We start from the raw sequence: 144179 nt of genomic DNA on the forward strand, positions 1-144179 counted from the left end.
ACACACAATCCAAGGCCTCCCACCAAGACAAAAAGACAGACTGACCTGACCAGAGGATGATTTCTCTTCTTCATAACAATGACAGCAACACAGCCGAAAAGTGGTTGCCCTTCGTTAGTTTTCTTTGAAACTGTTTAGGTTCAACTTCTCTACTATGCATCTCCAGAGAAAATATAAACAACTTAAATATGGGTTAGCTTTCAAAACCAGCCAACAAAGGATGCTGAAATATAGTGTCAAACTGTACTACAAGTCCTCACTCTTCACTGTGGTAACCAGGAGGAACACAGCGTTTCTTCTACTGGGAGGTCTAACCACATTTAGCGGTGCAATTCAGAGCAACATAGTACCTCTGCAAGAGTTAACACTGGTGGCACGGATAACCTGCTCCAGTTCCAGTCCTGTTCCCATCATCCAGAGAGTCTTTCTTCCTCCTCTAGTACTTTCCAGCAGTCCCTTCACATAAGCCAAGGGAAATTCGGATTCCCCCACTCCTACTCCTGAAACAAGCACACCCCTGAGCGGGTGTGTGCACTGACCTGACTCTCCTGATTTGGCTCAATCCAAGGAAGTTCCTCCTGGCCCACCAATCTCTGCATGGAAACCGCACCCTTACAGGCCAATGGGGAAAACAGGGAAGGCTTATTAGGGTTCACTCCTGTTCCTCAGCAACCTAGGGTCAGTTCCTAAACAGAAGGGGTTATAATCAAGTAATTTTTGGGAATAACTTGTGGTGAGAGGCAAGACAAACAGGAACAACTCTGAAGGTATGTTCAACCAAGACATTACACAATTAAACACAAGAGGTAACCAAGTTCAATCTGTTCATCTACATGTTGTAATAAGTTGAAGTGACAAATCTGGTAAGGCATCAACATTTTTGGGTGCTTTAATCAACCAAGAAGAATGCTTCATTTTCTCTTCTACTGATAAACCTCAGGTTTTTACATTGTATTCAACTTTACATTTACAAGACTAATGATGTTTTCCTACATATTACTAATAACTAGACTGTAAGAGGCTAATATTATAGGAGTAAAAACTCATGTGCATGAATTGGTTAATATCCAAAACCTCTGGAAAACAAGAAAACACAGTATAGTCCATGAAAAGAATCAAGACATGGCCACATGCTCAGGAAAACATCACTTGGAAACACATTAGTTTGTGGTTTATCTGTTTTCCAGCTATAATTATATTTGAGTGTATTTTAATAATGGTAAAAAGTTAAACACCACGTTCTTTACATTTAGTTTTGAAACTCCTAATGTGTATGAGGGCTTCCTGAAGCTGTTCCTTTTAGGTGACTCCCTAGATCACATCCAAGGTAAAGATAATTCTGGAAAGATGCTGGTCTTTGAAATGCTGACAACACTGAGGAACTGGTGAGCTTTGGAATCATCATCGCTGTGTTAAACACGCGTCACCACCAGAGTGCAGCTGAGGCTGTCCCTTAAGGGAGGTATTTAATAACTGACATAAAACCCCACTGAGATTAAACTGGGCAGGACAACAAGCCCTTGGTAAATTACAGAGTTTGCAGGAGGCGAAGGGAAAGGGAAGGGAAAGAACAGCAGGAAGAAAGAAAACAACCATTTCAGTATGAACTTCAGCACACAAAAAAGGAATTACATGAAGACATCATTTTCAGTGCACAGGAGAGATGACATTTTAAAATAACTTTATTTTTGATCCTCTTTCAAAATCATGATTTAACATCATCAGAAACGAAATAAGAAACTTAACCAGCATATTTAGTTTTAAAAGCATTTAATGACATCGCATATATTTAACAGATAGGGTAAAAGTCTAGAGGTACAGTTCGATACAACTGAAAGCCAGTTCCAGTACTACTCTCGACTACAGGCCCAGTCATTGAAAGTTCATTCCTATTAAATGTAATTTCTGACTGTGCAGTAAGATGAAAATCTTTTCATTACAATAGTTACAGTGACAGAGAAATGCACACTATGTATCAAATAGCAAGTAATGTAGCAAAATTATAACACACAGTGCTGCAGCTGACAAGCAAGTAACCATTTGAGTAACATTACTTTTCCAGTAAATGCTTCAGTTTCACTTTTACACTTATCAATGATTTTTAAGGGTTTATTATACATCTAGTCTTATTATACTTTGTACTAGAATTATCTGAAACATACAATATAATGTATTTCAGCAAAAAAAAAAAAAGAATTGGAAATTACAGATTATTTAAAACGGTATCAGCCTGCTCATGTGTCTTGTACACCAACATTCTCATCTGTCGTACTCGATGCAGAAAAGCTTCAGGTTGTGTTAATAACCAACGCCAGGGTAGAAATGGTTTGTCTGTAAGTTAATGCAAACCCGCACTCTGTTACGGCAAAGGTAATACACTATCATTTTAATAAAGGCTAGAGTTGGAATGGGAGGCTCCACTAGTCAAGACTCAGCATAACAACCTTAGATGGGAGTGAACGCGTTTGAGAGTTTGTACATTGGGCTTTGATGTGCACAGTAGATTCGAAAGCACCGCTGCCTTGCATACCAATAGCACTAGGAGTGGGTTATTTTCCAAGACAGCCTCACAAAATTGAGGAACAGTTTAAATATTAAGATCTAATCTACATTAACTTCATTTAAAAAAAAACAAAAACAAAACAAAAACACCCCCCCCCCCCAAAACAAACCCCCAAAACCTGGTCCTCGCTCTCCTGCAGAAGCTGCCCAATGCACCTCAGACGTTTGGAACTTTAGATTCTGGGTTTTTTTTTTTTTTGTTGGCTTTTTATTTTAAAACGCTCTATAAATAAAAAAATGTCAATCACATTGAGGAACATGAGGCACAGAGAGTAACGTATTGGTTCTGAGCTCGCATGCTGGAATTCCACTGGAACGGTCAGAGAAGTGCAGTGTGTGGAGATGGAGTTCACTTCTTTTTACCAAAAAGGCTGAATCTTTTCTCCTTGTCTTTCTCCTTGTCTTTCTCCCGCTTGCCCGGACTGGACTCGCTGGTTATCGTGACGCTGGCAGGCAAGGTCTGGGCACGGCTGGAGGCTGGAGTGCTCTGGGTAGTCGGGGACACTTCGATTTTGTCAGAAGAGATAGCGGATGTGATGGCCTGAATCCACGTGTTCATCTCCTCCTTCAAGAAGCCCCAAAGGCAGAAAGCTGTTACAATCACGCACCCTCTCTAGTTCACTCAGTATTGTGAAAGGGAATAGAGAGAAGTGGGAAATGAAAGGAAACGCAGTCCCTAACCCATCACCTGGCACTTACTCCTCTGGTTACACACCTGCAGAAGACATCTAGACATTTATATTTAGATAAAAATCCCTGCTGCCCTGGTGGTGCCAGTGGGAGCTTCTGACTCTACACGTTACACACACATACACGCAAGACTGAAGACCAAGAAATTAAAGCGTGTCCCTGAGCTCCCAGCAGCTGTTTTTTTTCCTGTTGCACAACAGTACAGATATCACATCAGTAAGAAACCATAAGGAAAACAAACTTACATCGTCTTTGGCTTGGAAGAGGTATTCATTGCCATCGGTCAATCTGCAAAGAAAACAACCACCGCAAATTTAGCTTGGTAGTAGTCACATCGCTTCAACTCCTGCTTGTTTAGCTACTGTACACAATGAGACTGAGACACATGGGCCTGCAGGGGACAGTCCTAACACCTCCATGCACACAAATACACCCCAGCTACTCCTGGTCTGGTATCTTGCGCTGTGACACAGAGGCAGCCACACACACTGTGTGTGTTATGGATGTGCTCCACTATGTCAAGAGGCATGGCAGGGTTGTGACCTTCTGCAGCTGATGACTGCCGTTTCGGGCAGATCTCTTTTGCCAAAACCAGTGTAAAAGTTCACTCAATACTTTCATAGGACAGAAGTCACAGACAACACCCAGAGCTTTTGTGGCTTTTTGTAGGAACCTAGAAAATTCTGCAGTTGCTCTGCTGTTGTAGCTACTTGTGATGACTCAAGATACTATAGTGTGCATTATTTATGAGTAGCTGCCTCTTCTCCTACTGAAGGCTGGAGTCTCCCTTCTGTGCTGATTTTACTCAGATGGTTTAACTGGGAGACATTTAACAGTGTATATGAAGATACATATTAATTAAAAACCAGACTGAATAACACCAGATCAGGTGAACAAGGAGGAGGCCGGGTGAGTGGGAGCTGAGTTTCAGGCTTCCGAATCTTTCCCCCTAAAACCAAAGCATTTAAAATTCTCTTTGTAAATTAAATTAAGTATTAAACTGTAAAGTAAGAGTGCAGACAGACAGACAGACAATAGGAAGAATATCCTTATGCCTTGCTTCTTTAAAAAACGAAGAGCAGTATTTATATCATGCCCTCTAGAGATCCAACTGGACCTTCCTGTGAGAGGTCTGCCTGCACATGAGGTCTGTAAAGACCACAGCCTTTGTAGAAGAGAGCCCCTTGCATGTTCACAACATCCCCCTCTCAGCATGGAGAGGCAGATTTGCCATGACCATTTGCTGGTGAACTCTCTGGGGACTCTCCTAATGAGAATGAGCAAAGGAAATACGCTACGTGCCATTACTTGAGAGGCCTGATGCGGGTGGCAGGGTACAGGGAAGAGAAGGGCAATTGATTTTTCTGCCTAACTTTGTTTGTGGAAGAGCAAATCCTCACACTATCAATTCAGAGATGCTTAAAATAGTCTACAGGATGAATCACACAGCTGCAGGCCTGTCTTCAAGACAGCTACATTTCCCTAAATATTCCCTATATATTTGCCATAAAGCAAACTTCTCCAGATATGGAGTCTACCCTCTTTAGAGGATTCCAGAAGGAAAAGCCTTATTTTTTTCTTAACCTTTGAACAACAAGTTCTTCACGTACTTCTAATTGTAACTACATATTGTAGACTGAAAACGTGATAGATGTCTTCAGTAGCATCCTAAGTTCACACTGAAAAGTTAAGAGGCTTGATTCTGAGAAGAGCAGAACCAAGAACATTAAGCTCTTTTCAATGAACTCCAAAGGGAGCAGCTGAAAAGCTGCATTGTAAATGCAGGCTCCTGACTTCAGGCATACACATCTGGTCTTGTCCCAGCCACAACTAAAGCACAGGGGCTGTTTTGATACTGCATTGTGCTGGATAAATACACCATGTTTTACCACGGTGGAGAGCTTGTTAACAAAAGCAGATACTGCCGTTAATATTCATGTTGGGTTCTTTGGCTGCATCCTCCCATGAACCTGCAAAGTGATTACACCCACCACAACTTCTACTAACAGCAGGATGCTCCAGGGGGTTTACCTTAGCTTGAACACATGCTTTTTCTTCTTATAATCGACCGCTATTTCACAGACCGCTTCCTTCAAGCTGACAGGAATCTCATTGTGGTAGGGGATACCAGAAGCAGCAGCTTTTGAATCCTTGTAGAAGCCCATCTCTTGGTTGTTTATGACACAGTACACATTATGCCATGATCTTCAAGACACAGAAAACAACAGAAGTGTTTATAAATCTAATGCCCTTACTTGCAGAAGTGGAGAAACCAAATACAATTACTTCTGTAAGATAATTGGGACGGGTTCAGTGTGAGGATGTGAATACAGCCTGCACTGTCCTGTCAACTGCAGACAGCAAATTCTCTCACAAAAGCACAGCTTCAGGACAAAAACACTGACTTTGAGCCAGACGGAATAGAGATTTCCAGAGCTCCCTGCGACAGTACATCAGCATAGCCCAACAGTGGGAGGCCTGTTAGGCAGACTGGGCAGTTTCCATAGTTGGGAGAGACACTGATTGACCTTTCAATGACTCTGCTTTATTGTAGGAATTCTCTTTGTGCTGCAAACTAACAAATGGATTGCATGCGAGTGAAATCCTGGCTTGGTACAAATACTCTTGGTGGCAGCATCTGCCTCATTCTCTAATACAGCTTGAAGAATCAATGATTACTAGAAACAAGAGTCCCTGCGTGTTAGTATTGGTGGCTGACAGTGCCTCAGAGTAGTTCTCTGGTGTGAACGGCTAAAGCTGAACAAAAATCAGGTAGCACAGGTGGTCTGCACACTACTTCACCTCCTATCAAATCCCTCAGATACTGGTATGGTTCACCACTTGCTAGTCAACACTTTCCTTGTCAGCCAAGCCATTAAATCTGGTTTCAAGAGCTCTCTCAGGTCAGAAATGACCCTGGTCTGCTTTTCCAGTGCAGACAGAAACCTCAGCAATTTTGCATCTTTCAGAATGGCAGGATTGGGCCCTTAGGAATGGAATCAACTAAGGCACACAAATCATCTTCACCCGCTTTTCTCTTCTGCACAGCTTACAGAGTAGGTGGAAAGTGCTAACATGCAAACAGAAAATGTCAGAAGAATATGGACATTTCTAGTCTCACACCTACGTGTTTTTCTTTTCTTGAGAGCTCTGGATTCAAATCCCACTACTGCCACAAATTCACCGTGCGAAGTGGGAAAATCATGGTATCTTTATGCCTCAGTTTTCCACCTTCCAAATATGGCTAACACTGCTTTCTCCACCATGTATCTTTAGACTTCCATCAAATACACCATTTAACCACAAATGCAGTTCCTACAACAACAGGAGCAGAAGCTTGAGAGGTCTTTAGGAGCTGTGAGAGAACAACAGCAGCAGGGACCACATTTACTGTTTTACATCTTGGTGAGTTCACATGAGGCAGCAAGGACTTTACCTGCTTGAGGCTTTCTTGCTGTGTGTCTCCCATTCATGTTTGCGATGTAAGAAGCCCTCCATCTGAGCTGAAGGCATCTCCTGTGTTTTGGCTGGTAGGGTAGCAGCAGTCTGGGCCTGAATGGCAGCCTTGGCTTTGCGGTCTGCCGTTGGAGATGGAACAGGACTAGACTCTTTCGAACTTGTCCTTTGCTCTGCAGCTCCATTGACCATTTCGTTTGTATCTGCAGTTTCTGCCACCTAAGGAACAGTGAAGAAAATGTTCAGCTCAAAGCCTCACAGCACTGGGGTATCTTGCAGTTAATCTGTTTCCCTGCACAACGTGGCTGTGTATAAACTTTGCCTGGAGAATGACACAGGCCAATAAGTTCTTTCTCACACTCCATGGAGACACAGAAGGCCAAGGAAATTAGAAGGTAGGAACGGATTAGTACCCATTTTATAGGTGGAGAGATGGGAAAATAAGAGCAGCTAAACATCAGTGTGAATTTTACTGTGCTTTGCTCTGCTGGTCAATTTGCATTCTTTTGTATATTGTTACTCCTAAAATGAGAGCATTCAATTCTGTTGCTAAGTACTCCAATGTTTGGGACAGTAACAATCACACTTTCTGCAAACCTAGAGGAACAGTAGAAGTTATACACATCAGCCACCTTAAGTACATTTATGGCATTACTGGGGTATTAAAAGTCCATAAAAGGTATTAAACTAGGAGCCAGCAGAAAAATCTGTCAAAGTTACCCAGGAGCATTTACAAAAACGCATGCAATTCATTTGTTTCTGTAAAAGCTCCTTTCCCCATTCCCCTCGGGACACAACAAAATCAAAACATGCAGGAATTAGAGAGATTACACCATGCATTTCATCTCCACCATCCCAGTTAGGATATTGGATCTTATAGAGACAAAGGAAATGAGGTCACGTGTCAATTTATCAAGGTCTGTTTCAGACTTGCGTTATTAGGTGGATTTGGATTGTTGTTAAAGGAACTGAAAACCACCACAGTCACACAACATCACACAGCTATTTACCCCCAAACAAAGACAGAACCAAGGCCTTGCCCATCACTTGCTTTGTTGATCGCGTTGCCTGTCGCACTGTGATCGAGATAGCCTAGAGAGCAGCCATGATTCCAGCAGCTCTGACTGGTCAAGCTGTCGACGTCTTCAGGAGCCATTCATCCCAAAATCATTTAAATTGGAATCCTAATGGCTATAAACTTTTGAAATGCAGCTTGGTCCCAGTTTTTTTGGTTTTTCTTGTACCATTACTTTGACATGTAGAGCCATAGGTAGCAGCTCAGGAGTTACACAACCAGTGTGTATTATCATTATTATTATTATTAGCAAGTTACTAAAGCTTAGTGCTGCTAATGCTCTAGTAGATTACAAACATTCTGGACTGGTTTTATGCAGACAAGCAGGTATTTGTGAATGGCACAATAATTAGACATTCCCACTTCTGCACATGGCCTGGACAATTCAAAAGCAGCCGAATTATTATGCAACAAACCAAATTTTGCCACTCTTCGCTAGAACTTCTCATACCTGCCAAGTAAATGTCATTGTACCTCCCACCTTTGTACCTCATGTATTGACCTAGGAAGAGCTAAGTGCCAACTTGCTACGAATATGGGAAGGGTTGGTTAACTGCCTTTAAGCAATCTAAATCTCCAGAGTACAGACACTACACCACTGAAACAGGGAAAGAATCACAGCTCACATTCCACTTCAGTCATAGCTATTTTGCTCTGTCCCTAAAGACATGTAGCCTAGGTTTGTAAGAGGGAACCTGTGCCCTGCACTGTTATTCAGTGGAAGCAAAAATGATTGACACTGCTTCTTCACAATTAGGATGAATCTAAGCCATCAAACCTCACTATTTGTATCCAAATCTCAAAATGTAACAAAAATGCTGCATTGATGGGGAGAAAGGGTAAATAGATGAGCTGAAGACCATCCAAACACTGCCAGCACAGCTACTATAACATAAGGAGTGTAACAACCAACCAGTGATTCACCAAAAAAGCTCAACTGATCCCTCAGCAGCAGCGCTGGTCACTGGTGGCCAACAGGTCACAAGGACAGCCCTTTCCAAAGCTTCCTGATCAGTGACAGCTCCTGAGCTTCAAACTCTGTTTTTCAACTGGCTGGACCCCCTCTGACATACACGAACCCTTTGTTCCCAGCAATAAGGAATTACATAGATCACAGTAACTCATCTCAACAACTTGCATCAACTACCCACAAGTAGCTGTTACCTAAAATGATGCTGAAAGTAGCATGTTTTCTGTAGTGATACCAGCAAGATGTGAAAATACTACTGATTTGGGGGGCCTGTAACCACTAATCTTCAGTAAACCAAACCAGTTTCTAACAGCAGGCACTGCACAGCTACTGAACGTGATTGAATGGGAAATAACATGTAATTCAGCACTGCAATCTGCAACCCTGTGCTTTTAGAAGATAACTGGCAGCTTTAATCACATCATCACACCTGTAACTTCTACTTAAAATGCTACTGATTGTAAAAGGGCTATGAAAAGCTTTTCTGAGGCTCTTTCGGGTTTTATTTCCTTTTCATGTGTTATCTACAATTAACAGAAAACAAGCAAAATGAATCTGGATCATAAACAGCTCTGCAAGAATGTGTCATGAAAAATGGAGAAAAAAACAGGAGCTGAACAAACTTTAATGGAAACGTGCATCGAGCATGCAGAGACAACGCAACGGAGGACAAACATCAATAGCAAACTGTACTGTTACAACAAAACAGTTACCACAAACATGGACACAGTTTTCTTAATCGTGACTGAGAGGTTAGTTGCAAGTGCTTTAGTGGCTAGACACTACTTTTGAGATACTTAAATGGGGACTACAACATGCAACAAGACAGCTGGTGACAATGACTGGAGATATCCCCTCGGTGCCACATTATATTCAGCTCATCAAGTTAAGTCTCTGCACCACAGCTTAAATAATAGAGATGTTATCTGCCTTTTTCAGATGCAGACAAATGATAGCTTTCTATTGCTCTGGCCATTTAAAAAAGTGCCATTTTAATGTTTTGAGCCGGTACTACAGCCTATAATAAAGAGATGAAATCTTAACTCTTCTAGTGCCTACAGTGATGACCTGAATCAATGACTTAATAAGGTTTTCTTCGTCATAAAGTATAATTTTCATATATAAGTGTACTAACACAAGGAAAAAAGTTTATCTATAGAAATTACTTTTACAGACTACTTTATAGCCAGAATACATCTGAAGGCTTCCCAGATGGTGGAGTCTCAAGCTACAGCTATACTGCTCTGAGAACTGTCACACTCTTACAGGCACAGAGAGCCAGCACTGGTGTGGGTAGTCACCAGATCATCTGCATAAATCTACATGGAGTTTTAAAAAGCATTAAGAAGCTCTATGTTGTTATCCTGACGAAAGAAAAAAACACATGCATCATGAAGTGGAAAGACAAGTTACAGCAAAAGTACAATCACCGAAGCACACCCTTTCAATCACCTTCCTCGCTTTGCAAGCTCAGCCAATACAGAGCAATTCAGCTGCACTGCTCAGCTAGTTGGCAGAAGTTGAAATTCTGATCGAGAGCAGCATTATCTTGTGCCTCAAATCAGAGATAATACATAATAAATATACGGCTGTGTACACCTGATGTGTTGCAACACTTGGTTCTGTGAACTGAGCTAAAGAGCTCTTATGGAAGCCTGAAGTGCAGATGGCGAAGATGAACATGAAAATGTGTTGTGTATCATGTCATAAAATAAAAACTAACATAAGAAAGAAGCAAATAGGGGATGTGTAAGGCTGTGGTAACCAAGATGATGATGATGATCTGCAGGCCACCTCATGTTCCTTGCTACAACTCTATATAATGTCATAAACATTAGAAGGTTCCAGAGAGAGCTCACTTCAAAATGTAATAGTAAAGATGAACCAAAAGGCTTTATTTAAAGAAAGAGAAAGGTAGGACTGCTTAGTGTCCTAGAGCACTGACAGAGCCTGTGCGCAGACCCAAAGTAACTGGGCTGGGCCACCTGAAAGATAAACTTACACTGAAAGGCATTTCCTCCCGGAGCCCTACACTGGGACCCACGTTTCCTTTGCGGTACTGGCAAGAGCTCTAAACCCCACTGATCTGAGCCTGCCAGGCACCTTTCCTGCACTTAACACCCCTCAGAGACAGCCCCAGAAGCAGAAGGAAAAGAAGTGTCGTTTTTCTCACCACTCCAGGCATGAACTGAAACAAGGAGGCTTTGCAGAAAGGCAACAGAGAGGTAGGCGCTCGGCTACTGTGTAGTGTTAACTATATATACATAGGTACTGGTATTTGTATGGCTGCACATGAAGATTATTGGCATGTATCCTGACTCCCCTATCAAGAAGGAATGAGTAAGGCATGGACCATTTAGCCTACACCTATAGAAAATCGAGAGCTGGGATCTTAGACCAATGTGTTTTATTTGGTTTTTAAAGGAAAGCATCACAACCTTTCCATAGGGGTCTGCACCCTGCTCTCATTTATACCTCTGCCTCCCTAGTGTCAGGAAATTGAATTGCTGTAAATCGAACAGGACCAAGGCAAAATGGGGCCCCAAAATAGCTATTCAGCAAGATCACAACTCTTCAGGAGGACTAAATACCAAGATAAATCTAATTTTTCACGTTTTTATTTCACGTTTATTTTTCTCTGCAGTCAATGAGTCCAATTCTGCATGGAATGTTATACAACTAACCTTAAGGCTTTTATTTGTCAATAGTTACAGCTCTCCCATCCCCCCCCGGCCTCTGCTGCTGAGCTCACTTGCAGGGGTAATCTTTGGCCTTGTAAAGAACTCGCTTGCTAATGCAGCTGATTTAATAATGTTGCCGTGCTGAAACCTGTTAGTATAACTCGATGCGTCATACCTGTCAGGTTCTAGTTCTCTTCTTCATTATGATGTAATCTCATTAAATCTCAATTACTCATATAAAGGACGCTTTCGCTGGAAAATCTTAATACTATTAGCGACATGAAAAACTCAACAGTAAATAACATGAAATAAATGTGTCACCTTAAAGCAACTGAGTGTCAGTGGGGAGATTCAAATAAACATGGAGGAAAGTGAAGCAAATATATCTCCAAGGGGCTGCTAATTCAATAGAAGTCAACTGATGGGAAGGAAGAGAAAAGCAGCAGGGAAATCTGAAGCCAAAAGATGAAACCAGTACCAGTAAACCATACTGACAAAAAGGTGTCTTTTGCTGCAAAGGGTTCTGTACGTCACAGTCCAGACCACGAGCGGTCATTGGCTGTCCGTCTGCTAATAAAGTTTTTGTAGTTTTGGTAGGTTTGGGAGCGGTAACTAACCCGTGGAGATTCCTGGTCTGACGGCAAACCATTTTGGGAAACCTGTTCTCCTTTTGTGCCATCCCTGGTGGGAGAGAGAAGAAAGGAAAGACATTGTATTGTGTTCTCGAAAGCCACCCGTCTCTTTCACCAAAATGACATTTCCCCCCGCCTATGGCACTCCTTGGAAATTCCAGCCAGCTCTGAAAGTCCTCAGGCCCAACTGGATAAATCCAGTGTTAAGGGAGGTCAAAATGGACTTTTCTGACAGTTACCTTACAAATAAGCCTACTCCTATCCCGTGAGTAATGCTATAAATGTTAATGTTCCATGGACGTGGCTTGAGATCTATTTGTGACTGATGCTCACCCAAGAAGAAAGCCAAGATGGTCCATAAACTTTAATCCATAACACAGAAGCTGTAAAAACAGCTTTCTTACTCTAGGGCCTGGTACACTTCAGCAGCTGTAACACTGCATCACGATGAAAACACGGATGATTCCATTTAGGAGTGAATTCAGGTGCCTGAGAAAAGCCTTGTCCCCATAAACCACCACATCTTCTAATGGGGGTCACATTCTAAAACCATACAACCCCAGGCTCTCCTTTTGCAACACATCCTCAGCCTGAGAAGTCTGTCTGAGAACACAGTTCAGCTTCCCACATCCCAGCTTACCATTGCTGCTGGGAGTCTGCATCCTCGGCAACCTTTGGGCTGGGCTCTGGAGTGGGAGGCTGTCTCTTCCTCTCCTCTTCCTCCTGTTGTCGACGTACTTCCAGCAGTTCCAACTGAGAAATGAAATGTTTTGGTGCATTTAAAAGCTCTGCTCATTTTTCAGGGGCATTTCTAGGAACTAAAAATAACTGCAACTTTTTCTGAAACATGAATGAAATTCAAGTTACATGGAATCAAATTTGAAGGCATCAGTCTTGCACAGTATTAATTATGTGAAGTTTGTTGCACTGAATTTGTCAGTAAAGGCCCACAGTATCAGAGCCTTTAACGTCAAGTGGAGTGCCTGGGCAGCAGCTCACCACTGTCTGTGTGTGGTTCCTTTCTCATTCATTTTATCAGAACCCAGACAAACAAGAAAGCAGCCCAAGCTATCAAAACACTGAGAAGTGACATGCTCTTGTGTGCCTCCCATGCACACAAACAATCCAAATCTCAGAAATCAACCACCTAAATAAAACCAGCCTGGTTCTGAAGACGCTGAGCAACTCCAGCCCATTCTGTCTGCAGCTGTGATGCTCAGTGTGTGTGAGAAATCAAATCACTTCAATTCTGGTGTCTAAAGTAGAATTCTTCTCCAGAGATGGCAACATGCTCTCCAGGCATTAATCACTGACACTGCAGCTGTGCTCTGGGTGCTTGGGGCTTTTTCACTTCTTATGTCTTCCCAGGGGACAATGCAGCCTTGTACTGGGGCAGTCAAAACACAACAAGCATTGCTGTCAACCCCCATCCCCATCACTGTCTCCTCACACTGTCAACCTTAACCAAAAGTCATGCTGAGTGTTTGTATCTGAGTCTTCTTCACACAGAATCCCCCTTCCTTTTTATACCAGCACAACCTGCATGGCAGGAGGCTGGAGCAAAATGCTTCTGGTTCAGCACTCCTGGGTTCAAGAGAGCTTTTACTGACTACTGAGGTCATTTATCATTAAGCTTTTCCCTTTCAGGTTGCTGAGTTTAAATTAACCAGAGAGGGTTTTAGTATTGTGGGGAACATGAACCTTAGCCTGAGGTTGATCAATGAACTGAGATTAGGCTGGTGATGCCAGGAGTTATTCCAACCAACCAGCTGGCACCAAACCAAAGGGGAATGGCCACGGCAGTTCCTCTGCCCCTCACGCACCGTGGTCAGCCGCTCCAGTGCTGCAAACCTCTCATCCCAGGTAGCTGCGGACTTCTCGAAGGCTTCGTGCCGCTTGATCAGTTTTTCCACCTCATCAACACTCTGGCCTATCTCACGACTAGAGAGGTAGGGCTCCTGCCCCAGCAGCCAGGCCTCAGCCACGCTCGCGTCTCTGGAGAACTGGTGTACCTCCAAAACTGAGCAAAGAGAGACGGGAATCAGCGCCATTCATGCCACAAACTGCACGGAAAGTCATGAGGCATCTTCTGCATGTGCTTAAACACAGCTCAGGGGAAAAGCCAATGTACTTGGACAAGTATTGTCCTTAACCAAGCTCTCACTTTAAAGGCAGAAATTTAGGCTGTTGGCTTTGCTTTGAGGAAAACTAATAGTGAAGTCCCACCTTCCCTTCTTCTACAGACTATATTGCAGGGGGGTTGGACCAGAGGACCTTTGAAGGCCCCTTCCAACCCAAACTATTCTATGATGCTATGACTTTGCAAGCTTAGTGTTTCCTTTTTGTTCTAATCTGCTGTAGTCTACTAACTTCAGAGTACAAAATCTGTTCTCTGCTGATTCTCTTCCCCACTGCCCTGTCTACAGAAGAGCTGCAGCAGACTACAGCTGACTGCAGGCTGTAGTTCCCTTTAGCAAGTGGTATTTCTGGACTTGATGCTTGACTACAGCGTTACAGTTCCAGGTTTCCTTCCTTTTCTGTCTTCACACCTGAAAAATACACTTCCACTGCTTTTGTGAACAGGATGAAGCACCTTTGATGAAGAATATGGTAAGACCACCCAACCTGAGGGACAGCTGCCCATGTTACTGCATTTCCTAAAGCCTCCTGAGGCTCCGAAGCAGCCCAGAACCCCACAAAATGACTACACGCCACTGTATGTTTTGAGATACTGTACAACTGCCTTCTGCAAAGGCTCCGGTCTGTACATCGGATGGCGATCATCTTGTTAAGAGCATCAGAACTGGGCTGTTGCTGGTGTGAAGCCTGCAAAACCCTGCAGTGTTTCAAAGCACACCTTCCGTCAGTGAAGTGCTCACCAACATTCTAAGCTCTTGGATAACGCAGGTAACATGTTATATGCATAAGGCAGCAGGGCTTTACTTCTCCCTGTTTTTCAGTAGTGCCTCCTTTGCAGAAACCCAGTCGGAATGTGACACCTGCAAAATACAGCGGATCTATTTCACCTCGCTCCAAATTTGATCATACAGAGCAAGACCTGTGCTGCAGGTTTCTCGGTTTCAAATTCTCCTCTATTTTACAATCCCTGGGTGTGAATCTTGCTGTCACCACAGTGCAAACACACCTTCCAGCACTGTTATTAGAAAAACAAGGACCTGCAGGTGTTTTCCACACTCAAGAAGACATAAGGAAGTGAGAGTAAGACATGGCCCTGCCCAAAAGAAGCCCAAGCACATCCTTACTCAGTCTCAGCCACTCCCATCTGTCTTCCCATTTGTCGATCATTTCTTTTCTCTTCTCTGTCAGCTGCAGCAGCTTTTCCTTGATCTGGATGGAGAGGAGAGAGCAGGACCATTACCCAAGCACAGGCTCACCCACCACACTGTGAAAGCCCTTACCACCGGCACAAGGCAAAACACATTGTGCTGGATTGTCAGGAAGTGACTTAACCATGCAGACAACAGCTGCTTTTCTCCTCTAAGTATAAATAAATATGGCATTTGCATTGAAATACCACATTTGCATAAGCATCCGGTGTCTGTTCAAGCCCACAGCGCTAGGAGTAGTTGATAAAAGAAAGCGTAACAGGCAAACAAATCTAAATGGTGCAATTACGTCTTGTATCTCCTGCTCATGTTCTAGCAGGTAGTGCAAGATGTGCTTGCTCAGGGATGCTACAGGAAGCCTGCAGGTACTGGTGCTAACAGCACACTGACACGCAGCAAATACCCCTGGTTGTTCTCAGGGTGAATACTGGCTCCCAAAGCCTCCCAGTGCCTGTGCAATTGCTTCCCCAAGGATACTCCACAGGATCCTCTGTGTGTGATGCAGACACAGACAGAACCACCTCCCAGAGTGGGCAGTATCTAACAACATTTAACTTCCTCCCTCCATCAAAGGGAGGCAGGAAGAGACACAAGTCAAGCCCCTATCCTCTGGCCTAGACAAATCAGAACACAAATCAAGGCCTTTGACTCTTAATATTTCCTGGATTTACCCCCTGTGATAAGCTCTCTCCTGCTCCTTCCCCTAGGAGGCCTCTTCCAGTTCCCCTGTACAAGAAGAAGGCCTCTCCTCTTGCTCAGGGAAGTCATCTTTCCCAACACAGACATCCCAGAGCTTCCTTTATGCACAACTGAATGCAACAGCTTCCTTGCACTTCCTGGACTGAAAATGATACTTCAAATTTAGGTGCCATCCCTGCTACCCAACATGAACTCACAGAGTTAAATTACACACGAATTTCACAATAGCAAATAAGTGCAACAGTCCCTGGAGTGAATTACAAACAGCTTATTCATCTGTAGGTTACACAACACCAGTTTCTCCAGCTGAACCCAGGCAGCTCACTGCAATGGTTGGGTGTTCAGCAAGCACGGTACCTCCTCTGATGCATAGTGCTTCCTTGCCAGAAGAGATTTGCCGAGCTCGATGCAGGTAGTAAAGCTGTCATTCCGGGCATCGATTTCTGCTTTGATTCCCTGGTGATTGTTCATGAGGAGTTCAACAGATGAAACGTCCCTGAAATGATCAAGATGCTCAGAACCGTGCAATGCAGATTGAACAGTTGTTACACTTACAAACAACTAGCACACAACTGTTCAACAAGGATATCAATTCCGAGACTGGGTCTGCAGCTCAGGAAGCAGGACTGCTGCATGAAGACAGGCTGAGAAAGCTGGGGCTGCTCAGCCTGGAGAAGAGAAGATGCATGGAGACCTCATAGCAGCTTCCTGTGTCTGAAGGGGGTACAAGGATGCTGGAGAGGGACTCTTCGTCAGGGACTGTAGTGACAGGACATGGGGTTATGGGTTAAACCTTAAACAGGGGAAATTTGGGTTCGATATAAGGAAGAAATTCTTTACTGTGGTGAGGCCTTGGCACAGGCTACACAAGGAAGTGCCCCGGCAGGGTTCAAGGCCAGGCTGGGGCTTGGAGCATCCTGTCCTAGTGGAAGGTGTCCCTGCCCCTGGCAGGGGTTGGAACTGGATGAGCTTTAAGGTCCCTTCCAACCCAAACCAGTCTGGGATTCTATGAAATATCCCTCAACTGACCTGCAGCCTTATCTTCTAATGGAGGAGAGATCCTTCACATACCTTGGCTTTTCCTGGGCTTCTATCTGCCGGATAACATCTTCCATCCAAAGCATGAGATCACGAACCATGCTGAAGAAGCGGAATTTGTCTCCTGTATCCACCAGCCTCACCCTGCGGCCCTCACAGGCATCCAGCAGTGCTTTCCATGCTTCCAAGACCTCATTTTCCCTCTTCTGGATGTCATCAGCTTTGTCTCCAGCATAGGCAGCCTGAAGGCGTGCAGCATCCTCCTGCAGCTGTCTCACCTGGGGTTTTATAGGGGAGAAATGCATCAAGCCTTTGAACACCTCTATGGGGACATGTGAGCTGCTACTTCACCTTCCTGAAGTCACTGCAGATATATATAAGCCTGGAAAGGTTTGTTCTATTATAAAGTCAGTGCATCCCCAGGAGAATATTTCTTAGAGGAGACTGTGGGGTCAAGGGGCCCCAAAATAGCAAAGATTTGTCACTGCCCAAACGGGTGCAAATAGAGGTCGACTGTTAAATGTCAGGGCACAGGGGACCATTGTCATCATCAGTTTTCCTTCCTCTCACACAAGTGACGATGCCACCACTCTGGAACCCCTGTATCAAACCCACTGCTCTACCTGCAGAGATGACTTGTCAAAAACGGAGATAATGCCTTCAAATACAAGAAAATTGGGAAATCCAAAGATCTGCCTACTGTTAGAAATCTCTTTTCCTTTCAAATGCTGTCTTGGGACACCAAATGCTATTTCTTGACTGTTTCACATACTTTTCAAGACAAGAAACATTTGATTAGCTCTTATCTAATAATGTTATCTTTTCCTTTTGAACATATTAAAGACCTTTTAGCTACAGTCACAGAGATCAGGCCATTATCGTAATGATCCATCTTGGTGCTCATGCTGTTTCACCCAAACCCGATCCTAAGTGCTTCCACCACAGCTTTGTGCTATGATTACATATTCCTCCATTTAGGTCTTGATTGTAATTACCTTTTGGAGAGGCTGGGATTGGTGTTTTGTGAATGTCTCCCATTTTATGTATAAAATCTACAGCTGCTGAAAGCAAACCACTTGGAAAATCAAATGCTGGCTATATCCCCTTTATTCTAGTGTAAACAGCTATTTAATTGCAACATAATCAGGCAGCTGGCCATAAAAGCCATCTTTTCCTACTGGGATAAATGTAGCCGGTCGTAATTCCTCCATTCCTTAAGCAACTTGTTCCCTTCCAAAATCTCATTCTGGCATCTTGAACATGGGGTTTTGGTTTAGAAATCCCCTGTGTCTGTATGAGCTGCTCCCACCTTCTATTTAACACAGTTTGGTTTCAAAAGATGCAGAATTAGATCAAGTGTGGCTGCTTTTAAGTATCTTAGCCTGGACTATGTACCTGAAATCCTTTCAGACTGCTGTTGGGAGCACCATGAAAAGCAATAGTTAAGTCAGAATGCTCAGGTTCATGAGAGTCAGAAGGTCTCTCTGGAGGTCTCGGACTCCCTTTGCCTCTCCGAAAGGACAGAAAAGGCTTTGGCTGGGGCTTACTTGAAACAAAACAAAACCAAACCAAAGAACCACATAAACCAAACCCCAAAACCAACCAACAAACAAATCAAAACCCCAGCCAGGCTTACACATCCCTTCTTATTTGTCTCTGCCCTCCAAGTATCCTTTGGAATAACAACTCTTCCATGGGGCAGGATAGTTGTGTCTTGCTTTCACCAAGGTGAACATGAGGTGAGGAGCAGGCACATCTGAGGTGGCTTTCAGCATAGTTAATGTAACACGCAGGAAGAATGTTAAGGACAGAAGAATGTGAAACCTGTATTTCATATTACCTCTGGTATATCAAGAATTCTTTACAGATTTAGGATGTGTTCAATGTCTTCACTAAAGAGACAGTGTGTTGAGTCAAATGAATCCTTTTTCCTTCAAATAGAAGCTATTTCCCAGTCATATCAGCCATGCAGTGTTCTGGTGGTTGGCAATCCAAAAAAGGCCCTCTGAGGCTACCCTCACGCCTCTCCATCTCCTCCCTCCTAAGCACGCAGCAAGCTCAGACTGCCCGGAGCCGCTTTGCTTTTAAATCAATACAGAAGGTCTCTGCCTTTATGGTTTCCTCTTCAACCAAGGGCAGGAAATGGAATAATGTTCAACAATTACTTACAGGCTCAGACATCTGTGTGCTTATAGATTCCTATTTGGGATAAACTAATTAACCTAATGCAATGACAGCGAAGCAGGAAGACAGACAAGGAAATGATGCAGGTGAGGTTGTTCCCCCAGAAATACACTTGGAGGAGCCATGGAGGAGCTATGAGCAAGGGCAGAACTCTGCAGCTCAGGTTCCTGTACCCGCCACCAGCACCACTGCCTGGCTACACACCTGGGTGCCGAGTGCCTGGATGTCATGCTCAAACGTTGTGTGCATTCTCTGCAGCGTTTCCACTGTGTTTTGGTCTCTACCAAGCTCTTCGGGCAGTTTCTTATGTTTGTCTTGAATACGTCCCAAGATCTCCTTGGCATCGTGGTAAAATTTGTGCAGTTCATAAGAGGCTGCTAGGATTTGTGTTCTCGTGTCAATGAGCTCCAGCAGATCTGCCCAGGCCTCATTGAGTCCGTCCTTCCACTCCGCAATGGTGGCAGCATCCGAGTGTCCGGAGTTGATGAGTTCATCTGCCATGTGGTTGACGGTGTCAACGCGCTCCTGGCCGATGTTCCCTGTGTCCCGGGCGAATTCACGGAACCGCTCCTGGAGCATCTGAAACCCAAAGGAACAGGCTCATGCGGTGCTGTGGCTACTCCCTGACCTGAGCAAGCCAGCCAGCCACCATTTGTGTTAACTGGCTACTGTGTGCTGCACCCAGAAATGGAAGGTCAGCCTGCAGCCACGTCCAAAGAACTATGAGGTCCACGTGAACTACTGTGCGAACTACTCTCCTATGAGGAAAGGCTGAGAGGTGGGTCTGTTCAGCCTGGAGAAGAGAAGGCTCCAAGGAGACCTTATTGTGGACTGTCAGAGCTAAAAGGGGTCTGTAAGAAAGATGGGAAGAGGCTATTTAGGAGGATGAAGGGTGATGGTTGTAAACTAAAAGAGGGCATTTCAGGCTGGATGCAATCTTTACAATGAGGGTGGTGAAACACTGGCACAGGCTGCCCAGAGAGGCGGTGTGTGCCCCATCCCTGGAGACATTCCAGGCCAGGCTGGATGTGGCTCTGGGCAAACTGGTCTAGTTGAAGATGTCCCTGCTCATTGCAGGGGGTTGGACTGGGTGAGCTTTGAGGGTCCCTCCCAACCCAAACCATTCTCTGGTTCTAACTTACCGTTACGTGTTCGTAATCCTGTCCCAGCTCGTGGGATCCTGCCACCACCTCCCTTTCAGCAATCCACTGTTCCAGGTCGTCCACCTCGCGGTTCAGCTGGAACAGCCTGTGCCTCTCATCCAGCTTGCCCCGTCTCTCTTCGGCCAGATCCTTCAGGCCTGCGTACAGCTTGTCCACTTTGGACTGGCGCATGCTGATTCGTTCACTACAAGAAACCAAAGAGCATTGAGTCCTCATCATCTTTGTAAATAAAATAAAAGGAAAAACCTACATGGAATAAAAATCACTTGGGGTATTTACCCACAGAGCACTGCTGCATGCACGGGTTTGACTCAGACACACTGGATCAATCCTCTGCTGGCACAGCTGACTGGAAAACATCTCTGCCCTGCACCTATAACCAGCTTGGCTTTACAGAGTGAAGCTGGAACCGAGTTCTCCTTTTATTTGGCCACAGATCACATCTGAATCTTGTCTCAAGATCCCAGGCAGGATCTGGGCTGCTGAGCCGAGCAGCATTTCACTGTCATCTCAGGTCTGCTTCAGAGCTCAAAAGCACTCATGGGCTCCTTACTCCCTAAAGCTCAGCATTCCCATTAATCACAAGTGATTTCTAGTTCTACTGGCCACATCTTTTGCCTATAGTTTATCTGAGCCATAAAGCCCAAACTGCCTTCCCTCGGCCTTGTAAAGCTGATTGTGTCAGTCCAGTACTCAGTCAGCTCAGCCAGGAAACCCGCTCCCATCAGATGTTATCATGACCACAAGAGAGTGCTTTTGAGTTAAATAACCGTCTTCCACCAGAGGCAGAATTGTCTTTCCCAAGATAGTCCTCTCCTATCTTCCTGTCTGTGAAGGCAGCCTCATAGTGAAACCAGCCTTGCAGTCAGAGCCAATAGAGAATTCTGTTCACTCAGCTGCAGCTCTTAGAGCAGAACAGTTCTTCAGCTTCCTGAATTCTCCCACAGGGAAAGGCCATTTAGGAAAGTTGAGATAAATTTACCACAACCAAGATGTTAATGTGCCCACACGTGAGATCCCAGTCTCTGATGCTACTGGAATCTCAAAGACAGGAGGCAGAGCTTGGGGAGCGCTGTGCTAACACAGAAGGACAAACATCTGTGACCCTTGGGCTGGACATAGAAGTTGGTTGAAAGAGTGAATATGGACCCTTGTCTCTCAGGATTGCTGCAGCTCCGTTAGGCTCAGCAGTGCTGGGCCAGGCTGTGCAAAGGGTGCAATAGATGTTTACTGAAGGTGTCTGCTACCTTCCATCAGCACCTGCACACACTGACCCTGTTCAGGACCCTGACTCTGGCCAAATCAGGGTGGCCCAGTGTACATCTTGAACTGAGCAAGGCTGAACTCCTCCTCCTCCGTACACCCTTCTGAGCAACTTACTCTTTGCTGTAGTCTTTGTGTGTCAGAACAACCCAATGAAGGGACTGAACTCGTGAAAGGGGTCATGATCCAATTTAAAATGGCCGGTGATACCTTTCTGGGTGGTTATCTGCCACCAAAGTTCTGCTGGTCTTTGAAAGCTGGTGCACGGTTTCTGCATAGTCTTCTACAGCTTGTTCCAAAATCTGGTGCTTCTTCAGCATGGACACGGCACTCTGCTCATCCTGGAATGGTGACAACAAGGACAGCTGAGCCCCACAGCCCAAAGACACCACAGAGCCAGGTCAGCTTGGTGTGACAGCACAAAGTGGTAGCCAGAACCAGTTACAAAGAACCGCTCCCAAGTACAGCTTGAAGACAAGCTGTTCTGACAATGGTATATTAATAGCTGAGTTCACAGCAAATGGTACCCACAGAAAGCCAAATAACAAGTGAAAGAGTGAACGCACCAACCCCTCTGGGATGCAGGGCAGAATTACATCAGCTGTGCACTGAGCATGCTGCATTTCCCCTTCTGTGAGGCTCTTTGTGTGTTTACACAACACTGGTGATTGTGCAGGGCTCGGAAAAATGGAGCAGTTTTAGGCACGTCACTTGTCAGGCTTTGCAGGGACAGCCTGGGGCCGGGAGAAGAAATCCTATGGAGCCTTTGCCAAAGGATTCTCCAGCAAAGAGCCTGGAGAAATTCCCATCAGAACTTTCTATGCGTTGTTATGATTAAGGACCACAACCCCCAGCTCTCACTGCTAACTGGTATTGTCACTAAGCCCTTTCAGTAACGTATTTTGTGCAATGAACTATTTGCATGAATGTCCTTTTTATCTTCATCATTTAGGTATAAAAGCCAAACTCCTTTTTAACTGCAGACTGAACACCAACAGGACGTGTTATACTGACACAAAGCTGGGGTTTATTTTATCAAGGCCATGAACACAGTGCATTTACCTAAATAACAAATAAGACACCACATTCTAACGCCTCTTTGAAAAGCAGGAGTTTGTGTACTCTTTGCTATGGTCTGATGCTGTCCTGATTTCAAGTCACTGGGTGTAAAGGCTGGTGGCATCAGCTGACTGACCATCAGGCCCTGTTTCACAGACTGGTGACTGCTGTTCCCAGTGATTCAAAACTAACACATAACTTGCTCTAACTAACTGGGCTGTACTGGGAATTCTGATCTCACAGCACAGGAAGGCATGTGGTTGCCATAGAATCACAGAATGGTGTGGGTTGGAAAGGACCTTAAGTTCATCCAGTTCCAACCCCCTGCCATGCACAGGGACAGCACATACCTCCATGGTCTCAGTGTGAGGATGCTTCCCTGACTCAGCACAGCAAGGCCTATCCTCCTCACTACCAGAGACGTCATAACAGATACAAGAGATGACCAGTTGAGCTTTCAGAAGGGAATTAAATCTGTTAATGTTCCATCACATTAGTGACGGATTCAATTATGTCACCTCCACCCCTCTAGCTAAGCATTTAAACCCAAACTAGTGTTGCTGGGGAGCTGCTCACCTTGGCTTTCTCTTCTGACATCATGTAGAGCTCCTGCTCACTCATCCAGGCCTCAGCCTCGGCAGCATCGAAGTAATACTGCTGTGCTCTGTGAGACTCCTCCAGGCGCTTGTGGCGCTTCTCTGTCTCCTCGATGAGGAGGTTCCAGAGCTGCTTCAGGTCTGCAAGTCTCTGCTGGATCACCTCAGCATTAGGGCTGCTCTCTGTGATGATGTTTTGACTCCTCTCAAAGATGTCGTCAATGCGAGGCTGATGTCCCTGGATTTCTTTCTGAAGGGTCTATAAGGGGAGGAAAGCAGATGGATGAGACACTGCACCAAGCTAAAAGGAAGCAACAGTCAGGGGTCTTAACTCCAGAGGGGCAGCAAAACATGTACCATCAGCTCATGGGGAGAAACTGGGGTCCCCCCTGAACACAGAATCACAGAACAGTTTGGGTTGGAAAGGATCAACCAGTTGCAACCCCCTGCCATGGGCACGGACACCTTCCACTAGAGCAGGTTGCTCCAAGCCCTGTCCAACCTGGCCTTGAACACTGCCAGGGATGGGGCACTTACAGCTTTCTTGATCAGCCTAGTCATTCCAGTGTCTCACCACCCTCATAGTGAAGAGTTTCTTCCTTATATCTAACCTAAAAACAAGCCACCACCCGCTCATCACCCCACAGCCCACCACTGCTGAAGCACCCACTATTTACCCCAAGCCTTTCCTTCCTGAGCTAGTCAGCTCTAAGGAGAAGTAAGAGGTACGGAGCTCTAACAGCACCTACTTACCTGATTTTTCTTTATGAGTAGCTGCACGGTCTGGAGGTTGTGTCCATGATCTGTTGACGTAGCTATGGGCATCCTCTCTCCAACCCACAACTGAAAGGAAGAGAAGAAGAACACATGTTGTTGCAAGTGACCCCAGATACAACCAGGGCAGCAGAGAGAGGCTGGTGCAAAAAGCAGCTTTACTCAAACACACCACGAAACGCAGGATCAAAAGGTTTCTCCTGTGAGAGCTCTGAGCAGGCTCTGACATTTTCCTGTTGTTTGGGGAACTGGATCTCTTTCATACTCACAATTTCATCTTCCACATCCCGGTTGAACTGGTGGATCTCTTTGGAGGCCAGCAGGTTTGCCTTCCTTTCATTCAGAGGCTCCAGCAACTCCAAAAACTTCTTCTCTACAGTAAGGCGCTTGCCATCCACTTCATCTGTGCTCTTCCCTTCTTGACTCAATGCCCTTGCCTGGCTTTGCAGCTCCTCAATCTCCTTCTTACGAACATCCATTTGATTTTCTAGCATCTAAACAGAAACACAGCATAAAGGTCCTGAAAACTGGGGTAAAAGCAGTTGATACGACAAGGATATGTCAATAGCTCCATAAGGAGGAACAGAAGCTTCTTAGTAAGGGTTTACCACATTAATCAATACTGCAGCGTTCCTCCAGCAAGGAACATGGACTAAACATGGATTCACAACTGTGGGCAGCTGCTGACAGCCCTCAGTTATCCCTGCTTGTGCAAATGGTGGATTTGGCCAACGATGGAGCTGAATCTCTTCTGTTGGTCCTTCACAGGTCACCCTCAACAACTCTGGAGCACAGCTGATTGCACCCAACAGCTTCATAGCTCCCTGCTGTCCTCACTACTCCCTGCTGCCTTCACATGAGGGAACAGGGATTGAGAGCTTTGGCCAAGTTTGAATCACAGAGAGGGAATGACCTCTAGAGGACTACAGCAGGAGACAGAACAGAGATATTAATGCGGGTAAAGGGCAGTATAAGGTAGAGATTGTACCAAGAAATATATGCCTCATTTGCTTCTGGTTCTTCTTAAAGACACATGAAACAACAGGGAGAAAGAAAAGCAAATAAATTCTTTTATGAATGGAAAGGATCCCAGATCTGCTCCTTTGAGCACAGGTATCTGCTGCTGCCCACTCTGCAACCTGCGCTCCATTTACCTGCTGCTTCTTCAACAGGATGTTGACGCTGGTGAGATCCTTTCCGTAGTCATCCGACTGAATCTGGCTCTCTAAACCATTCAGCCACTTGTCCAGATCAGCACAGCTCTGGGTGAAAAGCTCTGCCTTGTTCGCATCGAAGAGACGCTGCGCCTTGGTCTGGGTAGTGGATTCGAGCTCTTCCCACATCTGATGGAGACCTGTGAGCTTTTCTTTCACCACGGCTTCAGTCTCTGGTTTCTCTGCAATGAGCTGCATTCCCTCCTGCAGAACAAAGAGCAACAAAATGGAACCTCCTCTGGAGCACTCACAGACCGTTAGCTGAATTACTCTGATTAGAAAGCACTCAGGAGCCCTCATCTGCTGGCAGCATCAACGGCTCCTTTTCTATCTTCAATTACCCAGTGACTCCTTCCAGAACGTCAGCTCCCAGGCCTGGCTGTTGCCAGGAAGAGGTCAAGCTCCTGGGGACACTGCTCAGAAGGCAGTGGGATGCCCCATGTGCGTGTGTGACAGCACAGGGGGGACCTGCAGCTTGAACAACTGCTGTGGGGCATCTCACCAGGAGGGTGACAAAGACCCAGTGTAACACTGGGAGAGGGAGCTTATGGTACCCAAATGGAGCAGTGAGACTGAGGAGGGTTATGTCAATGAGTTACAGCAATCACCATGGGTCTAAACTACTATCAGAGAGGAACTATCTTCCTTGGAAGGAAGGAGGGACCCTGTCCCTAGCTCCAGCAGAGTGCTTGGACTTAAGACGTCTTTTTGCCTTTACAAAGATTATATTCATTTGGGGAATATTCTCTTTAACTGTACTTCTACCTCTGCTCCTGGGTGATGCTGACAAGGGACAAACCTTGTCAGATATGAACCCTAACACAGCCCTACCACATTTAATAGCTGTGACCGCTGGTAACATTAATAAAGTGATTGTCAGCTGTGGCTCCATCCACAGCTTTGGTACTTTGCTGCAATCTGATTTTTCAGCAGCAAAGGGTGAGGATGTATTAGCATCACTAAAAAAGTACTTCCAGAGCAGCCTTTTAATTACACCATTAAAGGGTATTGCTATTTGCAGATCACAGAAAAGCCTCTAATGGGATACAGAGTGCCAAAGTGGGAGAGGAAATGAGCAATTAAGCTAACTTACACTGAACAGAAACCCACTGTCAGAGCTAAAGACGAGACCTCCTCAGTGCTCCAGAGCTGCACATGAGAAATGGGGGGGGGGAAGTACAGCTCATCACAGCACATTAAAGCCTTCAAAGTAACATGATACAGAGCTGTGAATGTTAATTAATCACAAAGCTGGCTGTACTTTACTTCATGCACTAATTCTGCATGGGGAAGGCAGCCTGATTGTAGTCCTGACTGAATGAGAACCAGCGCGGCAGCATGGGAGCCTGAATTCACTTATTCACCCCCATCCAGTTCTTTCCCAGGAAGTACTTCTACTTCATCAGCTCAAATCACAACATTTGTCCCTCTTCTGCTCTTTGGGTATGAAAACTAGGTCATGCCATCCTCCGAAGAGACAAGAAGGACTAGACAACATGAAACTGGCAGCTTAGCCAATGGTTATTATATGAGAATGCCTTGGATAAAAGCCATTTAACATCAGTGAGGAATGAAATGGGGTAGATGGAGACACAAGGTGATAGGTGTTTATCCTACAGTAATGAAATCTCCTTTGGCCTTAGCTGGAGAGAGGATTCAAGGACCAATCCTGCAGAGGAACAGGTCCCGTCTCTGTACCCAACCATCTTTGACAAAGACGAGGGCACTTTATGGATGTTCTTTAGTTACCTTTTCAATCTTATCCAGCCACTCTTTGTTGGATGCAAGCTCTGCCATAAATGCCTGATGCTTCAGCCACTTGCTGTGCAGGTTCCTCGCCTCATCATAGGACATGTCCTGGGCTGTGAGCATCTTCTCATTGATCCAGAGTGAGAGCTGGAAAGGAAAACACACGGCTACTTGTGAAAACAATTGGGTGAAATAGTGCAAAGCATCAAAGTGCCTCCAGACCAAGGAGGAAGAGATGCCTCTCTGCAGGGGAGCTGCACGAGATCCAGAGACAGCTTTTACTCAGGGTTCAGCCAGGGATCCACCACTTCCACAGCTAAATTTAAACATCCATCTCCAACATATAAATAACCCATGACTCATGCAGAAAGGCCTCAACTCCGAGCTCACAGGTCTCACCCAGTTCAGCTGCAAGAGCAACAGGGATGTGTGTTCTACTTACTGGTCACGGTGTACCTCTGCACCACTTTCCCCTTGCAACATTACTCAATGTGCTACCCAATGTCATCACTACACCCCTGAGGAGCCCTGCTGACTTCCTGAGGGCACTCAGAGGTACACACTAATGGAGTGGTGCGAAAAGGCTTCTCCAGATTAAACAGAGCCCCAAGGTACATTTTTCAGGGAAGCACTAAGAAATTATGTATTTCTACTCCTACCAAAAAACCCAGACAGGTTTGTACCATTAACTCACACACTCAGTACCTATTCCCCTAAGTCTTCTCTCTATATGGGTTTACATCACTAAATCCGATATTTGTCCAATCTCTGGTAGGGTTTTGGTACTCGAGACTTTCCTTTAGCCATTAGATAAAATCCAAGACTCATTTCATCCTGATTTTCTGCAAATCCAGAGGCACTGAGAACAATTTCCAGACCAAGGCTACAGAAAATCAATCCTATAGAAGACAGATCATTTGCCATGGGCAAATAGAATGTGAAAATGATCGCAGCAGGCAGCATCCAATTTCCTCCTGGGGTGGTTCCAACTGCTTTATCTACCCCTTAGGTGTGGATAAAACACACATTCAGAGGCATGTTTATAGGGTTTGAAAAGGATTCATTGCTGCAGATTTAGAGTCACTTCCCAAGTGGAAAATGTCAAAACAAACCTAAACTTTGTTTCCAGGATGCTGTCTCGGTCTCCAATTCCCCACTACACACTAAGGGTACAGGGCAGCAAACACATTCAGCACTCACAAACCTGTCTAAATCATCCCTTAAAGGCACTGTTAAGCTCCACAAAGAGGGAAAACTTAGGAGAGCAATCAGAGAAACTCCTCATCTGCTCTCGCCATCAAGAAAACATGATGTTCTGGATAGAAATGCTCATGTTAATGAGCCTGCAGTTACAACAGGCTGATGAGCTACTGCACACCCAAAGGATGACTCGGTAACCCCGGACGAGTGGTTTTACTCCTGCCTTTTGGGCAGCAGACAGCTGCTACACTGTGCAAACTGCACTCCTGTCTTCCACTGTTTGCTTTGCCTGGCCATAGCATTAGATGTACTAAGGATTTCAGAGGGCTTCCAAGAAAAGGTGATACAGCTCCTGTTAACAGGTGGGGTGAAGCGAGACACAGATGATACATGGGACACAGGCAGGGTCAGCATAAACCCCTTGCTTCTGACTCACACTGTTGTTATGTTCCTTCTGATAACATTAATGCAAATAAAGGATTTAAGGGGTGACATTAAAATACGGGGTTTGCAACCACTACAGACACTGAAAGTCAGTGGGAGGTGTCCCTGCCTATGGCAAGGGGTCGGAACTGGATGAGCTCTAAGGCCCCTGCCAACCCAAACCATGCTCTGACTCTACGGAAGCCATAAGCTGGTTGTTAATGCCAGCAGAGCCAGCTTTTAGGCTTCCTCCCCTCCTTTGCACCAATACCACACCACCACGGTGCTGCTCTCGGCTCCCAGAAGCCTCTAACAGTGCAATGAGCTGAGAGAAGCGCCAAGACAAACCCCTTGTAGAGCTGGCAGAGCAACAAGGGAAGGTGAAAGAGCACCAGGTGCTGCTGCACTACCAGGCCCTGCAAACACCCGTGCTGGCACAGCCTGCCTTGTGCAAGGTTCTCACTTTGAGCTGCATGACAAAGGTGCCAGGCTGCACTGAACAGGCAGCATCTCCTGGCGCGCGGAGCCTCGCCAGATGCTGTCGCTCCAGAAGCATGGAGAAATCAGCGCAGGCCGTGCAGGGACGCAGAGCACTTGGAGGAAGATCAGCTTTAACCTCTTTGAAGGTGAGCTCTGGATGCGCAGGAAGACGAAGAAAACTAAATGGCAAAATGTGTCACATCTCTTCTCGGGGGTTTCTGCTGTCTCTGTGTCATTCGCTCAGCAAACTTACTCCACACGTTCATGGTTATGAATGTGAGAAACAGGCAAGAGAAAGCAACAGCCCAGGATTAACCTGTGACATAGAACCCCAGCCTGGTTTGGGTTGAAGGGACCTTAAAGCTCCTCCAGCTCCAAGCCCTGCCACGGGCAGGGACCCCTTCCACCAGAGCAGCTTGCTCCAAGCCCCTGTGTCCAACCTGCCCTTGAACACTGCCAGGGATGGGGCAGCCACAGCTTCTCTGGGCACCCTGTGCCAGCGCCTCAGCACCCTCACAGGGAAGAGCTTCTGCCTAAGAGCTCAGCTCAGTCTCCCCTCTGGCAGGTTCCAGCCATTCCCCTTGGCCTGTCCCTACAGGCCCTTGTCCAAAGCCCCTCTCCAGGTTTCCTGTTGGCCCCTTTAGGTACTGGAAGAATCTGTATCTGATGAGGAGCCACAAACAATACTCAGCAGCAGTCAACAGTCAGTACTATCTGACTACTATCAACAAGAAAATCTGCTGTTTCCCCTCATCTGTGACCCAGAGGAAAGGTCTGTCACTGCTGAGCTGTTGTTCTGAGCCTTATCCTGCCACCTCCTCCAGCCCCACTGACCCTGCTCAGCGCCTGCCCCGAGCCAGAGGCAGGAAGGAGCGAGGGGAAGAGGCCACGTTACAACAACACTTAGCACTGAGCCACAGGAGGAAAGTGGCTGCCCTGGGGCAGGAGCACGCTGCAGAGAACACTTCCTGTCCTCAGGTTCCAGAGGGTGGGAAACCACCCCTATGGCAGCAGGCAGGAAGGGCAAAGGATCATTGCTGGGTGAAACAGGGACTGCTGCGAATCTGTGCTCTACAATTCTTGGTCAAAGCCAAGAGGGAGGCATTGCCTTGGCTCCCTCCCACCCTGCAGGACAGCAGTGCTCCATCCATCACACAACCCCTCCAGCCCAAGGGAGCCAGCAGCAGAGAGGCCACAGTCACGCTAATGCAAATGCTAAGTCTCATTGTAGAAAGGTTTGGGTTGGAAAGGACCTAAGGATGATCTAGTTCCAACCCCCCTGCCATGGGCTGTCTCCTCACAAAACACCCATTCAGTTATCACCAAGAAAGGACTGGGGAAATTTGCAACATTTGGGTAGTGTAAGTTCTGCCGTTGTGCAGACATCCATGCTTTAGTAGCTGGAGAGATCCAACCACGAGGAAAGGCACTGAGGCAGGCAGACACTGGAGCTTTTATGTCTGCCTCTTCATCCTGTGCTATAGGCAAAACCCAGACCCTGGGGAACAACACAACCACGATGACACAGGGGCTAGAGGAGCTCCAAGAGCCAGGGAGTGAGTTTTGTACCAGAAGGAAGAAGCTGCTGCTAATAACAGCATCATTTTTGCTACTCTGTCATGTTTTTACTACCAAGGAAGGAGCAATTTCAGCCAAGAGCATGGTTAGCTTATGCAATGCAGGAAACCAGACCACATCTAGGCAACCAAGAAGCAAACATCATCTGCCTGGCTTATGATCATCATTTTGTTTGCTTCTTGTATGAAATCTCAGCTCCATTCAGACACAGTGCAGATTCCACGCTCCTGGAGCTGGTAAGATGTGCAGCCAGTGCAGTAAGTCTTGGATTTAAACACACAGCTCTGCCACCGTCAGCTCTCTTTGCAGCCTTCAGCAAAGGGAAGTTTTCAATGCAGGCCACAGGCAAAGCTCTTCAATATCTGTCAGTGCTGCACGAAATAACCTGAAAATCACTTAATTCCTCCTGCTAGGAGCAAGATTACTCCTAACTTTAAAACGTTGCCTTCAGTGTAAACAGTCCATGTAAGCCATTAAATGTCTGGAAAGGGTTCCTTGTTTTAAATGTTACAGGATTTAACAATTATAAACACATGCAAACTACCAGATAAATAACACATTAAAAATGACCCAGTTTAATCCTGCTCCCCTCTTCCTCCCATTACTCCTGTTCTTCTGACTAAGGTTTCATAGAAATCCCTTGCAATCGCCTGCACCAGGACACATACATCCAGCTGCAGACGAAAACCTTGATGAATTCAGTGCTAATCCCACCACGCTCCACAGGATTTATTTATACCGCAGCAGAAAACCTTCACTGCTTTTGGCACTTTTCCCTGTCTTTAGCTTAGATGACAAAGGGAAACTCAGTTCATGGGGAAAAACCAACCAAAACAGATTCATTTCTGCAGGGGTTTGGGCAGGGCTGGGGTTTTCTGCTGAGCGTTCCAGCCCTGATGAAATACAGGGCAAGGATGCCCCTCAGCAGGAGGCAGCTTTAGCAATAGAAGTGAAAGGATGTGATTTACCTCTTGACAATCCTGGAGGAACTTCTGGAGATCCCTGTTATCCTTCAGCCTCATCAGAAGCTCACTGGCTGCTTCACGGTTCTTCCTATGCCTAGTCAAAAAAAGCAGAGAAAACCACTTTGAAACAGGCATTGCATGCACAACTGGTACTGGTTGGTTGCTGTAGCCCCTTTGGGATACATGGAATGGTTTGGGTTGGAAGGGACCTTAAAGCTCCTCCAGCTCCAACCCCTGCCACAGGCAGGGACCCCTTCCACTAGAGCAGCTTGCTCCAAGCCCCTGTGTCCAACCTGCCCTTGAACACTGCCAGGGATGGGGCAGCCACAGCTTCTCTGGGCACCCTGTGCCAGCGCCTCAGCACCCTCACAGGGAAGAGCTTCTGCCTAAGAGCTCATCTCAATCTCCCCTCCAAAGCCCTTCTCCAAGATACTGAACACGTATTGTGTGTGTCTTCTGCTGCCTTTCAAATGAAGGATAGTTTGGAAGCTCAGCTGTACATGTGCTATTTAATGGGCTTACTTCAGTTCAGCATCTACTTGCTTTTGTGACCAGTTAAACACACAGAAAACACAGAAGTCTGCAGGGTTCCACAGGGCTATGGTCAGAATCTGCCTCACCGGTGTCAAGACACAGCAGAGTTCAGACCCTTTGCCAAAACCCATACGATAAACGACCTGAAGATTGCAGCAATAAGCTCACACATTACGTGGCTCCTGCACAGTGGGTGCTTGCTGCAATACTCTTTGTAATAGAGCTCTGCCATAGCTCGCAACTTGCTCTCCCGAACAAAGCAGGAGTGGTTCAGCCAGCCTTCCAAATGCTCTGTTTAACAAACAGGGCCTGGGTGTTGCTGCAAACAGAAGCTTTACGCACACTGGAACCTATTTTTCCGTGTTTAAGAGCAGACAGAAGGAAAGAACAGGCCAGCCCAGACACCCTGCTTTTAATTCCTTTTACCCCTGAAGGATGAGTTGTGCTGCCCATTCCCAAAGGTCCTGGTGGGATCTTCAAAGGGAACAGTGCTTGAAGAGCTCATTCCCAAGGTACCTCTGAACATGGTTTTAATTCGTGCTTAGTTTGGAGCAGTTATCCCCTTCCTTCAGTACTTGCATTATTTATGAGGCGACTGAGATGGAGGAGGCGGAATAAAGGAGGAGATGGGTGTTATTTACTGCTCATTGTGTAAATCTGTTCATATTTCACTGGGCAGGGTCTTACAGTGAAATACTGCTGCTCTTTGCAATGGCCTAAGACAAACAGGGACAGAGAGTTGGAAATTGTTTTAAAGGGTGGCAATTTATAAGATGATCTCAGCACAAGCTGGCGAGAGCTCAATAAATCCATGGGAGTGAAACCTCTGGGGACCCAGGGTAGTCTCAATGACTATAAATTACATGTTGATGACAAGGACCGGATTAAGAGACCACTCTTGCTGATCTACGCTAAGTTACCAAAGCAAGCTCCCTGGCATGGATTTAGTGACTTCAGAAACATAAGGAAGGCTTAGGGATATGTTTTACACAGAAGCCAAAGGACTGTAGGCAGAGGAATAGGAGAAAACCCTTTAGAGGATACAAATTGCTTCTCTTTTGTCTCAACAGCTTCCTCTGAATAAGTAGAGGCAAACAGCATCTATACAGCTGTAGGTCAAGAAGATGAATTTACAGATCAGATGGCAAGGAAGACACAGGTACCCATCAAAGGAAGAGGCTGCAGTCCAAGGCCAGGTAATCTGAAGTTTAATCAGGTGTTATCTGAGAGAGCACAAAGAAAAGGACACACAGATTGTGCCTTAGGAAAAAGCCCTCTAACACAGCTAACGCCACTGGGTTTGATGCCTCTATTCTTGGCTGGTTTTTATATGCCTGGGCAAATCCAGGGCATTACTCAGGTTGCTAAAATGAAGGAAGGAATTGCTTGGGTGATTTTATCATGATGAGTTCATAGATTGAAGGCCAGATTACGTTATAGACTCATGTAGTCCAGAGGGAACATGAGCTATGCAGTTCAAAGGAGAATTTTCCTGACTCTTGTTTGAATAGAGCTCAAAGTAGAGAAGTTCTTCTGCTGGGAAAGTAACAAAATTAGCTCCCAGAGAGTGCTGGAAATACTAAATCCAAGAAGTTTGAAGGGAAATCAAGCAGGGCATCAAAGAGAGGATGACACTGCTTTTCTTTCAGTCCTCGGCATAACAAATGCAATCTTTGCTCTTAGAGCTGTTTAACTGTAAAAGGTCGGTTGGTTGTCCAAGGCAACCTGGAGTGAGACTGGCAGATGAGGAAGAACAGGGCTGAACTGTAACAAGGTTTAAAGTGGATGCTTGAAGATGTGGTTGCAGTGTTTTGAGGATGGACGCTGCTGGAACAGGCAGGAATCCCTGTATTTCATCACAGAATTGATGGGAATAAAGGGCCTCAAGAAGTCACTTGGTCTGTTCTCCTGCCCCAGACTGGCTGTAACCAAACATGACTAATTCCTCGTTCATGTTTCCCTAAATCCTTTAAAAGCTCCAAGGCCAGGTTGGACACAGGGGCTTGGAGCACCCTGCTCTAGTGGAAGGTGTCCCTGCCCGTGGCAGGGATTGGAGCAGGATGAGCTTTAAGGTCCCTTCAGCACAAACCAACCTGGGATTCTATGACAGGGATTTTACTGTGCATAACTCCCCCTACCACCAGAAAGCTTTCCCTACCCTTTACTACCAGCAGTGTGTCAGAAGGGCTTTAGGTAGAATAAGGTTTGCCCAATGTTCCCATGCTGTCCCCTGGAGGCCCCCGGGTGCTAACCAGGCTGGAAGCTGACAGCATCACTTGCGGTTTAACTGTAAACCTGTGGGTTTCCAGGCTGGTGCAGGGGTAATGAATCTTACACATAGTGTGACTGTAACTGCCTGCTGAGAACACTGAGATACAGGCAAGGCAGCTTTACCTTCTTTAGCTGCTCCAGCAAACCAGAGGCACACTCTGCTCTCTGAATGGGCAAGAACAAAACTGACCTCTGTCCTCTGCTGAGCAGGAAGCTGCACAGATGCAGTTGGTGAAGGCCCAGGTCACAATGTGAGTCACATCTACCACTGCCTTTAAACCAAATCTCAACTGCAGAATCAGAGAAGCCCTATGTAGGCCCGCAGCCCCCTTACACTGCTCCAAGAGAAAATGGAGGAGGAAAAGCTTCCCTTCTGGCTGGTAGAAACCACAGCAGAAGTCAGCAAAGCAGGGACAGCAGCATCAGGCAGACCAGCTCCTTTCCTAGCTGGAAAAGCTAGTAGTGATAGCTTTATTCAACCCCATCCTCTCCCTTCCTCCCCTTCTCCATGTCCTTATTCCCATTCATTCTTCCCTGTGAACGGCACTAAAAGATTGTGTTCCTACTCCACTCTGCTTCTGCACTCTCTGTCCTCAGCCTGATGCGCTCTCGCAGCAAAGAGCTTCTGCATAGGGTCTAACCTAAGTCTCCTCTGTTTCAGTTTGAACCCATCACCCCTTGTCCTGTCACTACAGTCCCTGATGAAGAGTCCCTCTCCAGTATCCTTGTAGACCCCTTCAGACACTGGTAGCTGCTCTGAGGTCTCCACGCAGCTTCTCTTCTCCAGGCTGAACAGCCCAAATCTTCTCAGCCTGTCTCCCTACAGGATATGTACGTGTGTGTGTGTATATATATATATATGTATATATGGTTTGCTCCGGAGTAATAACTTGACAAGTTCAGGGCAGTACTTGGGTATTTGTCCATTGACAAGTAACCAGTTTTGCAGAGATAGGCAATTCCCAGATGGAGAAATTCTGTGGGTGAGATTCAGTGAAAGAAGGTTTTGAGATGTCTCTGATGTTGGCTTTACAAGAGACTTTCAGCTCATGTTTCTGTCTCTGATATGGTTTAAAGAACCCCAACTTTCAACAGTTTCTCTCCTAACATTTTCCTTCTCTTTCATGTTGCCTGAACTACAGGATCAGCTCAAGCCTGTCCTACCTTGGCTTTCTGCAGCTTCGTTACTTAGGTGTAAGAGTTAATGGTTGGACTTGATGATCTTAAAGGTCTTTTCCAACCTAGTTGATTCTATGATTCTTAATCTGTTTAGATGGTGACCATTTCAGGGCAGGGTCTCCCTGCTCTACCAATGGACAGTGGGGTCTGCTCTGGAATAGCTTGAAAGCATCTGAAAACCAGGATTAACAATGCTCAGCACTACAAAGAACCCCGTATGGGAAGCATGGAGCCGCTGCACATACTTGTGCTTGTTTGTTTTGCTCCTTTGTTAAGCATCCAGGTGGAGCTTGGTTGGGAGAGCAGTTTTGTGTAAACCCAAAGAGGCTTCCTCTGCTACCACTCCCATTGCACCCAGCCCTAAGGCTTTGTTCTGGAGGCTTATCAGCCCCACAGACTGGGAGAGCCATCACAGGGATTTCCTGAAGAGCAGCACACCGGATGGCTCCTGCAGAGCTCCGCATAAATAGCTTTGGAATTGAGGAAATACACTGGAAATAGCAGTAGGCTTTAATAAACTCCAGCCTCTAGGACTTGCCTCCATTCAGAGGAGGAACCTCCAGCACGTGGCCCACAGGCAGCACAGCCCAGGTGGCCAGCTGGGATGCATGGGACAATGGGGACATTGAGGAGTAGCTGCACTAGGGGAAACAGTCACTAGAGCATCACAGCCCTGCAGCAGGGTGGAGGCTGAAGCTGCCCCCAGGAAGGGCTGCAAGAAGCAGCTGATCATTTGCTACTGCATCCTTGGATGCTGTCTTCTAATATTCCGGAAGTTGCAGAAAGAAGACACATGCTCAGAAGGCCAGGATCAAGTCCTCCTGCTTTCCTAAGCGGATGGGAAAACTTACAGCAGAGGACATTGAAAGTCAGGGGGTAGATAAGGAAAATTGATTTCCCAGCTTTCCCCTTGACTGTTCTCACATAACCTCTTCCTGGCCTGTGCAGATTGTCTTTGGGATCTAAAAAGAGTCAAGCTGGTTAAAGAGAGAATGAAAACCTAGGGTATAGAATCATAGAATAGTTAGGATTGGAAAGGACCCTAAGATCATCAAGTTCCAACCCCCCTGCCATGGGCAGGGACACCTCACACTATCACACTCACACCTCACACTATCCTTTGGGTCAGGTTGTCAGGGGGCTCAAAGGCCCTCAGCAAGCTCTGTGAATGGGAACATCCACCTCTCCTGAAGCCATGAGGCACAGCTGAGGTGGGTGCATAGACAGAGAGACACCAAAACAGGAAAGGCACATCATCTTCTGACCTGCTCCAGTTCACCTTCTCCTTGGAGATAAAGGCATCTGGATAACCCTGAGCCTAGCAGCTGTGGGAGGATGCACGCCTGAGAGAAGGGTGCTCAGTAACATCTGACATGAAAGTTTGTATGAGCTTACTGCTGTGTTCTGATACTCGTGGTTGAAAAGCACACTGAAAGACTCCACTGTTATTCAAACCCAAAGCCGAAAGAGCCATGAATCAGAGCCATCCAACCCGAACATTTGGTTTTCAAAGAAAAAGGAACACTTAATGCTCTATTACATCCATGCCACAGCTACAGAGACAAAGCAAAAGACTTGTTCTGGGATGAAAGACACATTTGTACCAGGGCTTCCTAATCTGATCTCAGAAGGGCCAGACAAGCTGGAAGGATCAAAGCCAGGCGGGTGGGGTGGATCCAATGCCAATTCCACTCTTGAAGAGCCACATTCCTTCCTCAGAGGACAGGCAGGAATACAGCGTTCTAATGAAATCAGCCAGGAGGTAGCAGAGGAAAACTAAGACTTGTGGAACCAGACAGAGCAAACTGCTGCAGCTCCCACCGTAACATAACGTCTGTGAATACTCCAAGAGCAATGCTCCTATAGCCAAATTCGGGGTAGTGAGCTCATTACCATGGAAGTCTCTGGAAAATGGGAGAGGTAAAAGTTCACTGAGATTAGCCTGGCACATTTTTGAACCATTACAATTCCTATTTTTCCACAGGACAAAGAAAACAGCCTGCAACAGGCATTTTCCAACACGTTGCTTTGCCTTTGGAGTCTGGTAAAAGGTCAGCTCTCAGGGAACAGCATTAAAGCCTGAGCAGACACATCTTACCAGCATTCCCACCTTACCTGTCATCAATAGAGTCCACTTTCTCCTGGATTTTATCCGAGTTGATGTTCCCATCACTAACCAGCCTCCTGCCAGTCTCTACAACTGCATTGATCTTTTCTTCATTGGCATCCATCGTGGTCATGAAATCCTCCTGCTTCTTGATAGCAGCTTCTGCTCCTTCCAAGGTAGTGGGCATTTCTGTGTGGGCCAAAACGTACTCCTGTGGTTAAAGCATAAAGCAGAGAGAGAACAGGATTACACTCGGGATGGGTTTTCTGCTCCAACAACAGATTCACCACACGTGAAAAGAAACATCTCCTAAGAGGTAAAAAAGCAAAGTCTAGCTTAAAAAGGGCAATTTATCTGTTTGCAGCTTTCCTGCCAAGCGAACTTGTTTGGTTTTTACTTGCAGTATATGGTGCTAACGTGGCAAATGTAATAGGTGTATCTGGACCACTTGCCTGGTTGTTAAGAAATGCTTCTGCTTGCTTGGTGTCTCTGAGAAACAGCTGGTAGGCATGAGACTGGGACAGGAGATTCTGCCTGTTCTCCCACATCTTGTGGAGCTCATTCCAGCCAGTGTCCAAAGCCTGCAGGCGCTGGCGCAAGAACATGTACTGAGCATCAGTCTGCCCCTGGGTCACCATCTCCCCCATGTCCCTCATTTTCTGATAATCCTCCTCGTAATTGTTGATTTCATTCTTAATATTCTCATGCTGAGTGAGCAGCTTCTCCGCCTCCGTCAGTGTGTTCGGCATGTCTTCGGATGCGATCGCGGTCTGGGTTCTGGACAGCCAGGACTGGAAGTCATCCAGATCCCTCAGGAACTGCTGCAGTTTGCTTGCTTCTCCGAGGGACTCTTCCCGGTTCTTAAGGGTGGTCTTCATTTCTTCCCATACATCGTTGATCTCTGCAAGCCGTGAGAGAATGGCCTGGGCCTGGTCGGGGTGCTCTGATTCCAGCTTTTCCGCCTCTTTCTGCAGGTCACTGAGCTTGGCTTCGATGGCCACCAGGTCACGTTCCATGCCCGTCAGCTTCCTCTGCAGGGCCATCACCCCAGCTAGATCGTTACCCAGATCCTGTGTGGATTCGATCACTTTGGTCTTTTCCCTGATCCAGGATTTGGTTTCATTACATTCGAGGTGGTAGTTCTGGATACTCAGAGCAGAGAGCAGAGCATCCTTCTTCCTGTCTACCAGTTCTCTGAACTGGCTCCATCTGCAATTGTGAGGAGAGAAAAGCAGAGGCATTGAGGTTTGTGTATAATAAACACATTGATGTTGCTGAGCAGGCAGTTGCTCACATTAGCCATGAAATAACCTTATTCATAGCTTTTCAGTCCCTCCCATATCATCAACAGAAAACAACCATTAACCGAACCATGGTGTATATTAGAATACAACAAGCACCAGCAACACTGAGTCCTTAAAAAGTATAATTCTTCCTCAAGTGAAAAGTTGCTCATTTTCACCCTAAATGGTGCATCTCATTTTCACCCTAAGTGTGCTCTCCTGGTTTATTTTGAAGCCAAGAAAATGAGTTTACATGAAATTACACTGGTTTCTTATAATAGCCATCAGAGTGAATTCCCAGCTCTCAAACCACTCAGGACCTGATTGAAGTCAAGAGCAAAACTCCACCTATTAATCGGATATTCGAAAGACACAGCTCTCTCTCCTTCTGAAGCTTTGAACACTTACCTTGAATATACTTCAGGTAACAGTATCAGAGTGTCTTTGAAAACACATCTAAGAAGCAGAAATGACCCCACTGTCCTTGTTTCAGCCGGTGTCCTGCTCATGAGCACGAGGCCTTAACTCACCTCGTGTTGAGCTTGTCTTGCTGTGCTTTGATCTCCTTCTCGCTCGGGTGGCCGCTGTGCATTAGCTGTCTAGCAATCTGGTTCACCACTGCCACACGGGATGCCTGGTTGTTCATCTCTGGTTCTAAGCTTTCAAATCTGAGAGGGGAGGGAAAAAAACCAAACAATGAATGATCACACAGAGAACCTGAGCCACGGGCAGCTGGTGTAAAGAGCTTCCACTCAGTATTCCCCAAGCTTCCTGCTGAAGACATTCTCACCTGTGCTGGATCACTTCCAGGTCCTCCAGCTTCTCTGGAATCTGCATGTTATTCAGCCACTTCTCCTTTTCGTCAATCCAGAGCTCACAAGCATCTGCCTCGCTGAACATCTTATACAGAGCCAGGGTATCCTGCAGGGCCTGTTTCCGCAGCCGAGTCAGCTCAGCAACTTCCTTGTACCTTTCCTCTATTCCAGACAATCTGCCTTGGACATCTGGAGAGTCGGCGTGTTCCTGTGGCAGAGCCTTCGCCTGCTCATGAAGAGAGTCAATGGTTGGCCGGTAGCTTGCAATCTCTTCAGCCACATCTTTGTGTTTCTTGACCAAGGACTGGGTGGAATATTCATCGTGGCCAACATCATTGCTGGAGACAATCTTGAGGATGTCCAACATCCATGCATCAATATCATCAGCGTCAGCCTGGAACTGGTGAAGGAGAGAGGCTTCCTCCAGACGCTTCTTCCTAATGGCAGATAACTGTTCCAAGTTAGCCCACTGCTCCCGGATATCCTTAATTCTTTCTCTGATCTTCTCAGACCCAAAATGCTCCTCCGCGATCATGTCTTCACCTTCTTTGATCGCCTGCTGGAAGTGGCCACTACGGCCACTCATTTCGTCTTCAAACGCCTTATGCTTACTCAAGAGACGGACAACACTGGTGAGGTCCTTCCCATAGTCATCAGATGAGAGGATCTGCTCCTTCTCCCTGATCCAACCTTCTTCTTCAGCCATTTCCCAGAAGAACTTCCAGAGGCGCCGGGACTCCTCCAAGCGTGCCCTGCGCTCGGCCGCGAGCTGGCACAGCTCTTGGTAACAGAACTCCATGTGAGCCACACGGTCCCGGATCACCTGTGGGTCACACGGCTTGTAACCTGGTCGGATGGGGAACGTACGTTACAACTTGGACTATTCAAGCTCCACCATACAAAAACACACATCAGAAAATACCGTGCAATACTGCTTGTTGCATGAAGACAATAAGAAACCCCAAAGGAAAGACATTCAGGACTGTTTGCAGTGAAACAAAATTCACTGCTCCAGGTTTACACACACCTGCACAAAATGACCATTTATCCTAGCTAATGGCCCTGGTTTACTGGAATTTCTTATGTTTAGCATAAACTGGGACAATCCCAGATTAGGTCGAATAACCCGTATGGTTTATATTAGAAACACAGAATGGAGAATTAATGGTGACTACTACAAAGTTACACCAGCTGCTGGTTCGGAGCGTGACATCCCAGGCACCACACAATGCAACAATAAATTCTTGAGCAGGTACAGGGCAAATTAATCATTGACACAATAAAGAAGGCACAAAGGAAGCTGGAATGTCCTCTGGTGCTGATTGAACCTAACGTGCCTTGCAGAACTAATGAGGCTTAGAGATAAGCTCCTACGTAATTAAGACAAAGGAGGATGCGTTGGCTGCTGGTTACCTTCTCCATCAGTGGCAAACTTCTGAGCAGATGCATTGACCCCTCTCACTCTCTCAGCCTGGATTGCAATGTCAGCTTCCACCAGAGCATGCTTCTGTAGCAGGTCTTCAACTCCTAACAAGTGTTTGCCATAGTCTTGAGACAGCAGAAGCACCTGATGGAAACAGAAGAGACAAGTAAAATGGGCTGAAGGCCAGAAGCTGCTTCTTAATGACTCCACGCACTACCCTGTTCTCTGCTGTGACAGTAAATGCAGAGAAACACCAGGCCCATAAAGAGAACTATTGCAGATGTGCAGAGACATGGCTGATTGACAGGAATTTGAGCCAATGTTTTTAAGATCATTGGCACCCATGAAGAACTTGACTGCTCTTCAATGCAGTTTTCAGTCTAGGATGACATGGAGCTAAGTTAGCTCAGCAGGACCATCGAAAAGCACTCAGGCCAGGTGCTGTGAGCTGCCACTGAGCTGCACACATCTTTCTTTCCTCCAACAGCTTCCAAGTTCTGCTGGCCGATGGACAGGAACAAAGTCATGGTCCTTTCCCTTCCCAGCTCCCAGGAGAACAGACAGGAAGAAATGCATGCTTTTTAAAGCACAGAGGTGAGGAGGTGACTTGTTCCCCATGTAAATTGTGATGGAGAGAGATGATTTCGTTCCCTTTCAACCAAAATTGTCCTCCTTACCCAAGCGCTGTGACCGAAGCCTCTGACCCTTATGGGACAGGCTTGAGGCTAAAAAGTAGCTCTTTATAGGAGTGAACTTGCTCTTTTTCCTTACTTGTTTTTAATCTCTACTTTAGAAAATCCTCAGAAGGTATAAGGAATTTGTTCTCTGCTCCTGACTGTGGATCTTCTGCACTTGTCTATTAAATCAGAGGGGTAAAATGAACCTTAACTGATTTACCATCTACACCTTTCCAGAGCATTTGATCCACGTTTTGACACCCACCTTCATCTCATCCATCCAGTCCATAATGTACAGCATTTCCTGGAATATCTTTTGCAGACCAAGGTTCATCTCCAGGCGCTGTCTCCGTGCCCGGAGCAGCTCCAGGAGATACTCCCAGAGGCGGATAACGTTGTCCTTCCTCGCAGTAATGCGTTTAATATCATGGTAGTTTTCAGTCTCAAGCTCCTTTGCAACTGCAACCACGGCCTGGACTCGTTCTTCATATGCTGCAATATCAGTTTCAATGGCCTCGTGCTTCTTTGTTGCAGCTTCTACTGCTGGGAGGTCGAAGCCAAAATTATCCTGTAAAGACAGAGACACTTCTTCAGTGATGGCTGCTGAGGAGATAACCCCTACTGGCAAACTCCAACTTGATTCCTGGTGGGGCAGAATACACTCATCAGCAAATCTGGGACCTCAAAATGCTCCGAAAAGCCTTCTTTAATAAAATACAAGAGATCTCCGATAACCAGAGAACCACTGACACAATCAGGGATATCACTTACTGCCTCTGAGGGAAGACTCATGGTGGCCATCAGGATTAGGATGGGCCTTTGGGGGTTTTTTGAAGTAATCTCTAATATTGAAAGATAAAATTGAATCCTGGGCTAATTCCACTGAATTGGCCACAATATTCAGATAAAGAAAATCTTGACTGTGGGTAGGTATTTCCACATCAGTATCCCTTGAGTACAGCCTGACAGATTCAAGGAACGTACATCCAAACGCATTAAAGATAGGATACAAGGTATGTGCACTAAATACACATCTGCACACGCGTACATATACACAGATTGAGTAAAACAGGAGGTATAGGGGAGGACATGGCCTCTTGGCGAGCTCTGGATCCTATAATTACTGCTGGGAACCATGTGAGTCACGCAGTGAACGCAGCACCTGAGAGACGAGCCGCTGGTTCTCGCTCAGCCACGTCTCCCTCATAGCTGCCTTGCGATCAAATCTGCGCGCGAGCTGTTCCAGTTTCTCCTGTCGGATGAGCTCGTTCCGCAGTGCCAGTTCTCTTTCATGTTCAGCTTTTTCCAGTCTCTCCCAGGCCTGAAGACATGAAGGGGAAAACACGCACCTTCTGAACACACGTTCTGATCGGAATATGATAAATCCCAGCCGCTTTGCATGGAATCGGGACTGAAGCCGCTCCAGCCAAGCTTCACTACACTGCTTATTTAGGTATATGCCAACCAACCTGGTTTGCTCTGGCTGGGGTTTGCTAATGTAAGAGTATGACTTGAGATCAGCTCTCCATTCATTGCTTTTCTGAGCAAGGGATAGAGGACTTGTTTATCTCATACGTTTTCTTGAGTTCACCTGGGTTTTGCCTCCAACAAAGCCTGAGCAAGCCCAGCTTAAATGTGTGAGCGAGTATTTATTAAAGGAACAAAATCTCCTGAGTGCTGCTCCTAAATAAGCAGATTCTGCCCCCCACCCTTTAGGAAATGGGAGTTACAGCTTGGTGTCCTCTCACCTCTAAAATCAACACACAATTGTTGTTCCTTACTACATCCACTAGGGAAAAAGCCCCACAACTGCAGAATTTGGTTACTTTTGGTGCATACAAGCCCTTTTCCACCCAAAGCCCCAAGCTATTCACATGTGTGACATGAGTATTATAGAAGTCTTAGAAGCCTGTTGAAAGCCAGCTAGTGACCTTTCAGATCATCTTACAAGCAACAAATATGCCCATAATTAAACACAAACTACCCCAGATTCCCCTAATTCCTAACAGATGTGGAACTGCCTAAACCCAAGTATTCCTAATAGCCAGGAGCATGGAGGAGCAAGGCAGGACCATGAGATCTTGGCTAGAGTGACTGAGCATCTTTCCAGCACAGAAGATCTGAGGATACCCACGTTTAGATTAGGGAGTCCAAGCTATAGGAAAAGGTCAACAGCCCCTTATGTCCCCATATTGAGACTGGAGACAGCGAATGTGTTTCTTCCCAGTATGCTGAGAGAGAGACTGAAAGGAAGCAAATCCTGAGTTGCACAGGAGGAGCTGGCTCCATTTACCTTGTTGATGTCAGAGATGAGCTTGCCCTCCCTTGGCATGTACACTTTCTGGTTGTTGGCTCTCATTTTGCTCTGGATGGTAAACAGCAGCACTTCCAGGTTCCCTTTTTCTGTAAATCTAAACAGAATTTGGCAGGAGAATCGAGTTACAATAAAGCTTTTCACTGCTCCTCAGGTTTAGCAAAGCACTTCTTTCAATGACTGGTGTTATGAATGGAGCACTCAGATAAATACCTTCCTCTTGTGTGAAAGCAACTGAAAAAGCCCCCACATCCCCTGGCACCAGCTGGGTCACAGCAACAGAAAGTTCACAGAAGCCACTTGTCTGTGTTTAGATTTAAAGCCCCTTGGGGGACAGAAGACTGCGTTTTATTTCTCTTCTATTACATGTGCTGTCCCAGCTGACTCTATCAACACATGGAATGGAAGTTTTATTTAAAGCCCACTGCAGTCAGTAAACTCTTCCCACTGTTTTCCCTTGGTTTTATGCCTGGGAAATAAACAAAGCCCATAGGCACTAGGGAATAGCCTGCAGTTTTAGATGTCTGGGTACTCCGTAATGCTTTGGGTTGTGATTATTATCCATTAGAACTCCTATTAGACAAAAACAACAAACAGATCTGATGTCAGAACGCTAAAAAGAGGCTTTCCAGAAACCAGTTGCCCAGCTTTGGCTGTATCAGTTTTAGTAAGCGTAGGGATGTTTTACAAAGCAGACACACTTCCTCTTGATGTTGGATAAGCAGTAAGCTCTTTTAATAGCAGTGCATTGGAATTATACACTGCTAGCAAGCACGACTGGTGATGCTGCTACACTAACATGCTACTACCACTCACACTGTAAGGCAGGCTTAGTCGTGCGAGCTCCCAGGACCCTGAGATCCTGCAGGCTGCGGTTATCTGCCCACTGAACAGCACAAAGCAAAGAGGCCCCAAGCAGCAACGCTTGAGTGCCAATAAGAAACGCGATAGCTGGGTTTCTTCGCACAAATAAACCCTTAAGCCGAGATTAAAGTTACTTGGATGTGTTGGTGCTTTGCAACATCAGCGGCTGACTGAACAAAACCAGGCCACTGGTGCTGTAAGCCAAGACTGAGAATTACTTGGGTGGTTTCTCCACGGTGCGGTAGGTGTTGAACGCCTGGAGCTGCTGCTGCACCCCAACCAGGGAGTTGGCAAACTTGCGATTGTTGAGGATGATGATGGTTTGCTCAATCCACTCAAGGAGGTCCGAAGCCAAAGATTCGTATTTCTCAATCATCTTCTCTGTCTCGATGGCGTTGTCAAGCACCTGCCAGGAGCAGCACAATGTGAGTAACAAGGGCAGCGCTCCTCTGTCATTTCAAGCCAAGCTACAGAAAAGGTTCTGTTGGGAGACTTGATTTATGAATCAGACCGCCCGCTCCTGAGCGCCACAGGGGCTGGGATCCCTGAGGAATGAGGGGTTTGTGTGTTCCAGCCCTGAATTCCCATGAACCCCAGCAACAGAGGCTTACAAAAGGATTCATGTTCAGTCTGCTGGCTGCAAAGACGAGAGCAGCCTCGCCAAAGGGCAGAGAATGAATGCACAGTTTGTAAATGAGGGACTTCTCTGGGCTCCAGAAGAGCCAAGAGGACCCAGAGGGTGAGGAGCAGTTAACGAGAAAGGAAAAGCAGCAATGATGCAAAATGAACAAGCAAAAAGAAAACTCCAGCCAAATGGTTTCTAATACGAGGCAGCTGCAAATTAACTGCTAGCAGTCACATGGGGATGCTTAACATTCAAAACACACTCAAACCCAAAGCCAAAACCTACCATAGAGGGGACTTTAAAAAGCCTAACACCCAAAAGAGGGGAAAATACATAAAATCAGTACTATTTCAACTGTTTCCTCATAATTTTCTATTGGAACTTGCAAACCTTTCCGATACGTTTTCCTTCGACAGCTAAAGCCTTCATCTTGGAGAAGTAGTGGTAATATGTCACCACGTAGGTGATGATTGACTTTTCATCAGGATGGTCAACACTGATATCTGCAACGCAAACAGGAGTCCTCTTAGCAGCTGAGGGTGCAGGGGTTAAAACAACACAGCAAATCGTGCAGCAAGGGCGAGCCACGAGAGGTGGGGTCAGGGGCAGTTCAGCTCCCAGGAGTTCTGTCCTGATCAGAAATAAGCTGGGCAGCTTTGGGCTGGGTCTGGATCACTTGGTGGTGCACAGCACTGTACTCTGCCGTTAGGAAGTGATGCTTTATCCCTCTTAGTGTGGTTACGGCGCATGGCTGTGGGCTGTGGGCCTTTGAGTCAGGCTCCAGGCTTTGCCACAGCTTGTGCATGGCCAAAAACCTCCCTAGTGTCAGCGTGCATTGACAGAACAGAGTTAACTGAGGACTTCGGTGCTGTGTCAGCATTCAGAGAGAGGAATTCAAACCAAAGGGTTTGTCTGTCCGGGCAAATCTGGGAGAAACAGGTGGAAAACAAATTCCTTTCCTGCAGCAATTCAGAGGCACTGGGAAATAAGCAAGAAGCAACTTGCCCAAACACACAGCCCTGGGATGAGAAAGTTTCCTGTCCTAGCACTGGAGCAGCCTTCGATGCACACAGGCTGGAACTCACTGTCAGGCTGTGATAACTCACTGTCAGGAGGTGATAACTGTGTGCTGAATTGACATCATTCACCTCCCAGCTCACAGAAGGTGTTTCTCAGGGTGGATCAGAAGGATGCCTCTAACTGGGATGATTTTGTGTATACACAGCCAGACCAGTGATCTTGCCAGATAGGGCAAAACAAACACAGGATTAAAGGCTCTCCTGCTGCCAGTGCTCAGTCTTCTGCAGGAGACGTCTTCCATTCTCTCCTTCCCTCCCTGGCTGCACAGGTCAGGCAGCGGCATCCTGCTGCTCTTGAACCTAAAAAGCTATCACAAAGCTGTGCCCTGCAACAAGGAGGGGTGGAGAAAAGAGCCCACAAAGAGCTGAAACTGCAGGAATTCTTACCCTCGGGGTCCAGGAGCTTGGTAAGACCAAGGTGTTGCTCGGCGAGGTTAAAAGCATTCTGCAGATTGTAGTGTGCATTTGATTTCTTCAGCTTGTCAAAATCAATCAGATCAGGCCTAGACAGGAGGGAAAATTCTTCAGATTTCCCAAAGCACAACAGATACATGAACCAAGCTCTCCAAACCTCAGAAACGCCCTTGTGCTTGCCCAGTAGCCCCGTGTATTTCAACAGCAGTATTAAAGGGATAAGTAACACCTAGCACATGCCACGGCACAGCCTAACCCATGGAGAGAAACAGGACAGCTTAACAGTGAAGGTGACCCTGGAGAAGAAAGGAACAGAGTTGTGATCACCCAGTCTCTCCTTATGCCCATGTAAGTGTGCAAGCTACCCCAACAACCTCACTGAGCTCGCCAAGGAGCAGCATCCCAGCCACATCAGTCTAGCACCACATGGTTCTATGATTTCTTTCCCCTCCAGGCTGCTGTTGTGTGTGGTTCCCTCCCAACCCTGAACTCTGGCAACCAGACCCATCACTGGTTACCCAACAGGTACAAGAACTTCTCTTCCAGCCTGGTCAGTCACAGACCAAAACAATGATGGGTGTAATTGTCTTGGAACCAAACACAACCGGTTTTGACACGGGATGCTGTTGCCCACACGAGCTCACAGTGACCACAAGAGCTGTAAAAGCCCTAAAGCAAGGCAAGTTGCTGTAAAACTCCCATTAATTCTTCAACTTCCTCCTCTCCATGGACTTCCAAACCAAGCTGCAAAGTAACTGCAAACCCCCATGCACACGGCAGCAGTCCAGGCTTTCAAACCCCAGAAAGACATTTACCCACACGTACCTGTGCTTGTGTATTAGTGCGTTGAAAGCCATCCCATCCCTCCAGCTCGTTGTGAAGTTGTGAATGTTGACGTTGGGGTAACTGATGGGACAAAAAGCAAGGAGAGCACTATTAGTACAGCATCCTCTGTCATTAAAAGCTGATTTCTTACATACAATAAGGAATGGCACCTTTATTGTAAACCCAAGGGTGGGATATCAGCATCTCATGATGGACGATCTATCATCATGACTGTCCTCTCATCAGAGGCTGACTAGAGGCAAGTGTACCTCATCTGCTCTTGTAACCCCCCCAGAGCTGCAATGCATTCCAGACAAAAGCTCTGCATGTCCTTCCAAGCGATCACTTGAAGCTATTACTTTATAACTTGCTGCCCCAGCTGTGAGGTTTCAAATCCCTGCAAGTCTAGAATAATGCTGAAGTGCCCCAAGTCATTACAGGGACATTAAGTTTCCTGGGGAAACATACTGAATGTCTACAAATGGAGATTTAATAATGCAAGAAAGTTGCTGTCAGAGAAAGACACTTTGGAAATATTTCCATAGACATGGAAGGAGGGAAAAGTTGGTGGCAAACATCTGAAGCATCATTATTTCTTCAGAATAGGGTGAAAAAGAGTCAGCATGTTACTATATCTTCATGGATTATGCTTTAGTGGAAGGTGTCCCTGCCCGTGGAAGGGGGTTGGAACTGGACGAGCTTTAAGATCCCTTCCAATCCACACCAGGCTGGGGTTCTATGATTCTATGGCTATCAGCCTGATACGCTCATCCCACAGCATTAATACAATAACTTCAGAGTTTTCTGACTTGTAAGCCTCAATTCGCTTCTCTTGGATGGCTCCACTTCATCACAGATACATGAAATGATTTCAGTGAACTCTCAGAGCGCTCTAAGAGCTTCAGAGAGAATCCCTGAATCCCCACTCACCCGGCTGTCTTCATCTGGCACCACAAAAGCAGAGCATCTTTAGCAGACTTCTTCTCCTTGTTGTCCTCAGTCTCAACACTGATATCTTGGATCTGAAATGAACACAGAGGTTTTATGTATTTCTCTGTGAAAACACAGCTGGCCTGTTTTGAAAAGGTGAAAGGAATTATAGCAGAATACAAGCACCAAAGGAAAGCTATGACGACAGGCAGGGGGAAGAAGGTGAATGCTCTTCCTCATTTAAGAGCATTCAGATCAAAAAGCTTCTGCTGCCCTTATTTTACTGGGGATTACTCTTTGTTTAGGTTATTCCACTGACAGACCAGTTTAACCTTCATGAAGCAAAGTGATTTCCAGCTGTCAAGGCAAACCCTGCCCTGTCCAGCACTATGGGTTCACCCTGCGAGGTGTTTCCTGTGGGAGAGGGGAGTATAACAGCTACCAGTGTCAGCAGCATCACAATTTGCTAGTCCACATTGTAGGCTGTCCTCCAGCTTTTAAAGAGAGGAAAAGGGTTAAAAATAGAGGGAGGAAAAGGAAACCACTTTTTACTTCATGTGGACCAATAGATCTTATTTTATGGATACAGTTCACTGCTTTGTAAAAAGAACACTGTAGCTTCAGTGAAGTGCCACAGGAAGATAGGCAGACACTTTCACGTTAGGAAGACATTGAGCCACACCAACTTTAACAGACTGTTACAGTTATTAGGTATTTATTGCTATGATATTTACTGCCTCCGAGGTCCACAAGAGTGTAGAGGTCTATGAGAGGTTCCTATTGATGAGTAATTTCAAAGTAAACTTATATGACTCCACACAGGAAGCTCCCATTGGATGCTACAGCAGACTGGCAGCATCATGAAGACTAACTTAATCCTAAGGATTAGATTTAGGTGATAGCTGTGAAGGGCCTGGGAGCACTCTGCTCTTCAAAAGCCCAACAAAACACATTACAACCAACCATGGAAAGCCCAAATGTGTGTCCATCTGTGTATGCATACATACACTTCACCCCTGGCAGTGTTCAAGGCCAGGTTGGATGGGGCTTGGAACAACCTGGCCTGGTGGAAGGTGTCCCTGCCCATGGCAGGGGGTAGGAACTGGATGATCTTGAGGTTCTTTCCAACCCAAACCATCCTATGACTCTATGGCATTTACCTGGAATCTCAGGATAATAGTCCAAATAAGGCCAAGCGTCAGCCTGTGATTCCCATCCACAATATCATGGGATCCCATGTTTTCTAAGTGCACTCTTTGCTCTTTCAGGAACTGGAGGGCTTTATCAACATTCTCCAGGCAATGGATGCGCATCCTTCCTTTAGTTGGTTTAGGCTAGAAGGTAAAAGGAAGAAGAAAAGTATGCATTAATGTAGGTGGAAGGGAAAACCCAAAAGTGCTTGATAACGCTTGAGTGCAGGCAGGTGGGTCACCATTATCACCTATCCTCTCCCAGCCAGCAATGCCACGTGCATCCGTTCTTCAAATTCAATGGACAAAACCACTCCTTGCATCTTATGATGCACTCACACAAGGATAACGGCAGCACATGTCAAACCCATGGGGGAAATGCCAGTATCCCAGACCTGAGCCACACACACCAGGAGCCCATTCCATTTGCCTTTCAAAGGGCTTTCCCTGCTTGCTTCCTCCAGTTTTCCTCTCTAGTGCATTCATTCCCTAGCAGGACAGGAAGAGAAATGATTTTGTAAGGCTCATGATGCCACACCTGCTATAGTTTCCCAAGATGCTTTTTTGCCTCCGGTACAAGTTCTCCCACACTTGAAGAGATTCTGCAAGATAGAGATATGAAACAAACTGATAACTGGTGGAGGCAGGCAGCAAAGGGAATTGGTAATGAATGCTCCAGAGTATCTGCAAATGCAGACATGCACTTGTCAAAAAGGCAGCTCAGATCTGGGCTGTAAAAAACTCCTCACCAAACAAATGGCACCGGGTTTTTGTCAGCTGAAGTGGGATAAATCGTGTGAAAATAGCAGAGATTTATTCCAAGGCATTTTAACTTCCTATTTCCTTCTTCATAGGAAAAGAAAGTAAAACCCATAATAATAAATCAGCCACAGCAACAGAGCACAGCTTTATGAAGGTCCAGTGTAAAAAGCCATGAATATATGTTCATATACATTATATAGAGAATATATATATATATTACAGAGTCTGCTGTAAACCCACACGAAGTTGAAGGCACTTTGCTCTGCAGACAAGGATTGCAGCTGAACAGCCTGTTCAGTGCTCAGACCTCCCCAGAGGTACGCAGCCACCTGACCTAACTTCCTTGCTTCCTGCAGTGAATGCAATCAACTGCCCATGGAAATCCTGACTGGGTCCAAGGGGAAGGGTTCAGCCAGAGCCGTGTCATGGTCCCTGCAAACAGCAGCCTGTGGAAGGGTGCTGTGATAGGACAAGGGGTAACGGGTTCAAACTTAAACAGGGCCAGGTTGGACAGAGCCTTGGGTGAGCTGGTTTAGTGTGAGGTGTCCCCGCCCATGGCAGGGGGGTTGGAACTGGATGATCTTAAGGTCCTTTCCAGCCTAACTGTTCTATGATTCTATGAGACGCTTGCCAGAAGGATGCCCTCAGGACACAAACCCCAGAGGTCATCGGTTTCACTTCAGCGTTCGGGTAGCTCAGTTCTCCTCCCACGGCTGGGTCATGATGCAGACAAAGTCAACCTGCAACTCCCAGCAAGGGCAAGAGTTCCCAGGAGCCTGCCACTGCTTTGGGGTCTAAAAGTCCCTCTGGAGAGGCACAGATTCCATGTCCCCATCATGCAGGGTGAGGAGCCATGGTGTGAGCGGGAGCAAGAGTGAGGTTATGTGTTTGGCCAAAACCAACTGGAGATCCATCACTATGGGCAGGGACCCATCCCTGGCAGTGTTCAAGGCCAGGTTGGACACAGGGGCTTGGAGCAAGCTGCTCTAGTGGAAGGTGTCCCTGCCCGTGGCAGGGGCTGGAGCTGGAAGAGCTTTAAGATCCCTTCCAACCCAAACCAGGCTGGGATTCTATGACCTGGCCAAAACAATGTGAGGGACCCCAAGAAGACCAAAGGTTCCATTTCTGTGTCGTGTCCCCCCGCCCAGTTTAACCCACTGCCTTGCAGCAAAATGAGGAAGGAGCACCCGCAGCACGCAAGGTGTGGCTGTGCCTGCCACGCTGTCCTGCACAGCCTCACAATGAGTAAACCCTCACATTTACTGGGCTAACACAGATCCCGGCATCAACCAGAGGAAAAATTGTCTTACATCAAAAATCTTCCCTTTTCCAACAGAAAACTCACTGCAGAGAATGGGCTCGGACCGTTCGACCTTGGAGCACCCAGGAATTGTTAGGAATTCACTAATCCTTTATTTAGCTATGGAAGAAACTGAGCTAAAGGCTTATTAATCTGCTGGAAACAGTTCTGAGCTGTCTGGGACAAGCTGGGTAACAACTTGTGCAAACAAAATCACGACTGACTTTGCATCCTGGCTGGATCCTTTCCCACTTTGCTCAGAGAGACCTCCCCATGCTATCCGTTTCCTTGCAAACACTCTGCTGTGCAGGGAACTCTGTGTAGCAAGGTCTGGCCAAAAGGCTTGGATCGGGACTCAAGCTGAGCAAAGACAGGGAGATGCAGATGTTGCCCCTGCTGGGTGCTCTCCTTCTGGGTTTCTCCAGCAGGTTTTCAAAGGTTCTGGGTTTTCATCCCCAAAAACCACACCAGCCTTTGAGAAGCGCAGGGCTTGTGCAAATGAGGCCGGAGGTCTTGCAAAGGGCAAAGAGCAGCCCTGCTGCCTGGTTCCTAGCCCAGATCCCAGACTCTGCTCCACAGGAATATGGCTCCAGCTTCACTCTGATTCCCAGTTTCAAAAGAGAGAAAACAATTCCTGTTTGTTCTGCTGCAGCAGTGAGCACACCATATTAAAACAGTTATCCAGGCTGCTTCCTGCGTTTGTTTGTTGCTTGCTAACCATTTGATGTTCCGTGTCTTGATTCTGTACAAGAGCCTGCCTTTCGAGCTCTGCTTGGGTGAAGGAGATGTCAGAGCCTCACCAGTACCAGCTAAACTAAATTCCAAAGGGCTGGAGAACACCAGCAAGTGGATGCTACGTGCCAGTCCTCCTGGAATAGTTCTGCTGTGTGTAATAGTCTGCAGGTTTAGTGCGTTGCGTTATCTGCGGTGTGTTTGCAGAGGAAGGTGTGGTGGAATGCACTGTTCAAACAGAGACTGCTGTCCTCCATCCTCAGATAAGGAAGCTACAGGAGGAATTTGTGGCGGCGCAGGCAGCTGCCAGCCCCATACCCAAACCATGATGCAAGACCCAGCATTCTCCCCACCCCAAGGGCTGCGTAAGCCCTGTTTGCATGTTCAGATCCTGGGGAGAAAGATGTCACTGAAACACAGAGAGTCATGGGACTGCCGGGCTGACACTGAAAGCCCAGCCTTGGCGGGCAGATGGGGGGATTCAAACAGAGGTTGAGGATTCAGACAGCAAACATGCCACTAATGGGGCACGTTGGTCTTGCTTATTCATAGAATCCCAGCCTGGTTTGGGTTGGAAGGGACCTGAAAGCTCCTCCAGCTCCAAGCCCTGCCACGGGCAGGGACCCCTTCCACTAGAGCAGCTTGCTCCAAGCCCCTGTGTCCAACCTGGCCTTGAGCACTGCCAGGGATGGGGCAGCCACAGCTTCCCTGGGCACCCTGTGCCAGCGCCTCAGCACCCTCACAGGGAAGAGCTTCTGCCTTATGCCCAACCTAAATGTCCCCTGTTTAAGACTGAACCCATTACCTGTCACTGTGTGAATATATGTAATATACCTGTATGAATAACACCAGCCACCTGCAGCGAACAGCTCAAACCTGACACCTCACTGAAACAAAGGATTTGGCAGAGAAACAGGTTTCGAGCAAACTGGAGCTGGCAAACACTGTGGTTAGACACCTCCATCCACAGATGCCTTCAGGAACACAGGGGACTTCTTTCTACACACGTCAGAGCTTCCTTACCTTCCCAGATGCATTCAGAAAGCTTCCTCTCTTGCCTCACTGTATACACACATGCTGTGGCCCATATGTTCAATTCATTAACCAGAGTCTTAAGCCATGGAGCTCCCATTAATAGGAAGGCTTGATGACAAGCGATTACACTGTCGCATCCTCATGTAGCCTTGGGTCTTAGCTAAAGACCCGTCTGTCTTTGAAAAGATTGCTGTAAATTAGGCAGCTAAGAGCAGAGCCATCATTTAAGGAACTGCAGGAACAGCTGGTACCTGTTCCCTGATACTCAGTTTTTCTCTTGACACCCAGGTTTCCTGTCATGCATCAGCATCTTTCACTACAGGCATTTTCTTACTCATCACCCCCTTGTGCAGGTATCGGGGCTCTCTCAGCATACCCAAAGATAGCATCTGAACCATTTAAATTCAGTTCAGACAGTCCCCTAACCAAGCCTTACCTATCCTAGCAAAATGAGTAACCCAGGAGCACTGCTGGGCAGTCAGGTGCAACACCACAAGGAGAACTCCTCCAAAGGTTCCTTTCTTCCCTGGCAGTGCTCAAGGCAGTGCTCAAGCTGCTCTAGTGGAAGGTGTTCCTGCCCGTGGCAGGGCTTGGAGCTGGAGGAGCTTTCAGGTCCCTTCAACCCAAACCACTCTGTGAGTCTACGATTCCTTTGATTCCCACTGAAACCAATAGGGTGATGCTTTAATGGTGTCTGGATCCAATGGACTTCTTTTGAACCCTCAATACTCAGTTTTGCTGCGGTTCAGTTGAGCCAAGGCTTCACCAAAAACCCACCCAAAACCAGAGCAAAACCCCACAGCGAACATGAGTGAACACTTACAAGTCTCTCCCCCGAGAGCACTTCCAGCAGCTTGATGAGCATCCTTCCATCCCGAAGGTCGGTGTACAGATCCGTAATCCTGCATGACACACGGGCCAGGTGGGAGTTAACCCACTTCGTGAAAGTCTTCTTCTGAACTGCCTCCCGTTCATCTGGTGGGAAAACAATACAGAGTCACTCAAAACGAAGCACACTTCAGGTACCTAGGTGAAAACGTGATGCTCAGACATGGCTTATATGAAAGCTATGGCTTGTCCGAGCACAAACATTGAAGTAATTGGAACTTCTCACTGAAATTCCACCTTCCTTCCCATTTCATGACATTTTCTAGTGTCAGTGGGAGTTCTGTGGAACGCATCTCAAGGGCAGCTTGCAGACTGACTTGCTGCTCGGGTAAGCAGCTTTCTCTACGTGTAAGGAGGTCTGTCGTAGAGCTACACTGTAAAAGCCTGTTAAGACCAAGCAAACTGTCCAGGAATTCATCAGGTGTTGTCTTCCACCGCTGGAAGCACAGCCCGACTTCTGCTCTTGGGTACACACACAAACCCACAGCAGGTCCCCTGAAGTCACCAGAAGTCATCTCGGATTAAGACAGACCCAAAAGAGAGCAGAGAGCAAAGCTTCCCATCTACTTTTCCCCCTTACTCCAATACTTCTGTGCAGGTTCAGCATTGGTAACTGTATTTACGCTATGTCAACATGAACTTCTCCATAACTGCATGTTTCGAGTAGAGCTGCATTATTTAAAGCCATAGACAAATGGGTTCTTTCCACCTTCCCAGTCTTTCACACCTGTTTATACATGAAAACGCTGGCTACAAGAGCTCTACCAATGCACAGCCCCACTAAGGTCCACATCAGTTCAGAACCCTCTATGCAGTGATCTGCCAAGCCATGATCTCTCGGGCAGAAAGTATACATCTGTGTGGTTAAATTCTTCAGCCAAGGGCTTGCGACGGGGCCTTGCTGTGTTAGCAAAAGTCATTTCACTGAGCTGGGAACTGCTGCAGACCAAAGGCGTTAATACCAGGTGCTCACACTTGGACTGACTCAAACGCGGGCTAGGAACGGAAAAGAAGCTGAGGCTGGAGAGGACAGAAGGTTGAGAAACAAGCAAAGGAGACAGTAAGAAATCAGGCAGTAGGAGGGGGGTGAGGAGGAGGAAGAGCACGCCAGCAGTCAGTGGCAGTTTGCCCAATTGCACAAACCCCACCCTACGATTTCAGTTCCTCCCATGCACTTCTGAACACACTCTTGCTACCCATGTGCTAAGACGCAACCAAACCCAAAGCGCTGAAGCTGCCCCGTTTGTAACAGCTTTTACGGACCGACAAGGTGTGAAACGCATGAGTGAGGCTTGGAAAGAGATAAAAGGGAGGGTTGGTGATAAAAGAGATGTGCTTCCACGAGCTGGCAGTTTGCGGTACTCCTGCTGGCCCTCCCTCTGAAGCAGGGGATCGCTGTGACATAGGAAGCGAGCAGGAAGTCAGCAATAACCACAAGGGAATAATAGAAGAATGACAGTCATAAAGAACAGGCAGCACTGTGTGAGCAGAGCACGCAGCTGGTCGCAAAGCCCAAAGCTTGTTGCACCACGGCAACACCAGAACCACAAGCATTATCTCTGCACTCGAGAGCTGCAGCATCTCAGACCCATGCTGCAATTCATACCAGTGGTGCAACAACACAGCTTGTTCTATCTTAGGTCCAAGAAGAGAAAACCCAACGCATCTGACTCGTAGTAATAGTTGTCCATCCAAGGAATGATTTAAATATAGCCTACTAACCTTAAATATGTATCTTCTGCACTATTTATAGCAAGTTCCTGGGAATGCAGCCTCTGCCTGTCTAGTAATCCATGCTTTTTAGTTAAAATATTGCCTTGAAATGAGTCGCAGAAGGAAAACTTTGCAACAGTTGGTGCTTTTCAAAGAGAATTCCAACAGCAACTACCACATCTCCCTTCAGCAGCTTGAACTAGACCCAAAACAGCTCAGCAAGTTTGCTTGTTTAATCGCTGTGGTCTCTATACAGAGGCACAACATTCAGGGATCCCTGTGGTTACCCTCATTCCAAAGAGAAATGTGGATGTACGGGATCCCAAAAATAGAGTTGGAAATAGAGAATGTTTTGTTAAACAGAAAAGCTACCAAATACCATCCCGAAGCCACCCATTAAACAGCCTTTGGTCAGAAGTTGGGGTTATCAACAGCCCTCCCAGCCTGGGCTCACAATGAGAGCAATGGGTGGGGAAAGCACATCCACGTGGTTTTAGTGAACGAAGATGAAGGGTTAGGGCCTAATTCTGAACAGACTGAAGAGGCGATGGGGGAAGCACAGCGAGGTGCCAAGCCAGGGTGCGAAAACTTTGGTGCCGTTGTGGTAACCAGCACCAGCGCAGGATCAAGCTGGTCAAAGGATGTCAACAGGGATCACCCCAGGCAGCCCTTTCAGGAGGGGGGAAATGGGTCCTTCTGACAGCCCAGGGGCACCTACCCAAAAAGGCTGCCCTAGAGAGGCCCTAAAAGAACATGTAAAAGTGTGTTCTTAAAGCAGTGGGATCCAGGGAATGAACCCTGACAGAGTCCCAGTGACTCCTCCTCTTCTGGGCTGCCTCAGCATCCTTACGCACCCTGAATTACCAGGGACCATCTCCCATCCGGCTGGAGGCTCTCAGTGCTCCGGTGCCTGATGCTAGGTGCTGTCACACGTGTTTTCTTCAGCCTGATTCAAGAGCAGGTGCTGCCTCTCCCCTCCTGCCTCCCCTTTCCTCCCCTCTCGCTCTCTGTGGCCCTTGATTTCCTGTTTACAGCAGAGGTTGAAGGGCTCGGGGTGGTTTTTCTGCCTCCGCTCTCGTCTTTGCTCCTCTCACCTGATCCCCACCCATCCTCTGCAGCACCCGCCTCACCCTGCTCACACACCACGGAAACACAGCAGGAGAATCTCAGAGCACAGCTGCCGTGGTTTCACTCACCCAGGAAGGGCCCTGGATCATGCACTTGATGGGGCAAAAGCAGCTCTGATCCCCCACTGACACTACTGGGGACAGGCACAACAGAAGGGAGAACCCCAACGTGGTTTGGGTTGAAGGGACCTTAAAGCTCCTCCGGCTCCAAGCCCTGCCACGGGCAGGGACCCCTTCCACTAGAGCAGCTTGCTCCAAGCCCCTGTGTCCAACCTGCCCTTGAGCACTGCCAGGGATGGGGCAGCCACAGCTTCTCTGGGCACCCTGTGCCAGCGCCTCAGCACCCTCACAGGGAAGAGCTTCTGCCTAAGAGCTCAGCTCAGTCTCCCCTCAGGCAGGTTCAAGCCATTCCCCTTGGCCTGTCCCTCCATCCCTTGTCCCAAGCCCCTCTCCAGCTTTCCTGCAGCCCCTTCAGGCACTGGAGCTGCTCTCAGGTCTCCCCTTCAGGAGCCTTCTCTTCTCCAGGCTGCCCCAGCCCAGCTCTCTCAGCCTGGCTCCAGAGCAGAGCTGCTCCAGCCCTCGCAGCAGCTCCATGGCCTCCCCTGGCCTCGCTCCATCAGCTCCATGACCCAGAGCTGGATGCAGTGCTCCAGGGGGTCTCGCGTAAGGCACAGCCTTTCCTATCCCCACCTCGCTTCACTCCTGTGTTGCTCCCACAGCGTGGGAACACAAACCAAGCCCACTTGGAAAGCGGTGTGACGGGAACTGCGCATGTTAAAACCTCCCCTGAGCATTTCTACACGGTGTTTCACAACAACTGCAGGTTTTTGCAACGCTTTTATCAGCCCTTTCAAACTGATAAACTCTATTTTTCAAGCTCTGGGGTTTCAGGTTAAAACAAGCACAGAATTAAAACCAATGAACTTTTGCTCTCTTGATACCTCACCTGGAGCATTGTGTGCAGTTCTGGTGTCCTCAACATAAAAAGGACATGGAACTGTTGGAACAAGTCCAGAGGAGGCCACGAGGATGCTCAGGGGCTGGAGCACCTCCTGTATGGAGACAGGCTGAGAAAGTTGGGGCTGTTCAGCCTGGAGAAGAGAAGCTGCGTGGAGACCTCAGAGCAGCTTCCAGTATCTGAAGGGGACCTATAGGGATGGTGGGGAGGGACTCTTCATTAGGGACTGTAGTGATAGGACAAGGGGTAACGGGTTCAAACTGAACAAAACTTAAACAGGGGAAGTTTAGATTGGATCTAAGGAGGAAATTCTTTACTGTGAGGGTGGTGAGGCACTGGAATGGGTTGCCCAGGGAGGTTGTGAATGCTCCATCCCTGGCAGTGTTCAAGGCCAGGCTGGTCAGAGCCTTGGGTGCCATGGTTTAGTGGGAGGTGTTCTTGCCCATGGCAGGAGGGTTGGAACTGGATGATCTTTAGGTCCTTTCCAACTCTATTCTATGATTCTATGTTTCAGAAGACACATTTGGCTGGGCACAGAACACAACCGTGACTCTTTCACATGCAGCGCTGTGTAAAAACCCACAGTCTGAGGGCCAGGTGCCTCCATGAGCGATGACACCAGGGATTTAACATCAGCGACAGGCCCCAGAGCGCTATTTCTGGATCTCATGCGATCGTTCTGACAAACGTCCTTCCTCCTCTCAAAAGCCCAGGTTTAGATGGTGAAGATTAACTGAAACCAGAGGGTAAGGGCGGAGCTCGGCGCGTCCTGCAGCTTGTGAAAACATCAGCTTCCCAAGGGTAAAGAGAAATGCGCCCCATGCAAAACATGCCCAGCAGGGAAACGGAAGCTGCGCTGCCGGCGGGATCGATAATGGAGAATCCAACTTATCTTGAGGCAACACTGGGAAGGAAATTTCCTTTCTGCGGAAACCCCCCCCGCCAGTAGCCCCGGCACGGGGAGCCTTGGAAACTGCAGCGCTGTGATTGCGGGACATCACGGAGCCTTTGTTTAGCAGTGCGGTAAATAAACGGGAGCTTGTGCTCTGAATGAGCACAAAGCAGGGGTGGATGGGGGCACCGGCAGGCATCGAGCCCCTCGTCTGCCTGGGGAGAGGCGCTTCTTCCTCCGGGGTGATGAGAAAATAACCTGGCCTAAGTGTAGGTGACTTCCTGAGAGACAGGAGGGTCAGTGGCTGCGTCCCCAGTGTGGGGCAGAAGGAAGGGGTGACACACACCATCCTCCTTGTCCCATCTCAGCTATACCGGTTGGGACAGTGTAACAGTGGATTGGCCCTGGGAATGCACGCTGCAGGAGCTGGGTAAGAGACACATGGGTCCCCTTGACTCCTTTGCTATCCCATGTAGAATCATAGAAAAGTTAGGGTTGGAAAGGACCTTCAGATCATCCAGTCCCAAACCCCCCACCATGGGCAGGGACACCTCACACTAAACCATGGCACCCAAGGCTCTGTCCAACCTGGCCTTGAACACCACCAGGGATGGAGCATTCACAACCTCCCTGGGCAACCCATTCCAGTGCCTCACCACCCTCACAGGAAAGAATTTCCTCCTTAGATCCAATCTAAACTTCCCCTGTTTAAGTTTGAACCCGTTACCCCTTGTCCTGTCACTACAGTCCCTAATGAAGAGTCCCTCCCCAGCATCCCTATAGCCCCCTTCAGACACTGGAAGCTGCTCTGAGGTCTCCACGCAGCTTCTCTTCTCCAGGCTGAACAGCCCCAACTTTCTCAGCCTATCTTCACACAGGAGCTGCTCCCAGCTTGGTTGGAAGGGACCTTAAAGCTCATCCAGTTCCCCCCCACACCCCGTGCCACGGGCAGGGACACCTTCCGCTAGAGCAGGAAAGTCTCCTTGTAACCGCAGCACTAACGGCTGCTGTGACAAAGGTTACCTGGGCAGCTGCCTGCTTTCTAAACAGAGCCTGGAGCCAGCCTGCTCCCTTCATACCGGTCAAACCGCATTCGCAACAAGTGACCTTGACTCCCTCTCAAACGGGACGGCAATGGAAGGTTTGGCGCAGGTAAAACGACTTCCAGCGTGCAGCAGCTCCTGCCTCTGCGCCCGTCGGATCAGCAGCAAAGGGGCTGCTCCCAAAGGAGCTGGGAGGCTGCTGGGGAAGTGGAGGGATCAGAGCACTGAGCGGCTGAGATTGGTGCTGGGTGCGTGCACAGCATGTGGGGCAGCCCGGCATCAGAGCACGGAAATCCTCCCTACCCAGCCTGGCTGTGAGCAGCTCACTGGGTGCATCAGCAGTGTTTGTGGATCACAGAATCAACCAGGCTGGAAAAGCCCTTCAAGCTCATCTAATCCAACCCCTGCCCAGCACTGCCAAGGCCACCACTAACCCATGGCACTGAGGCCTCGTCTCCACGGGCTGTGAACCCTTGCAGGGACGATGACTGCAGCCCTGCCCTGGGCAGCCTGTTCCAATGCCTGAGCACCCTCTGGGGCAGGAATTGTTCCTCAGCTCCATCTAAACGTGCCCTGGTGCAGCTTGAGGCCGTTTCCTCTTGTCCCATCCCTTGTTCCTTGGGAGCAGAGCCCAGCCCCTCCTGGCTCCATCCTCCTGTCAGGCACTTGTAGGGAGCCATCAGGTCCCCCCTGAGCCTTCTCTTCTCCACACTGAACCCCCCAGGTCCCTCAGCCCTTCCCCATCACCCCTGTGCTCCAGGCCTTGTTTCTGCTCCTCTGTCCTTCTCTGTCCCCACTCCAGCCCCTCAATGTCTCTCTTGTAGTGAGGGTTCCAGAACTGCACAGGATTCGAGGTGCAGCCTCACCAGTGCCCAGCACAGGGGCACAATCCCTGCCCTGGCCCTGCTGCCGCACTGGTGCTGATCCAGGCCAGGATGCTGGGGGCTTCCTGGCTGCCTGAGCGCAAGCTGCTCATGTTCAGCTCCATCACTCAGCACCCCCAGGTCCTGTTCATAAGCAGCTTCCAGCCTGGAGCATTGCAGGGGGTTGTTGTGGCCCAAGTGCAGGACCCAGCACTCAGCCTGATTGAACCCCATGCAATTTGCCACAGCCCCATGGATCCAGCCTGTCCAGTTCCCTCTGCAGAGCTTCCTGCCTCCAGCAGATCAACGCTCCCACCCAGAATCCTGCATTACCTCAAGACAAATTAAGGCTGAGGTTTAATCCCTAACTCCAAATGCTGGCTCCTGCAGGTTCACATCTTAGTTTGATTTCCATGCTGGAAGTCATTTTTCCAGCTCAGAATGATTGTTTTTTCACTATAGCAACAGACTCCAGCACCTTACCCAAGGCATTGCTAAACACCCTGACTCAGATCCTTGTGCATTGCTCCCGGCGCACCGCTGCTGCTGACACCCAACATCCACAGCTCCCCACATCATACCCTAGGATAACCGTGCAGGAAAAACAGAGCTTCCTTTTGTAGGACAGCGTTCCCATTACCACAGGTCTTCATGGTGCAGGATGTTATAGAATCAACCAGGTTGGAAAAGAGCTTTAAGATCAAGTCCAACCCTTTCCCAGCACTGCCAAGGCCACCACTGAATACCAGTCCCCACGTTCTCTCGCAGATGCAAGGATAAGGAGTTAAACAGCCAGTAATATCCACAGTTTCACTAAGTCCAGCTGTGCTTGGAAGTTTTTCAACTCTGAAAGATGCCCGAGAGGATGGCAGCTCAGCTACTGGGACCACAGTGCGGTGACCAAACAAGATTTTATCTGGAAACCACATGAACACGTGTGACAATCTTCACTCTTTGTTATAGGAACAGAAGACTGTCTGTAGAGAAGAGGAAGTAAAAGTAATTCCTTTTAACCTTCAGGTGCCCTATGACTACCTCCCCTTTAGCAGCAAGGCAGTAAAACTGAACAGGGGGTGCTGCTTTTGTCCAGCTACAGGATTGAGAACAGGGGTTGATGAAACTGGAAAACAAGGACCTTAATGTAGAAGACACAGGTCCCTAACATGCAGGGGCAAGCAACAGCCTAGAATGCAACCTGCGGGAAGTCAAACTTACACACACCTCATTCCCAGAGCCCATGCTTAGGAGCAACAGGTGAGCTTTGAAACCACCTCCTTCGTTTTCAGTTCCACCCTGCAGCCAGTGTAACGCAGAGGGACGGCTGCAGCCGATGGGTTCGCTTGCTGGATGTGTTTGGTGTGGTTATTTCACGGCACAACGCGGAGTGACTCCATCCAAAGGGGTGAGACTGCGCCAAAGTTCTTACAGGCTCCGACACGACTGAGGCAAGAACCTGACTGTGCAAGATGACAAACAACGAGGGGATTCCGCTCCTGCTGTGTTCAGCTGCTGCTCTTCATCAGGAGCAGGACCCTTGCTGCTTTCCCCACTCTGCTCCACAGAGCCTATTGTCCACACAGCAGGGCTGTGGGCACCAGCCCATTCGCTTTCATAGGAAGCACCACCCGGCTTCAAAATCCTATTAAATATCTCCCCTTCTCCATTGAACAGTACAGCATGTGATGACTTTCACTGCTGAAAACACTGGGAACGGGGAAGGCTTCACAAAGCAGCACGTGGACAAAGCAATTCGGCTGCTTTCTGTCTTTGGTGTCCCTACACCTCCCTCACACAATGAAATGATGCACCGGACAATGCCCGGTAGCATTGCAGGGTGTGGGAGGGCAGGTCCTGTCATTGTCCTTGGTTTTACACACAGATGATGGCATTTTGGTGTCAGCAATACAAAAATAGACCTACTTCGGGTTCAGGTAGAAGAATGAGTGCCTTTATCTGCAGAAAGTTGGATACTCACCTGGAGCATTGTGTGCAGTTCTGGTGTCCTCAACATAAAAAGGACATGGAACTGTTGGAACAAGCCCAGAGGAGGCCACGAGGATGATCAGGGGCTGGAGCACCTCCTGTATGGAGACAGGCTGAGGAAGTTGGGGCTGTTCAGCCTGGAGAAGAGAAGCTGTGTGGAGACCTCAGAGCAGCTTCCAGTGTCTGAAGGGGGCTGTAGGGATGCTGGGGAGGGACTCTTCATTAGGGACTGTAGTGACAGGACAAGGGGTAACGGGTTCAAACTTAAACAGGGGAAGTTTAGATTGGATCTAAGGAAGAAGTTCTTAATTGTGAGGGTGGTGAGGCACTGGAATGCGTTGCCCAGGGAGGTTGTGAATGCTCCACCCGTGGCAGTGTTCAAAGCCAGGTTGGACAGAGCCTTGGGTGATATGGTTTAGTGTGAGGTGTCCTTCCCATGGCAGGGGGGTTGGGACTGGATGATCTTAAGGTCCTTTCCAACCCGAACTGTTCTATGATTCTATAAAGTTGCTGTAAAGTCTTCTACAGAGAACAAATGAAACAGAAAAGTCATCTGGGTTGAACAGATTAGACTGTGGGAGGGCTCAGCCTACTTCGTTATCTAATTCAGAAGATGAAGCTGACATATTTAAGCAGATTTAGGGAATACGTGCTCAGCTCTCCCTTGGGGCAACTATATGAACTCTGGTTTAACACCAGGAAAATGCCCACACCCAGAGCAGCCCTCTGCTATGGCAAACACCCTTCACACAGCTCACTCCATACACATTAGCTATGGAGCTTTGTCTCTGGTACTCACTCCGGGATACCACCTGACTTCTTGCTCTGCTGTGTGCAATGCAAACCAGCTACAGAAATGAGACCTTTCCAGTGCATGACTAAAATGGTTCAACACTTGTGGGTGCTGCTGTTGAAAACACTCACACCCAGCTCCAGCTCCAAACACCATCCTCTGCCCTGCTGTAATGGAATGCTCACGTTATTGAAGTTCATTATGAGAAAAAGGAAGACCAAGGCCTGACCCCCAGGATGCTACAAAGCCATTTTTACAGCATAATAGCAGTGGTTACAGTTGAAGAAAGGAATTAAGTTAAAACTTGAACAGGGGAAGTTTAGATTGGATCTAAGGATTAGATTCTTTCCTGTGAGGTTGGTGAGGCACTGGAATTGGTTGGCCAGGGAGGCTGTGAATGCTCCATCCCTGGTGGTGTTCAAGGCCAGGTTGGATGAGGCCTTGGGTGCCATGGTTTAGTGTGAGGTGTTCTTGCCCATGGCAGGGGGGTTGGAACTGGATGATCTGAAGCTCCTTTCCAATCCGAACTGTTCTATGGTTCTATGGTAACTTCAGGGCCTAATGAGCCTGCAGTAGAGTTCCAAAGGATCCCCCTTGAAATACAGCATGAGAAGTACCTCAGTGCTATCAGCCTTTAGCCCAGAAGGGCACCAGTGGCTGATCTGGTGTCAGTGGTTTACACTTGATGCCATTTTTCCCCTCGGAGGAAGAGACAAAACAAACCCCTTCGTGCAAAGGAGCACGGGAAAAGCATCGGCCTGTCCCAGGACACTGACCGTGGAACTCCCACCAAAGGACAAGGACGTCCTGAGCTCGCTGCGCTATTCCAAGCGCCCACAACCTTGTGGGGTCTTTGCAGCTTCCTCTAAAGGACACTTTGAGCATAATGCAGGGAAGTGCCAGGGATTGGGGGGGGAAAATCAGTGCTGTTATTTTCCATACTTGCCCAAACCAGTGCTAGCCAGGGGGACAGCAAGGCTTGGCACATGCAGAGGACACACCAGGTACTTCACTACGTAAGGTCCAGCTTATTTCTTTCCCTGTTCAGCAAACCCAGGAGAATGAAAGAGGCTTTACAGTGGATTTCCACTTGTCAATAGGAGGAAAAAATGAGCAGAGGAAGGAGGAGGGTTCTGTTGTTTTAATGGTTTCTGTTGTTCTCTTGTCCTTTCAGCACTCCTCCCTCTTCTCCCTTGAGATAAGACAACAGTTCCCACACAAGACTAACAGCACTCTGCTCTTTCTACGGTGCAACTATGTGAGCAGACTGGGATCCTCCTTATCTAGGTATTTGGGAATATGAAATTGTAACTGTTAGCAGAGATGACTCAGGAAGGGATGGGCACCAGACTCAGCATTCACCTTGAAGACAGCACTGCACCACCCTAGGAAGGAGACCTGCTGGTGGTGCAAGGCTGGGTGTAGCCAAGCGAGGGAAATTATGATGGTTATCAAGAAGAAAGGTGTTACCATGAGGGTGCTCAGACACGAGATCACGCAAAGGCCGTGGGATCCCCATCCTTAGGGGTACTAAGCTGTGGCTGCCCCATCCCTGGCAGTGTTCAAGGCCAGGTTGGACACAGGGGCTTGGAGCAAGCTGCTCTAGTGGAAGGGGTCCCTGCCCGTGGGTTGGAACTGGATGGGCTTTAAGGTCCCTTCCAACCCAAACCAGGCTGGGGTTCTGGGGTTCTGGGATTCTATAATTCTAAATTATTCAGTGATTCCATGAATTTTAGCAAGCTTAAACAAGAACAGGCCAGAAGAGCAAACTGCCACTATTCCTATGGAATCCCACTGAGGGATTTCAGGGAGCTGCGGGACCACCTCTTTCATCTGAGGCACACGTTGAGACATTACATGAAGAGAGAAGTCCAAGCTGTGATGTGTTTTGACCAAGCTTCTTTAAAACCTCACTGCAATCAGAAAGAGGACTGGATGAAAGGAATGCCAAACCTTGGCTGGGTTCATGTTCAAATCTAATTTCACTCTAATGACAGAAAAGCATTAATGGAAAAATAAATAAATCTACGATGAATGCATTTAATCCTTTCAATTATTAAATCTCTGCGCTAAACGATGTTATCCTTGCCATTAACTGCTGTTAAATCATAATTTTCATTATCACAGCAATATTCTCAATGGAAGAACATGTATTTAAACAGCCACTGCATTGATCAGGGATTAATAATAGCTGATTTCCCAGCCTTGCTGAACAAGGCGTTTAGTTCACCCAGTTTCCATGGTCACACCAGAATTTACCACTGTTAACTGCACGCTATGTTGTGGAGCCAGATGCACTACACTCTATTGACAGGTTGCCAAATAAAAGTAGTTACACCAGAGGTAAGCCAAGCCTTGGCTCTGCAGGCCTGAGACTAAGCTAAATCCCAAAGGTGAAACCTGAATCAGTAACAGCAATAGGAATACCGTAGGTTACTATAAAACCTACTTGTGTAACTGAAGGGTCGATGGCGTTTGTAACATGCAGTTATTTCTAAGAAGGGAGTTTTTCAAATGCATCGATTTTAATGGGCTTTGAAACAAACTGCTAATAAGAAGCATTAGAGGGAAAAAATCCCTAATCCTCTCTGGCTCTAATCTGCAAACCCATCACAGAGAGCTCCAGCTGAACTCCAGGAGTCTTCATCTTTGGAGAGCGGTTCAACTGACGCTTCACTCATCAACTTGCCTAAGCAAAGCTCCAGAAATGGGACCCCGGTGTAAACTTCAGCACACACCTTCAATCAGTCACTTCTATGAAAGTTCTTATTTAAGAACTAATGAATAATAAATTAATAATAAAATAATAATTAAAAACAATAACACTCCTACGTCGCCCTTGCCATGCCAGACCTGCTTCCTGGGGACCGGTGAGGTATGGACAAGCTGCCCATCCATTCCAGTTCCTCACCTCAGACCTTCCCTGCTGGGCTGGTTGATTTCATTCCAAAGGTCATTCACTGATCTGCTTTTGTGGGACGATGGGATATGTTCAAGCAAAATCATTTCAGCCTTTGGAGTTATGCAAGAGCAGGGAAAAGAGACACCTTCCCAATGCAGTATTTCTTGCCCCTGTAATAACTTTCAAAGTAGTAGGAGGAAAAAACCCAAAACCTTTGTTGAAACTCCCAAAGATCTCTCTGAGATTTAAAAGGTGATGCAAATTTGAAGGAATTTCCTGGGTAAAATTATACTTTGAACCCCTTAGAGGTGCATCTTCACCCAGAAACGCCAGTTGTTCCTCCAGTCTTCGAATGTGGACTTGTGAGTTGTACTGACTACAGTGTGTTGATTATACAAATGGTAAAGCCCTACCTGGGTATAAAGATACAGCCTCTGTTGAAGTTATCCGGGATGGCTCCCATCCCCATGTTTCATGCCAAACATCATCAGCTCAGCACAATCCATACAAGAAGCACCCAAACACTGCTGATCAAAGTCATTTCACAGATGCCTCCTTCATTGCATTGCTCGTGGGCTCTGCGTTCTGGGCTTTCCCCTCTCTCAAACTGTTCTACAGCATCCTTGGGACCTTCAGAGCACAACCAGAACCACAGCCTATGAAACAGGGCAATTAATAAAGGAAACACAGAGCCCAGGAACTTCTGAGGTGCCTGATTAATGCTCCCAATTGGCTGTTAATGGAACAGCAACGTCGTTAAAAGATAATTCAGGTGTTGGTTACGCACAGAACTATCGCACATTTGCCTTACATACGTAATCAGGCTCTCTGAACTGAGGCTGTTGGGGTGCTTATCCCCATCTCACACCCCTTCACAGCCAAACCACATGCATACACGTGCACATGGGTATGAAAACGCGTTTACGGCATCTTAGATTGCGTGCGCCTTATTTGTGCTTTCCTTAAGCCTGAGGGATCTCGACTCACTGATTTTCAGGTCTCCAAACTTATCTAAGCTCAACTCAAACACACAAGACAGCTGTGAATGACAAAAAGCTCCACACACACACTTGTGAATACAAAGCTCACAGTGATCAATAGCTGGTGCCAAGGAAATGGCTTCAGACTTGGCAACGGGAGGTGCACCAGAAGAGAGAGCTGACTTACGGAGCACAGAAAACAAAAGGTGTTCTGGCATGGGGCAGTTTGCAAACATGCACCTGGAAACTGCTCTCATCCCAGCCCTGCCACTCCCAGTGTAGGGAGCAGCTCTCCTGCATCCAGCACAGAACCGTGCTCCATCCCTATGGAGGATGTCACTGCCAGGACATACTGCATAGTAAAGATTGTGTATGTCAGGTTTGCTTAAGTGTTGTCTGTTCTCCAGGACAGCTTGTGACTGCCTTTATTTAGAAAGGAAAGGATCTGTAGTGAGGAAACGGCTGGAACATGATGGGCCCCAGGCGCAGAGGATACATCAGCATCCTTCAAGTGGCACAGAGCATCGTTAGCATTGATGTGCTGGCAAATATCAGTGCAACTCGCCTGTTAGGAGCAAATGTTCCAGTAAATAAGGATTTATATCATGGGGATTTTATAATATACCCTTATCAGGCATCATTAGTAACACAGTTATCTGGGGAGAGAGACGGAGAAAAGCATTCAATGTGAGCAGCAGTGGATTGATGGAAAAACGCCATAAATTCCATGTCTCACTCAGTGAACTCCCTCTATAAGGACTTAGGGAACAGCTATGAACAATCATACCCAGATGCAACCAGTGCCTAATCTGCTATCAGTGGCTGATGGATTACCATCATCTATGTATCATCATTATACATCTACCTGTAAAAGTGACAGTGGCCAGGATGTCACCTCAGGAGCAGGCAGGAAACAGCCTACGGGCACTGCCAGCTTTCTAAAGGGACAACATTTAGACTGAGCTGAGCTCTTAGGCAGAAGCTCTTCCCTGTGAGGGTGCTGAGGTGCTGGCACAGGGTGCCCAGAGAAGCTGTGGCTGCCCCATCCCTGGCAGTGCTCAAGGGCAGGTTGGACACAGGGTCTTGGAGCAAGCTGCTCTAGTGGAAGGTGTCCCTGCCCGTGGCAGGGGTTGGAGCTGGAGGAGCTTTAAGGTCCCTTCCAACCCAAACCACTGTGTGATGCTATGAGAACTTACACAGCATGAGACACTGGGCACGTAAAGGTAGGGTGAACCCAAATTACTGAGCTCCCCATGCATGAGAACCACAGAAAAGTCAGAAGTTCAGAACACAACCGACACCTGATGTTCCTCCCCAGCTCCTCAGGGCCTCACTTAACCGCCGCTGCGCAATGGCCATTACTCATGCTCATGGCCATTACTCATGCTCGGTGGCCCTCAGAGCACAGTCACACCCGCACTCTCAGAGCAGCCCCGCTGTACTGCCAGGCAACCTGGAAAAGCTGGGAGGAGGAACACACCTTGGAAACAAGCGGCAGCCCAGTTCCCCTGGGAATAACTGGGGAAAGCCACTGGACACAGAAGCCATTATTACCCAGAGCAAACCGCAGTTAGCCGCCTGCAGAGGCGACTGCCATGTTTTCACTTGCCTTTTTTCCTGGAACCAAACCATAATCTGACCAGACTTTCAGGAACTGGAATCATTGCCTGGACCAAACAAGCGCTAAGAACTGGATTTTGGGGGCTGTTTCGGGAGGGGAAGGCTGAACCCAGCGCACGGTATCAGCGCAGAGAAGCTGGAACCAAAGAAGAGAAGTCATTTGGGAAGAATGATGGAGCTGGCTGGACTGGAGACACAATCCCACCACTGAGCTGAGTCCCTCAGCACTGTGCTGCTGTGCATTGCATTGCTGTTAATGGGGCTGCCTCGGTTTAGGGGTTTCTTTCCAAGATAAATCTCGGCAGCCAGCGTTTACTTTGCTCAGATAAACCCTCAAATCTCTTTGTAACCACACGTTGTTTTGCTGGCATCAGGCCACCCCTTGCTTGTGATTGGAGTGCTGTGGTAATAGGCATCCTTTCTGTACCTTGCCGCCATACTTCCCTCAGTGCCCCTTTGGTGTGTAATTCTCTGGCTGTTCTGCCTGAAAACTCCATTCTGATGGAACGAAGACAAGAAAACATCAAGAAGCCAACCCCTGGAGCAAAACAACCCTGAGAAACACACGCCTGGCCATTCTGACACCATCCATGATTCCCATGCAAAGCCATTTGGGATGACACTTTCCCTGAAGTCTGCAAAGCCCGCAAATATGAAATCATATTTATGACCCCCTACCACCCCACACCCCCACAACAACCTTAATCATAGAATCATGGAATGGTTTGGGTTGGAAAGGACCTTAAGATCATCCAGTTCCAACCCCGCTGCCATGGGCAGGGGCACCGCACACTAAACCAGGTCACCCAAGGCTTCGTCCAACCTTGAGTTGTACTTGAGTACAGCTCAACTCAACCCACAGCAGGCCTGTGTGTTCTACCCATTACCTGTAGGCAGAAAACAGACCCTGCCCGGTGTTGTACCTGTAACCAGGACTGTGGTTTTAGACTTCCAGCTCGTATCTTTATGAACCCAACCACAGAATCATCAGCATTCCCAGCTCCCTCAGGAAGAGGCCACTTGCTCGTGCCAGACCTTTCACAAGACCTTTGAGCATCCACGGCCACGGCCCCGCACGATGCCGCGGCGATGGGCTGCACGCTGCTGATGCTGCTGCCCTCAAAAGCCTGCTCTGTCGGAGCGGAACAGTGGGGCATTGAGCTGCCCGAGCGCTCCTCCAACAAAGGAGGCTCTCAGCCGGGTACCTCCTTCCAGCAGCAAGTGTACGAGGCCTTTGTGTGAGCGCCGGGGCTCTCCCGGCCGTCGCGGCCTTGGGCCCCACATCAGAAGTCACAAGCAGGAGCGCTCACCAGCCCTCTTCGTTCCTCCTCGGCAGGACACAAGAGCACCGGGTTCAGCTACATGTGGTTTGGGAGCAGTGAGCAATGTCAGGCTCAGCAAGTAATTTTAGGCTCACATGCTGATTATCCAGTATGAGAACATCCAGTATGCAAATAGCCAGTACCTGAAGGGGGTCTACAAGGATGCTGGAGAGAGACTCTTGATCAGGGACTGCAGTGACAGGACAAGGGGTGATGGGTTCAAACTGAAACAGGGGAAGTTCAGGTTGGAGATAAGGCAGAAGCTCTTCCCTGTGAGGGTGCTGAGGCGCTGGCACAGGGTGCCCAGAGAAGCTGTGGCTGCCCCATCCCTGGCAGTGTTCAAGGCCAGGTTGGACACAGGGGCTTGGAGCAAGCTGCTCTAGTGGAAGGGGTCCTGCCCGTGGCAGGGGTTGGGGCTGGAGGAGCTTTAAGGTCCCTTCCAACCCAAACCAGGCTGGGGCTCTATGCCCTCCTTAATTCCATGCAGGCTAGCATGGAGGACACTTGGGCCAGAATTACTTTGGGTGCTGACTACGTTCAGTGCGTGAATCAAAATAGGTGCTCAACGCTGAGTGAGGAGTAAGGCCCCAGGCCCCAAACTCGTCTTTGGAATCATTCTGTCACTTCACTTGGACAGTGGCACCAGGAAGAGGACCATTACCTGCCAGCCTCAGATAGGAATGTCCAAATGGAATTCCAGATTCCATTTCTTGTGGGAAAAGCAAAGCAGAGTCTAAAGCACCTTATTTACTTTATCCTATCTCCTTCACCACAGCTTTCAAACTTAACAGAGACTAGCTCCTGATCTAGTTGAAGATGTCCCTGCTCATTGCAGGGAGGTTTGCACTAGATGAGTTGACGGTCCCTTCCAGTCCAAACTATTCTATGATTCCCAATATTTGGCTTAACAGATTTCCCAAACCTGCCTATTAAACAAAGAAACATCATTTTCACATGGGGAAAAATGTCACTGTTACTTAATAGCTGATATTTAATACCTCTCAATTCAACTTAAACAGGGACAAAAAGACCTTTAGAGCTGTTAGTAACCAAATACTCTTTCAATGCATCCTTACAGGAAATCCAGGCTGTGAGCAGGAGGGGTACACCTACCAAAGCCACGGGTATCACACAACAGTAGTTTAGTCCAGGGAATAGGAAATGGGGATTTTATGGGCCATGTCACAACCTGGTGCTTGATTTTCTTCACCATTTCTACTTAGCTTAGGTAGCACTCCATCCTCTTTAACAGCCGAAGCACGCACCCAACAGAAAACAGGAAGGCGAGAGAAATGGAGAAGAAAAAGGAGGAAGTCGCAAAACAGGTTTGAGAAAGAACCCGGGAATGAAATCCCACCATTGTCCTGGCTTTTCAGCACCACTTTCATCTCTGCCCGGAGCCTTGTTTTATTGCCCCACTTTCCACTGAAGTTAATGGCAAACCCCACGATCGATTTGCACAGGGCGCTCGGATAAGGAAAACGCTCGGGGTAGGAGCCCGTACTCCTGCGTGGTTACAACACGCCTCCGGAGTGACCATGGATGGTCGGTGACATTTAATGTGCTTATTTGAGCCATCCCGTGCAAAGGGGCCTGTTCCCGTGCCAGCACAAACGGGGGTTTACAGCAGACCATCCCACAAGTCATTTCACTGCGCTAACTCTGGCAACAGATCACTGCCAGGCTATTCAGAACACCCTACTGTCCCATGCACAAGTACCTGCTGACCAGCTCTGGTTTGCCTCCCAAACGAGGAGCCACTAAAAGTGCACCAGAACCGCCCTGTTTGCCATGAAATTATGCCCCAGAACCTAGGGATTTTCGTTTCAAAATTACCTTTCTTATTCACGCAGTTGGAAAACCAATATTCCAAACCTAATATAAACAGCACAGGCTACCAAACACCGGAGTTGTCGATTCTCCCAGTTATTCTAGCGAGGAGCCAAATCCAGTTTCAACATTTACTTTTCCACCTGTATCAACACGGACCACATTAACAGAAATGCCTTCCCCTGGGCTCTTTTACCTCGCCTTCTGGATCCTCACAACTGCCAAAGCCCGTAGCCAGAAAAGGAAAAACAAAAGCATATTTTGAAGATATAAAAGAAATTTTGGAGGTTTTGGAATTTGGGACGTGGGATGATCAAAATATGGATTATTTCTCTAACAACAAGGAATCTCTTAGTCCTCGTTTAATCTTGAGCCATGGTAGCAGTTAATGTAGCAGTAAAGATGGAGTTGCCATACTGCACTGAATAGCCCTTTAAAACAGGGACTTAGTCTCTCAGTGTTCATCATGAAGAAGTCTTTCACAAGACCTTGAAGTCTTCCTCCAAATCTCACGCTTAGTTTTGTGGGTTTTGTTTTAACATCAGGACTGGGAAAGAATAGGAGAAAAAGGCTTGCATTTTTTAAGTTCCTGGCTCTTTTTGAAGTTTATCCTTCATCGACAAAACTATTCCAGAACCTTCTCCAAAACCTTCTTCCGTAGGTTCGCTACACATCATCTAGGCAGACACATAGATAGTTCATGAGTAATACAGCTAACAGACAACCTGTGGTCACTAAAACGTGGTTTTCACTTCTGACTCCTCACTTCATCAGCCCCTCTCCAAAGGAAGGGTGTGCAGCACAGATTTCCCCAGGACTAGGGAATAAATAATGGTGTCTGCGTGTCATTCCACAGTTCCTACACTGTAACTGTAGGCTTTTCCTGCAGGAAAAGGCTGAAATAAGGTGGCTCCGAGCAGCTCTGTCTCACTGTGATTCTCTGCATCACATCAGTGCTACAAAGTGATGTGCAAAGAGCTGAAATTCAACCAGCAGGGAGTAGACAAATACAAGTCTGAGCAAGGGTTTTGCCACAAATGTCCATCTTATGGAGAACCCGAACATGCTCGTTACAACACCTACCCAGTCATTCCCTCTGAGCTAAATCCCCAAATTATACACTCAATTAGCTGGCAAGCTTGCTTTTATAGCTGCACATTCGAAGTATTGCTAGACAGAGGAGACTTTCAGCAATATTCAGCTATAACCTTTGTTCAGCTGGTTAAAACACCCTAAACCTGAGGCTAGGCTTCAGATTTGTAAGCAGGAACCCGTACATTGGAAAGAACAAGGGTCCAGTTATCACACACAGAAATGCATCACTCAAAACACTGTGTCTGAGATCACTTAGAAACTCTTTGCAAAGCTGATGGGGCTTGTGCTCAAGTGTCACAGAGCCAGGAGACTGAAGGGTGTCTGCAGACAGCAGAAAATCGAGCAAATTTGCCATGGGAACATGAGAATATTTGCAACTTTGGTGGATATGAGAGAGTGGAAAAAATCCGTGTGGAGCAGACGCATTCCACCTGGAATGGAATTCAGGCTTCCCACCTTTCACCTCCAACAGGAATTCCCATGACAAGAAATGCCAGTGACCAATTTGGTAGACAAAGTAGGGCGTCCTTCGGCTCAGTAAGCACTGCCTCTGGCTATGCAGGTCACTGCTCGCAGCAGACGAGTCCTTTAAAAGGTGAATCGTGCAGTCACTATTGAAAGTGTCTTTTCAAAGGGTACCCACGTATCTTGAGAGGATGCTGGGGGCAGCAAGGAGACCCCACTGCCCCAGCACAGGACAGCATGAGCCCTGCAAACCCATCGGTTCCCAGCAGGATCTCCCTGTTTACCCATAGGCAGGGATCTGGGACAAGACTCTTGCAGGAAGAGCGGTGGGGGAAGCTCTGCTTCAGAACAGACAAAGCAAAGCAAGCAGGGAGGTTTTCCTGCTCTTGTGCAGCCTGGCTGGGAACCAACCCGAGCACACAGACCCCTGGGTTGGTGACGCTGATTATCATTGAGCACTTATAAATAGAAACCGCGTGTCTCTCTGGGGCCGAGCGGAACCCAGACCAGTGCAGATCAAAGGCTTACCCAGCCAAGGAGCTCCCCTGCTGAAGGGCACCGCCAGCAGCGCAAGGGGGTGCCCCAGGCACCCCAAACACTCATACAACTGCGGTTTGTTTCCTGGTGCTGGGAGGGCTGTGCAGCCACAGCCTGTCAACCCCACAGAACAGAGTGTGGCTAAAGGCAGTTTAACCACCTCCGATGGGAAAGCAGCTCTCCTTTCCTGCAGGCTTATTTCAGTGGTCACTGCGTTAGGGGCCAGGTTTTCCACACCATTTCTAACACGGCTCCAAAGCAGCCATGGAAGAAAGACCCTTGCACCCATGCTGCTGATCACCAAAGACACCAGGCTCCCACTGCGAATCAGAACACTTAGGGTTGGAAAGGACATTAAGATCATCAAGTTCCAACCCCCTGAACAGTTTCCAAGCTGAAATTCAATGTTAAAAACAAGTAACACCAAAATGAACCACCCAAAGGTACATCCAAAAGCTCCTAGAGAAGCTGCATCCTCCGGGCATTTATCAGGAGCACAGATCTGGCTCCCCATCACCGCTCAGGATCCTACATTTGTGATCACCGCGGGAAACATCACACCTCAGGCCAGCCCTAGAGCCCAGACCCAGCTTCCCAACTCCCCTGCGGGTGCTGGTAAAGCCACCAGCTACTGAATGCCAGAGATGCAACTGAATGAATGAATGCCAGGCTGTCCCATTCCGCAGGTGGGAGGGAGGAGGGATGATGTGATAGCTGGTGATGGCTTCCCTGTGGCACTGACCCTCGCTGCCGGAGATGTGGAAGGTGATACAGCTGCAGGGATCTCCTTCCAAATTCCTGACTCGCATTAACCTCTTCCTGCCAACCCCTGTAACCTTGCCAAGCCCATCCACAGGATCCTGGTGTTAGTGCGGCACAAGAGACAGACTTGGTTTACAACTATAACTTACATGGTGCGCTTTTCATTTATAAAGTGCCCAGCTTTTCCTGACAGGCTGAGAGCTGGGCTGGGCCAGCCTGGAGAAGAGAAGGCTCCTGAAGGGGAGACCTGAGAGCAGCTCCAGTGCCTGAAGGGGCTGCAGGAAAGCTGGAGAGGGGCTTGGGACAAGGGATGGAGGGACAGGCCAAGGGGAATGGCTTTAACCTGCCAGAACAGGGGAGATTGAGCTGAGCTCTTAGGCAAAAGCTCTTCCCTGGGAGGGTGCTGAGGCGCTGGCACAGGGTGCCCAGAGAAGCTGTGGCTGCCCCATCCCTGGCAGTGCTCAAGGCCAGGTTGGACACAGGGGCTTGGAGCAAGCTGCTCTAGTGGAAGGTGCCCCTGCCTGTGGCAGGGCTTGGAGCTGGATGGGCTTTAAGGTCCCTTCCAACCCAAACCAGGCTGGGATTCTATGATTAACTCCTCATCTGAGCAGGACACGTTGTCTCCTCTGACATACACAGTGTGAGCTACACGGCAACACGTTTCCCCAGACAAGTTTTGGGGTTCTGTCTTTACTTGCAGAGCTACCCCAGCCCTGCAACACCCTCTCTTTCTACCGAACAAGTGGCCCTGAGAACCAAAACTCCACACCTAGGTTGAGGCTGATTGATAGCAACCGCTGATGCTATCTCTCAGTTATCATTCCAGGACGGGGCAAACAAACCATAATAAGAACTGACTGGAACTTAATAAAGGAAACAGAACTTGCTAAAGCATTTCCCCCACCACATCTGCACTGACATTGTCACGAGCACAAGGGCTGAGTGTGCTAAACCTCTGCATAGGACGTCAGGGTTTAGTTGATGCAAGGGCAGCCTTGGTTCACTCCTAGCAGTGTCTGCTGCACCGCTCTGGACCATCAAGGCAAAGCTGGGATCTCCTGTAAGGTGACCCTTCCTGCCTGGTGCAGAAGGAGCTGGTTTGGAACCTTCAGTGTAGTCCCACCAGGGCTGGAAAATCCACTTTTACACGCCCCACTATCACCATCCAGTCTGACAATAGAGTCTCCTTACAATTACCACTTCAAGGCATTTAAAAGGGGTGGAATGTGGGAGGGACAACTGCCCACCTCCAGTAGGTCTGAGCAGTACCTTGCTGTAACCCAGTGCAAAGCTGTGTAACCATATGAAACCTCTAGAAAGCGTGAAAAATGAGGCACAAGCTCAGTGTGGGGAGAACATGAATAGAGGCTACAACAGCCCTGTATGTACCAGCACTGGTGCTGCCCTAGAGTCATCCTAACCAAGGCAAGAGGGTGAAAACACAGGCGTTGAGGAGGAAAACACAAGATTCAAAGGCAGGTAAGCTTCAGAAGGTGCTTTAACCATTGACTGAGCAATGCCCAATGCCACACAACACCCACCAGAGCCTAGTAGCTAGAGGGCAAGAATCCCCTCGAAGGTTTCCAACTACACGAGTGGCTTTTTAGATACTCTTCAAACAAAGAGCCATTAACCCAAGGAAAGGCAGCACCTGTGTCAGCAGAGCTAATCCTCTCCCTTTACAGCACACAGTGTTTTGGAGGCTTACTTAGCATTCCAGGGAGCTTCTAGTGTGTAATTTAACACATTTCCTGTACCTGCACTCTGAACGCCATCAGTCGCAGCCCTGTTTTTTAAGCCTACCTCCTCTGCAATGTGAGTACAGAGCTCCGGGATGGTTCCTGCAAAGTTCCTCCTTACAACTGCAGGAGAACTCGGTGCATTTTAGCTCTTTTGTTGGAGGGAATTGCAGCACATTGAGGGAGAGCATTGCAATTGATGGTATTTTCCTTTCAAGTGAAGGCAGTGCATTCCACTGCAGGGAAAGCTCACTTTCTGTGCCCTCAACAGGCTCTGCTTTCCTCTTTCAGTGGGATGTAAACAGGCAGATAATGGATTCCTGAGCCAGTGACCCAGAAGATGATAAAATCTGCCTCCTTCACCCTGCTAACTTAACCCCAAAGGCAGAGGCAGGGCCAGGATTTTAGTTCCTGTGCCATAAAGCCAGCACCGCAGCCCACGATCTGCCTGGTGCCCAAGAGAAAGCCTCTATATTCCCTCGTGGGCAAGTTCAGAGCCTGGGTTTTCCATGCCTGGCCTGAGGAACGCCTGCGTTGCCAGTGTTTAGGATGCTGTCATTCTATCTCATTACATCCAGTGTGCAGCCACTACTACGAGCCAGTTTACAAGCCACACAAAGTACTATGAATGAAAGACGCTGGGTTCTCTCCTCCCTCCCTAAGCCAACAAATAGGAACGTTCTTTGCACTACCCAGGCTCTTCCTCCCTCTCCAACAGGAACCACAGGACCATGCTTGTGGCTCAGACCAGAGTAAAATAAGAAACAGGCAGAGAAGGGCTGAACTTCACTGTGCTCTGGGGTTATTTATGGAGTTACACGGATGGAGAGGAGGAGGTTTGGGTTTGGTTAAAGATTCCTTCTTATTTGGAAACTGCAGTGCTCGAGTTCATTCATCCCCGGGACATGCCTTGCACTGAGCAACAGCAGAGCCTGGTTTATGCTGTCTGAGGCAGAGAGATGCTGGGCACAGTGAAAAACTGGGGCTCCTGCACAGGTCAGAGGCCTCACCTTTAGGGAACACACCACCATTCCCCAAAGAAACACCTGGTTTTCCACACAGATAGAGGATTTCATAGGAAGACACTAAAGGACATTCCTCTGTCTAAAAACAGTTAAAACATGAAGAAAGTTGGGAATGTTGAAGCACCTAAATGCTTTCTCATAGGTCTACAACATGAGCAAACAAATCTGTTTGGCAATTATGCAACCCCTCTCCATTTGGAGAAGTTAAGCATTTACAGGGGGTGCACAGCGAGTCAGCGAGGGCTCTCACACTGCAAACTGCACCCAAACAAAGCCGGAGCTTGTGATTCATTCCCGAAGTTCCAACTGTATTTTATGGCAGGATAAAATCAACAGCAAGACCGCTTCCTCACTCTCCCCCTTATTGTTCTAAACCACCTGGTCTGCGTTAGCCCTCCTCTGCAGTGCTCAGTGGGACATACACCTTTACGCTGTGTAACTGAGGACACCTTCAGAGAGATAAAAGCCACACACTATCTCTTCAAAGAACACAAAGCTTTCTCTACAGCACCACTTCAACACCTTGATGCAACGAGAACAAGCCCAGACGAAGGTGTTTACAGGGATCATCTCATAGCAACACCTACAACCCCCCCCCCCCCCCCCCAGCCCAGGCTTACCTTGCAACTGCTTGAATCTTCCTTCTAACTGGTTATAGTTATAGGGCACCTGAGCTGCGTACCCCGGGGACAACGGCCCGGGCATGCTGCTCGACTTCTGTAATTCCATCTACAGGTAACCCAGGGGGAGCAGGAGCTGCAGCATAAAGGAACCACGAGTTTCTCTACCATACATCCAAGTAAATCCCAGCTTCCTCGGCTCCAGTCCCTAGGGAAAACGAGCCTTCAAGCAGATAAAAGCTCCGGTTCAAACTCCAGCAGCGTGTGTTGGCCACAACGGAGGCCAGCTCAAAGCACCATGAGGGGGTTACGGCGGGCTTCTGGCTCACCCCGGCTCCGCTGCAGGCAGCTCTGAAGCGCTGGAACGCGGTCCCGGTGGAAGGGGATGCGGTGCAAGCCAGCCCGAAGCGGCGTGGAGGCTCCCGGAGCCGCAGCGCGCACCTCAGCCCTTCCTGACCCGCTGTAATATAACCGGCAGCGCCGGGGCGCGGGCTGATGTCACCGATTAGCATAGAGCGCGCCGGAGGAAGCGAAGGCTGTACCAAGGGCGAAGGGGCGGCGGAGCGGGGCAGGAGATGGCTCATAGGGGCTGCAGTGAGCCCGTCCTCACTGAGCCCCTGCGCTGCGAGCAGCCGGAGCCTGGGGGTAAGGCGGCCGCGGGGTCCCCAGCCCCGCTCGCCCTGTGCGGCCGCAGCAGCCGGTGGTACCGTCCCCAGCAGAGCTGGTGGAATTACAAGCTTTTGTTGGGAGCCTCATGTAACGGAAAGGGCTCAGATTACTATCGCAGAAAAGGAGGGCGCTTCGCTTTATTTGCCCCGAGGAGCGTCCGCTTGACAGAGCAGCACCCGCACGCAGGAACAGGCGAGGAGGGGATGCAGCAAGATGCACGCCGGGAACAAGAGAAGGCTCTGGGGAAAGGGCCTTTAAGCAGCCAAGTGCTGTCACTGCGGGTTATGTCACCGGTGCATCCCGACATCTCCTGTGGACGGGGCTCCTTGCCCGTGTACCAGCACGCTGGGTACGGCTGCCAGACGAACGCTGTCTGGGCTGTGCGCTGTAACGGGAAGCAGGGTGCCCTGCCTCTGACTGGGGGATAATGTGTGCAGCAGCAGCAGCAGGGCTGGGTACCAGCAGTCACATCCTGGCATTAGGCAGAGGATGGCAGTTTTCCCTTGGGCTGTGAGCTCCAGCCTTCACTTACACATAAGGGAAGGAAAAGGTCAGCTCCACATTCATATTCCCAGTATGCAGCATTTGCATGTTCCTGTTAAAACTGCTGATAGCGTTCGCACAGAAGTTTTCTCTTTGTGTTTTTCCTTGCGTTTCCAAATTCCTTTCCAATGGAATCCATGTCCTCCTCCCACTCCATCCCCTCATTAAACATCTCAAAATGTGCCTTTGTTTTGATATTGTTGGTTCACAAGTTTTTAGTCTTATACTAATGCCTATGAGGACAGCTGCAGTGGGAGCAGCTCAGTCCACTCCCACCAACTCACTGCAGCCCCAGTTCCTGTGGGGCACAAGGTGGACATTCCAACTAGCCCTTCCCAACATGCTGGGGAGCAAATGTGCCAGTCCAACACTGCTGATTTAGGGAGAAGTGATGGGAGTCAATGCCTCTCAGCTGAAGCTGGGGTTTCTAAAAGCACGTGAACTGCTAAAAACGTCTGGCACGTTCCTCCAATGGCCATAAATACACTTAAAATATTTATGGCTTTTACCTATGCTATTTTACTTGAAACAACACCACAGCTTGAGCCCAGAGGGGATTATCCCTATGAACTGCGCTCTGGGGAGACCCCCCCTGCAACCCTGATCCAGTTCTGGGGCAACAGCACAAGAGGGACGTGGAGCTGTTGAAGCAAGGCCAGAGGAGGCCACGGAGATGCTGCGAGGGCTGGAGCAGCTCTGCTCTGGAGCCAGGCTGAGAGAGCTGGGCTGGGGCAGCCTGGAGAAGAGAAGGCTCCTGAAGGGGAGACCTGAGAGCAGCTCCAGTGCCTCAAGGGGCTGCAGGAAAGCTGGAGAGGGGCTTGGGACAAGGGATGTAGGGACAGGCCAAGGGGAATGGCTTGAACCTGCCCGAGGGGAGACTGAGATGAGCTCTTAGGCAGAAGCTCTTCCCTGTGAGGGTGCTGAGGCGCTGGCACAGGGTGCCCAGAGAAGCTGTGGCTGCCCCATCCCTGGCAGTGCTCAAGGGCAGGTTGGACACAGGGGCTTGGAGCAAGCTGCTCTAGTGGAAGGGGTCCCTGCCCGTGGCAGGGGTTGGAGCTGGAGGAGCTTTAAGGTCCCTTCCAACCCAAACCGTTCTATGATTCCATAATTCTACGAGTGATTTCCTGCAGACCCAAACCACCGCAGTGTTGGGATCAAGGTGCTGCAGCCTGTGCCCCAAAAGCCTGTTTCCAGGTGGAAAGGGGGTTGGAGGAAGCACCTGCCCTTGTCCCAGCCGCAGGCAGGATGTGAGCTCCCCTGAGCTCCGCACACATCACAGCCCGATTTCCTTCACGGATTTGCTTTCCAGCAGCTTTTCCTGGTGAAGCCTGTGCTGTGTTTTACCTCCAGGAACCCTTCCCCTGGCCAGCAGGGAGGAGGCCAGGCCCTACCTGCAGCGGTATCGGCTCGCTGCCGTTCCACCCTGAGCAAACAGGGCTCGCTACGCCAGCTAAAGTCCAAGTGACTGACACAGGAACTGGAGCGCTTCCAGCACCATGGAGGCCCTCGACCAGGAGCTTCTCCCCAGCTGACAGCTTTCCCAGCACCGCTGGCAGGCGACACAGGACCGCACGCGGCCGTTAGTAATAATGTAAATTATTAAAGGGGGAAATGTTACAAAAGCAAAACATGAAAACACTACAAATATTCATTTGGCTTCGACCCATAGAAAACACAGGACTGTCTTTCCCCGCCCTGCCGTAAAACTCATTGAATCAGAATCATAGAACAGTTCGGGTTGGAAAGGACCTTAAGATCATCCAGTTCCAACCTCCCTGCCATGGGCAGGGACACCTCACACTAAACCATCTCACCCAAGGCTCTGTCCAACCTCTCCTTGAACACCGCCAGGGATGGAGCATTCACAACCTCCCTGGGCAACCCATTCCAGTGCCTCAGCACCCTCACAGGAAAGAATTTCCTCCTTAGATCCAATCTAAACTTCCCCTGTTTAAGTTTGAACCCGTTACCCCTTGTCCTATCACTACAGTCCCTAATGAAGAGTCCCTCCACAGCATCCCTATAGCCCCCTTCAGATACTGGAAGCTGCTCTGAGGTCTCCACGCAGCTTCTCTTCTCCAGGCTGAACAGCCCCAACTTTCTCAGCCTATCTTCATACAGGAGGTGCTCCAGTCCTGATCATCCTCATGGCCTCCTCTGGCCCTCAACACCATATAATATGAATTTACACTTCAGATTAAGATTCCAAAGAGATACCAAACAGAAGTTGAGGGTTGAGGTTTTTTGTCCATGTCCTCCCTTTATCCCCCCAATAGCACTAAATACTACCTTAAAAAGAGAAGGAATTGCAGCAAGTATGGAGCCGAAGGCTACACAGTGAATAGGGGGAAAGCTTCAAGAGTCTGGGTTTGGACCGAGCTTATTTTAGTGCAAGATTTGAAGAACAGAGACCCTAACAAACACATGGTAGGGAACTCAGCAGCACTCCCTGAGCCATCCTGACCTCATTTTCACTGCTGTCCAGGCTGGCACTGGGGCTGAACAAGAGGTCTCCAGTAGCAGATGTGACAGACGTGGCTGAGCTGCTGTCTGCTTGGTGTGATGGGTGGTCCTGCTGGCTCACCTCCCGCAGCATCACTGCTGCTCTGTGGGGCCTCGGGCATGTGCACTGATGGTTCCACTGCATGGGGAGCTGGTAATTCAGGAGAAAGAGCACAGCAGAGTGGGGATCTGTCTTTGTGAATGGCTACACCTTAGGGAGTGAGGATTCCTAAGACCAGGAGCCTGCCAGCAGCCACAGCAATCGCAATACCTTTGTTTGCTGTTGCCTTTAAATTAGCAAACCCAAGACCTGTTTATTGCCACCATGCATCAAAGCTCTGGGTTCACCATAAGGCTCTTGCAGGCACAAAGCCCTTTTCTATACCTGGTTTCTACTCATTTTCCTCTGGTTCTCTTTAATTGACTAAGTCCTTGACAATATTAATTAGTATGTTATGGAGAGGAACTAATGCTTTAAAGCCAGAGATAAATCACAGCATCCCAGCCTGGTTTGGGTGTGAAGGGACCTTAAAGCTCCTCCAGCTCCAGCCCCTGCCACAGGCAGGGACCCCTTCCACTAGAGCAGCTTGCTCCAAGCTCCTGTGTCCAACCTGGCCTTGAACACTGCCAGGGATGGGGCAGCCACAGTTTCTCTGGGCACCCTGTGCCAGCGCCTCAGCACCCTCACAATGAGATAACTTTTAAGCTCTGGTCCAAGTGTAATTTCTCAAATCAACCCAGCTTGAAACTGTCCATGATGTAATTCATCACTGATCTCAGCACTGGAGGAAAGTAAGGGCTTGCAGGGACGGTGCCTGCAGCCCTGCCCTGGGCAGCCTGTTCCAATGCCTGAGCACCCTCTGGGGAAGGAATTGTTCCTCAGCTCCATCTAAACCTGCCCTGGTGCAGCTTGAGGCCGTTTCCTCTTGTCCTAAAACAGTCTCCCATGGCTTGAGTGGTGCTGATGGCATTATTTGTGTACTTGATAAGAGTAAATAAACCCACAAATGATTATCCACTTATCCATAATGCAATGTGTGACTTGGTTGATGCGATCAGAGCTCTGCAAAGCCTCAAGGAGAACAAGAGGTTGACTCCGGTAATGTTATGCATGTACAAGCAGCATCTGGAGGCAGGTGCTCAGTCCAGAGTGGAAAGGGATCTTGGCTGGGATCTGTCTTTCTGTGGCTGCTGAAGTGAATGGGTTCCTACCACAAAGGAAAAAAATGGTGTTTCTAAGGAAGAAACTAGCACCATTCCCATCCAAATTCCTGATTATCGGTTTCTAAGGTGGAACTAAGCTATCGCTTTCCTCATCCAAAAGATCTCACTTAAGAAAATCTCCAGCACAACCTTCGAAGGAGTATGAACAAAAAATCCCTCTAAGAAACTCCTGACCAAGGATCCAGTTCAAAGCTCTTCTGCAGAAAGTAGCTGGTCAGTGAGCAGTGCTAATGCCCTTGCTCCTATATTATCCTTCACCACTGAAGTCAACCAATATTGGCTTTATTGAGTCAACAATGAAGATAGTTCATCCTGGGGGACCCAATGTCCAACACAGGCCCACCCACCCCACATTCAACTTCATGCACACGTGAAAAGCCAAGAGAACAACACAGAGGATGCTCCCTGGGTCCCATGAAACGAATGCACTGTGGTGCTGTGAAGGAGAGATGCAATTTTACAGCTCCACAACAGACGATTATCTTCCTAATGGGAAGCAGAATGCACGCCAGAGCTTACAAGAATTACCAATCTGGTTAATGATCAGCCTTGTCTTTCCTCTTTACTCTTCCTCGCTCTTGTAAATTCTCCACTTGGTGACTAAGTAGGAAAACATTACAAGCTAAAGAGGACGATTTATTAATCTAAACCGGCACAGAAATCACAGAACAGTTGCTTTTCTCCTCCAAGAGAGGGAAGTTCTTACACACGCCCTCAGAGCCACAGCAAAGAGCTGGAACTCATCCCTGCATTTGCCTTTTGTGGCTTTGCTGACACCCCTGTGCACACAGTAAGCCCAAATCTCCCCCATAGAGTAAGGAAAGAGGGGTTTTGCCATGGATCGTTCTAGAATGCAGTGGGAAATAGCTATTTTTATCATCTGTGACAATTTGCATAACATTAATCCTGACGAGTAAGCTGTTTTTCCCCCAGTTGCTATCTAAGATGCTGGAAGGCAGAGAGGAGCAGCCCACACACGGAGCAGGAATTAACATGCCAACTTGATTACCTCTGCTGCAGGTATTTGTGGGAACAGAACCATTCATCTTGTAAGCCACCATTTCCTGCAACGCTTTGCAATGGAAGGTGAACTAAATACAAGCAGAAAACCAGAGCTTCTCCTAAGGAACATTTCCCTTTCTCAAAGTATTTCTACTTCTCTGTTACAAGGGGATTTTTGGTCTGTGGGATGTATGAAGACATCTGGTCTGCCAAGCCCCTTCCAGATGTATTCTCTGTGACTGATACAGGCTTGGGAGAGCCAATGCAATCCAATGGCAAGGGAAAGGGTCACATTAAAAAGCAAGAGACAAGGATATCTGTAACAGAAGGGTCTGTTCACACGTCCAGTAGCTCCACAGCGAGTCCCAGGCTCAAACCAGCTTTGAGCTCCCTATAAACCTATAAACTGCCATGAGTGAGCCCAAAGCAGCACAAAACCTCTGGGAATCTCATCCCACATCAGGCCAGTATATCCATTTATTACTGAAACTGGGTCAGTTCCACCCAGTTTCGGGTTTCAGTTTACCCAAGTCCCACATTAACAGGAAAGTTGACCTGCCTTTTGGAACAGCACGCCCTCGATACCTGCAACCGTGACCGTGGGCCAGGAGAGCCACACCAGCACTGGTGTTTGGAGGAAAACATGGTGTGTGTTGGTTTGCATTCCAGCCCAAATGGGTTCTTCTGACCCGCACCACTTCCCATCCTCCCTAAACTCACCAAAACTGCAACAACCGCATTCATTCCATTGGTTTGTGGTCTCCAAATACACCTGCTTTGCTGCCTGGCTTGGATGAGCAGCCTTTAAAAGTCTGTTAAAGTCAAGCGTGGCGCACAGGTACATCCTTAACATACTTGTTTGCTGTGGAGTTCTGGCACAAAACCACTTCTTGATTTTAATCCAGAAAATTGCTCTTTTTAATGGGTTTTAATGTGCGTTTTTAGGAGCGGGAATTGTTTTCATTGCCTCTCCCTCCTCTCCTCCTCTATCTGAGCTGCATCTATGTTTATATGTAGGAAAGAAAGAGATTCCCACCCTCCTTTTGCTTTTCTTCCTCTTGCAGTGTCTCCTTTTCCCCCTGGTCTGACCGTGCACACAGAGGATGCACCATTGCTACACCATGATCCCTTGGGCATGAAAAGTCAGCCTCCTGCTGCTGCTGGAAACCCTGGGCACAAACAACAAGCAGAACACACTGATCTTAGGCCAGAGGATTCATTTCTACTCTTTCCTTTGCTTAAAGCACATAAAATACACTAATGTTCACAGATACATCCCAACTGTGACCAGCCACATTCACATGGGGTCAGCGTAGGGGAGAGGAATAAAGAAGTAACCCCTCTAGATTGCCAGTTCCATAACTGGAGGAGCTTGAGCTCCTAAAGTAGAACCCTCTGGAGCTAAGTGGGCTCCCTGCAGCATTTTAGATCCTCTTAGAGTCATAGAATCAACTAGGTTGGAAAAGACCTTTAAGATCATCAAGTCCAACCATTAACTCTTACACCTAAGTAACAAAGCTGCAGAAAGCCAAGGTAGGACAGGCTTGAGCTGATCCTGTAGTTCAGGCAACATGAAAGAGAAGGAAAATGTTAGGAGAGAAACTGTGGAAGTTGGGGTTCTTTAAACCATATCAGAGACAGAAACATGAGCTGAAAGTCTCTTGTAAAGCCAACATCAGAGACATCTCAAAACCTTCTTTCACTGAATCTCACCCACAGAATTTCTCCATCTGGGAATTGCCTATCTCTGCAAAACTGGTTACTTGTCAATGGACAAATACCCAAGTACTGCCCTGAACTTGTCAAGTTATTACTCCAGAGCAAACCATATATACATATATATACATATACACACACGCACGTACATATCCTGTAGGGAGACAGGCTGAGAACATTGGGGCTGTTTAGCCTGGAGAAGAGAAGCTGCGTGGAGACCTCAGGGCAACTTCCAGTATCTGAAGGGGGCTACATGGATGCTGGAGAGGGACTCTTCATCAGGGACTGTAGCAACAGGACAAGGGGTGATGGGTTCAGACTGAAAGAGGGGCAGTTCAGGTTGGAGATAAGGCAGAAGCTCTTGCCTGTGAGGGTGCTGAGGCGCTGGCACAGGGTGCCCAGAGAAGCTGTGGCTGCCCCATCCCTGGCAGTGTTCAAGGGCAGGTTGGACACAGGGGCTTGGAGCAAGCTGCTGTAGTGGAAGAGGTCCCTGCCCGTGGGAGGGGTTGGAACTGGATGGACTTTAAGGTCCCTTCAACCCAAACCAGGCTGGGTTCTGTGATTCTATATGTATAGAACAAATATATAGTGTATAGAATAAATACTGTATTGTGCTCTTACCTGTACAAACACTGTCCCCGTTTGACACCCATCCGCATTAGAGGCTTCATAACATTTAAAGGAAGCAACAGTTCCAAAAAACCACCATACAACAAATAAAGCGGTTGGCAAAAAGCCCATGGTGTTTGCACTGCTCACGAGAAGAGTTAAAAGCTGCGAGGAAGAACGCTAGAAACCATGAGAATGGAACTTGGAAATGGATTTTCCTCATCTTCTCCACTTGCCCGGCCCTCATCCCTGCTCCTCTTGCCTCCTCCCCATCAAAGCAATTTGTCTCAAGGCAACGTGGGTTTGTATCTCTCCAGGATATTACCTCGAGATAAGGATCAGGACTCTGATGGGAGAGGATGATTTCATCACTAATCTTGCCCCATTAGAAGAGCTCCAAGGTTAAACAGAAATGAGCAAACAGGTTTTAATGGTGGATTGAATTTCGCTGCGCAGTATGCTCTGCTAGACATTATTTATACTTCAGGAGTGCTTTCATGCAGTATCCAAGCAACAAATAGGAGGAAAAATGCAAGGCACACTGCAGATTTGGCTGAATAAATAGCATAAATACAGGAACATGGCTGGTGAGATGCTGAAGAGAGGAGACGAGAACATTCTCTTCCGCACACGCAGTTCTTGGGGAAGGATTGCTTTCAAATGGCAGGCTCATGATCCAGTTTTGAATGGATCCACAGCCAAGCTCATCCCTGATAAAAGCCATAATTAAACCAACATAAAAATGCCATTATTGGCATGAAGTGTCCATAAACAAGAAATCCTTTGCATTAAGATGACTCAGCAAAGTATCTAAAACCCTAATCGCACCATTGCAATGAAGGGTTCCATGGTTCCTCTGTGTTAAAGATCCCCAAAACACTGATTTAAAGAACATTCCAGCCTTTTCTGTCTCCAGGTTCCCCATAATGGGTGAGATTCCCAGCTCGTGTAAGTCATCACAGCCTCAGAGCAGCCAAAGGAGGATGACAGCTTACACCACTGACAGCCTGGCTGGTGGGTCTTCTAAATCACAGAACCCCAGCCTGGTTTGGGTTGAAGGGACCTTAAAGCTCCTCCAGCTCCAACCCCTGCCACAGGCAGGGACCCCTTCCACTAGAGCAGCTTGCTCCAAGCCCCTGTGTCCAACCTGGCCTTGAACACTGCCAGGGATGGGGCAGCCACAGCTTCTCTGGGCACCCTGTGCCAGCGCCTCAGCACCCTCACAGGGAAGAGCTTCTGCCTAAGAGCTCAGCTCAGTCTCCCCTCTGCCAGGTTCAAGCCATTCCCCTTGGCCTGTCCCTACAGGCCCTTTTCCAAAGCCCCTCTCCAGGTTTCCTGCAGCCCCTTTAGGCCCTGGAGCTGCTCTCAGGTCTCCCTGAAGCCTTCTCTGCCTGATAAAGCAGATTTACCTGCTTCCAGGAGCATCCTCATCCATATTTCAGTGGCAACGTCCTAAAAGCAGACACATATGCACACACGCAGTCAGCACACAGACATTAGTTTCCTTTTTCTCCCTCAAGGTACAGATGGCTTTTAGATTTCATCACTTCTTAACCCCAGGACTCAATTCTCTTGCACTTTGCTCAATCCCTGTATTGCTGCCCCAGCACAGAGCCAGCCCTTAGTGCATAAGCACTGGTCTATGTCTGGCAGAAACCATGAGAAGCAGGCACCACTCCTGTGTCCCAGTCCAGGAGCTTAGTGCACAGGAGTCCTAGATGTAGAGGTCTATCAATGCAGGCTCCTCTGCTGGGCTCTCCTGTGTTCATGTCCAGAGAGATACTGCTTGGCCTTGAAAGATTTAACCGGAGACATAAGGTGACTGCAGCTATCAGATGTCCCAGAACGGGGCTGCCAGCAACTGCTCCAGTCCTGCTCCCTCCCAAAGAACCAAAATGCCCATTTTCCAGCTCCTCTTGTCCTGCCAGATCACAGTTATTGACCAGGACGCAATCACTTCCATGCATCACTTCCTAAGTGACCATAAATACTACTCATGAAGCAGACAAGCATGGTGTGATTCCACAAAACTCCCGACTTTTCAGCAGTACTTTCATTCAGAAGCCTGGCTCTGTACTGGGAAAGCTCCTCTGGATCATGGATCTGGTGTCTAATCCAACTACAGTGACTCTCACCTACACCTCCACGTGGTTTGCACATTACTTGTTTGATTCTAAAGAGAGAGCAAACCCCCACAGCTACGGATAACTGATACCAAAGATGATGTTACTATAGCAAGGAGACACAAAGGACCTCTGTAGCAGACTACGTTTCTGATGGGACATCACTGAAAACATGTTGTTCACGTTTATTTGAGAGCCATTTTATGTTCTGTAGACACACAGAGACAGTTTTTGGGGGCTCCATCTATCGATCATCTTTAAAAATGAAAATACAAAGAACAGGATACTATTTATTGCCTGGATTTTGCTGTTTGCTATAGGGATAGTTCTCTATCAGCAGCTTTAAAAGCTAAAACACATCAGCAGTGACAGGCGGGATAAGGTTTTCCTTGTTTTCTGGTATAAGCACAGTGTTCATCAGTGGTCCCAGCCAGCACTGCAGGTACCGTGTGAATACAGAGCCATGATCCCTCCCTCATTGCCTGCCTGACACAAAACACACACAGCCATGAGGCTGGTTGTGACACCAGCCTCCTATAGATCCTGGTAAGGTACCGCTGAGAAGCTGTTGCAGAAGTTAAGATCCATAAGGAAACACTGGGTGAGTTCGACACTTGGAAAAGCTGCTGTTGAAATGATTCCATCAGTTTTTACCTGAGCAAAGGAAGGCTGTCCAAAAACCAAGCCCTTTCACACCACCTGAGGAAGTCTGAATCAGGCCTCTGCCTGCTGGACAAACCCAGGGGCCATAATGCACACGGCCACACTGGAGCTGGGATGAGGCATCTGCAGTTTCACTGCTGTAAGGCTTTCATTTCTGTGTACTGTCAGGTGAATCCTTCACATGGCCTTCAGCCCGGATTTACCAGCACCAAATTGCTGCTGAGCAACCCTTCCTTAACCACTCACTGCCACTCAAACCAGAGCACTGCTTGGCAAGTCCCAGATGGCTCAGGTACCCAACAGTTGGGAGATGCACTGCAAGAGATTATCCTCAGTGTGCTCCTCCAGAGCCAAAGGTTTACCCTCTTACCCTCTACCCCAGAGTGGTTTGGGTTGGAAGGGACCTTAGAGCTCATCCAGTTCCAACCCCTGCCACGGGCAGGGACACCTTCCACTAGAGCAGCTTGCTCCAAGCTCCATCCAAAGTGGCCTTCAGGCACTGGAGCTGCTCTCAGGTCTCCCCTTCAGGAGCCTTCTCTTCTCCAGGCTGCCCCAGCCCAGCTCTCTCAGCCTGGCTCCAGAGCAGAGCTGCTCCAGCCCTCGCAGCAGCTCCATGGCCTCCTCTGGACTCACTCCAACAGCTCCACGTCCTTGTTTTGTCCTTTTTTACTGGATTTGACACCTGAAACTTCATTCTGACCCTGCAGATTTTTTTCTATCTTTAGCATATACTCAGAGTGAAGCAGTAAAACTTTGTTATGAGAAATACCTTGCAGCAGGGACAGGCAGGTGAATGATACCTGAAGAGTAAGTACTATAAGCAGGATCTTTGTTTTTGCCTTTTTAGAGGGGTTGTTTTGCTGCCTCCTTTCCTGTATCCCCTGCAAGGTTCATCAGCACTGTGACGTGCCCCAGTAGTGAGTGTCCTGACCTCTGCACAGTCACTTAGGTGGAGCTGGAAAAGGAATGCACAGCTTCATCTGCCCTGAGCAGATAAGCCTCTGCTATTTCAGAAACCTTGAAACTATCTTTAATTCATAGGCCAGAGAGTTGAGGCACCTTCTGGTCACTGGGGGGAGCCCAGGGGGCAAAAGGGCAAAACACAACTGAGCAGAAAGAGGAGTAACTTTAGCTGGGCATTCTTAATAGTGAATTAGCCAAGGGTAGCAATGGAAAGTTTTGGAGGTGACAGATCTCCTGCTACCTGAAAACAGCACCCCAGTGTCACAGCACCCCAGTGTCACAGCACGTCAGTGGCACAGCATCCCAGTGCCACAGCATCCCAGTGTCACAGCATGTCAGTGGCACAGCACCCCAGTGCCACAGCATCCCAGTGCCACAGCACCCCAGCGTCACAGCATCCCAGTGCCACAGCACCCCAGTGTCACAGCATCCCAGTGCCACAGCACCCCAGTGTTAGAACACCCCTGTGCCACAGCATCCCAGTGTCACAGCATCTCAGCACCACAGCATCCCAGCACCACAGCATCCTAGCACCACAGCATCCCAGCACCACAGCATCCCAGTGCCACAGCACCCCAGTGCCAGAACACCCCCGTGCCACAGCATCCCAGGGCCACAGTGTCAGAACACCCCTGTGCCACAGCACCCCAGTGCCACAGCACCCCAGTGTCACAGCACCCCAGTGCCACAGCCCCGGACCGCATGTGAAACTCAACTGTTTCTTAAGGCTCTGGTAGGAGCTCAATGCACCAAGGCGCTGCCCACAGATCTTGTTAGCTAATGGACCTTGGGAGATGAAATCCAACACTTGAGGATTTGTGAATGAAGGATTTTGCACAAACATGAGATCGTTTTGGCTTCCACAGCACAGGTAGAATTACCTGGTCTTCCAGCAAGACCTTCCAAAGAACCACAGAGAGCAAGGACGGGTGAAAGATGATTTCCTACAGTGGGATAGCTTACTTCACCAAGCAGGGATCAGTTACCTTCTTCTCATATCAGTTGCAGAGCGAGTTCAACATGAATGGTATCCAATCTGGTTGCATATCCCTTCAAATCTGGATTCTGATTGAAATCCCAGATGATTTATTTGGTTTAAACTGGAACAAGCCTTCACACTCTAGTTTTCATGGTGCACGGAGCACTTCAATAAGACCAGTTATCAGCTGCAGTGTTGACAGTGGTTTTCTGCTATTAAATCATGCCTGCTCTAACTGAGCTTTCCTCCAATTCACTGTCCTGATCACAGGGTATTCTGACCACCACCTCCTGCTTTGCTGTTTAAATATTTCACCATCCTGATGGAACACGGAGCCATCATGACTCTTTCTGGAACAGAGCATCAGTCTTACTTCTCACTCACCCTCCACCTTTAAGGAGGTAAGCTTCATTTAAATTAAGCAAACTAGAAGATGGAAGCTTCACAGAAGAGGCACTTCACACCTGGTTGAAGAATGTGGACAGAAGATGCCTGCATCAGCAGGAAGATTCAGAGTGAGTACACAGCCATCAGTCTGTATTGATGTTCTGCCTGTGGCTGTTCTACTTTTGAACCCATCAGTCTGCACCTTACAGATGGGGGATAAAAAGCCAGCGCCTACTCTGTTCATTTTGAAACCTTTCACACTAGGAGGAGATAATAATGTATATGCATCTAAAATGATCCACGATGATGGCCACAAGGATGCTCAGGCACTGGAGCACCTCCCGTATGAAGACAGGCTGAGGAAGTTGGGGCTGTTCAGCCTGGAGAAGAGAAGCTGCATGGAGACCTCAGAGCAGCTTCCAGTGTCTGAAGGGGGCTATAGGGATGGTGGGGAGGGACTCTTCATTAGGGACTGCAGTGACAGGACAAGGGGTAACGGGTTCAAACTTAAACAGGGGAAGTTTAGATTGGATCTAAGGAGGAAATTCTTTCCTGTGAGGGTGGTGAGGCACTGGAATGGGTTGCCCAGGGAGGTTGTGAATGCTCCATCCCTGGCAGTGTTCAAGGAGAGGTTGGACAGAGCCTTGGGTGTCATGGTTTAGTGTGAGGTGTCCCTGGCCATGGCAGGGGGGTTGGAACTGGGTGATCTTAAGGTCCTTTCCAACCCTAACTATTCTATGATTCTAAGATGCTGATAGTCTTTCAATTTATTTTGTAGCATCAATGAAAGGCAGACGTACTGAGAGAGCTGGACATCCACAGGCAGTCTTTAGAGGCATCTACTCTAGGACCTCTGGAAAGAAAACTGATGTCATCAGAGAACAGCTACACTTGGAGATGGGGGAAGATGCTCAGGCCTCTTAGATGGGCACATCTGGAGGTGTCAGACTGGAGTCTGACTCAGATGTTACTCACTAACCCTGGGCCCTGCAGGCAGTGCACAACTGTTTCTGCTTCAGAGCACAGTGATATTCACCCAGAAAGAGTGATGGTGCAAGAGACAGTCAAATTCACAGGGGTTAGAGCCCAGAAGAGCCTCCTGGTATCAGCCAGCGTGGCTTTGTGTGCACCACCAGCCGCAGGCTTTCACACAGGGATTACTGTGTCTGATCCTGTGACAAGCAGCTGAATTAGAGGGCACCTTTCCAGAAAGAGCCTGCCTGGATGTGCAGAGTCCAATGACAGAGATCACGGCTACCCCAGCTCCAGGCTGCAGCTGCAGAAAGCCTGCAAGTGCCTTTCTGGGGAGATGCAAGAGAAGATTACCCATCAGCCAGCAAACCTTTAACCATTGATTTGCAACCCAAACCTCTCATCATTCCTCTTTCCTGCATCACTATTAGGCTCTCAAGCAGTGCTAAGCTGAGCTTTGGCAGCATTCGCAGCACTCACAGCAGAGAATTACAGGCATGAAATGCATCAAATTAAAATAACTACAAGTAATGCTTGTTAAGAAGAAAAATAAATACAGCAGACTCTGGGAAAACGTTTGAATTGAATCTTCAGCAAAATTATTTGCTTTGACATTGCTGTTTGGTTTAGGCTAGCTAAATAATTCAAGTACTTTCCTTACATTACTTCTCCTTGAAGTAAGAGTTTCATGTTTATTATTCATTACTCAGGTGGGGAGCTCCACTCACCATAAAAGTAAGTGGAAAAACCAACAGCATTGAAGGCTCTGGGTCTGGCACCCAAATGTGGTTAATGAGCTTTGTATAAAAGCACCTCCCACCCAAGGAACAGACTATAACCTGCACTCTCTAACGTGGCAGGAGTCAAATACAGCTCCTTCCTCAAACAAATCAAACTATAAAGAACCCCAAGCCAAGGTTCTTCCCATGTACCACCCATCTACCAGCACAGGTATCACTCAGGCTGCTGCCAACCCCACTGAGCACAGCCCCGTGCCAGCACTGTGGCTTTTAATGCACCCTGTGGTGAGAACTGCTGCAATGAGGTCTTTAACTGAACACACATCCCTCCTGTGAGTGGTTCCATGAAGTCGATACCGGCCTCAGCAGCAGTTACATGATCTGCTGTGTGCCCACCTGCGTGAACTACTTTATTTCCCTGGTGCTCAGCTCCAAACCTGATCCTGCCCTGAGCCCGACGGGTAAAGGTGCTCTGCATCTGATGCACTCCCACGTCCAGCATCCCGAGGGGAAAGGGCACGAGGTGCTGCGGGGCCGGTCTCATTGAATCACAAATGAAACAGATGATACCTTTGCATTTGCCTCCGCACGATCAATAAACCTGCTTCAACACCTTGCAAAGGGTTGGGTTTAAAACCTCCCCTGCAACTCGGATTGCACCAGCAGAAATGGGTCATATTTTGCCCTGTTTTTCCAGGCGGCTGAGGTATTTTGGTCAGAGGTCAGGAATGTGGGCATGCTACCGCAGGAGCCAGGAAATCATTGACAGGACGCATAGAAACTGCTTTGCAGGGCAATGCCTGCGAGCTGAGAGGCCACAACATAATCTCTGTGCTGCATAAACACATTTGGTTAATGTACAGCCTTTAATACACAATAATCAAATGGCTTAAACAGAAAAGGACCCAATCAAATTCTATTTCTCTGCTGATGAGTGTAATTCAGCAGAGAGCAAGTACTTCAGAAGCTCTGCTTCAGAAATACTTGTGGTTTCAGCACTAGGTGACAGCTATCCCCACCTACCACATTCCTCCATTCCAGGACAAGGGAGATGTTTTGAACACCTCCAAACGAAGGTATTTGGAAGCAGAGTTTTGTTGTTTCAATCGAAACAATCTGAGTACGCAGCCAACATGGTTAATAACTGGTGAGAGTGATGGGGGGAGAAAGAGTCAGTGCAACCTTCCAAGTAAAAAGACAGGATGTGGATGAAATCTCTGCTCTCCTGTGCTTACAGCAAAGTTTCATAGCGAATCTGAGCACCTGTGGGTTTGTAAAACATCAGATCCGAGCACGTCCTGCAAAGCAACACGAGACCATCAGGACCCGCTGATGTCAGGAAAACGTCAACCCAACAAGGTGCAGACGGAGAGCATCCCACCCTGTCACACCCACAGCATCAGAACCTCGTGTGAGCAGTGCCTACCAGCTAGGGCCTTGATGCGGGACCGTTCAAACAGCCGAGCTGAACTGTTCTCGTTGTCCCAGTCGTCCACGTCCCAGCGGTTGTTGACATCGCTGTACTGCTGTTGGATTTCAATGTTGTCGTAATCTGTCGCTACTGTTGTCGTCATCTTGAGTCTCCTTAACCTGTTCTCACCATCAGAGTCTTCTTAAACACCTCTGCAAAGCAAAACCACAGACGAATAACTTAGACACTGTTCGTCATGAAACATAGAATCCTGGAATGGTTTGGGTTGAAGGGACCTTAAAGCTCCTCCAGCTCCAACCCCAACACCTCCCACTAGAGCAGCTTGCTCCAAGCCCCTGTGTCCAACCTGGCCTTGAGCACTGCCAGGGATGGGGCAGCCACAGCTTCTCTGGGCACCCTGTGCCAGGCTCCTCAGCACCCTCACAGGGAAGAGCTTCTGCCTAAGAGCTCAGCTCAGTCTCCTGTGTTTCAGTTTGAACCCACCACCCCTTGTCCTATTGCTACAGCCCCTGATGAAGAGTCCCTCCCCAGCATCCTTGTAGCCCCTTCAGGATGAAAAGATGCACCAAGACACCTTCAGAACTGTTATCTCCAAAAGCAGCCTGTTGTCTTTATAGAGCTGAGAATGTTGGGTAAAGCACATGGAGCCGTGCATACCTCGGCTAAGAAAAACCTGGAGTGCAAAACCAACCTCAACACCTTCACAAAGTGGTGCCAGTTCTGATGAGAACCATGCAAAGGCTTAGGAGGCCACATAAGCATTGACAAGCTTAAGTCTCTTAATGGAGATCTGAAGACACATCTTCCTTCACATGAAGATGCTAACTGTGACCCGTCTGGGGCATTTATATATGAACCAATCCAGCTAAAAACAACCCATTGATGCCTTGCTTTGAACTCTCCCTAGCAACAAAGTGGTAGCCCACCAACGCAACCCTACCCGAGGTTCTCCTCTTACAGCACTCGGATGCTGTTCGCATATTCATCCCGGTTTCCAATCGGAATTTGCATGTACTTATCAGGACTAAATATAAAAGAGCCCAACACCTCCTCTAAGGGGAGAGGAGGGAGGTTGTAAACGGCTGCTTAAGGACAGGAGGGAACAGCTTTGGTTCGGGAGCAGGGATCTGAAGTTCCCCCATTACTCCTTGACCCAACAAAGTCAGAGCTGGAGAGACCCAAGGGCTGACCCAGAAGAGCAAACTGACAGTTCTCCTTCATAGAAATAGAGTATTATAAGGAAATGCAGTGAATATTTGGGAAAGGGAGCTAGGTTTTAGTGGATTCAGTCGTGTTACAGGGAGACTTAGGAACGCATCTGAGAAAAATCCCTATTTTTATGAATCCATCTGTTTCCTTCCTTCTGCTCTCACTGCTGGGCGCTCTCAGCCTATGGAACGGTGGTGGAGTAGATTCCCTGCATGCCAGCCCTCCTGGAACCAGCAACTGCTTCACCCTAAAGCAGCTTCCTCCATGCAACAGCTCCTGGTCAGCCCCAGATTTCTCCAATGCCCACACCTGGGTTCAAGCTGCAAAGCCAGGTCCCGGTTTTCCCGGTCCCCCGATGCCCCGGGGCCCCAGCGCAGACCCCACAAGGGGTTAACAGCAGATGAAGAGGCTGCTCCCTCCTCCTCCGGCGGTACCTGCCAGGCACCTGCGAGGGGCCAAGCCCGGCCATCGGGTGCCACCTGCTGACGGCAGGGAGCAGGACGCGGGGCTGCATCTCGCGGCATCCTCCCTGCCCCAGCGCAGACATCCCTGCGAAGGGAAGGATGGGTTTAACAGGTCCTGTCAGCCCCGTCCCGAAATGCGGATTTCCTGAGGCTGAAAAGTGCAGCTCCCAGGGGGGAAACAACGGATTTCTTGTGGAGCTGTTGGAGTGAGGCCAGAGGAGGCCACGGAGATGCTGCGAGGGCTGGAGCAGCTCTGCTCTGGAGCCAGGCTGAGAGAGCTGGGCTGGGGCAGCCTGGAGAAGAGAAGGCTCCTGAAGGGGAGACCTGAGAGCAGCTCCAGTGCCTGAAGGGGCTGCAGGAAACCTGGAGAGGGGCTTGGGACAAGGGATGTAGGGACAGGCCAAGGGGAATGGCTTGAACCTGCCCAAGGGGAGACTGAGCTGAGCTCTTAGGCAGAAGCTCTTCCCTGTGAGGGTGCTGAGGCGCTGGCACAGGGTGCCCAGAGAAGCTGTGGCTGCCCCATCCCTGGCAGTGTTCAAGGGCAGGTTGGACACAGGGGCTTGGAGCAAGCTGCTCTAGTGGAAGGGGTCCCTGCCCGTGGCAGGGATTGGAACTGGGTGAGCTTTAAGGTCCCTTCAACCCAACCCAGGCTGGGTTCTGTGAATGTGTTTCCCTGTTCACATTAATTTTCCAGACATTCCAAGGATAAAATGACCAGGATAAATTTTTCCTGTTCCCCATCACAGATGAGGAGGTTTCTCATCTATTCCTTGCAAACAAATCCCTTCCTTTCACAGAGACATGCAGGGAAACGAGCCGCATTGGAGGCTCTTACATAAGGAGCTGTTAGCAAAGCCTGCCTGCGAGTGATCCAGCCTTCTCCAAAGGTGGGAAGGAACTGCTCTGGTTATGGTGATCTGCCAATAGGCTGAAAGAACACGGGGAGCACTTGCTCTTTAGGATGATGCTCCTGCACTGCACAAGCCCAGGCTGACGCTCCCCAGCAGGGAGGTCTGCAGATGGACGCGTGGATTCTGTTGCTATCAACAAACAAAAGGATGGAGCAAGGATGGCAGAAAGGATTAAATCCCACTCGAGCCATTTCTGCACAGCATTCACCAGCTGATCCTCATCTAGCATCAAGCCTAAACAAAAACCTCCCACTGATTCCTCTACGCAGGCAGAAATCAGGGTTAATTCCAGTTAAATCCACAGAATCAGACTGTTCTACAGCATCAGCTTCAACCTTTTCAGCTCTCAGTAGTGCCCAGGGAAGAGAAAACATGCCACTGGAAAAACAGCAGCTCAAACTGCAAACACAGTGACACTAAAACCTGGATGCAACGATGTGCTCATTAGTATAGGTGCTATAAGCCATCAGATTCATTTCTGTGTCACCTGTGGTTAGATGTACATGTAACCACATCCAGAATAAATCCAGCTTCAGCTTGTGCTTTAGCACTTCTCTTCCTGAACATCCCACAAGCAAAATCTATCCCAGATAAAGCTAAATTGAGCATGAAATGGGGCTGTTGCCCCCCACCTGCCTGGCTGGAAGCCTTGCCTCCTTGTTCTGGTTCTGCAGAGATGCTCAAAATAAAAGCGGAGCCTCCTCCTCCTCCACTGGCATGGAGCTCCCTGTGCTGCGGCTCAGAGGCACAGGGACAGCAGACACGCGCTGCAGGGATAAAAATAAGTCCCCTGCAGCACAGCACTAAGTGGTGAGGTGAGGATAACACCATCGAACCCCAATGGGATGTGCTGCCTTCTTCCAAAGGAAGACACAGCTACGTAATGGGCAAGCATCGCCTGAAGCCCAGGTCCTGCTACAGCCCCTGGTGCCTCTGAGAACAGGGAGGGAAGATGGAACCCCAGACTGGTTTGGGTTGGAAGGGACCTGAAAGCTCCTCCAGCTCCAACCCCTGCCACGGGCAGGGACACCTTCCACTAGAGCAGCTTGCTCCAAGCCCCTGTGTCCAACCTGCCCTTGAGCACTGCCAGGGATGGGGCAGCCACAGCTTCTCTGGGCACCCTGTGCCAGCGCCTCAGCACCCTCACAGGGAAGAGCTTCTGCCTAAGAGCTCAGCTCAGTCTCCCCTTGGGCAGGTTCAAGCCATTCCCCTTGGCCTGTCCCTACAGGCCCTTGTCCCAAGCCCCTCTCCAGCTTTCCTGCAGCCCCTTTAGGCCCTGGAGCTGCTCTAAGCTCTCCCCTTCAGGAGCACTCCCTGCTGCTCAATAGCACGGTTTCACAGGGTCAGATCCACTGCTGGATGAGTTCAACCAGCACTGGGTGAGGACAGCTCTGTCTGTCTGTGCAGTCAGCACATAGTAGGAGGCAGTTGTACCATGCACCATTCCCTTACTGCAGCAATCCCCACTCCTACCCATCACCCACTGACTTCCCTCGCAGGGAAGCACTATAGGACATGTGGCACAAGCAAAAAGAGACCGACGCAAGCCTGTGTGTGAGCAGGAACAACCTCTGTCATTCAAACACCCTGGCTTTAAGCTGAAATACCAATCTAATAAAGGGACAATGTTTTCTGTGGAGAGCCTGTTTGGCTCTCCACACGAAGCTCAGGTACCAGCATCCTGAGCTGTGCCAACACCGGGCACCCCAAGCAGACCCAGTCTCAAACCCAAGCACATGGACACAAGACATCTTTTAAATGGCAGGCCCCAACTTCATTACCATCCACAACTCAGACACAGACTAAGTGGTCTTAAAACCAGAGACAAGAGGCACTGGCATTTCTCTGCTAGTCCACATCCTCCAGCAGCATCCTCCATCGCACCAGCACTGTGTGTAGCTGGGCTTTGGGGATATTAGCAGGGAATTACATTCAGGAACTAATAATTATTAACTAGTATTTAAAAACTATTATTAAACCCTCCAGTTTTTAACTAGTTAAAAGCTCCAATCCCAAAATAGCACAAACCCCACCACACCGGGCAAAGAAAGGACCTGGGACCTTGAAAACCCATCTTCATTGATAAACTAGAACCCTCTGCTACTGCCTTCCGCATCCCATCAAAGTCCTCGTGGGGCTGAAGGGATCAAACCACTTCATTTCAAAGCATTCTTGACAACCTATTGCGTAATTTGAGGGCGGGAGGGGGTTGGCATTGCCTTCAAAAAAGGAGAAACGACTTCAAGAGAGCAGCAGCTACCAGGAGGAGCACTTTCTCAGACAGCTTTCAAAGGCTGGGGTCAGCCCTTTAGTATTTACTGTTATAAATAAAGCCCGTTCTGCTGTTTGCTTCTCACATACTAGAAAACAAACAAGTTTGATTCAGGCCAGCTGAAGAATGAATTCATTTCCAAAGCATCCGCTGCCCCCTTTTACATGCGATGCTGGAATGCACTGAGCGGGCTGAGGCTGGAATAGCGAAAGCTCTGCCATCGCCACACATCTGGAATCACTTCCTCATAGTTACATTTATCTTTAAAGCAAACATTAGTTTGAGAGTTACTATTTCTCCATGAGCCATTCTAAGCTGCAGTGAGGTTCATGTTACTCTTGCTATCTATGGGCTGTCAAGAGGTTTTAATGGTGTTATGATTGAAGAAAAGAGATTTTGAGCAGCAAACCCCAACTGGTCCCATTACTTATGGAAATGGATTATTCCCTGGCTAATGCACAGCTCAACCTATCGCAGCTTGTCTGACTGTTCAGACAAATGCTTATTCCGAGCAATATCCAGCACTTAATACTTCTTTAAATGCCATTTTAAACCTGTATTTAAGCTGGAGAGTGGGAATTGTTCTGAGCTCCCAGGACCCAGCCACATCCCACCTCCTCATCAGGGTGAGTGCCTCACCTTGGCTTCCATAGAGGGAAATTGGCCCCATCACAGGTCAATGGGAAGTGACATACACATTATATCATAGAATCATAGAATCGTTAGGGCTGGAAAGGACCTTAAGATCATCCAGTTCCAACGTCCCTGCCACGGGCAGGGACACCTCACACTAACCCATGGCACCCAAGGCTCTGTCCAACCTGGCCTTGAACACCACCAGGGATGGAGCACTCACAACCTCCCTGGGCAACCCATTCCAGTGCCTCACCACCCTCACAGTAAAGAGCTTCTTCCTTAGATCAAATGCAATTCATATGGCAAAGACACACATCCTAACACCCCACAAGTGAAATCCTGCTCCAGTCAGGAACTCAGAGCTCTGCAGAAGACCTGAACTGAAAAGCTCAGTGCAGAGCCACATCCTTTCTGCATTCCCCGGTCCAAGAGCGCTCCATGTCTTCCATGTCTGCTTCCTGACCCAACCCACGTTGTGGTGCTGACTCCTCTGGCTGTCCACGCTCTGGGCTGTGGGGGCTGAGGGCTGAAAGCACCCGGAAAGGTCATAGGAAAGGGGTGGACAGGCTGTACTACTGGGGAGTCAAATGCCAGGGTCAGCGTGTAGGGCACAGACACTTGAGGAATGCACAAACAAAGCAAGACTGAAGCCTCTCTATTCACAGTATAGGCTGCAAAAGTGTGCAAAGGGCATGAAAATCAGCCTGTCCTTCATGAGTGAGGTCTGCTTCCCACACCCCAGATAACTCGTCATTGGAACACCAGCACCAGGGAGTTGAGGGTTTCCAGCCTCCTGTTTTCCTTCGGGGGGGAATATCACGCTCTAGCTGGGACATGAGTACACATTACACCAGCATTAAAACGACTTCAAAGGGGTTTGTGCTGCTCACTGTAAACAAGAAGGCAGCTCCCTGTGCTGGAAACCCAAGTGTGGTCAGCGGGGGTGATGGCTGCACACCCACAGCCAGATGAGCAATGCACAGGAGGAGGATTCAGATGGGTTCAGCATGTGCAGGGCTCACAACAGAGCAGCAGCATCCCAGCCAAGAGCATAGAGATAACAACGACTGGAAAACAAAGTTATGTAGGAAGCCTGAACCAAACGTCCATTTCAAACCTTTCCAGTCCAGCCAGGACCATCACAGCCTTGCAGTCTGACTGTCTCCACATTTAGAGCTGCAGAATTTCATCCCATTTCTCATCCGCCACGCAGCAAATGTGGATTCCAACATCTCTTCCTGAAGAGTCTAGGATATATTAATTAATGTATATAGAAGATCCAGATTTGTCCTGTATCATCTGAGGTAGCAGCGCACAGCTGAGGATGCAACCCATAATGTGCCAGCATTATCTGAAAAGCCTCCTCAAACCAGAACGGTTTCATTGAGATCAGGCACATAACGGGAATTGTGGGGTGGGACTCTAGGTCCCTACATTGCCCTATGGAGCATCCTAGATTAGATCATAGAATCCCAGACTGGTTCGGGTTGGAAGGGACCTTGAAGCTCATCCAGTTCCAATCCTCATCTCAATCTCCCCTCTGGCAGGTTAAAGCCAGTCCCCCTTGTCCTGTCCCTACAGAGCCTTGCCCAAAGCCCCTCTGCCCCAACTCTGTATAAACCCATGGAAAGACTAAACCAGAAAAAACTGAGATGTTTTAGGCAGAAAGTGGCAGCTTTTGGAGAGGAGTTAATGCAGAGAACAAAACTGAGCAGAACAGATGTCACCACACATAACACTTGAGGGTGGAGTAAGCACCAAACCCCTCCGGGGGCTGCCCTTCCTTTCCCCTCATCACTTGGAGAGAGCAGAACGCATTCAGTCAGCTCTGAGGGGAGGGAGCTGGGAAGGGCTTTGGGAATCAGCCACCAGCACACTTTAAGGGAAGGATATTCTTCCATCTCTGCTGAAAGGGAATGTCTACAGGGATCCACACAGAGCGGATGGTGGCTCTGTCTGCACCGAGCTATGGAGGCATGCAGCACACATGAGGACTGTGTCAGTACACTCCACACACTGCGAGTGCCTGTCCCAGAACACAGCCTCCTTACTCAGCTTTGAAGCAAAACAGAGAGGACTCAACCTCTTCCCTCATGTATTTATGGTTTTCCTTCTGTGACCACTGCTGGGTGAGGTCTGCGCAAGCCAAGGCACAGTTAAAGGTAACTTAGATTTGTAAGAGCAAGGTTCAGCTCAAAGAAAGCACATCACAAGCTCGTCCATGGGCACTGTGAGGGTGCTGAGGCGCTGGCACAGGGTGCCCAGAGAAGCTGTGGCTGCCCCATCCCTGGCAGTGTTCAAGGCCAGGTTGGACACAGGGGCTTGGAGCAAGCTGCTCTAGTGGGAGGTGTCCCTGCCCGTGGCAGGGGTTGGAGCTTCAAGGTCCCTTCAAGCCAAACCAGTCTGGGATTCTATGCTCAAGTGAGATCCAGGGATTAAACAGGGCTCCACTCAACCTCACAAGCCACCTTTATATCCAGTGTGACCAAACAAGATGTAACTCAGCATCCAAAAACTCTTGTGAAACATCAACTGGGCATTTTCTAAAACCCATCATCCCATCGTGTCTGCTTCCAATTCAGTCAATAAAGAAATTCCTATAGATCCCAGTTAGTGCAGCTCTTAGGCAACTGCTTTTAAAAAACACTTTCATCACCTTCATAGAGCCTTCCCTAAGTCAGCTAAAGGCAGCCTATGGAATTATTAGGATATCTGGGAGTGTCCTGCTATGCCAGCACCTCAGCTAGAGGAAACCCGGGGGACCAGCTCATCAGCTCTGCCTAGTTTCTCTTTCCAGCTCCACTCCTGCATCTATCAGTTGTTAACATCTCTAGTCCAGTTCATAGATCTCCCACCTGTTTTCAGGCAACGCTGGCTTTCTGTGCAGGGTATGCCATCCAGAGGTACCTGGAGGCGCTTGCTGTCAAGGTGCCATTATTCCTGACACACGCTTTAGCTTTGGCACAATCCAGGTGTTTCACTCATTCAAACATTGAGTGAGTGCAGAGGAGGCCATGGAGATGCTGCGAGGGCTGGAGCAGCTCTGCTCTGGAGCCAGGCTGAGAGAGCTGGGCTGGGGCAGCCTGGAGAAGAGAAGGCTCCTGAAGGGGAGACCCGAGAGCAGCTCCAGTGCCTGAAGGGGCTGCAGGAAAGCTGGAGAGGGGCTTGGGACAAGGGATGTAGGGACAGGCCAAGGGGAATGGCTTGAACCTGCCCCAGGGGAGACTGAGCTGAGCTCTTAGGCAGAAGCTCTTCCCTGTGAGGGTGCTGAGGCGCTGGCACAGGGTGCCCAGAGAAGCTGTGGCTGCCCCATCCCTGGCAGTGTTCAAGGGCAGGTTGGACACAGGGGCTTGGAGCAAGCTGCTCCAGTGGAAGGGGTCCCTGCCCGTGGCAGGGGTTGGAGCTGGAGGAGCTTTCAGGTCCCCTCCAACGCAAACCAGGCTGGGATTCTATAACAACCAAAGAGGTGACTATACATGTGTCTCCATACCTATGGATGGACACCTTCCCTGGCAGACTTTTAGAGACACATCATGGAGGTGGGGCTTTGTTTCAAAGGAACCACCTCCTAATGCTGTTAAAAGCCTCTGCATCTGACCCTCCTCAGCCCTGACCATGGAACAAGGCACAGATCCACCTTCCAACCACCTCTGCAGAGCCCAGCTGGATGTGCTCATGGGTGAATACGCCTTTAAGCTGGTGGCAGCAGCTAGGACATCTTGCCTCATAGTCTGGCAGGAAGGAAAGCTGACGTAGTCCAACAGTTATCAACAGGCTTCCAAAGGAACTACCCAAACATTCCTTTCTCAGTCACAGAGAATTTAAAGGATAATATTTAGTATTACCATGTTCTAGAAGCTATCTCTGGGTTGACCTTCACCAAAAGAATGCGAAAATACAGAGCAATTGTCTGCAGTGCTATTTACCTTCTTCAGTGGAACAAAACAGTCTTTTTTTAGTGTTTTCCAAGTGGTTCTGCAGAGCAGAGATCCCACAAAAACCAGTGACCCCCAGAAAGGAGGTTCCCACTTTCCGGTCTCTACTCATGTCCCAGCTCATGAGAAACACAGCACCAAGGTTTGGGAACCAGCTCTGTATGAGAAAAGGGCTGAAAACAGAGATGCTCCTGCTGCCTGAAGCCTCTCAGACAGTTGGATCACTGGATGAAGGCATCACTGCCTGTGCTCGGAAGGACCTGAACATCTTGTCCCTAGCCATGACCCCAGCTTGGCAGGAAGCCCCCTACAAGGAATGCCCTCGGTGACATCCCAGTTCATTTTGACTGTGCTCCAGAGCTAGTGCTGCAGTGAAGTGGCAGTGCCAGGTGGGATCCAGCCCCTCGCAGGCCACTGGGAGCATCACTCCTTAGGGAAAAACCTAAACCTCAGGCGTCACTTGATTGTTCAATAAATACCGTGATTGCCTTTGTGCAACCATGTGATTTATAGAGCTAAGTTTATATCTGTTCTATTAATTTGGATGAGCTACAGCCACATATATGGGGACAGAGGTACTGGACATGCTCGTTTCTGGGGAAAGGAGGTACTAGAGATGCTGTGCAATGTGTCTTCTTCAATCATAAAGCCAGAACCAGAGGTTTCTGCCTCGCTTCTCACTCCTACCAAGAGGTTCTTACACAGGAGAAACATCCTTACATTACACTTACAACGAGAGAACATTTGCAATGAGAGGACAGCTCTGATTCTATGACAACAGAGCCTCTGCTGTGTGCGAATGCAAAAGGTAACTCAGTGCTGTGCAAGAGGACACGCTTACATCCATGATATTCCTCCTCCTGTGGTCTGTCTCCAGGAAACCGGGATGTGACAGCTCTGACCTCCTTACAGGAGAAGGGCTGGCTGAGTCCTCAGCCCGTGTCCTTGGCAGCCAACTGCTGTCTCTCCCACTTCTATTTTCCCTCTCCACTTCCACACCCCCCCTTCCGAGCCCTGTTATTAAATATCCCCCAGCTTCTTGGACAGTTAATAAATGCGCACAGTCCACACTGCGACTGGAACCAGCGGAGCTCAGGAGCATGGATCAGGATACAGCCTGCCCAGAGGACGCACAGCACTGCTGCCCAGCCACTGGAACACTGTCGAGGTAAAAGGGTCAGAACAAAAAAGGGGTGCAGCAAAGAATTGTTTCGACCAAAGGAACGCTTCAAGCACGGAGATGTTTGATGAACTGGAACCAACTAAGAATGTAACAGCTACTTCAAGCTAGAGAGAGGTCTATAGCAGTCTAGTGTGAGGCGTCCCTGCCCATGGAGGGGGATTGGAAGTAGATGATCTTAAGGTCCTTTCCAACCCAAACCATTCTGTGATTCTATAGAACATGACTACTATGCTCTAAGAGATTTGGACGTACATCAGACATCTGCTAAGAAGAAACAGGGCAAAGCACAGGTCCCAGCCCAATCAACATCCATTCAACCTGCAGATGAATAGAAGTGAATCAGAGCCTTCTGCACCATTTCCCCTTCCCTGGAGCCCCATGAGCTCCTGGTTTCCTTCCCACAAGGAGGACGATGTGATGCCCACCTCCGTCATGCTGCGATGCTGAGCTAGGGCACAAGGTGCAACCATGGGAGGCTGTGTATTGATGCAGGAGAGGACACAAGACCAGGGAGTAACATCACGATATCCTGCTTCACATCTATAGGAACTTCCTCTGTGTTGGAGGGCTTTATTTAAGGGCAGGAAAGGCTCCATCACTCTCAGCCAAGAGGAGATACTCAAAGACAGACTCTGGGCCACCTCCTCCCTCCTTGGAGGTGCTGCTGAGGGTGGGCTGCTGCTGACAACTTCCAGGGCAGGAAGAACTGAGCAGTTCTGGCTCTGCCTCCAAAGCACAGAGCAGCGGTGGGAAACCGCACCCAGGGAGCGCCTGGGGAGAGGAGGATGTTTTGTTGTGCAGGCTTTTGTTCCAGGCTCTGTTTCTTGGGGTCAGCTCAGAGCCAGGCAGAGCATGGAGCGGTTTAAAGGGGCAGCCTGGAAGCAATCACCTGCTAACACAGGCAGCCGGAGCTGAATGTGCAAGCAAAACAGCAGAGCCCGGATTCCGGGGGTGGGAATGGGGAAATCTGTGCTAACACACTCCAAAAGGCAGCACAGCCGAAGCAGCAGCTGGGTTCAGCAGCACCCTGAGCTCCAGCATCAGCCCACGGAGGAGAAGCCCAGGTCCAAATGCTCAGACTCATTAAGAGACATAAACCAGCACCAGATCCTCTGTGACAACGCCAAGGCCATAGAATCACAGAACCCCAGCCTGGTTTGGGCTGGAAGGGACCTTAAAGCTGCTCCAGCTCCAACCCCTGCCACGGGCAGGGACCCCTTCCACTAGAGCAGCTTGCTCCAAGCCCCTGTGTCCAACCTGCCCTTGAACACTGCCAGGGATGGGGCAGCCACAGCTTCTCTGGGCACCCTGTGCCAGCGCCTCAGCACCCTCACAGGGAAGAGCTTCTGCCTAAGAGCTCAGCTCAGTCTCCCCTCGGGCAGGTTCAAGCCATTCCCTCAAATCCTTCTCCTCAGGGCTGCTCTCAATCCAGTCTCTCCCAGCCTATGTTTGTGCTGGGACTGCCCCACACATTCCCACCTCTCAAGCCTGTCCAGGTCCCCCTGCATCCCATCCCTTCCCATCCATCTGCTTCACACCAGCACTTGGTCCAGGTACCAGAGATTCCTAAAGCCTCTCTAGCTGAGCTGCTGCTTTAGCCAGAGATGCTCCATCAGCTCAGTGAGGGCTGGATGAAGAGCTGGCCTAGTGAAGATTTCAGTTTTGGACAATGTGGTGGTCCCAGAGGAGGCTCATCAAAGACAGCTCCAAAACCAGCATTTCCTTCAGATGTTGAAACCCAAAGTCATGGCCAACATCATGCAAAGTTCTGTCTCTCCATGGCCAAGCTTAGTGCAGCACCGGAGGATGTGATAGGTACCATATGGATTCTAGCTGTTATTTCTGTAGTGAAAATAAAGCCAGAATTAGAGAGAAGGAGATGAGTTTTGCTTTGTGGAGATGAGGTGAAGACAGGTTAGGGAATACCAGCATCTCTTTGAGCTGGAAAGTGGTTGGAAAGCGAACTGAGAAATGGAGTAGAGCTGTGGGATGTTAAATAACCCAACTGAAAACACGCATGTTAAAAACCATCCTGCAGCCCAGCACAGACTGCAGCAAGGCTCGGAGCTAGTTGATAAAATGATCCTTCCCCATTGGAAGAGGACAACGGCACCAGTGGTACACGTGAAGCACCGAGTTAGTGTGTGGCATGTCCTACCAGGCCAACAGGATTTCTGGTTCAAGTAACCAAGCACAGCTTGAGCTCCCAAAGAGGAGGAAACGTGTCTCATCCTCCCCAGAGGAAACAAAACATCATCCACTCATTAGCCTCTTGGCACAAGAAGTAAGAGCATCACGTCCTAACTGATCTCCTTGCTTCTAAACTAACCCTTAGCGGGTTAGTGGCTATTAAGCAGAGGAAGAAGACAGGTAAAAGTGAGTGTACTGCCTGCTTTTGCCTGGGCTCAAGTTTTAAATGGACACCAGCTGCTAATTCCTTTCTACATTCCTCACATTTTTTGGCCAACTCCCAGCAAGACTAACAGAAACCTTTCCCCCTAAACTTTCATCCGATGCATAGATAAAATAGTCAGGCAAGGAAAAGGAATATATATCATTAGTGCCTTCATTTAAATGCATGCCTCTAGGTCTTCAGTGCATCCCTTTGAAATGGGTTAAAGAGCCTTAATGCCATCTAAATGAAGTCAATTTGTTATGCAGGGCATTTGTGACCAAACCATTTGAGATACATCCTGGGAGGAAAAGAAGGCCAGAATTCAAACCCCTGGAAAATAAGATGATAGATGTGGAGCTAAAGTCCACCAAAGCTGGTGGGTCATTACTTCGGGTCTTTCATGTTTCAACTATGGTTAAGTCCTTGTGTAGGTATTCTAGCACACATCCCTTACATGCTGCCCCATGCAAAATATATTCATCATTTTATATACCATAGAATTCCAGCCTGGTTTGTGTTGAAGGGACCTTAAAGCTCATCCAGTTGCAACTCCTGCCACGAGCAGGGACACCTGCCACACTGGGGGGTTCTGGGCTCACGAGCTCACTGAAGCTGGGTCATGGGGAGCTGCTCCTCACCCAACACCCCCAAGTCCTTCTCCTCAAGCTGCTCCACCCGTTCTCCCAGCCTGTAGCTGCTCTATTGTACAAAGGCTTTTCACACTACAGCCTCAAAACCCATCTCCGGAAGAAGAAACACAAGCAACGACATCATATTTCTTCCAAGATCACTCGGATTCAACCCATTACCAAGCCCAAAGCCTGCTGATAAATCCCAGAGATTCACAACCCACAGAAGTCGCATTGAAGAACCCCTCCCAACCCAAAGCAATGCTATGCAAAATCTCCAGTTATTATTTCATTCTGCTGCGAGTTTTGTGTCTGGGAAACAGCTCCTCAGCTGGCCCGTCCCCAGCCCAACAGCTGCACTGCCTTTCTCCTTCCACAAACAGGCTCCAAGTCAGCCAAACCCCTGTTTGGGCTGGCAAACACCCAAGGTGTTATTATTATGTACTATTAGTTCATAGTGAGAACTGTGCACTACGGGAACAAAAGAAAACTCAGAGCAGCTCACTAATGGGGTGCAGATGTTGCAGAGCTCTCTCCTCCCGTATCTTACATCTTGTTCCTATCACCTGTTTGCTCGCTGAGGCTTTAATAAGACAACTATGCGTGCTATCCCTGAGGAATCTTCTAGAATTCCTCCTCCACAAAGCAATAGCTTTTGATCTCCACTTGCCTCCTCTCGGGAACAATCTCTCTTCAGAGTTCCACAAATGCCACTTGATATTCATTTCATATTTAAATAAGATCTTGGCTGTTGTTTCCATTAGCTGGCAGCTTTCGCGTGCAATCAGCCCGTTTCATCCTTACTTCACGTCCCAACAACTAAACCCAACACATCGGGCCAAGTCCCCAGCGGTTAGAATTCAGGCTAAAATACCTCATCATCCCAAAAATGCTGTTCTAAATCCCCCATCGTTTTCACCTTCTTTGTTCCCCTCTATTTACCGGCAAACGGCATCTGCTCAATGTCTTTGGGGACCATTGCTTCCCCAGCGTTATAGAGATGCCCGAACCCCACTGAGGCCAACACTCGGGTTGAGTTGCCTACAGAAGTAACCCGGCCCCAGGTAGATTTCTGAGTCTTGTTCATTAGATTTAGCCTACAAAACACTTGGGAATATTAATATGCAATATTAATAATAAATGCGTGCAAAACACTGGAGCCAACAGCAACACCATGGAAGGAAAACCACATAAAACCAGCGGTATTTCTCCTAACTGCCATGCAATGGTTTTGCCATTTCAGATGGCATCACAAGTGCTTCCTTTCCATCAGCATAAAATGGCAAAGCAGGATCGAGTCACTTGGTTGTTTTCCCATGAATTTACAAAAGGAGGATAAATCACCCAAACCAGCTTGTGTCTCTGCAAAGCGATTGATGTTTCTGCTCCAGCATTTGCAAGCAAGACCCAGGCAGGCTCCCCTCCATGCCCAGACCTTGGCTCGGTTGATACCCCAGGTTTCCTTCACCTTTCTCATAGGCCACAGCTGCCGCTAACCTCCTCCTGAACAAGGATTTCACCCTTTCCAAGGATGCAGCCCAGACTGTACGAAGGTCAGGACCTCATTACATGTGTAGATACTCAGTTCCCATCTGAAAAGGGATCTGGTGCCTTCAGAGGGTTGGAAAAACATCCATGAAGAGGAGGTCTCTCCTACAGCTCTGAACTGGACTTTATCACTTATAACCATAGTTCTGGCTCAAAAAGAGTTGGAATAACTTTTTCAATCCCTATTTACACAAGCACAGACAAGGTGATCACAGGGTGCACAAGTGCCTGGTGTGAAAGGTGCCACCTTCAGCCACCCCATCCCTAAACTAAACCTGGGTACAGACACAGGAGACAGCACAGCATGATGAAGGGGTCCATCCAGCTCCCCTTTCCAGCCCAGGGAATACAGAGGGCAAAAGCAATGTTAGGAAGTGAGGGAAAGCTTCCACTACACACTGACTCCATTCCTTGGGCAGTTATTGAGCTGCCTTCTGCTGTTTCCAACAGACGGACCAACGGCCTGAAATCCTCAGCCAGCTTTTGGTTCCTTTCAAGTGTGTAAGAAACAAAAACCCATGCAGAAATGGTGCTGTTTCATAGAATCACAGAATCATAGAATAGTTAGGGTTGGAAAGGACCTTAAAATCATCCAGTTCCAACCCCCCTGCCATGGGCAGGGACACCTTACGCTAAACCATATCACCCAAGGCCTCGTCCAACCTGGTCTTGAACACTGCCAGGGATGGAGCATTCACAACCTCCCAGGGCAACCCATTCCAGTGCCTCACCACCCTCACAGGAAAGAATTTCCTTCTTATATCCAATCTTAACATCCCCTGTTTCAGTTCGAACCCGTTACCCCTTGTCCTATCACTACAGTCCCTAATGAAGAGTCCCTCTCCAGCATCCCTATAGGCCCCCTTCACATACTGGAAGCTGCTCTGAGGTCTCCACGCAGCTTCTCTTCTCCAGGCTCAACAGCCCCAACTTTCTCAGCCTGTCTTCATACAGGAGGTGCTCCAGCCCCTGATCATCCTCGTGGCCTCCTCTGGACTTGTTCCAACAGTTCCATGTCCTTTTTATGTTGAGGACACCAGAACTGCACACAATGCTCCAGGTGAGGTCTCACAAGAGCAGAGCAGAGGGGCAGGATCACCTCCTTCGCCCTGCTGGTCACGCTCCTTTGGATGCAGCCCAGGATACGGTTGCTTTCTGGGCTGCGAGCGCACACTGAAGCCGGCTCATGTTCATTTTCTCATCAACCAACACCCCCAAGTCCTTCTCCTTGGGCTGCTCTGAATCTCTTCTCTGCCCAACCTGTAGCTAAATAATAATACTAAAGACAGAAGAAAATCAAGGAGCAGGCTCTAGGTTAACAATAGCAGGGGGGTTCCATTCTTCTCTGTGTCTTTCAGGTAGGACAAGGTGACCGGGTCATGAAGGAAGGCCTGCAGGCAGGTGGGAGAACCTCCTTTCTATTCAGAAGAGAAGACTCTCACAGGTCTGAGGTTCACACCTGCACATTTACAGCACCAGAACACAAACATAAAAGCCCTGAAGCAATTCACAAAGTGCTAATCCTGCTCCTTTTCCACCTAATGACTGTTTACTACACAGGCCTTTTCAACGCCTGGCAGCTCTCCAGCTCTTCTTGCTTTTGCTTTCTCCTACACATGGCTCTCAACAGCCATCTTGGGTGAAGAACCTCTGGAGGAGGAGGAAAACGCTCTTCATCGCCTTTCCAGGCTCTAAAAGCTTTGTTTCCTGTGGGAAATCTTGAGCACTGGTTCACTGTCATGGCAAAAATGCAACCTTAACGCTTTCAAAGCATTGCCAGGTAAAACTACAGAGAAGGAAGGGGGAAAAGGGAAGAAAAGGGAAGAAATAAAAGCACAAGGAGTGGTTTAACTGAAAAGACCAGGTTGGTCCAGCACCGCTTTGTGGTGAGAAGAATGGGAACAGAGAGACAGACATGGCACCAGGTGCTGAGGGCACCTGCAGCTCCCAGAGATAATATGAAATACAGAATAACCTTCACATGGCTGGCTTGACAATGTAGCGTGTGTAAGGTTTTAGGCATTCTGCTATGATTTGGAACTTTGAACCATATTAAAAACCAGTGCAATTCCATAGAATCACATCAAGGTTCAGCTTGAAGGGACCTTAAAGCTCCTCCAGCTCCAACCCTGCACGGACCCCTTCCACTAGAGCAGCTTGCTCCAAGCCCCTGTGTCCAACCTGGCCTTGAGCACTGCCAGGGATGGGGCAGCCACAGCTTCTCTGGGCACCCTGTGCCAGCGCCTCAGCACCCTCACAGGGAAGAGCTTCTGCCTAAGAGCTCAGCTCAGTCTCCCCTCTGGCAGGTTCAAGCCATTCCCCTTGGCCTGTCCCTGCAGGCCCTTGGCCAAAGCCCCTCTCCTTCCCCAGCAAACCTGAATGTCTGCATGCAGCAAGCACAGAACTACAGGGTGTTGTAGCAACACAGCCAATGGTCACTCACATGAGGTGTAGTGTGCTCGATGCCCTGCAGTCCTGAACAAACCAGAGCCCCTCTCATTAACAGCACACCACCTAAATCACTCCAAGATCCACAAGTGCACAAAATCCCTCCTCCCGACACCCTCTTTCTCCAGGTATCATGGAAAAAGTGATTCCTGCACTCGCAGGTTCGAGGGAGGATGGCAGCTGGTGCAGGAGTAAAGCAAAACCACGACCAACCCAATGCGCCACAATCAATATTTCCAATTAAACCAGTCAAGCCCATATTCAAATCAGGTCAACAGTAATCAGAGCATCTGTATGTGGAATAGGAGGACCACAGAACCTCTGGGTCAGCCCATTTCTCCAAGTGAATATCCTAGTGGGAGTGTTTTCAAGCGTGCGATGCTCCAGTAAGAGGCTTTAGTAAAACCTCAGGATTATGCTATGCTGGCTTTTTGGTTATTATGCTCTCCATGAAAACCCATGAGCTGGGAAGCCAGGAAGAGGTTAAACCAGACCTATGGTTTACTTATCCCTTTCTCTTCCCAAGGATCCTGCTGTGAGTTCCTACCTGTACAACACTTGGCGTTACGGCCAGATGGAATGAAGCACTGGAGATGGAATTCCGTATGAAACATCTCTATTAGTAACAGCACTGATACCAACACACAGAAAGAAGCCTCCTCATTTCACCAGTGACAGCAAAACCTGCCCCCTCCATTTCTAGAACGATCTGCCTGGTTGACTCCATCTTAACACAATGATTCAGCCATTTCATCCCTGAATGACTGGAGTTTGCTTTCCCTTCGGCACGGCACTGCACAGCAGGCTCGGCTGTCTCGAGAGCAGGAATCTCTCTGCATAAAGCTCATGTGATGGTAAAAGAAGAGAGAAATAAAGATTAAGTGAGGTGGTGAGAGGGGGAGAGCAGAAATGGGGCTGAATAAGTAAAAATGCAGATTTTTTTTTAGCTTATTCCCGGTGTCTTTTTCCTTACAGGCATCTCAGGAAAAGCTCTGCAAGCTGTCTCTCTTGAGAGGGTACTGATGGATGCAGGCTGTATCTCTGCTGCCTTTAATAACAGCCCCAGAGCGCAAACCTGGCTCCCAAGCTGTAGGAGTGGGCTGGCTCACCCCAGAGCAGCGCTGGCTGTGCAGACACGTGGAGGCAATGCAGACGTGGTGCTGGAGCCAGGGTGCAGAGCTGAGCGCTGCCAACACAACCTGCCCGGCACGCTCCCACCCCGAGCATCCCTGCTGCAGGCTCAGCCCGCACTAGCAGGGCTGCAGGCAGCAGGCACACGGTGCCAGGAGCTCACAAGGTCACTGTTCCCTGCCTGAAATGGGCAGAAGATGGAGGCAGGTTGCAAGTCATCGGCCAGTGCCAGAGCACAGGATATATGGGACCACACGTTAATGCCCACAGCACACAGAGCCAGTGCTGCATGAATTGGAGCTTTCTGCACTCAAACTGGAGTTGCCAGTAGAGTAACACTTACATGGAATCATGGAATGGAATCATGGAATAAAATCATGGAATGGTTCGGGTTGGAAGGGACCTTAAAGCTCCTCCAGCTCCAACCCCTGCCACGGGCAGGGACCCCTTCCACTGGAGCAGCTTGCTCCAAGCCCCTGTGTCCAACCTGGCCTTGAACACTGCCAGGGATGGGGCAGCCACAGCTTCTCTGGGCACCCTGTGCCAGCGCCTCAGCACCCTCACAGAGAAGAGCTTCTGCCTAAGATCTAACCTAAATCTCCTGTGTTTCAGTTTGAACCCATCACCCCTTGTCCTATCCCTACAGTTCCTCATGAACAATCCCTCTCCAGCATCCTTGTAGGCCCCCTTCAGACACTGGAAGACTGCTGCTGAGATGGCACTGCATCAATTTGGTTTTGGAACGATGTCCAAAGGAAAGGTTACCTTCAAATCCTACTGCAATGCTACTCCTTTCGCTCCCCCGGCACTCAGAAGGGATGTACAGCTCCCACAGAGCAGCAGAATGAAATGAAACACCCAGTCCCCTCCATCATTCATTTCTGACATGCCATAAAACTAATGCAACTTCCAGGCAAACAGAACGGAGCCTTTTACAGGGTAGCAGTGGATCCATGGAAAACAAGCTCTAGGCAATAGGTGGATCTACACTATTCGTTTTGGTGCTTGTTTCCATGCAAGTGCCTGAAGTACAGTCCCTTCATTCAGATAGTCCACGTTCATCCTGTACTCGGGAGCTGCTTTAAAGGTGCTGGAGCTCTACGAACACTATGGAACATGACAAACAAGTGTTTGTGCTGACTTCCACACGCCTGTTTTCCAAAGTCATTACACAGCCAGCATGAAAACCTTGTTTATGACCTGAGTTACAAACATCAGGAATGAAACACAGCAATTTAATCCCCCCCGAGCAGACTGCGGGACAGCCCCAAACAAGCCATATTTGACACAGATAGATTAGACAGATGGTAAAGCACGGTATAAAGGGGATTTGTGCTTGCTTGACTTTGACATGGCTGAATTACTTATTAATTGCAGACGCAGTAGAGTTATGCTGGCTATTGTACAAAGATTTAATGCCTGTTAAAGCCTCATACCAGTCAAAATCATCAGACCTGCTGTAGAGCAAAACAGGGAGTGCTTTGCAGCGTAATGCTGTTGCTCTTCAGAGCCTGACGTGATGTATTTCAATATAAAATGGATACAAGCAGCAAAAATACTGTTCCAGAATCCTTCTGCACCCTGCAAATCAATGCAAGAACAGGGAAACCAAATGCAAAGTCAATAGAAATCCTGATTTAAAATAAAAGCCCTGAGTTCCTGAAGGCTGCTGAAAGCCTCCAAGGTCCAAACGAAGGCACTGAGCACAAGAACCCTCTATCCATCTGCTCGCAGCACCAGTGGCGGCTGTCAGATTCCCCTTGGGACCCTGGCGAAGCACAAGATTAAAGATGTTACTGCAGGGAATACGGGAGGGGGTGAAACACAAAATCACCATCACATTTCTGGGGATGATCCAACCCGGAGTTAACTCTGGAGCCCATAGGTGGCAATAACAAACCCTGAGCACAGACACTGATTTAAACCAGCCCGTTTCCCCTGGAGTTCATTATACCTTAGGACAAGTGTTTTGGCACCTACCCTAAACACCACAGGTCACACTCAGCATCCGTGCAGCTCCATGGCCTTAAGCACACCCATAGCGGGGTGGACGTGTTAGACTCCATGTCAAATGACAGCAATGGATGCAGCATACTGAGGCATTGCTCCAAAACTGGCCAAAGCCAGCACAAAGCAGTGCCTGGGTGTGGGTTACAGAGCAGGAAGGGAATGGGGAGAGCAGGAAATGACAGAGAGCCTCAGACATTCCCTATGGAGCAGCTATCACCTTACCTCCGAGATGTACCCAGCTAGATAACGTCATGGGACAAAAATGACTCCTTACAGCCTCCTCCCAGGGCCAAAGGAGGAAAGGATGATATCATCCTCTGCTCCAATAGCATAAGGTCCAAGCTCTTACATACAAGTGTCAGTCAAGAGTAACCCAAATAGAGAAGTTATCAGGTAGAAAACAACAGCCACCGTCGACTGTCCAAATGAGAGTTAATTGTGTAGAGGAGTAACAAAACAAGGTAACAGACTGTGGGTTTGTGGAAATGGATGCTCAGGTTTTCATTTTACCTCTCTTTTAACCTTTCCATGCTTTTTTTTGCCATGGAATGCTAGGAAACTCCAATGTCCAGTTGGGTCATGTTAAGAGGAGGCACAATTGCTGTGGACTGGCGAGAGTACACACAACAGCATCTTGGGGAGACTGGTAACTGTGCAGTGAGCAGGAACATCAGATTAACCAGCTGTTTCACTGGGGAGTTAAAAATTAGCCTCATCACTGTCCCTTTAGCAGCAGAACTAATAGAAAGTATCAAAAGGAATGCTTTCACCCTCCAAAGTAACAAACTGTCATTCTCTATACGCCTCATTTGAGATGTAACAGGCAGCATTGAGACTGAAATCCAGAATAACCTTCTTCACCTGCAGCACAATACCAGAAGCTTAATTTTAACAGGTGGAAGCTCAATGTTTACAGTTGCTAGGTACTAACAACACCCATCAACATGAATTGGGTCTTGGATGCCCCAAGCCCAAGGCAAAACTCTCACCTCTCTCCTTCCATCAGCCTCAGCAGCGCCATTCACAGCAGCGGTGCCACCAGGACGGGGTTTTGGGACCCCTCGCCCTGCTGAGGCTTTCTGAAGCAGGCAGAAGGGGGTTGTCACCTTCTCCACAAGGCCAGGTAAGACCCACAAAGACTTTAATTGACAAAAAGCAGCAAAATCTGGGGACATTTGAGGAGCGCTGCAGGAATTCCAGCTGGGATCGCCTGCTCCTCCTGCAAATCATCTTTCAGCAAGACGAGCACAGCTCCCTCTCCGTCCTCCCACTTGAAGCTGCTATTCATTTCATCAAAGGTGGTTTATGAGCAAGCTGAGGACAAGGGATCTGTAGTTTAACCCTATGGAGAACAACAGCCAGAAATCAAAACAACTTTTTCCCCTCTAGAAAATGCACCAGTTTTCTCAGACACATCAGTTTCCACTCTGCTCGCCTTGACAAAGCTGCTCTTCCTTTTAAGCTCTCTGAAAGAGCCAGATTTGTTGCAGCCATTATAATTAAGTTATGTAGAGTGAAAGCCACTGGTTTCACCCTAAAGTACATCTCTCCCAGTCTGGCAACTGTCAGCTTGCCTTGGGTGTTCAGGCTGCACGGAGCCAGTGTTGCACAAACTGGAGCTTCCTTTACTCAAACAGGAGCTGCCAGTAGAGCAACACTCACATGGAAGCATAGAATAGAATCATGGAATGGTTTGAGTTGAAAAGGACCTTAAAGCTCCTCCAGCTCCAACCCCTGCTCCCACAGGCAGGGACCCCTTCCATTAGAGCAGCTTGCTCCAAGCCCCTGTGTCCAACCTGGCCTTGAACACTGCCAGGGATGGAGCAGCCTCAGCTTCCTTGTCCCAGGGCTTCTTTTACCAATTTTTCAATACACTATTTTACTAATACTTGTAATTTTAGAGAACAAGGGAGGCAGTTTGGGATGGCAAAGTGCCCCAGCACGGTGACCTTCACAAGATCATTTCAAGGCAGCCATGTAGATTGCAGTAAAACAGAAAACCAGCTTCAGAAGCTTTAGCAGAGACAAGCAGGACTCAAGTGCCCAGGCAGGGGCTTGTGTCAAACATAGTGGCTTCTCCAAGATGGATAATGGACCTGCTTGCAGATCTCTGCAGAGCAAGGCTAAGGCCTGTGCAGAGTCCTTTGGCAGCAGAGCACACACAGCTCAACCACTTACTTACTGGGACTGCTTCCTCACTAGGATAGAATCACTGCTCAGCAAAGAAGAAACAAGACCCGATCCTAAAATAAGCCTCCCAAGATCTGATTCACGTTGCTAAAGAGTGCTTGTCAGTGACCAGTGAGCACTGAAGCCAAGGCCCCTTCAGCTATTTCATGTACTTGTGCTTTCGTATACACCCAAAGTCATTGAAGAAAGCCTCACGACACCGCTGCGGGTACTTGGGTAAAGACCACCGGGCTCCCGTGGACCACTACTGGCGTGTAGAGCCCTTGTGCCACCACATCCTTTTTCAAATGGCATCTAGAGATTAAAGTATAACTAAATACAACCCCATTAGAAGGTTCTGGGGATGTCAAAGAGAGGATGGTGAGGCTGATGCATGGGGGGAGGTATTATCATCAATCACTGAACAGAACAGGGAAGTGCCATCACTTGTCCATGGAGATGCACAACCTGCAAACACGTACTGACCAGAGCAGACACTGATCAGCCCCCTTCTTCTGCCATCAGAACTAAGGTGTAACACAGAGGAGAAGCAAAATTAAGTGATTCAGGAGGAAACCCTCTGGTTACAGCCCCTGAGCGTGTTTTGCCCAGGTAACACCACCAGCATTTAATCTCTTCAGTATGTAACAATTCAAACAGTGCACTTACCTGCTTGCTCAAGTAAGCACTGAGATGGCATTGAAAGTACAGCAACGTCTCTGGATTTAAAGTGGTTAATAGGACTCGAGTAAAGACATCCCAGTGGCTCTTCCCACAGCACTGCACCCAAACCACCACCATACATTTCACACACACACATCAGTTACCTTCCAAAGACAAGCTACTAAAGCCTACCTTAATTACTAAAGGAAGGGTAACTGCCAACAAACTCATCTCTGTACGTATTTGAGCCAAGAAAGCTACTTTTAGCATGAGTGCAGGGAGCAAGTGTAACGTCTGAGGCATCTAATACAAATCTCATTCAAACAGACATGCTTGAATAGTACCAGCTCCACTCACATCCAGAGGTTTTGTGGTTCAAGAGGAAAATCACTGGCTAACTTAGAGACCCAAACAGCAACCAGAGGCCACTGCAAACCAGGACCACGCTGTGTGGGCTGATGTGTCACTAGCCATGACATCCTCTCCCCTCCTAACAGCATGGTTTTGTCCTGGTGTTTCATCCGTGACTGGAATTCAGCTTTGGGTTTGTTGCTTTGGGTTCATTTTGGTTATAAAGCAAGCCTGGCGAGGGTGAAGCTGTGACCAGAGAAGCAATGGCTTGGTGCCAGCACAGGTGGGAGAACACGGGAGGCTCTTCCCTTTCTCTTTCACTTCCTAAAGGTGAGAGCTCCCAAGCCAGCTCCTGGAGCACAGAGGGAGAGCGTTAGCACTGCTGGAGTACTGTGATCCCCTGTGACACAGCCAGACAGACTGACGACGCGGAGATTTACCCTGCCTCTTCACTTACACCAGCACCGGCAGCACGTCACGCAATCCAAGCTGGCATTTCCCTGGAGTAAAGCCAGGGCAATCCATTATACCCCCTATAATAGTGTCAGAGACCAAATTCATCCCAGTTTTGCCTCACTGGGATCACTCTGCCTGCGCATGAACAGCCTCCATCCAGAGAGCTCCCACGCAGGGAGCAGGGCAGGGGTCTTCTGTACCCTGCAGTGCCAGGCTGGCCCCTCTCTGCCTCAGTTTCCCTCTCCAGAAAGGGGCAGTGATGCCTGGAATGCTGGCAAAGCCCCTGGTGAAACACAGCTGGGAACTGCTCTGCCTCAGAGCTCCAGTCTCACACAGTTTGGGACTGCAGGGAGCTATCCTGCTCCAGTCTCCCGTTCCAAGATGCTGACCATCGGAGCGCTCTCCCTGCGCAAGGAAGCCAAGCTAGAGAACGGAATGGCAAAAGGAATCTGCCCTCACTTTGAACTTCAAAGGCAGTCGGAAGAACAGTCCTCCCATCACTCACCTGCACCAACAGGATTATAGGGACAAATTAGACTTTCTTTTATGGCAGATGACAATTCAAGCCCTTGTTTGAGCTGACCAGTGTTTGCTGAAAGCCCTCCTGGGCTTCATTTCCATGACAAAGGTGCATTGTTTGGCTCCCTTCCTTCCCTCTTGATGTTATTAAGATGACATTGAAGCCACATGACAAGAACAGGGCTTTGCCCATTAAATATACAGTGGCCATTCCTGTTTGTCCTTTAATTCACCCTAGAGGGAACTCTCTTTCCCAACACGTCTTCTGCTGATGGCAAGTTTAAGGAAATCATTTTGCTGAAATGATGTTTTCTCATTCAGCTCCGTATTACCACCACAACATTGGGGAAACACATAAACACTGCCTTTCCTTTGCCAATGCTTGTAACAAGTAGGCCGAGGGTATCAGCACTAAGCGCACACACCGCAGCTTGCCAAGCCCTTGATACTCCCACCCAGCCCAATCACTGGGATCGCACCCACCCTTGGAAGTGGCCTCCCAAAGGTAATTAGTGGCTTGGTACAACATTCAGTCCTCCTCCCATAAACAGGAACCCACAGCATCCAGAGAGAGGAGCCAGCTCCTCCTCACGCCCCTGCCAGCCAGCAGAGGTGCTGCCTCACTGCTATGCACCCATTTGCCAAGCCAGGATGAATCTGGTCACGATGAAGTTCCATGGATGCAGTTTCCTGTTTCAAATCCACATTTTCACTTTTGCATTCCCTCTGCTCCATTACTTCATCCATTTGAGTTCAGATGCTCTGCACTTTCTTTTGATCCATTTCCTGCTCCTTCCTTTCTCCCACCCACTTGTACTCTCTGCTCAACAACAACAACAGAGATGAAGAAATGGGGTGAACAGGCCTCAGCTCAACTCCTGCATGTGTCCAGCCCTGGGAGCGACCCTTTGACATGATGAACGTTCCACTTCCCTGGTAAGAAGAACCAAAGAATTTCTCTATTCACAGCTATTCTGAACGTGGCAGAGAAGGAGCCCCCCTGCAGTCCTCATCCAGCTCTGGGGCAGCAGCACCAGAGGGACACGGAGCTGTTGGAGCAAGGCCAGAGGAGGCCATGGAGATGCTGCGAGGGCTGGAGCAGCTCTGCTCTGGAGCCAGGCTGAGAGAGCTGGGCTGGGGCAGCCTGGAGAAGAGAAGGCTCCTGAAGGGGAGACCTGAGAGCAGCTCCAGTGCCTGAAGGGGCTGCAGGGAACCTGGAGAGGGGCTTGGGACAAGGGATGGAGGGACAGGCCAAGGGGAATGGCTTGAACCTGCCAGAGGGGAGACTGAGCTGAGCTCTTAGGCAGAAGCTCTTCCCTGTGAGGGTGCTGAGGCGCTGGCACAGGGTGCCCAGAGAAGCTGTGGCTGCCCCATCCCTGGCAGTGCTCAAGGCCAGGTTGGACACAGGGGCTTGGAGCAAGCTGCTCTAGTGGAAGGGGTCCCTGCCCTGGCAGGGGTTGGAGCTGGAGGAGCTTTAAGGTCCCTTCCAAACCAAACCTTGATGTGATTCTGTGAATATCTGAATATTGGAACTGTGATAGCAATTGCAAAAGGAATGCCCCCTTTAAGCAGTGCACTGACTTCATGGATGACTTACAGTCATGGTGAGAGGCAAGCAAAGCAGAGACTGACACAGACAACTCTGTTCACAGGGCTTGCATTTCTCATGGAATTTTGGATTCTGCATGGGAAGAGTATTGGGGAGATTTACTGTTGTCTCCAGCAGACACCACCAAGCAGCAAAGCCTGGAATTAGCGATTATGACAGCTTCTCAACACATCCAGCTGCAAAAACCAACCAGACTTCCCTCAGGCTGCAGCTAAACACAGGGCCAGAGGCACACACCATGGTGCGACTCCAGTGGGGACAACAGCTCCCTCCTTCCTCATCCCACAGAAGACCTTGAAATTAAAAGCATTAAAATAAAAACCAAATAAAAAGCACTATAAAGAACAAAACCAACCCAAACTCCACAGCTGAAATTAGCTATAGGCTGCTAGAAAACCTCCCTCAACTGCTTTTCTCCAGGTTTCTCTTTGGTTTCAAGCATCAAACCTCCTCCCCCTTTTTGTTGATGCCATTGATAGGACGAAGGCTCCAGGCTAAAACCAGAACTCAGGAAGAAGCCCTGACAGTTCTGTTCGGGTGGCTTTCCACCTAGAAAACACAACTTTTAACCATTCCAACCAATCCCATCCTGCTTCCCAGAGGTTCCCATAGGGATGGTTTACATGGCTATCAGGCTGTCAACATCAGGAACACTTGTTGAGGCCAGAGCAAATAACTCGGGGCCAGCAGACGGAGGGCAATTCTTCATTGTCAGAGGGACCTGGGCCCACCAGCAATAAATCACCACCAGAATGGGCTCAGTGCCAGTCATCCAAACAGAAAGGCCACATCATTTCCCCAAACGTGTCACTTTTTCTGGGCAGGGCTCAGCAGAATCCAAACCCCAGGCCAGACGGACTCGCTCATTGTCCTGATACGGTATCAGCGCCGCACACGTGGGAACCAGCTGTTAACACAATGACTTCACTATAGTGTTATAGGGAAGAAAACAGGCTGCAGTGGGTTTGGACACTGGGCTGTTGGGCTTTAACATCTATGATCACATCCTTTCAGAGCAGCCCTGCCATGTTTCAGATGTAAGAAGTTATCTTGAACAGAATGCTGGTGAGCAGAGGGCTTTTCTTCTGCTGTGACCCCACGTTGGAGGCTCCAAACACCTGCAAAACCAAATGGGACCCTGCTCTAAAGCCCTGGAGCCTCTAAACCCACCCTAACCCCCTGGTTCAGAGCCACCCCAGTCACATCATGTCTCCAGGGCAGAGGGGAGCAAAAGGTTTTCCAAGTGATTCTGGGGAACTGATTCCTTAAGGTACAATATTCAAGGACCATGCATCAGGACAAAACACATTAGGATTTAGAAGCAGCAACCCAGTAGCCATCTAGCCTTGATTCCTGATACACTCTGAAATCTTGGCTTAGAAACTGCTCTGCCTGGAGAACTAAAGGGAATACTGCAATGTTTTCCTGGCACTCATGCCTGAAAGCCAGCAGATCTGGAAGGGCTAAAGCCATGGTCACTGCAGTCTCAGCACCCACCAATCTTCCACTTGGCACTTCCCAAAGGTGAACTCTGCCTTTCAGGTTGACTTTGGGAAAGAGTTCCAGCACTTGGAAGAGAAATCCCTGCATTTTCCAGGCAGCACTTAATGGAAGTCAAAAGCAAAATGGGCAGAGTATGAAGAAGAACAGGAATTTATTGCTCATGACAACAAAAATGGGGAGCTTGCTTTAATATAACAACGTAAGAAAAGAAAATATGTACAAAACATTCCAGTCTGCTGCTATACTGGGGCCAATTGAGAGAAGAAGAAGTGGATATTACACCAAAGTTAAACAGTTTTCACTATACACATGACATACCCGGGGGGGAAACAAGATTATCATTTAGAACACTGGAACAAAACACGAGTTTGCCATTTGCAAGGGCAATTCAACCAAGACCTTTAGGAATGCTCATTGGGACCAAGCTCCATGTTCCAAAACCCCCATAACCAGCGAGTTACAGGCATCACATCATGCTCCTCACCTCACTGAGCAGGTCCTGAGCTCCTCTGCCAAAGCAGACCCACAGACATAAGGCTCAGATGGAAACACAATGAGAACTACAACCTCATACAACACACACGCTCCCTCCAGACCTATCAGGTTCATCCTGCAAATGCTTCTGACCAGCGTGCGAACCACTGCGAGGCACAAAGCAAATCAAAACACGGTTTGGTGTTATGGGAATATTTGCTTAACAGTTAATTATGGTGTATTAGTAGCCTGGTTTCGGGACAGTTAGCCCCAGGTGCATCACCCAGCTCTTCAATCCTTTAATAACATGCTTGGAACGCCATTTGGAAATTCCCCTCAGATAAAGCAGTCTGCATAGTGACCGTGCCTCCACATCCATCACCATCGAGCATTTCAGCCTTCCAAAGCTGCAACGTTTTCATCAAGCCACGCAACAGAACATTAAAAACACATACCAAGTTATTTCTGCCCTTCTTTTATAAATTCACGTGCCCTCCTGTCTCTCTTCAGAGGGTCAAGAAATAGAATGGCCAAGCTACCAAATATCAGAGAGGAGATGCATTTATAGGGATTTATAGGGATTTATTTATATTTTATTTATATACATTTCTATATATTTATACTGTTGGACTCGATGATCTTAAAGGTCTTCAACCTGGATGATTCTATGATTATATCAAAATATACATAAAACCTTTAATAAGTAACATACCAAGTTATTTCTGCCCTTCTTTTATACATTCACATGCCCTCCCATCTCTCTTTAGAGGGTCAAGCAATATAAAGGCCAAGCTACTAAATATCAGAAAGCAGATATATTTATATGGATTTATATGCATTTATTTATATGCATTGATATATATTTATACTGTTGGACTTGATGATCTTAAAGGTCTTTTCCAACCTAGTTGATTCTATGATTATATCCAAGTACGCATAAAACCTTTAACAGTAAGACTGCTACAGGCACCAGCCTAATGGAGTTTGTTGAACGCTCATTTTGAGCCCCCAATCTCTTCCATGGCTCCTCAGTGTCCTGCCACACTTGTGGAACCAGAAGCTAAAGCTGACAGCAGCTGTATTCCCGTTAAAGCCACACTGGAATAACACGGACACGCTGCTCTGCAGACTGCCCTCAAGGTGACGTGGAGGCTCCTCGCCCCGTGCCAGGAATGTGAGGACTCTCACAGCCTGAGCCACTGCAGCCCCAAGTGATTCACATTGTTCTCAGCCCGTCAGCAGCAGCTGTAGAAACAGCTCTGAGATGGCTGGCGTGCCCCTGGCCAAGCCGGCGCTCCACCTCCCATTGGCATGTCCATGTGCTCCTCACCTGCTCCGCTGCAGCGAACAGACTCACATGGAAACAGGGAGCTCAGGCTGGGTGTGAGGAAGGAATTCCTTACAACGAGGGTGGTGAAACACTGGCACAGGCTGCCCAGAGAGGTGGTGGATGCCCCATCCCTGGAGACATTCCAGGCCAGGCTGGATGCGGTTCTGAGCAACCTGGTCTAGTTGGAGATGTCCCTGCTCGTTGCAGGGGGTTGGACAGGGTGAGGTCTGGAGGTCCCTTCCAACCCAAACCAGTCTGGGATTCTATGAACAACTTGCCCAAAGAAGTGGTGAATGCTCCATCTCTTGCGGTGTTCAAGGCCAGGTTGGATGGGGCTTGGGTGACATGGTCTAGTGTGAGGTGTCCCTGCCCATGGCAGGGGGTTGGAACTGGATGACCTTAAGGTCCTTTCCAACCCAAACCACTCTGAGATTTAATAACTGTATGAAAGAGATTGTTAGGTCCTCACAGTGTTCCTTCTCCACTTGTTCAGGAGAAGATCCTAGTTTAGAGCAATTAAACCTCTGGTTATACCTCAGCCTACCAGCAATAAATACCTAAGCAAGCATCCCTCGTTCCTCCTATACCTTTATGGCACATTTAAACACTGATCTTTGTTACACACGCTCCAGCAGCAGGCTCACACTCACAATTTACTCTCTATTAGGATTACCCAGACTAAAACCACAGAGAAGACAAGAGCTATGTGCTCCCCATCACTCACAGCTGCCCACAGAGGGGCTATCACCATCCTTTGTGATGTTATTTACCATTGTTTTGGTGTCTTTTCACAATCCTCAAGGTTCTAATGTGGTTCAGAAATACTGAGCAATATAGAATTAGCTCAGATAGGTTCTTCTGCATATTTTTGTATGATGATTCAAAACCTCAAGCCACAGACTGTGCTGATGTCAGTGAGCACAGCTTCACATGCTGGGATGTAGCTGTGTCACTTGGCATAACTGGAGATTCAGATCCTTCATCCTTAAGTGTCACAGAGAAAGGAGAATCCTAAGACAGCAATGAAAATAGACACAGAAGGTCCCGCTTTTCTTACTGCACAAAGAATGTGCTTGAGAGTTTTGTTACTAAACCAGCAGATGACACAGATCATTATAACACTATGGATACTTCAATACTTTGCCTGGGAAAAAAAATAGCTTCAATTCTTTGTGGTATATGTTTAACTCAAAGTCATCTTCTTGTTTGTCCAGCATACAAGGAGAATAGATCTCCAGAAATAACCCACTTGCCCCATTGTGCAGCTCTTCAGGGCAGTTCAACTTGCTATTAGCCATATTCATAGAATCCCAGCCTGGTTTGGGTTGGAAAGGAGCTTAAAGCTCCTCCAGTTCCAGCCCCTGCTCCCACGGGCAGGGACCCCTTCCACTAGAGCAGCTTGCTCCAAGCCCCTGTGTCCAACCTGCCCTTGAACACTGCCAGGGATGGGGCAGCCACAGCTTCTTTTATTCACATCTCTTATGGGAACTGTGCAATTCTGGACATTTATCTCCTAATACAGAGATAACCTGAAGGGCTGACTTATATAGACAAGCTCAGTGAAACTCAACTGTGTTGTGGTTTTTCACTCTGTTTACCTGCGTTTTGTGCGTCCCTCCTTGGAGCCAGATCCTGAGCAGCACCAAAGCTACTTTACACACCCCAGCGACGATGGAAAGCTGCAAAGCTGCTTAATGGGCCAGCTGGGGTCAGGGAATCCCTGTGGCACAGGGCTGGGCTAACTGGTGTGCCACATCCTCTCCAAAACCACCCTTGGAGTGTTCCCACTTCATCCTGAGCCTTCCTTCCCCAACGTGCTGCAAAGCAGGGTAACAGAACACAGCCTTGCTGCTGCTGCACCACAGGCTGAGCGAGAGCCCTGCCCACAGGGCAGCTCAGGGACAGCAGCACAGGGGACATGAAGCTGCTCTTCCCCAAGCACAGGCCATGAGGACCGAGTACCTGTGCCAGGGATTTCAGTTCTGGCTCGGGCCCGGTGGGAGCGGTACATCCTGTGGGTATCCAGAGCCTCACTGCTCCCAGGCTCCCAGCGCAGAGCGGGAGGTGACGGGTGTTTTTCCACACATGAAGTAATCCCTTTGCCTTTCAAAAAGCACAGCTCATCACTTGTCCCGAGAGCTGCAGCCACAAAAGGTCACACCTACAGGAGACCAGAACAATTCCCTAACATTCCATCCCTTTCACGGCGCTCCTCATCCAGGTCCCTGCAGCAATGGAAGCTCATGGCCAGGGAACGGTTATTTCCACCCATGCTTCCTTGATTCCCACAGGGTTAAACACAACCTGGTGCTGACTCGGGATACTGCAGCCCTGCTCGGAAGGACCAGCCACTCTGGCCCCCACGCTTCCCTCACGCTATCCCATTTAGAAGCTAACTCATCCTCTTTCCGTAAGGAACTAATTTAGGCAGCACAGGTTTTAAGTTTAAATGGCTTACGGCAGCGACTAAAGCTGCACAATCAGATCCTTCCATTGATAGATTTGACATAGGAACAGGAATCAAATTTGCTTATTTTTACCCTTAAAAGAAACCATATAGAGCCTGCAGTGGTGAAGCACTGCTCATTTTAATATCCAAACACAATGCCCGCAGCCAGCGTCCTGTGCCAAAATCCCATCACTGACAACCCGTGCAGGCATGTCCGAGGCTGCTGAACCGATTTATCTCTGCCTTGCCACTTCCAGACAGCTTAAGGTGAATTTGAAGACACTACTAACCTACAGCAAGATAAGAATCCACCTTGTTCCTCATTCAGATAACCATGAGGATTAGATGAACAGCTTTCCCTAAGCTGGGACTGCGGGGTTTGTGCTTCACTTGCATGGGTTTAATACAGCTTTTTCCCTCCTCACCTGCAGCCCTCTCCTGCCTTCAACTTAAGACTGGAGAGGGACCTAAATGCTCCTGAGATGCAACCAGAATATATCTTGAAAAAGTAAAGAACCCCCCCCAAACCCTCAGTCAATGATCCATTTTTAGGAAAGAGTTTGTGCTAAAATGAGGTAAGTGATAACTTTCCACATCTCCTGTTATCCAGAGGACTATTTTAGGGAGAGTGTGACTGCATTCGCGCTTGTCGCATAGTCCTGCTTCCAATCTCCTGGCAGATCCTCAGTGCATTCCGGGATTTAATGCCCAGCGCTGGTTGGGATGCAGTCCCACTTATCTCCCAGACACATTGAGTAAGAGTTTCCCACATAAACTGACCCACCCTTTAGCAGCAAGAGGTCACTTAGTACAATCAGCCTTCAAATGAGGAAAAACAATCAGGAAAAGCTCCTCTGGTGCCAAAAACGCAAAGGGAATAAAATACAACAGGCTCCAGTGTTTCTTTTATCAGAACTTAAAGGCTGCAGGACAGATCCTCAACTGGTGCAAACCAGTGAGCTCCAGAGCCAAGCAGATTCTTTTCAGGCCTCTTTAAAGCACTTGAAATGACAATAAGAATATGTTACTTTAATAAAGAAAGGTTAAAAACAAGAGGGTAGCAGTTAATCCATTCACCTTGTGACCATCATGGAACTATGGAGAATTATTCCTATATATGATGTGCAGAAAAAAAGGCCACAATAAGCTACAAAAATAAAGCCAACGTTAAACTAACTAGGCTGTCTCATCACATAGGGACCCGGCATGACTTAAGGCGAACTGCAGCTTAAAGCCCATTTCCCCCCCCCCCCCCCCCTTCCCCCCAGCTCATCTATGGATGCCCCATCCCTGGCAGTGTTCAAGGCCAGGTTGGACACAGGGGCTTGGAGCAAGCTGCTCTAGTGGAAGGGGTCCCTGCCCTGGCAGGGGTTGGAGCTGGAGGAGCTTTAAGGTCCCTTCCAAACCAAACCTTGATGTGATTCTGTGAATATCTGAATATTGGAACTGTGATAGCAATTGCAAAAGGAATGCCCCCTTTAAGCAGTGCACTGACTTCATGGATGACTTACAGTCATGGTGAGAGGCAAGCAAAGCAGAGACTGACACAGACAACTCTGTTCACAGGGCTTGCATTTCTCATGGAATTTTGGATTCTGCATGGGAAGAGTATTGGGGAGATTTACTGTTGTCTCCAGCAGACACCACCGAGCAGCAAAGCCTGGAATTAGCGATTATGACAGCTTCTCGACACATCCAGCTGCAAAAACCAACCAGACTTCCCTCAGGCTGCAGCTAAACACAGGGCCAGAGGCACGCACCATGGTGTGACTCCAGTGGGGACAACAGCTCCCTCCTTCCTCATCCCACAGAAGACCTTGAAATTAAAAGCATTAAAATAAAAACCAGCTCATCTATGGATGCCCCATCCCTGGCAGTGTTCAAGGCCAGGTTGGACACAGGGGCTTGGAGCAAGCTGCTCTAGTGGAAGGGGTCCCTGCCTGTGGCAGGGCTTGGAGCTGGAGAAGCTTTGAGGTCCCTTCCAACTCAAACCATTCCATGGTTCTATCTGAGTCAAGCTGACTAAAGGAACATTCACATTTCAAGGGATGTGGATCCAATAGTTTTTGAAAGTTCAGACACCCAAAACCAGTGTATGCTGCTCAACTCCCTGCTTTTCCCATTCCATGTAAGTGGCAGAGTGGGAAATAAGACTTCCTCACTAGAGTCCACCTAACACAGGGTTTAATAACGGATGCTTTCCTAAAATTATGTGCAGGAAAAAGGCCACAATAAGTGGCCTTCCTCCTATGCTGAAACACTCACTGACTTCCAGACAGCAGATTTGGGCCCAAAGTACCTTCCAAAAGCACAGAGACCAGGAATTTCCTAGCGAGAAGCAAAACCTGCTTTCTCCAAGCACAGACTGATCAGCTTCATGCTGCATTCCAGTGTTGCTATAAATGTGCATGCCCCCAGCATACCGGAGCCACAAACTGCCCACCAGTGCGAAGCTCTCCAGCTGCAGGGACTGGCCATGGATCACCCTTAAACACACTCATTCAATATGTGTTTCCTAAGAGAAAAGTCACTGCAAGCCTTGGGGAAGGCAACCTCCTCATTAGCTTAGCTCCAGACAAAAGCCAACACTTCCCAAGCGAGGTGCCCAAACAGAAACCTGTGGGTGTTAAAGTAAATGCGTGTACATTAGGTTAATTTAGATACAGCAGGCAGCACCTTTTCCCTTGTAAGCCAACAAACCAGAGGAGCTGCCTGCTATAATTAGCTGGAGTATTTGTGGTATCCAGGCACAAAGCAGAATTGATTTCACGAGCGGAAAAAACAAGTGTTTGGTCACAGTGCACAACCCCCTGGTTTTCTGCAGTCACCACAGATCAACCCCACTGCGAACCAGTCAAGCAGCACCCACCATGGGTGAGAAACACATACTGATGGCTTTCTTGCCCTTACAACCGCAAGGCTCCGTTTTATCATGCAGAAGTGAGACTCAAAGCAGATATCCCTTTCTATAACAAGTTAATCAATAGAATGATATGACAAACTCAGTAACTTACAGAAGCACCAAGATCCAGATCCAGATGGTAGGAAGTCCCCACAAAGACCTTGACCATGTACTTGGGGCTGTAACACGATGGGGGGCTGAAGCTTGCAGTGAAGGTTCAAGACTCCCAGAGGTGCCTGTTGGTCTGGCTTGGGAGAAGCTCCAGCCTGGTACCAGATGCGTTGATCAGTGTAACCTGAACACATCAGGGCCAGGCTCCCCAGAGGAGCCTCTGCGTCACCTCGGAGCACCTCCCACCAGCTCACTGCCAAGCCCTGGCCTCCAAAGCCTCCAAGAAAGCCCAAAAGCAGGAAACAAAGCTCCACAAAACCTGGGGCTCAGGGGGTGATCCTCCCTGAGCACCCACCTGAAGGCCTGAGCTTTCAGCACAGCCAGTACCTGGGTGTGATGCTTAAGGAGCCTCCAGTCACACACCTAAAGGTCTGTAGAGCCGATGGACCAGGGCCAGAAAGGATCACAACACCCATTCAACCACTTTCTACAGTGGTACTGAAGAGATGAAGCGTAAACACTTGATTCATTAAGCTGGGTACTTCAAATACATTAACCGATGTTGTCACTCTGTCACGTGGGCAGGGAAGCAGCACACGAAAGCTTGTGCTGATTGCTTTAGGTCTGCACATCTTCAGCTCTGATTACATCTCCCACCAGCTAAACTGAGTCCTTATAACTACGTACATGACAACCTGTCTCCACAGAACCCATGTGTTGTGTGTAGCCTCCTACAGGCCCACCTACACAGAGGAGGAGTCCCTGCCCAGCCCTGACTGAAGCCCATTCCAGGGATGATTCCACATTCTCACTACAGTGGAGTCATGACTAACAAAACAAACCCAATGGTTGCTCCAATACATCTGAGCTGTCACTCAACCTATCCCTTTCCTAAAAATACACTCAAAACCCCCTTTACTACTCAACAGCAAGGCCACAGTTTCTCCAGTTACCTGCAGGAGCATTCTTGTGTCATATTCTCACACCCAAACAGCTCCAAGTGGTATGACTGTAACAGAGAAGGAGACAAGGTTGTCTCTTGTGTACAGCTGTGGATAGGTGAACAAAACTGGGAGACTAACTCCAGGAACACCATGTTTCAGCAAGTCCAGGGGAGGCCATGGGGATGCTGCGGGGGCTGGAGCAGCTCTGCTCTGGAGCCAGGCTGAGAGAGCTGGGCTGGGGCAGCCTGGAGAAGAGAAGGCTCCTGAAGGGGAGACCTGAGAGCAGCTCCAGTGCCTGAAGGGGCTGCAGGAAAGCTGGAGAGGGGCTTGGGACAAGGGATGTAGGGACAGGCCAAGGGGAATGGCTTGAACCTGCCCGAGGGGAGACTGAGCTGAGCTCTTAGGCAGAAGCTCTTCCCTGTGAGGGTGCTGAGGCGCTGGCACAGGGTGCCCAGAGAAGCTGTGGCTGCCCCATCCCTGGCAGTGCTCAAGGCCAGGTTGGACACAGGGGCTTGGAGCAAGCTGCTCTAGTGGAAGGTGCCCCTGCCTGTGGCAGGGGTTGGGGATGAGCTTTAAGGTCCCTTCAGAGCAAACCATGGGATTCCTGCCTGTGTTTCACAGATCACAGTGAGTCACTGCTCAGCAGGTGCAACTCCAGGATCTGGCCACTGGTCCCAAAAGAGAACAGCCTGGTTGGAACCCCAGTAAACAGAGAAGCTGCTTAATTGGGAACATTTACCTGTGAACAGTGTCAGAGCAGTGTATTTTTAGGTCGATGAACAGAGAACCACTGGACACCTCTTCCATTCCAGTGGCATGGCTGGCATGAGCAGCCAGGCTATTCGTAGCACCTAACACGTGTGTGTGAGCATCTGCTGGCACATCATCTTCACTCCAATGGCCTCTTTTGTTCAGTTCTTGCTGCTCTCTTGATGTGAGAGGTTGCCCAGTAAACCAAACCAACCCACCCTTGCTTTTCCAGGTTCTAATGCTCCGCACGTTCAATAGATGGTGAAATAGAACTGCCTGCACAACAGCATGAGATGTTTCTCTGGTGGCAGTGGGGATGTGCCGAAGAGATTCCTGGTGTGCTAAAAGACATGCAGCTTGGGAAAATATAGAGAGAGGTTTGTGCAATGTATCATCGGGGCGGGGGGGGGACTGGATGAGCTTCAAGGTCCTTCCAACCCAAGCCATTCTGTGATCCTATGATTAAGAAAATAGCAGGAGGGAAGTGAAAAGACATGAAAAAGTACGAACAACCTGAAATTTTCATCATTCCATAGGAGAAAAACCTCGTAGAGGAGAGAAAGAAAAATGGTAATGGTACTAAAACACAGCTCAAGGTACTCCTCAACCTTAACCTGTCCTTGGCCATAGGAAGACACACACAATCCCTGAGCACAATGATTATACTTCAGTGTGCATCTTTTCCTAATCCCATACCTTTTACTGCAAGTCGAAATAGCACTCTCTGGCACAAGCGCACCCTCCCTAGTCATCTGTTTCAAACAACCACTAAAGCTGTTATAAACCTGACCACCAACTAGCAATACACTTATTTCCATGCACAAGTGGTCTTATTAATGAGAAATAGAGAGTAAAAAATGTGTCTGGGATTAACAATATGTGAGAGAGAAATAAAGCTGAACAAAACAGAAGGATAAGGTGCCTGCTTAAACATACAGAATTGATCTCCACCCCTCTGTTAAAGCTGCTGGGTAAGCCGAGATCTACTAGGCACAAGAAAAATTCCTTGCATGTTCTGTCTCTGTAGCCCTATTTTCATTAGAGGAAAGGAAAGCAAAGCCAGGCAAGGCCCAGCTATAACTGCTGCACCGTCGTATCCATGTTCATTAGAAAAACAAACTCACAACAGATCATTTTCAGAGGAATAATAAAAATCTGACAAATGAAAACCACATGTGGGGAAAAGAATAACAGTGGGGAAAGCAGCCTCGAGTGCAGAGCACTGATTGTGCCTCGGTGCCATTTGACGGCACGCACGTGCCAGCTCCAGCGCTTGCTTCGCCAGGAGAGTGTTATTTGGTGGTAACAATCAAACACAAAGTCATTTCTGAGGTGTGAGCGCACCAGGAAGCAAAGGGAGACAACTGGATTTTCACATTTCATAACTCCAGGCCAGATTCCTGCTGGTTTCACTTGGGAAAGTTGCCATGAACTTGAGCAGAGGTAAGGAGAAAGCACAGGCTACTCCCAGACTACATCAGCTGGGAACAGGAGGGAGCACACAGTGTGAGAGCTGTCAGAAAAACCCTACATGCTCTATAGTGCTCACACAGAGTCGTACGAGTTGAAAGGGACCTTAAAGCTCCTCCAGCTCCAGCCCCCTGCCACAGGCAGGGACACCTTCCACTAGAGCAGCTTGCTCCAAGCCCTGTTCCACCTGACCTTGAACACTGCCAGGGATGGGGCAGGTTCAAGCCATTCCCCTTGGCCTGTCCCTCCATCCCTTGTCCCAAGCCCCTCTCCAGCTTTCCTGCAGCCCCTTCAGGCACTGGAGCTGCTCTCAGGTCTCCCCTTCAGGAGCCTTCTCTTCTCCAGGCTGCCCCAGCCCAGCTCTCTCAGCCTGGCTCCAGAGCAGAGCTGCTCCAGCCCTTGCAACATCTCCATGGCCTCCTCTGGCCTCACTCCAACAGCTCCACATCCCTCTTGTGCGGTTGCCCCCAGAGCTGGATGCACTATCATGGAGCACTGGCCCAACCTCATCACAAGCCTCCATGGCACAGAAAACCGCCGCAGAAAAGAGCCTCCACTGCTCTGCTTCACAACCCCCTCACTCAGCTGAGGGTTGGCAAGATCCAAGGGGTTGCTGGTGTCTCCTCAAGCTGATGTTGGACCACCCAGTTCCCATCACCCGAGCGCTGCAGTTCGCAAAGGTTTTCCTATATCCATGAAATGGTGGTGAGCAGGAGGCTGTGGTCAGAGATACCAGCCTGGCCTGGATTCAGGAGCTGACTCACGGGTAATGGGCAGTGCTAAACCGCTGGACTGGTTTGTAACCTGTGCCCAGATCAGATGACTAAGGAATTTAGGTGCCTACAGAGATTAACTGGCTAGAGAACTTTGGCAGTCTGAGCCTTAAACTAGAATGGAACGGTTTGGGCTGGAAATGACCTTAAAGCTGATCTAGTTCCAACCCCTGGCATGGGCAGGGACACCTTCACTAGACCAGCTTTTGGGGGGGGAAGATGCTTGAAGACGCCAGTCCAGTCCGAACCCTAAACATCTGTAGAAATCCATCTTCCCATCTATGTCCCACGGAATACACCCATGTACTCGTCACTCGTGACAAACAACGTTGATTTTACAACATCCAACTGCAAGTATTAAATCTGATAACTGACCCACATTAAAACCCAATCCGTAGCCAGGTGACGTAATAGCGTGAGCATTACAGGGGGTCGAGGGCTTGGATTTCACATATGCTGAAGGAAAACCAAAACACCCTTCACACAGTGGCTCGGAACGCCTCCTGAGGAGGAACTGTGAGACATGCAGCAGCATCCTGCTCTCCATGCATGCAGCACAAGCGTTTGGACCCTCTCTGTTCCACCCCTGTGTGCCGACAGAGCTGGGGAACGCTGCAGGGATTCCACAAGCTGCAGGATTGGTGCCACCACCGAGATGAAACAGCGTCTGCAATGCTTTTTGCCACGGAACTGCTGCAAGCTCCTATTTCATCCCCAAGCGCTGCATTCTGCTTCAGCAGATCCCATTTACTGCACTGGACCTGCATTACAGACAGCGCACGACGGGCTCCAGTGACACAACCTGACCTCTTTTTAACACCGAGCCTGTGCTGCTGCATGAGGTAACTGAATGTTCCTTCCCTATGGTATTTATCACCTCCCTGGCTCTGGTGGTGACCCATGAGAGAGCCCACCAGTCCTCCCCACAGCCCTACGAGCCCTGCTTAGCCATGTAAGCATACAACAGCCAGGAAAACACAGGAACACCAATGGATAACGCCAGTTCTTCAGGAACCGCATCGAGCTGCCGTCACCCACCCTTTCCAGCTCTTCACACCATTTCCATCTCCTCCCACTGAGGATACGCGAGTCCTGCTTCCAGCAGAGATTCCCTGCAAAGGCCTGAAGAGCCACAGGCTCCCCTGATGCTTTCGCAGGGCTGATTATCCCTTGGAATAAATTGCTGCCCATAAGCTCCGGCTGGGAGCATTGTTCCCCGCAGCGCCTTCCAGCACACGGGGTTAGTGCAGAGCGGAGGCTTCCTGAGCTGCCTCGCCAGCTCCATAGGCAGGTTTTATAATATTCCCACCCTGTCAGTAAAGGGTACGGAGTGCTCTGGAGCTGGGACATTGGGGCTTATTCCCTATTCCAGTCATCCTGCTTTTAGGGTTGTATATTTACACCTATGGGCGACGTTAGCGCGGTCTCAAAACGCAAACCGGGACTCACCTACAAACGCGAAAGCGATTCCCCTCACAATTACGACAGCAAAACCAACCAGGCAATGCCTCGCCCTAGCTCCGAACCGTCCCTCGCAGGCGGAAAAGCTCAGCTTTACACGAGGGCTCTCCCCACACGGCGCCAGAGCAGTGAGCAAGGGCTCCTCGGCGCTGCTGCAGCCTCTCGGTGCCTCGCAGGAGCCTGCCATGTTCTTTGTGTTAACCCAGGCCTGTCCCCGCCCGGCTGCAGGGGCGCTTGACGGACAGACCCCCCCCTCTCCTCAAACCGCGCTCCGGAGCGCTGCCCTGCCCTGCCCCACCGCAGGGCCGCCGACCCCGGGGCGGCAGCGGGGGAGAGGCGCCGCGGCCCCGCAGCAGCACTGCGGCGGCTCCGCTCCGCCGCTGCCGGGCGCTGCGCACCACGGCGCAGGACGAGCCCCGCGCCCCGCCCGAGCACCACTGCCATTACCTCCATGCGGGGTAATGAAGATAAATACAGCGGGGGGGGGGCTGCGGCCCCGCAGGGGAGCGATGAGGAGCGATGAGGCGAGGCCGCGGCGCCGCAGGGCGGGGCTGGGCGGCTCCGCGCCCTGACAGCGGGGCCGGGGGGTGCAGCCCCGCAGCGGGATGCGGGCTGAAGAGGGGGGGAGGCCGCGGGGTCTCCCCGCCCGCCGGGCGCTGCGGAGCGAAGCTGCGGGCCCGCCCGCGGTGCGGTGCCCGCCTCACACCAGCACACGGAGATGGGTTATGGGGGGGGGGGGGGGGTGTCCTCCCGGCTCACGGCCGCCCCTACCTCAGCGCTGCCCGGGCACGGCTCCCTCAGCTCGGCGGCGGCGGCGGCTGCAGCAGCGGGGAGTGACCGGAGCGCCCGCAGCCCCCGCGGTGCTGCGCTGCGCTGCGCTCCGCCCGCCCGGCCGCGGCGGCTGCGAGGGGCGAGGGGCGGGGACAGCGGCGGGGCTGGGCCCGGTCCGGCCCGGCCCCCCCCGGCCCCTTCTTTCCCCCGCGCAGGCGGCGAGCGGGCTCCTTGCGGCGGGCCCCGGGCCCCGCAGGTGTCCCCGGCGCGGCCCCGCTTACACCGAGTGCGGCCCTCACCTGGTGCCGCCGCCGCTGCGGCCTGGCCCCGGCGTCACCCCCAGATCGACCCCCTCGGTGCCGCGGCCTCCCCGCAGGCTGCTCCCGGCGCTCCTTCCCGGCTCCTTTCCCTTCCCTTCCCTTCTGCTTTGCCTTCGCTCGCGTTTATGCGGTTATTGGGTCCCTGCAGGCTTCATGCTCCTCCTCCTCCGACACCCTCTCCTATCGCACAGACAATGTTGGCTCACCCCCAGCATCCATTTCCTCCAGTGCTGCTCTGCCGTTCCTCGTGGAAATCCCATGCCGGGTTTGACTGGCTCCACTGCAGCCATCCTCTCCTCCCCCGGGCCCGCCACCTTCCTCCGTAAACAGCCCCTCCTTTACCACTGTAACCCTGAGGCTCGCCCTTCTGCTGCATTCCTCCTCTTCCTCCCTCCCCGGGCAGGATTTTGCCGGTCTTTGCAGACGTAACCCCCGTTACCCACCTAGAGATCCTCTCCCCCTTCCTCACGTCCCTCTTCACCACCCAAATCCAGAGGCAGATATTTCTGCTCCAGCTTCCCATTGCAAATCCTGGCCCCTCTGCTTCCACCCATGCCCTCAGCCCCATCAGTCCCTCCTCTCTGTTACCCCTAACCTATCGCTTACAGTGCAGCTATGGACAAGTGTTATCCACCTTTTTATGCGTAAAACCAACAAAGCATCCCCGGTTTCATCCGCCTCAACAGTTATCCTCCCCTGTCCTGCTTTCCATCCCCACACTCATTCCTAACTCACCATTTCACTGCTCTCTGGGGTTCCTCTCCTCTGCTCCTATCTCAGAATTCCTCTTATCTGGCTCCTGCCCCTTCACACTCGGCTGCTTTGCCAAAGTTTCTAATATCCACTTCCTGGCGTAATCTCTGGGATATTGCTCATTCCCATCCTGACAGAGTTATCAGCCTGGCTCCTGAGATTTTGTTCTCCTCTGGTTTCCAAGACTGCTCCGCTGGAGTCGCCTCCCCAGACTCCCCATTTCCAAAGGTCCACATCCCAGACAGGACACTTAATCTGTCATTCCCTCTGTAATTGCTGTTAGGTGAACTCACCCTATGAAATACGAACGCGTATCACAGGCACTCAGTAACGGTCGCTCCGTGATCTACTTCTCCGCTCCAGGCCTATCATCTTACCCAAGTTACAATCTCATTCTGCCCTTGTGGCACTGCAAGATGGACAGGACTGGTAGGACAAGGGGTGGTGGCTTCAGACTGAAACAGGGGAGATTTAACTCAGATAGATGGCAGAAGTTTTCCCTGTGCGGTGGTGGTCTTAAGGTCCCTTCCAACCCAAACCGCTCTGGGATTCTATGCTTCCACATGTATGAGAAAGAGCTCCTACACCACAGCCAAACAGGGCAGTAACTTATCTGCCTTGATCACAGCCAGCACCGCCACCCTGCCCATCCATCATTCACGTCTCTGGCCCTCGACTGGACTTGGCGCCTTGCTTTTTACCCAGGGTGGCCAATGCTTTCATGTGGGTTCTCATCACCTCACTTCTCAGTTTCAGCCTCATCCCTGTCTCCTTCTCAGATGCACCTTGCCTGTCTAATTGCTCCTAATGCTGCTGCACATTTCATTCCCTCATCCGAACAGGAACAAGCCATCCTGTTCTGTCTTTCCAGTGGTCTCACTTCTCAGATCAGGCATGAACTGGTAATCATCTGCAATCTCAGCCCTCTCTCTAACTGCCCATATTCAGCATCAGCACCTACCTTTGATTTGTCCAAGTTATGAGACAAGTAACCTCATGCTTTTTCACATTGCTAAGTCCCTCAAACCTGGGCAAAGTTCCTCAAGCCTTCAGAAAGCCTCTTGAAAATGTTCTGGCACCACGAAGCCTACAAGAACCTTGACAAGAGGTTGTCACCTTGACAAAGATGTCACAAACCTTGTCAGCCTGACAAAGGTGATACCACGTTTGTCATCTGTGCTGGTTCATATCCAGTTCTTGGCATGCAGGGAAAATACATCAATGGAGGAGGCACCCCATTCCCCCCCCCCCTTCCTCTTTTCTTGCCTCTCTCTTCCTCCTCTGAGCCCTCCCTCCCATGATAAAACCTGATTCAGCAGCAAAAGGACAGTTCTCTGCTGGTTCTTGCTTCCATGAAACATCAGTGCTGGTAGGAAAGAGGTAAAAAGAGCCTTTCTTTCTTTCTTTTTATTACTGTAACAACAATAATTCCCAGCAAAGCCCTTTGTAACCATTCCTGTAACAAAGGGCAAGGCAACCATTTCAATCCCCTTCAAAAGTTACCCACACAGAGGAAAGAAAACTAAATTCAGACCATTTCCCAGCCTTCCTGAAAGCCCCCAAGACACTGGCAGCAACATTAGCTGGAATAGCTGCAGGACTAAGGCTGCTCCTGGTCACTGTGTCTGGCCCAAATCACATGGGAAGTCCTACTGAGTTTCTTTATTAGGTGCACTATGTGTTAAAGTACTTTACAAACCAATTTCTGTGAGCCCAGTAGAGTTTTGCTCTTAGAAAAAGCTGAATAATTTGGCTGTGAATAATAAAACCTAATAAGTGCCTAAGTACATGCACCACATTTAGGCTTCCAGTTTTGATCCAACATAAACGTTGCTTTCATTTTAGCCATGAGTAACAGGAATTCAGAGAAATTAATGATGTACTTGTATGTATATACATGTAAATACAAATATATATTTATATATAAATAGGAAAAATCAAATGCTAGGATATTAAGAAACATCAAGGGGAAAAACATCATCCTTCACTCAACTATTAATATCTCCCAAGCAAGTAGGCAGGGAAAGATTGTAATAGATGGGAGTGAGCAAGAGCATCCAGAGTATTTTAAGATCCTTTCTGTCTGTCTGAACCCACATAGCTCCAAGATGGGTGGGCCATGGATTATCATGGAAATAACTGGGTAGGAATGATGCCTGGAGAAGTGAGAACCAGAATCACAGGGGCACTGAGGGGTCCAACCAGTTATCCCAGTACTGACAGACAGTTTTGTCTTCTTAAAGAGCCATATTTTGTAAAGAATGGGGCAGGTACAAGTGTTTTGCTGCTGATGGTTTAAACCAGCACCTCCAGGGTTCACAGAGAGGGGGCTATTGCCATTAAAGATATTACTACTAATACTTGGTAGTGTTTGCAGTGTGAACCTTCAACCCGCAGAGCTAGAAAGCCCAAAACTACAATTTTGTGCCACTTGAGTTGGGAACACTTACAAGTTAAACCACCAGCAAGTAAACCAGGATAGGCTAACAGGTTGTTGGCACTGGTGGCTGCATTCCCACTCCTTTAATCCAACTGAAAGAGGCAGAGTGGATGGCCACATTAGAAACTGCTGTTCAATGAAGTGGAAAGGGTGAGCAAAGCAACACTGGGTGAAGTCACTGCCCTTCTGCCTCTTACTTTGTAGTCAGCTTTGCCTTGGCAACCCAAGGGGGTTTTCTCTCATACATGTTGTCCATGCAGCAATGAATTCCTTACATTTGGAGAAATATTTAATCCTTTCTTCTTCTACTAAGCCACTGTGCTCAGCAATATTGTCTGGTCCTCATCCATACCTACACACCCATATGTTGGCCAGGTTGGACAGGGCTTGGAGAAGCCTGCCCTAGTGGAAGGTGTCCCTGCCCACGGCAGGGGCTTGGAACTGGATGAGCTTTAAGGTCCCTTCCAACCCAAATTATTCCATGTGTATTAACACCTTCACCAAGAGGAAAGCACCATGCAGGTGTGCAAAGGTAAATACATTCCAAAATCTCCAAAGCGTCATTTAAATTTGCAGCTTAAATAACCTAATGCATTGCTCAAAACAAAGTGGAAGAATTCAGTGTGGAGTTTTACTCTCTTCAGGATCTAGGGCGTTTCAGTTGCCTTTGTATGATCTGAAGTTGCAAGAGAGTATTCCAAATGGAAGCAAAACAGCATCACTAGATTAAGAATTAAGGGTCACCGTTGTTGAGGCAATATTAAAACTGGAAAAATCCTATTTCAGGATGGTGGCAATTTCCTAAATGCCAGAAGAAATGAACGTGGAGAAGTTCAAGCTGCACTAAAGAACTTCCCAGCTCTACCACACTGAACTGGGAAAACAGCCTGTTATCAGCAGGTTCCAGTTGCACAGGTTCCAGTATGACTGGGATGAGAGACGTGTTCCTCCCACCAGACACACCTTCCTCCACCAGGAATGCTGTGTTTTAGACACACTGTGAGGCTCAAAGGCACAAATCTAGACCAGTGTTTTCTCTCATAGCAGGCTTGGCCAAGATCTTGAGAGGAAAATCAAAGATGGGCAACAATCTGCCTAAAGGAAAAGCTCTCAGCTTCCCCACCATGTGTCTGGAAGCTCAATGGCTTCTCTATCACAGACATTTCTTCTTCACACAACTCTGTTCCTTCCCATCATGCCAGAACGCCCAGCTCTGCGTACCTTCAACAACACCTTGTAGCAATGCATTCCCTGTGGTCTATTCACCAGTGTATTTCTGTTTGCCAACAGCCACTGCAAAGAGAAACCCATTAGACGCACCCCTTGTTTCCCCTTCTCCCTACAAGCAGCCCATGGTGATGAGCCCAGAATCCTGCATCAGGAAATGAACACGCTTCTAGGGTATCTCCATCCACGGTACTTTATAGTAACCTACCATAGGTATGAAGGGGGTGTGTGAGAGAGACAGGTTTTCTACTGGTAAGAGACAGGAGGAACATGGAGACCCTGAGGAGCTCTACTCGCAGGTAATGTGTCAGAGACCTGGGAATACTCTCACTGAGTATTAACCTACATACTCGTACTGTAAAGTCCTATTTCTCTCTATTAACCTAAAGTGCTCCCTGAACACCTCTACTGCTTTGCTGCCCCATCCCCACAGCATTGGTTCTTGTCTGTGTTCTCTATCAGCTCCCATGAGCTTAGGACCTCTTTCTCCATGTGCCCAGCACACCAAACCCCAGGAAATCACTAAAGCAGAGGGCACTTACCTCGGCCTCCGCCAGCTGCTGTCTCCTTCCCACACCAGCAGTGGAAATGCTGACAGGAAAGATGGGTTTCCTGCTCCCCATGCCAACAGCACGGCAACCTTCAGCGTGCGGGAGGAGCCCTGGCAGGAGTCCTGCTGCTGAGGGACAGGAAGCATCAGTGAGAGCTGGCAGAGGCGCGTACCACAACATCCCCTGCAGACATCTCCATTGTGTCCAAGGCAGTACATTAACAAAGCAAATCAGTGTCTTGGGACCCGCTTGCATGTCCTGCGGGCTCCGTGTCAAAGAAACCCCATCAGAGGGAACGTCTGCAGCCGCAGTCACAGGTACGCCTGAAGCTGCGCAGACAGACACAAGGTAGGAATTACCTTGGCTGGTTCATACACCAGTGAATAGCCCAGACACAGGGAAAGCTGCACAAAACCACCCTGGGAAGTGGGAAACACTCGTGTCACATCCTGAGCTGGGCACCCTGGTGCCAGCACTCAGCCCCTCTCTGTTGCCGGGCTGCACGTACAAGGTGGAGATGAGCCTGGCTGCAGATGTACCTAAAGAGAAATGGGGAGGCAAGAAGACCAAACCCCTCAGCGCTTATCTGTCCTAGGAAAAGCTGCAGGATTCTCTTCACAAAGCTTTCCCCCTTGGTGCCGAGTTGTTCTCTTTCCTCTTTCCTTGCGTTTCAGCATCGTTTTACTACTCTGTTTCCTTGAATGTTGCATTAAAAAATACACATTAGCAGTTTGTGCAGTTTGGATGGGTTGCCCTGGAGCAGCTCCGCCATTAAGGGGTTGGTGGGGTAACAATGTCTCTGGTTTTGACACACAAATCTGGATTTTGTTATTAAAAAGTAACAAGAAATATCATACATGGACCAAAAAAAACGGCAGAAGAAACCACCAGTGAAGTTGCCTCTTTTACTGCTGTGGCAGAAAAGACATCTCTCTAGGACAGCTACAGGAGGGAGTTAACAGGGAACTTCAGTGAACCCAACTCAGTCATCTTTGCCAAGTCATACAGAAAGGAAAATCAAAGGTTAAATTCTTAGCTCCTCTTCCAGATTTCATTCACTTTTGTGGCAATCTGCCTAGTTTTCTTACGGAAACTGAAGCTGGGTAAAGGCTGGGTTAAGGCACCAGCACACCCTCCAAACCCCATTGGCCCAAATAGGTTAGAAAAGGTAAAGCGTGCGGAATTGCTTCGCTCTGATAGTGCTCAGTTTTAATTGTTGAGGCCGTGATGCCTTGCTCATGGAGCTGGACCATTTTGCCTGTACAGGGATGTGACTGACACCAGTGGAACCTCATCCAGGCACAGTCATCTCCTCTCCCTGCTTTAATTCCAGTACCATGAGATGGATGAAATGATTCTCAGAGAAGCACATGAACAAGGAACGGGCTGCTCAAATGCTCAGAGCTTCTGTCTGAGCTTAGAATCATAGAATCCCAAACTGGTTTGTGTTGGAAGAGACCTTAAAGCTCCTCCAGTTCCAACCCCCTGCCACTGACAGGGACCCCTTCCACTAGAGCAGCTTGCTCCAAGCCCCTGTGTCCAAACTGCCCTTGAGCACTGCCAGGGATGGGGCA

The 144179-nt window shown here is 48.7% G+C and overlaps 1 protein-coding gene across 2 annotated transcripts; it reads right to left on the reverse strand.

The window, feature by feature from the left end:
* Nucleotides 1–1664: 1664 nt before the first annotated feature.
* Nucleotides 1665–96018, reverse strand: SPTBN1 (spectrin beta, non-erythrocytic 1). 2 transcript variants are annotated; one of them, XM_061461674.1, is made up of 35 exons: nt 95833–96018; nt 54981–55132; nt 50299–50472; nt 49139–49230; nt 48209–48289; nt 47357–47472; nt 46281–46393; nt 45484–45671; nt 44381–44498; nt 43250–43408; nt 42353–42655; nt 41401–41554; nt 39963–40833; nt 39703–39840; nt 38342–39098; nt 37898–38100; nt 31802–31892; nt 27153–27299; nt 25344–25607; nt 24459–24683; nt 24169–24258; nt 23396–23674; nt 21971–22101; nt 20477–20681; nt 19539–19913; nt 17184–17428; nt 16470–16608; nt 15330–15414; nt 13890–14086; nt 12707–12819; nt 12052–12115; nt 6689–6927; nt 5284–5457; nt 3498–3540; nt 1665–3127 (listed from the first exon to the last, which is right to left on the reverse strand). In XM_061461674.1, exons 1-35 carry the CDS (start codon nt 95978–95980, stop codon nt 2912–2914), a joined length of 7089 nt encoding a protein of 2362 aa, XP_061317658.1. In that variant the 5' UTR covers nt 95981–96018; the 3' UTR covers nt 1665–2911. The 2 variants fall into 2 exon arrangements, with proteins under 2 accessions (XP_061317658.1, XP_061317659.1); XM_061461675.1 differs by lacking the exons at nt 1665–3127; nt 3498–3540; nt 5284–5457; nt 6689–6927; nt 95833–96018 and adding an exon at nt 79315–79636 and having other exon boundaries at nt 9363–12115.
* Between the last annotated feature and the right edge of the window lie 48161 nt (nt 96019–144179).

The sequence above is a fragment of the Pezoporus flaviventris genome, unplaced genomic scaffold, assembly GCF_033815535.1.
Source record: "Pezoporus flaviventris isolate CSIRO_AGI_PZ_B2104156 unplaced genomic scaffold, CSIRO_AGI_Pfla_v1 ptg000031l, whole genome shotgun sequence".
In the NCBI taxonomy this organism is placed as follows: Eukaryota; Metazoa; Chordata; class Aves; order Psittaciformes; family Psittacidae; genus Pezoporus; species Pezoporus flaviventris.

Excerpts from the sequence above, each read along its gene's own strand:
- SPTBN1 (XM_061461674.1), bottom strand. The coding sequence starts at position 95,980 with ATGACGACAACAGTAGCGACAGATTACGACAACATTGAAATCCAACAG. Across the intron at positions 39,099-39,702 it reads CAAGACAAGCTCAACACGAG|ATGGAGCCAGTTCAGAGAAC; the intron begins GTGAGTTAAGGC and ends TCACAATTGCAG. Across the intron at positions 24,259-24,458 it reads GGGATGTGGAAGATGAAATT|TTGTGGGTTGGAGAGAGGAT; the intron begins GTGAGTATGAAA and ends TCTTCCTTTCAG.